This window comes from Podarcis vaucheri (assembly GCF_965113315.1).
Source record: "Podarcis vaucheri genome assembly, chromosome: 2".
Classification (NCBI taxonomy): Eukaryota; Metazoa; Chordata; class Lepidosauria; order Squamata; family Lacertidae; genus Podarcis; species Podarcis vaucheri.
The window spans coordinates 2,297,550-2,419,445 of NC_138760.1; the positions used below are offsets into that span (position 1 = coordinate 2,297,550).

The 121,896-nt window shown below is 46.2% G+C and overlaps 3 protein-coding genes across 6 annotated transcripts; 2 read left to right on the plus strand and 1 right to left on the minus strand.

Annotated features, from left to right (window-relative positions):
- Positions 1-3,771: 3,771 nt before the first annotated feature.
- SLC48A1 (solute carrier family 48 member 1) lies at positions 3,772-24,908 on the minus strand. Its single transcript, XM_082209070.1, has 3 exons — positions 24,748-24,908; positions 8,398-8,565; positions 3,772-7,015 (listed from the first exon to the last, which is right to left on the minus strand). Exons 1-3 carry the CDS (start codon positions 24,884-24,886, stop codon positions 6,879-6,881), a joined length of 444 nt encoding a protein of 147 aa, XP_082065196.1. The 5' UTR covers positions 24,887-24,908; the 3' UTR covers positions 3,772-6,878.
- A 32,032-nt stretch (positions 24,909-56,940) lies between these two features.
- RAPGEF3 (Rap guanine nucleotide exchange factor 3) lies at positions 56,941-107,658 on the plus strand. 3 transcript variants are annotated; one of them, XM_082208170.1, is made up of 29 exons: positions 56,941-57,349; positions 58,039-58,257; positions 76,454-76,489; positions 77,816-77,869; positions 79,500-79,606; positions 80,561-80,682; positions 81,403-81,565; positions 82,341-82,425; positions 83,692-83,752; positions 85,090-85,166; positions 86,391-86,537; positions 87,806-87,921; positions 88,512-88,600; positions 88,915-88,993; positions 89,583-89,733; positions 89,926-90,008; positions 94,532-94,571; positions 95,478-95,559; positions 95,948-96,094; positions 97,862-97,959; positions 99,112-99,237; positions 99,501-99,682; positions 101,068-101,158; positions 101,831-101,881; positions 102,816-102,903; positions 103,694-103,758; positions 104,036-104,090; positions 105,385-105,456; positions 107,164-107,658. In XM_082208170.1, exons 1-29 carry the CDS (start codon positions 57,344-57,346, stop codon positions 107,280-107,282), a joined length of 2,811 nt encoding a protein of 936 aa, XP_082064296.1. In that variant the 5' UTR covers positions 56,941-57,343; the 3' UTR covers positions 107,283-107,658. The 3 variants fall into 3 exon arrangements, with proteins under 3 accessions (XP_082064296.1, XP_082064297.1, XP_082064298.1); XM_082208171.1 differs by lacking the exon at positions 76,454-76,489 and having other exon boundaries at positions 56,943-57,349; XM_082208172.1 differs by lacking the exons at positions 56,941-57,349; positions 58,039-58,257; positions 76,454-76,489 and adding an exon at positions 68,720-68,926.
- Positions 107,659-109,469: 1,811 nt separating this feature from the next.
- LOC309524109 (E3 ubiquitin-protein ligase TRIM58-like) lies at positions 109,470-120,116 on the plus strand. 2 transcript variants are annotated; one of them, XM_082208495.1, is made up of 6 exons: positions 109,471-110,402; positions 112,181-112,276; positions 115,863-116,093; positions 116,234-116,256; positions 116,649-116,749; positions 118,867-120,116. In XM_082208495.1, exons 1-6 carry the CDS (start codon positions 109,884-109,886, stop codon positions 119,436-119,438), a joined length of 1,542 nt encoding a protein of 513 aa, XP_082064621.1. In that variant the 5' UTR covers positions 109,471-109,883; the 3' UTR covers positions 119,439-120,116. The 2 variants fall into 2 exon arrangements, with proteins under 2 accessions (XP_082064622.1, XP_082064621.1); XM_082208496.1 differs by lacking the exon at positions 115,863-116,093 and having other exon boundaries at positions 109,470-110,402.
- Positions 120,117-121,896: the final 1,780 nt, after the last annotated feature.

Sequence of the window (121,896 nt, forward strand, 5' to 3'; positions counted from 1 at the left end):
GTCCCAGCCCTTTGGACCCAAATTCATCCCAAATGTTCCAATTATCGAGGCCTCCCACTAGCATCTCTTGGCTTCTTGGCTCTGTGACAAAAATCCACAGATGAGGAGAAGCAAACATCCACGCCTCATCCTGTCAACGCGCCAAGACAGAGGCTGAGGCCTTGGAAACTTGACTTGAAACAGGCTCTGGCAGCATCTTCTAAACAAATGTTTCTCTCCCCCTCCCACCCAACACCACTTCCCAAGTATGGTGAAGTTGGACATCAAGGTATGCAAGCGGGGTGTGCCAAAGTTGCCTTTTCTTGACCCTAGCCATGGAGTTGCATGGTGTGCAGTGTTCTGTTTGTATTAACTGTACCACAAATTCCTGACTCTTGCCTCCCTCCTCCCCCCCCCCTATTCTTCTAGGAGAAACTGCTGCAGGCCTGCATTAAGGACCCTGTCAGGGGACAAAATGTAAGCCCTTTGTGCTACTAGAAGTCAGAATGGGTTAATAAGAGTTGAAATGCCAATGCAGCCCCCCCCCCCATTTTGTGGCAATTGAGGTTGGCAGCACAACCTTGGGGGGGGGGGAGGTTTCACCCTTCCCCCTGCACCATTTTCTAATGAAAATAGTCCTCCTCCTCTGTTGGCAGCTAAGCTGTGGCTGCTCAGACACAAAAAATTAACAAGTAATAATAATAATTTATTATTTGTACCCCGCCCATCTGGCTGGGTTTCCCCAGCCACTCTGGGCGGCTTCCATAGAAACCAAAAAACACTAAAATACCATACATTAAAAACTTCCCTGAAGAGGGCTGCCTTAAGATGTCTTCTGAATGTCAGGTAATTATTTATCTCTTTGACATCTGCTGGAAGGGCGTTCCACAGGGCGGGCGCCACTAACGAAAAGGCCCTCTGCCTGGTTCCCTGTAGCTTTGCTTCTCGCAATGAGGGAACCGCCAGAAGGCCCTCGGCGCTGGACCTCAGCGTCCGGGCAGAACGATGGGGGTGGAGACGCTCCTTCAGGTATACTGGACCGAGGCCGTTTAGGGCTTTAAAGGTCAGCACCAGCACTTTGAATTGTGCTCGGAAACATACTGGGAGCCAATGTAGGTCTTTCAAGACCGGTGTTATGTGGTCTTGGCGGCCGCCCCCAGTCACCAGTCTAGCTGCCGCATTCTGGATTAGCTGTAGTTTCCGAGTCACCTTCAAAGGTAGTGATGTCCATCTGAGTGGGGGTGCTCGTGTAATCTCACTGTATACAAGTTGTACAAGTATTTGTACAAGTATAAAGTATCCATTTCAATTATGGATCTTGAAATCTGATTCAGTTTAGCCCTTCACGTCAGCAAGAATGCTATGCCACACTCCTTCTGATCATGCTATTTTATTGCTTTAATGCTTTTGTGTAAGACAGAAGAAGAGTGTTTTTGTCAGGGTTATGGCTGCCAGCTGCCTCGTGGAGAAAGGGGGGCTGAGAAAGAAATGGAAAGACCTCCTCGTGTGTCTTTGTGGGACTGCACAAGTGGCCTGCTGGCAGATGATCTGTGTCTCTTTCCTTAGCAAAAGAGAACGTTACAACTCTCTAGAGCCTCCATGCTTCAGGGGCCCATGCTCCTAGTTTAAACTAGGCTGTAAGGTTTCATTTGGAATGCAGTGGTACCTCGCAAGACGAATGCCTCACAAGACAAAAAACTTGCAAGACGAAAGGGTTTTTGGTTTTTTGAGTTGCTTCGCAAGACGATTTTCCCTGTGGGCTTGCTTCGCAAGACGGAAACGTCTTGCAAGTTTGTTTCCTTTTTCTTAACACCGTTAATACAGTTGCGACTTGACTTCAAGGAGCAACTCATAGAACACGGTGTGGTAGCCTTTTTTGAGGTTTTTAAAGACTTTGGTGATTTTTGAAGCTTTTCCAAAACTTTTCCGACACCGTGCTTCGCAAGACGACAAAACTCGTGGAACAAATTAATTTCGTCTTGCGAGGCACCACTGTAGATAACTCTTGCAGGCCAAAAGGCCAGGCAAACCACATTAGTTACATTTGCATAGTTCTTCTCTTAGACACCTACCTGCTCTCCCCAGAATCCTTCTGTGCCCACTGCCGCCCCACATGGTGATCTGGTTTCCAATATCTGCCCTCAGTTAAATGGGCAGGAGCTCCTGCCATTGTTGCTGGACTCCAACTCCCATCATCCCTGACCATTGGGCATGCTGGCCCCTGGGGCTGATGGGAGCTGGGAGTCCAACAGCCTATGGAGCGCCATATGTTCCTAACCCTGACACGGGGAGCTTGGAAAATATGGGACTGTCCCACAGGATTAGGTTGATGTCATGGGTGGGATGACCCAATACTGCACAGCACCGTCCGAATTCTGATCTACCTCCTGCCCCCATTGGCTGCTATTTTCTGGAATTTGAATTTATAACACACACACACACACACACACACACACACACACACGGCCAAACAATACATATAGTAACACTTCTAGTTAGACTCTGCAGACAAACTGCCAATCTGAGCCATCCTTTGTAGTTGGCGTCTTTTTAACAGTGCTCTGATCTGCAGGATTAGCAGGCGATCCCATTCCGCTCCATCTTGGGGCAAGTGTGATGCCTGATTTCTGCGTTCAAAGTGCTGTTGAAGGGAGCAGTTTCAGGTTTTTCTCTGCCTCCCTGGCAACCCTACATTGCTATTGCTGTTAGCATTGGAGGTGTCAGTACACCCCACAGATGTGTTTGCTACATTGTAATTCAGCTTACTATGGGCTAGGGCTCTTTCAAGGCCCCCTCTGCACTGCCAAACCCTCAGCTGAAAAGCAAGCATTACATTGCTTAAGGATTTGCAGCACAATCCTAACCATGTTTACTCAGAAGTAAATCCTATGAAATTTAGTGGGGCTCTCTTCCTGGTAAGTGAGTTTAGGATTGCAACCATTGAGAGGAAACTGTTACTCAGACTCAGGCACAGCAATTTGGTACAACAGAAGCAAAATATTAAGCCAATTGTATGCCTGCTGCACTGAAATTCCACCTGCTGTCCAGTTTTGAATAAGGAACACAATGCACATTTTAGCCCATGGCTCAGGTATGATCCAAGGCTGGGTGCCTGGCTGTGCTTTTCAATACACAATTGTGGGGAGCGAGAAGCACAAACAGGATTTGCTTTGCAAAAGTCACACATCAGCTTTGGAAAATAACTTATAATGCCACCACACAACCTAAGGCTATGTGCAAAACAGCAAACTTCCCCCATCTTCTCTGCAAGTCTCTCGTAACATTTGCCCTACTGCCCACTGCAACTGAACACTGAAGTCCAGCTTCTTGCAACCTAACTAATGTGGGCTTGCAGCTAACCATGGAGAGAAACCAGACCAGCCTGCCCCAACCCTGTGCCCTCCAGCTGGCTGTAGGGCATCAGGTTGAGGACAGCAGAACTAAAGGACTGGAAGCCCTCCACACACACACCCCCTTGTTGTCATATCTGAGATTCTAAGCTCTTCAAAGGCTGTTTGAAGTTGTTCTGCTCCAATAAGAAAAAGGAATTTGTGTGAATTTACTGGTGCCATGAGTTCCCTGCAGCCAAATCCACTGACGGATTCAGACAGGTAACCAAGACCATGTGTGTACTAGACCAGTTCTTACCAGGGGGGCAAAAACACACACTTCCTTGGCTCAGGAGCTCCCCAGCCACAGGGGTTTCTCCCTCCCTCTGCCTCTCTCTCTGTCTCACACCCACCCACCCACCCCCCTCTTGGCTTCCTTCTGCAAGAAAAACAGTCAGACACCTTGTACTGTTTCCCCCCTTTATTTATAACAAAAGTGGCATGTGGACAGTCTTCTCCCAGGCAAGCCGTTTGTGCACTGACTCCCCAATATTGCGCGCGCACACAGAGGGGAGAACAAATCACACGCTGGTAAAAGTTATTTCCAAGGGCTGAAGCAGGGGAACAGAAAGCAGCCTATGAATTGTACTGCGAAAGCAGGGCAACATCACAAGGTCCCATCCCCTAATGAGCCGAGGGCCAAAGTTTCCATGGAGAGCAAAGGATAGAAGGTAGGGATGGCCAGCCTCAAGCCCTCCAGATACTGTTGGACTCCAGCTCCCATCATGCCTGGCCAGGGCCCATGCTGGCTACAGCGGATGTGAGCTGGAGTCCAGCCCCTGGAGAGCACCCTCTTGCCTGCCTACACCTGCAGGCACTACAGATGGCCCACTGACTTCCCTTGCTGGTGTGGCAGATTATTTTTCACCAGTGGCCAAGTCCTCTTTAGCTAGTCACCCGCTCTCTCATTATCCCTGCTTGCCCCTCATTCCATTAAATGGGCCACGAGGCAACAGGATTTGCCCTTTTGCTTCTCCTGCATTTGCAAATAGAGAACAATAGGCAGCCACCAATTTTCTTCTGTGCTTCTCAAAGTTTCTTGTTTTCAGGAGGGGACAATCAGTGGGCATCATCATGTGCTCCACATGGGGCTGCCATTGGAGATGGTTCAGAAACGTAAAGCTGCAAAGAATGCCGCTCACCAGCTCCTGGTTGTGGGCAGGAAGTTGGAGCATCACACTTTGACTTGCTAGCTGCACCGCTTGTTTCTAGGCCCAATTCAAATTGATGGGGATGAGTTCGAAAGTCCTAAATGGTTTGGGTCCGAGTTACCTTTACAAATAGCTGTGCCTGCATTAACCTGCCAATCTCTTAAGATCTACTTCTGAGGCCATTGAGATGGCCATTTTAAAAACAGTGAAGCTGTTGCAAAGTGCAGGAAGCCGCATGAAGAATCCAGAATTCACTGAAAGGTGGGAAGAGTTGCTACATCTGTCTTCCTTGGGTCTCCAGGCATGTCACATGGGAACTGCTTAGCGTTCTTTCACAGGCCCAGATTTAGATCTGCAATAAGCTCACATTCAGTGCGTGAACAACTCCTGCTTCTCCAAAGGGGACACTTGGTTCTCATCAAGTTGCTTCCAGGCAAACCGGGAAACAACAAGGGCCAGCCACCACTTAAATACCTGGGGAGCATCCAGTGTGCAGGGTCCACACACAGTATAAGGATGTAAAAAGTTTATAAAGAGTGGGTCCATCCCTTAGTCACATTGTCAAGTTTAAGGTTATGTTAAGAAATTCGGGCAGTGTGTCCATCAGCCCTAGTTTGGATGAGACCAGACACAAGCTGATGGTTACAGCTCTCTGTTTGAGAAGAGATGGGAAGCGCTCAGCAAGCCCTCTGTGCCCAACGGAAAGATCAGCACTGCAAAGGGGAAAGGTGTGAGCCGGTGGGTGGAGAAGAGAAATGGCGCCACAGAATCCGGTACTAGCAAACGGTTCTGGGTTAAGAGCGCAGTGAAACTCTCACAGGTGTTCAGATGCAACGATTCAGATCCAAGTGATGCAGAGAGATTCCGAGAACCCATTCCTTCTTACAAGATCACACCCATTGCCTAGAGCCAGCTCTGCTCCCGCCCAGGCTTGATCTTAAAAGGCTAAGTGTTACAATAATAAAATGCAGATGTGATGCTATTTAATGCAACCACCAGTGGCTATCTTGGAATTCCTTAGTCGAAGTCCATTTTCAGTTGATGGGGGGGAGGGTTTCAAGGGGCCCCCAGTTACCGCTAGACTCCAACTCCCATAATTCCTGACCCCATACTGGTTGGGGGCTGTTGGGAGCTGAGTCCAAGAGCTTTTGGGGCGAAGGGGCACAGGGCTACCCCAGCCACCCCCAATCCTCAGGCATGAAACCTCCTCTTCCACTGACCCACTCACCCCCATGTGCAAGAACCAAGTGGCCAATTACGGATTTTGGTCCAAACATACGTGTGAGACACAGATGACACACTCAGAACTGACTGGAGCATTAGAGTCTAAATAAATGCTTTGTTTCTGCTTTATAATGTAACAGTTTTAGACAATGGATACAAGGAAGACATTAGCAGCTGACCCTTAAAAGGGGTTTGAAGGGTGTTTTATGTCCCTTCCAAATTCCATAGGGCTAACCCTCAACAGCAGGGACAGTGTCAGCACAGGCACAAAGCTTCACCTGAACCAGGTATGGGGAACTCGTCGTCCACCCGTTGTTGCTGGACTACAACTCCCAGCATCCCTGCCCACTGGCCATGCTGGCTGAGGCAGCTGGGAGTTGGAGCCCAACAGCAGCTGAAGCACCACAGCTTCCCCATCCCTGGTCTAAATCTCACTCTGAAACATCAAACCCAACAATTTAAAAGGAGCCAGGAGAAGAACTGGGGCAGGGGGACTATTTGGGGCACAAAACTCCCCACGTTCTTCCTGCCTCAAAAGCCATGAGCGATGGCAAGACGACAACGGGGTCAGGGCTTTTGTTCAAAATAGTTTCCTCTTAAAATGGATTTGTGCCTTGCGCTTATGAAAATACATCTCTCTGTGAAAGGAGTCCCTTGCTTTCTTCACCTCCTTGGGCCTTCACCACACACCCGGCAGGCAGCAACAAGACAACGGCTATGGGTGGCGATGGTGGCTCTGCCTGTTTCTTCAGCCTTCATGTTGTTCCCCACTGCTCCAAAGTACAAGAGGGAAATGTATTGGGCCCAGGAGGACTTGGACCAGAACCTTGGGTCTTGCTGTGGACCTTGAGCCATCCCTCCAAGCTGGAACAAAACGCTGGTGAAAGTTAAAAACACACACATATGCACGAGACTGAGGGAGCAAGCCAGAGCAGCAGGTAAATGGAATCAGGGAGAGCGCCTATGGAAGCCAGCAGAGGGAGGGAAAGCAGAGGTGGACGCAGGCTCCTGCTCTCGGCCTCCTAGGGGTCGTCCTCCTTTCCAGCACCTTCCTGCCAGGGTCTGTCCAGAGGGGGGCCTCCCCTCCTTCCACGTGCCTCCTCTCCTTGCTGGAGTTTAGAAGTCTGGGTCTTTATTAGAAGTCACTGAGAATGCTGATGTCTGCAAACTCATTCCTGTACCGATGAGAGTACAAGCTGAGGAGGAAGGCCCACTTCCAGGAGATGAAGCTCCAGACACAGGACAGGTAGTAGCTCTTTGGGTCTTTCAGGGCTAAACAGAAGAACAAGCACCATTAATAATGTTAAACAAAAGAGAGAGAGAGAAAAGAGCCTCCCTTGCTCATTACTGAAAACTCCACTGGATGAGTTGCCACAACCAAAGGAAGCCAGTGGAATAAATGCCTCCTATGGGAATCGCCAGGCAGGATGGGCTTCAGCAGGGATGGGGAACCTGAGACCCTCCTGGTGATGCTTGGCTCCTGCTCCTTTCAGCTCCGGCCAGCATGGACAATAGTCAGGGGTGGTGGGAGTTGCAGTAGCAGGAGGGTGTGCAGGATCCCTTTCCCTGCATTTTGGAAGGCCGACACCTGAAGCTTCAGAAGCAAAAGCAAAGCTCCCCTTGGCTCTAAGTTGAACCTAAAGTGGATCCCCCTTCAAGGCAGGTTCCCTAACAAATTCCCCTCCCCAATACACATGGAAACACTAAATAATGCTAATGGGAATATATGACCTTCTCTTATGCTCAGTTGGACTCCTGCTAGTCCATCTCTCCCAGTATTGTCTATTCGTAACAGTAGCATCTATGTAAATCAGGCTGGTCCAATGCGCAGCCCAAGGGCCACATGTGGCATTTTCTGGCGGCCCTCAGCATGCCGCCTTCCGAAAGTTGGGCAGGTGAGACACTGGGCTTTGGGAAGGAGGCACAAGGCTCTGCCAGGGTCCTAGAGTCTTACCTCCACCTTCCCAAAGCCCAGTTAGTGCTTTCTCAGCTTTGGAAATGAGGGAGGGAGGGCTCTAGGACCCTGCCAGAGCCTCGTGCCTCCTTCCCAAAGCCCAGAGCCTCATTTATCCACCTTTGGGAAGGCAGCATGGGGGTGCATGTCTAATTTTGGCCTTGCTCTCCCCACCTCCACAACCAGGCAGTGGTGTGGCCTGTGGGTTCAAAATCCTCTTGCAGCCCACTTGGTATAAAAAGTTGGGCCATCCTTCTGTAAATTCTTAGCCACAGAGACAAGATTCTTCTGGCTGGAGATACCCAGCACAGAACCTGAGACATTCTGCATACAAAGCAGCAGCTGTGGCTCATCCCTCTATCTTTTGCACATCCCGATTTGCCTTAGACCAAGCCAGTCTACTGACCCATCGAGCTCAGTGCAGCTTGCTCTTTCCAACAGCGAGTCGCCAAAGCCTCAGGCAAAAGGTCCATTCCCCCCCCCCCACTGCTGCTGGGTGATCCTTTCAACTGGAGATGCCAGGGACTGAACTGAGGACCTTCTGTGAGCAAAGCAAGTGTTCTGCAGCTGAGGATTATGGATTGCAGAATACAGCATTTTCGGGGAGCAAAATTTTGATTTTGCTTGTTTTGTTTTTGGGGCCACACACAACCTACTCAGCTCTTGCTATAGCCGAACAGCAAATGCCCCCCCAACTTACACTGATGCTGTGAGATGGCCAAGGCCAGGAATGTGCAGAAGCCCACCAGAGAGATGATGCCAAAGAGAACGCCGACAAAGAGGAAGAACCTCAAGCCTTTCAGCCACGTCCTCCAGTAATCCTGCACGTACATCACATGTGTGATCAGGGTCCAGAGAGCCAGCACCCCTGGGGGAGCAAAGAAGGGGAAGAATCAAGAGCAATGGCAACACGAACTGCAGGGCAGATCATCCATCTCCACACAGGTCTTAGGCCAGGAGTGGGGAGACTGTGGCTGCTGCTGGACTCCGCATCCCATCAGCCCTTGACCATTGGCTGTGCTGAGGATGATGGGAGTTGGAGTCAAGAAACAGCTGGAGGGCACTACACTGCCATTAAACAGAACAGAAAAGTCTGAGCAGGAAAAAATATTTTTCAAAAACCCACCAAACACCTATTGTGGTTGTATTCCACAATAGGTAGTAGTAATAATAATAATAACAATAATTTTATTATTTCCCTAGCCACTCTGGGTGGCTTACAGCACATATAAAAACATAGTAAAACGTGAAACATTAAAAACTTCCCGGTGCAGGGCTGCTTCAGATGTCTTCTAAAAGTTGTGTAATTCTTCATCTCCTTGACATCTGATGGGACAACGTTCCACAGGGTGGGTGCAACTACTGAGAAGGCCCTCTGCCTGGTTCCCTGTAGCTTCACTTTTTGCATTGAGGGAACCAGCAGAAGACCTTCAGAGGAGGACCTCAGTGTCCAGGCTGAACGATGGGGGTGGAGACGCTCCTTCAGTTATATTGAGCTGAGGCTGTTTAGGGCTTTACAAGTCAGCACCAACACTTAATTGTGTTTGGAAACATAATGGGAGCCAGTGAAGATCCTTTAGGTGTTATATGGTGCCGGCAGTCACTCCCAGTCACCAGTCTAGCTGCCATATTCTGAATTAGTGCACACCTTTAGATCTCACCACTTCAAATAAAATCAGGGAGAGGACACAGTGGAAGGAATGCCCTCCTGTGGTGAAAAACAGCGCTGCAGACAGCCATCAGCACTGGGCGGGGGGGGGGGCTGAGTGCAACATCTGCAGCTGTTTCAGGGATGTACTGAGGGATCAAACACAGGTTTGAAGACAAACCTATGTAAAAGTGCCTGAGCTTTGAGAAGTAGCAAGGAGGTGATCCCTGTTCCTAGAACCAGGTGTTTTTATCTTTACAAGAGGGGAAATTGAGGGTGGTGGTGCGAGGATCCACTTTTACCAGTTCAGCCAGCCAAAAGAGGTTACTCTGTCTGAAGGGCTTGTATTATGTGCACTGATGTGATTTTGGAATTGCATCTCTGGTGTTCAGACCAGGTGTCTTCAGACCAGGGCAGGAGAACCTTTGGCCCTCCAGGTAATGTTGGACTCCACCTCCATCAGCCCCTGCTGGTGTGGCCAAAAGATGAAGGCAGCTGAAGTCCAGCAACATCTGGAGAGACAGGGATCCCCCAGCCCTGGCGTAATTGTTACACCCACCCCAAGCGGGAAGTCTAGCGTGGAATGTGCCCCTGGAGATGCTGCTGGACTCCAAATCCCATCAGTCCTGCCCAGTGGCTGTGATGGCAACTGTAGTCCAAAGGAACTGGAGGGCACAAGGTTGGCAAGGGCTGTTCTGAAAGAACCATGGATGTGCAATAAGACAGGATTCCTGCAACTTTTTAGGGGTGGGGAAACAGGAAGTTCAGCAGTGCTTTGCCAGCTCTGAAGAAGGGGAACTTCCCAGATTGCAGGTGCCAATTTCCACAGAGAGGCTACAGAAACACAGGCTTCTGAAAACAAAGACCACCACAGCCAACCACAAATGAACAGCCACACCCTAGGCCAACCCCAACCTCTCTCACCACCAAAGGAACACAAGTGAACAGCAGAGAACCTGCACAAGCAACGCTGACACAAAACCCTAGTAAATCCTCTGGGGGAGATAAAAGTAAAATAACCCTCTTGATCCCCTTGACCGTGCCCATTGCATAACAAAAGGTTATGCTTTATTATAAGTTCACAAAGATGTTTCCCAGCGTGATTAGAGGTGGTGTCCACTGCTGCCCTCTGACAGATTTCAGGTTCGTCCTCCAAGTTTAGTCCAGATAATATTGTATTTTGTGGGGAAACAAAGCCGATCCGGGCATTGAAGTCACCTCCCAAGACAAACCGAGGGTTAGGTGACAGAGAGTCTATACTTTCAAGTAGTTGGTCAAGTTTATCCCAATATGATCTCGGTTCCCCACAAGACTTTACTGGAGGTATATACACACAGATGCAATAAGTATTTCTCAGGAGACTATCAGAAAGGGACAACACTAAAAAATCAGGGGTGGTCAACGAGGGACACTTTTGAATTGATACATTAAGAGAGGTTGACACCAGCACCGCCAGCCCCCCACTAGGCCTCCCATACTTTACAGTTTTAAGAGCTGGTTGAGCGTAACTGGTAAAACCCTGTAATTCAACCATAGTGCCCTCTTTTGCCCAGGTTTCTTGAAGAAAGATGATATCATGTGTTTGTAGATAAGAACAGAAATCACTGTCTTGGATCTTGTTCATCCACCCTGTTACATTCCATGAGAGAAGTTTAATTGTTTTACAGTGATTTACTCTTAGTCAATTGTTGGCCGATGTGCTCTCAGAGTTTACCAGTTTTTGAGGCAACAGGTTATTGCTAATGCTAGTGGAATAATCCAGATGTTCGATCATTTCAGTCGTTGTACATAAAGTGCTCACGTTTGTAATCACCGGGCCTTTTCTTTGCAAATTGTTTGCCAGTGGGGATTCCTTGGGTGTGTTTCCTGACTCCTCCTCATCTAAGTATCTCATCTTTGTCCAATACTCCAGTGGTTCTAGAGTTATCATTCTGTTGTGGCCATTGGATCTATTATCAATCTCTGCCTCCGGTTCTTTAATCTCTTTCAATGTCTGGCTCATAAGATCAAGCCTCTTGATAACTGTTTGTTGCTCTTCCTGAGGGAGATTCCTAAAGGAGCTGAGCTGAGAAAATCCTCTTCCAAAGGATTTACAGAGTGCTCAGATTCCTGAAGATGATTATCTAGAGGAATCGGCTGTTCCTTTTGGCTCACCTGGTTATTTTGATGTTGGGCACGATCCTGCGAATTCAACTCAGGCATGTGTTTCCTCCCCACCTGTCAAGTTTTTTTGTGATGTCATTACTTCCATTGGGGATCCAGGCTTTGGTTTTGTAAGCCCCTCTGAAGCACCAGTCCTCATCTTACATAAGGGTGCAACAATAGAATTACGAAATACCCGGGTTGGAAACTCTCCTCTGCTTGACAGAGGGCAGTCTAGTGGGGGGGAAAGTTAACATAATTTTTGGGCTTTGATTTGTGGTACTCAAGAGTTCAGTCCTAACGAGGTCAATCTCTGTAAGTCCAATGCCAAGTAAGTCTGACAAATGTCATTTGGAATGCTGGGCACCTTTCCAGCTAAGAGTTTGATCTGGCCTTCCACAAATTGTCATGCAGATCTTTTTTGGTTGGAAGATTAAATAGGAAGGGTTTGTTTTAAGAGCCTCTGCACATTCTATGTCGAGCTTAGGGGTCTGCTCTTGTTGTCGCCAATTTCCTTTGGTACTATGGTGTTCTGTTGATGCCTGCTTGTTATTAACTGATAAACTGTGGACCTCTTTGGATAATTGGGTTATTTGAGAGGCAATACCTCTAATTTGCTGGAAGATATGCTCAACCGTTCTTGCAATTAGAGTTAATTGGGTGCTCTCCCTACTTGTTATTCCTTCCTCTCTGAGGAGTACAGGATCAACTTGCCCCATTGCTGGATCCAGTTCCACGCTCTCACCTTGAATACTCTTCCCACACTCACAATCATCTTCAAGAGGAGAAAACTGGTTTTTTGTTGGAACTGTAAAAGCAGATTTGTTAAAAAAAAGTCCTCTATTTTAGATTGTTAGGGGAACCGGTGAGAGAGCTACATCCTCTGGGTCCCTGTGGCGTTTACTAGCAGGCATAGCGTCACCGTGGGGAGTAAACAAGGAGAGGTTCCCCCAACCAAAAAAGAGAGAGAAAAATAGAAAGAGCTCAGTTTGTTCAATTTAAGAGCCTCTCTGTGTGGAGACTGCCAGGAGTTTCAGGAACAAATATATTATGAACAACAGTGGAAAGAATTAGGAGATGCAGCACTTCAAAAGGTCTCACAGAAATTTTGGCATCTGGTTGCCCAAGGCACAAATGGGCTGGGCTACTCGTTAGAAGCATCTGTCCAAGGAAAGGATTGGGTGACATATTTTACAGAAATATATGGCCCCTGTACTGACCTACCCCCACAAGTTTACTATACTCAGTTATCAGAACTGCCAGAATGGCCCAATAAGATTAAGAGGCTAATCGCAAGCCAACTAGCTAATAAAGCTCCCGGAGAAGACATGATCCCAATAGAGATCTATAAGATAAGACTTGATTTCTGATCACCCATTTTTGCAAAATTGTTTTCATACATTAACAGCTCAGGTCGTATACCTGAAGGGTGGAAGTTGAGTATAATTGCCCCAATATATAAAAAGGGCGATAAGAAAAACCCTGCCAATTATAGACCCATTAGTTTGTTAGATGTAGCCTCCAAACTATATGCCAGGCTCCTTCTTGGGAGACTAGAAGAATGGGCAGATACAAATAAGGTGATATCTGAAGTCCAGGCAGGTTTCCAAAGAGGGAAATCCACATTGGACCAGTGCTTTGTGCTGAACTTTCTGCTATGTAAATACATCCATAATTTGAAGCAAAAATTGTATGTTGCTTTTATCGATCTAAAGTCAGACACGCATTGTGGCAAAAATTGGAAAAGACAAATATAGACCTCCGTCTATTATTTCTCATCAAAACATTATATACTGATACACCAATACAAGTAAAGGTGGATCTGGCTGGCCATCTCAAAACTAGAATTAAGACCATTACTGTAGTCAAACAGGGATGCATTTTGGCACCTTTCCTGTTCAATTTTTATATTAATGACCTGGTTAAAGAACTGGAGGGCCTACAGTTTGCCCTGTCACAATTCTCGACCAAAAACTCTCAGTTTTAATGTATGTTGATGACCTAGTACTTGTATCTAGAACCCAGGTGGGCCTGAGACGGCTGCTTGCAAAATTAAGTTCATATTGCATGAGGAATGCTTTATCTATAAACTATGATTGTTTATATGGTCATTGTATTTGGGAAGCGTTCTAAAAAGCATGTTTGGCACCTGGATGAACACATCATAAACCAAGTAAATACGTTTAAATATCTGGAATTATAGAATCATAGAGTTGGAAGAGACCACAAGGGCCATCGAGTCCAACCCCCTGCCAAGCAGGAAACACCATCAGAGCACTCCTGACATATGGTTGTCAAGCCTCTGCTTAAAGACCTCCAAAGTAGGAGACTCCACCACACTCCTTGGCAGCAAATTCCACTGTCAAACAGCTCTTACTGTCAGGAAGTTCTTCCTAATGTTTAGGTGGAATCTTCTTTCTTGTAGTTTGGATCCATTGCTCCGTGTCCGCTTCTCTGGAGCAGCAGAAAACAACCTTTCTCCCTCCTCTATGTGACATCCTTTTATATATTTGAACATGGCTATCATATCATTTATTCAGATTGATTTATTCAGAAACGGCATCTTGGAATACACAGCTATCCAATATTAAATTGCAAGCCTTTAAATCAGCAAAAGCCATTCTGAAATTTGCTGCCTGTAAAGGTGGAAATCTGGTCAATCCAGCTCTATCTGTGTATAAAGCAAAAACAATGGCCCAGATTTTATATGGTGCAGAGGTTTGGGGTACCTCAAAGGTCTCCGGTCTGGAACCCCCACAGAATTATTTTTTAAGAGTTCTTTTAGGTTTACCCAAAGACGTGCAATCTGCCATGGTCAGGTTGGAAACTCGCATGTTGAGCATAGAGAGCCAAATAGATAAAAGAATTCTCTGTTACTGGTTTAGAGTTCAACAGATTGACAACACTAGGCTACCAAAAAAATGCCTGATTGAGCTCTCAAATGGATTACCCCTTAAAAACTGGGTACTTCATGCTGCCCAACTGATGGACAAATATGACCTCTCAGTGACTGAGATTAAAGAACTCCCCTTATATTCACAGAAAAATATTTTTAAACGAACCATAAGGGCAGTGGCAACTAAAAGCGATCTAAACTCTATGTGCACATCTACATGCGCCCCATTGTATTTTAAACTTAGAGAGGTCAATGAACACATATCTTATTTTAACGAACTGACTTTTGCACAGCTTCGAAAAGCTTTTACAGAGCTACGACTAAATACAATAAGCTCTGCTTATAGAGATGGGAGACATAGAGGCATACCAAAAAAACGAACGTGTTTGCATTAGGGGATGTTCTGAAGTAGAGGACCTTATGCATTATATCTTGCACTGTCCGTTATATAATGATGCAAGGAAAAGATTTTTGGTACCTATAATGACAGGGTCCCCTGGCCAGAACCCCCTTGATATGATGTTATATCTCCTTGTAGACACAGATAAGCATGTGACCTGGCGGGTAGCACTTTTTGCAACTGCTGCTAGGAAAATTAGAGCAAATTATATAGCCAAGGTAGCCATTAATTGCAAAGGAGATGAATTTATTTGATCCCATCTATCTACCTCAGGCTATGCTCTATCTTTGTCACCAAACTCTGAGTATAAATTGCACACTGTATTAATTGATATTGTTTTTAACATTAGTGACCATGTGATGATTTTAGCTTATGAATTTTATTGATTAATGTTTTTATTTGTACATTGGGGTACTTTTATAGCTTTGTTTAGAGTACGTAATGTTTTAATAATATAAATGTTTTAAGTCTTTTTTTACCAATTCAGTATATTTTCTTTTAATTGTCAAATAATTCTGTGTACATTGTGGCAGCCTTTGGCTATGTGCAATAAAACTGACTGAGACTGAGACACAAAACCCACATATATTAAGTAAAATAGAAACATCACCACCCGACCCCACCCCCACTCATCTTTCCCCCCTCCACCTCTTTCCCCCTATTCTTCCTAATGTCTCAACAAATGAAACCGATTTGTAAAAAAAAAAAAAAAAAAAAAAAGTTACCTGGGGGGAAAAATGAGAGAGAGATTGCACACACCTTTGTAAATCAAGAAAATCTTTTTTTAAAAAAAAAACACATTAAAAATAATATTTTCAACATTGCTGACAAACTGAAAAAAGAAAAAAGAAACAATCTTCTGGTCTACATTTAAAATAATATGGATGGTTTTTTAAAAAATGCAGGGTCATTCCAGAGGGCGCTTCTCTCAGCAGGAAGTGTGTGTGGTCAGAGGCCCCCCCTCACGCGTCAGAAACTGATTCAGCACCCAAGGCTGCCTCCTTGTGTTAGGGGACACCTGACGCTGCACTTTGCAAAGGAATCTTTGGAAGGGAAGTCTTCAGAGTGACTTGGCAGAAAATGCTGGGCAAAACAAGAACTCTGCACAGCAGCCTCCAAAATTGAATTGAATTGAATTAAAATTGAACTAGGCACAGGGTTGAAGGCATTGCTAGTAACAGCATTAAAGACCTTCCCAGTTCTCCAACACTCAGATAAACAGGGTTTAGATTGGGGTTTAGGGTCTTTGTTATCTAAGCCGTCCTATCACCCCACTGGGCAGAGTGGTGGCAACCCTTCCCCTGCAAAACATCTGGAGTGTGCAAATGCCTCCTCCGTGTCTTCCTGCTACCTGACCCCGGGGACAACAAGCAATTGTGAGAAGGCTGTTCAGCTGAGCAGGATCTATTTGGTCCAGATCCAGGACAAACAAACCCTTGGCAGGCTCAACTGGGCAGATCCACAATACAGTTGTTTTGAACTTTTGTGTGTGTGTTTTCGGTCTTTTTCTGAATGTTGGAATAAGATAAGTGACATCAGCAACTGCCTGGCTGGAAAGGAGGAGGAAGACATTCAAGGGAGGAATCATTCTGTCCCTAAAGACAGTGATCCTTTTGGCCCACACCCATGCAGCCTTGCACCCGGACTCATTTCTTGGTAAAGTCTCCGCTTGCATTCCTGAAATGGAACAAGAAACGTTTGCGATCATTGCTCAAGACAGAAGCAGCCTCGCCTCCTTCACATTCTCATGCACCCTGCCAAAAACAACCTTCAAGATCATGCCTCCTGATAAATCTTTGCCCCTTTGGAGACACCCCCAAATTGAGCATCAACACTCCAGCAATAGCCTAATTTGAGCCCCAGGGCTCCTGCAATGCCCCCAACTGCGGCAACCACGGCTGTGAGAATTCACCAAAGCAGCCAGCTGGATTAACAGCTTTGACTGTGTGAAGGCACCCTTTGGCACAGCAGTGGGTAAGAAGTGAGCCTGAAGGCAAAACTGAAAGGAGATTTCACACAGAACCTTCACCAATGTGGCATCAGGTTTGACGAGTAAGTCCTGGGAGTGATGAGATGCACGCAGTCTGACGCTGAAGCGCCATCCGGGAAGCCTCTTCTCCCACCCACACAAGGAGCATTTCTTTGCAGGGAATTTTACATATGAGCATATAAAGCAACCTTCTACTGGAGGCTGGTGGCAATTGGAGTCCAACTGCATCTACAGATTCCCCATTCAGTCTACACTTACTGCTAACAACTCTCCAAGGCCTCATTCCAGGTATTCCACAATGCCTAACCTTTCTACAGTTGCACATGCTTGTTATACATTTAGGTGCCAAGTAGACAATATTTTCTGGTTTTACAGAATGCTGCCATCTACCTAAACAGGTGCTGTTGGGCTCCAAATCTCCTCTGTCCCAGCCAGCCTGACGTGTCGTCGGGGTGACGGGGTGACCTTGGGTTAGTTGCCATCTCTTAGCCTAACCTACCTCACAGAGTTGTTGTGAGAATGAAGTAGAGAAGAGGAGAACCATGTACACCTTGAGTTCCTTGGAAAACAAAGGTGGCACATAAATGTAATAATTAATAAAAACATCTGGAAGGCCACAGGATGCTCATCCCTGACCCAAACCCTTGAATAACAGGAACCATCTTGCTACAAAACAAGCAGTGCTCAGAGAACAGGTCAGCTTGAAAAGAGTGTGCCCTGTACAGGATGCAACCCCCCACTTTTGCACAGCACACAGCATTGTTTGCTTCTCCCGTCTTTCACATCCACATTGAACTTTTTATCCACTTGTCTGGCAACGTCTCCCTTTGGAGAAGATCTTAATCCAAAGCCTTGCTTTATCCAATCGACTGAACTACCTGCCTGACTTAAAAATAGCAAGAAAGCTTCTTAAGAATGAATGTTATCGTCCTGCAGGTTCATTCCAAGAATCAGGGAGAGCGGCTTCCGCCTTCCAGAGCTCCACTCCCCAATTCAGTGGGGCACTTCCTTGAGATCTGAGGGGAGCTCCCATCGCATAAAGCAGGCATGAGGAAACTGTGGAGGAGGAGACTGGACTCCTAATCCCTGGCCATTATGGAGCTATTCACACCACGTAGGTCTCAAAGCAGTGTACAATAATTAAAAAAAACACATACAATATACATCATTTAAAACCTCAAGAATATAAAACCTCACAAACTAAAACAAAATGTAAAACATTTGAGGTGCATTCAGGGTGCGAAGACCTCCTGAAACTGGGTGGGGGCAGCACCTAGTTAGGTAAGTCAGCACACTTTGATAACCCATCATCAGGTCAAGAGGAGGCATCTTCGTTCTCATGGTCTTGCACTGCTTCAGGCTGCAGGAAAGGGCTCTGATGCTCCTTTACAAAATACACTCCTACCCAAAAGTCCTTTTCTATGTGGAAGGAATTTGCTTTCTATGGATCAGCATTCAGTCATGTGAGCTGTCATTGGCTGTCTGAAGGAGCACAGCTCATGGATTTCTCCCCTCAACCACTTACTTAGTTGATTAAAAGCAACTAAACTGCTTAATATTCTAAAATTGCTGAGCAGAAGGAAAAACAAAGTGCAACTGTTTCATTAAAACAAGCTTCAACATATCTGTAAACTACTGCAAAACTGAGCTGTAGAGAACACATATGAACAAAATAAGAACCTGCTGGATCAGGCCAACCCTGTTCTCACCGTTGCCAAGCTGTGGGAAACCAGCAAGCAGGATCTGAACACCAGAGCCCTCTTCCCTCCTGTGGTTTCCAGCAGCTGGGATTCAGAAGCCTTGCTGCCCCCAACTGTGGAGGCAGAGAGCAAAGAGGTTTATTACAGCACAACCTTATTATGAGGCATCCTGTCTTTGCTGACTCTGGGAATGGATGATATTGAAAAAGGCAGGTATAATAGATTTGGAAGGACATGACAACAGATTTGGATGGCATGCATACTTACGGTATGAGAAAGCTAAGGTGCATAAAGGTTTTCAGAATCATCTAATAAGAAAATCAATCTTTCTGGTATGGGAAAAAGCAAAAAACACCTTGGTGGCTTTCCCCTTTAGAAGTAATATCTTTGAAAAAAACAAATATGAGAATTAATTGGCTGACATATAGGGAGCTGGTGAAACTAAAAGATTATGATGAGATAAGGGATTTAATAATGGACTGGTTACAGTTTCACCAATTAAATGATATATTTAAGATAGATAAAAAGAAAGGTTTTAGTTGTGAATTATCAAGATTTCAAAAAGATTTGTTAGAAAATAATGTTAAATCATTATGTAAAATGTATAGCTTGGTTATTAGACCGGCCCACAAAAGATGAACAAGTCAAGTTAGCAAAGTATTTGGGACATACTATTCAGATGGCAGATTGGGAAAGGTTATGGAAATCAGATTTGAAATTTACGGCATGTTGTACACTGAAAGAAAATTATATGAAAATGATGTACCAGTGGTATCTGACTCCTACTAAGTTAGCAAAAATGTATAGGACAAGTTCAAATATCTGCTGGAAATGTAAAGAAAAACAAGGTACCTTTTATTATATGTGGTGGACTTGTAAGGTAATAAAAGCATTCTGGGAGATGATATATAATGAAATAAAAAATGCTTAAAATAACTTTTGTTAAGAAAGCAGAAGCCTTTTTATCAGGAATTACAGATACTAAATATCAAAGGAGCAGAAAATACTATTTATATATGGAACAACGGCCACCCGGATGTTATTATCCCAGAACTGGAAAGAAGACAAAGTCCCTACCAGAGAAGAATGGGAAACCAAGCTGATGGACTATGCCGAGATGGCAAAGCTGACTGGAAAACTCAGAAATCAAGAGGATAAAAACTTTATAAAAGAATGGGGGGAAATTGTAAGTTATTTAGGAGACCACTGTAAGCAGATGGAAACAAGAGCAAGATTTTGACTCACTTGTAGTGTAAAAATTATTATGGACAATATGGTTTGATACGGATGAATATGCAGTTGTAATGTTAAAAATGAGACCCCCCATGGAGGAGATGGGGGGAAGTCTTGAGATTTGGAGAATCTCTTTATATAGATATGTTTTTACTAGTTTGTGTTCATTTATAGTTTGTATTTGTAAAACCAATAAAAATGATTTCATAAAAAAACCCCAAACCAAAACATGTTTTAACTGGCATGCCTCTGCCCTGCCAAACCAAACCAAGCTCTGATACAGGGTATAAGATTCCCCGTCTGGGCATAGCTCCCAGCTAAGGCACTCCACAGCCCAGAGGTTCAGCAGGAAGCTTTCACTTACATACAGCTCACATCGTCTTAAGACAGAAGACTGCAACCTTGCAAAATTTGCTTCCAACTGTCAGAATGCTAGACATGGCAGATGGGGAAAAGCTCATTAATGGGTGGGTTCTCCTGCATTCTCTATGGATCACATTCATGTCATACATTTAAAGCATGGTGATACCACCTTCCCCTCCCAAAAGAGTCTGGGAGCTGTGGTTTTTAAAGGGTGCTGTGAGTTGTTAGGAGAGCCCAGCTGCCCTCTCAGAACTACGATTTCCAGAGTAACTTACCAAACAATCCCTCTTCACAGGGAGCGCTGGAAAGTACAGTGATGTCAATGGCATCATTGTGCTTTAAATGTATGTTGTGAACGTGGCCATAGTCACATTGCACACAGACGTGCGCAGTCCTGTGGGATCTCCATCACCAGTGAGGGCCAGAACACCCAGCCAGAATGAAGGCATGAACTCCAGGATGGTGTCTAGATTTGCTTCTGGCCTTCTGCCTTCAAAAATCAAGCCTATACCTTCCTGCATGCTGAGGTCCAAAAGTAGAGCAGGGGTGGGTGCAATTGGCCGGCAACGCCATCATCCCTGACCACTGCTGATCAGGGCTGGTCTTCTAACAATATTTGGAGGGCCACGGGTTCTCGGCTCAGAACACAACACATTCTAATAGCTCGTAAGGATTAGTGGCAATATAGAAGTAGCCGTTTATATATGACAAATGGTGGAGCTCACGCTTTGCATGCAGGTCTCCAACCTCAGTCTCAGGGTCAAAATAGATCTGAAGGATCTGGGGACTGGAAAAGGCAACAGGCCAACGCCCTAAAGATTTGCTGCCACTAACAGTAGACAGTACAGTACCTTGGTTTACAACTATAATCCGTTCCGGAGGTCCGGTTGTAAACCAAAACAGGTTGTAACCCAAGGCACACTTTCACCAATGGGGCCTCCCAAAAGAAATTGGTTGTAATAAAAATAAAAATGGGTTGTAATCCAAAAAAAAGGGACACACACTTCCGGGTTTGATGTGGTTGTAATCCAAAGTGGTTGCAAACCAAGGTACCACTGTACTGCAGAAGATGGAACAGAGGTCTGACTCTGTACATACAGTCCTTCAATGGCTGCGCACATTTCTCTCTGGTCGGGGACAGAGGGTGGCACTTGGGGGGAACTGTCGTCGTGCCACTCCTTGGTGTGTGGAGTGCCGCAGGGTGCGATACTCTCCCCAATGCTTTAAACATCTTTATGCGCCCCCTCGCCCAGCTTGTCCGGAGTTTTGGGCTGGGTTGCCATCAGTATGCTGATGACACCCAACTCTTATCTGTTGATGGATGGCCACCCTGACTCGGCCCCAGACACACTGATCAGATGTTTGGAAGCTGTGGCTGGATGGTTACGTGGGAGCCGGTTGAAGTTAAATCCTTCGAAGACAGAGGTCCTTTGGCTGGGTTGGGACGATATGGGATGGGGGGGGCAACTCCCATCTCTTGCGGGGGTGCAATTAATGTCAGCGCCATCCGTTAAGAGTTTGGGTGTAATCGTCGACACTTCCCTTTCCATGGAGGCGCAGATTGCAGCTATAACAAAGGCGGCATTTTTTCATCTCCAACAAGCTAAGCAGTTGGCTCCTTACCTCTCTCGCCCTGATCTAGCCACTGTGATCCACGCGACGGTCACCTCCAGACTGGATTATTGTAACTCACTCTACGTGGGGCTGCCCTTGAGACTGACCCAGAAACTCCAGCGGGTGCAGAATGCAGCAGCGAGACTCCTTATGGGGTCCTCGCCATGGGATCACATTCACCCGGTGCTATACCAACTGCACTGGCTCCTGGTGGAGTACAAGGTCAGGTTAAAGGTGCTGGTTTTAACCTCCAAAGCCCTATACAGCCTAGGACCCTCGTACCTATGGGACCACCTCTCCTGGTATGTCCCACGGAGGACCTTACGGTCTTCAAACAAAAACATCTTGGAGGTCCTGGGCCACAGGGAAGTTAGACTGGCCTCAACCAGAGCCAGGGCTTTTTCAGCTGTGGCCCCGATCTGGTGGAATGTTCTGTCACAATAGACTAGGGCCCTGAGGGACTTGACATCTTTCCACAGGGCCTGCAAGACAGAGTTGTTCCACCAGGCCTTTGGCCAAAGCACAGTCTGACCCCCTCCTTTGGTAATCCTCATAGAACTCTAGCCCAATGGTTGCCATTAATTTGACTCTGAATTGATGTTAGAATGAATTGATTTTAGAATGTATTTCAATTAATTGATTGTGATTTTATGTGAACTGTGTTATTTTTACTGTTGTTAGTTGCTCTGAGCCCGGCTTCAGCTGGGGAGGGCAGGATATAAATAAAAAAATATTATTATTATATAGGAGCTTAATATGTACTTAATAAAGAATGAATATGGGGGGGGGAGAGAAATGAATATGGCTGGCTAAATTCCTCAATCCTTTTAAATGTGTGGGTGGGAGGGGTCGTTATTGTGTGTGTGTGTGTGTGTGTGTGTGGTGTTTTTATCTTGTATTTTTATGCTGTGAACCCCCAAGATCTCTGCATGAAGGGTGGTGTACAAACTGGATAAATAAATAAAATGTAATTAAATGGCAGCTGCCTTTCCCCAAATAAACAAAGTCATCAATCCTTCAGAGACGACTCTCAAGTTTTTTCTATTACAATGCAATTTGTTTTACCGTGCTTCTCATTTAACTTAATATCCATCCTAACAGGGTAATAATGATCAGGTACTGAAAAATATTTCTAGGCTCCAAAGGCAGCACCTGGGTCATCCCCATCCCTTCCAGGACTGGTTATTCTGGTTCCCATTTTAGAGACAGGATAGCCAAGGCCAAGGGATTAGTGTCACCAATGTCACAAAGTCAGAGAAGCTGGGATTTGAACTTGTGCTCCTTCAAGTCCCAAATCTCTTTGGTTTAAACCAGTTCATCATCAATGCTTTCAGAACCATGTTCAGAAATTCACTGGGGGTAAAAGAAAGAAAATGAATATGATTCTCATGAAGGTGATAATGAGAGGGTGACAGTTGCCCTGACAACTACTTACAGAAGTACAAAAAGAAAGTAGCCAAAATCCCATCACGACATGCTGTACCCTGACATGACCTGACAATTATATGAGACACACGGTTTTCTCCATGCTGCCTGCCTACAAGAGACGATTGTGATGCTGGACAAAGGGGAAGAATGTATTCAAAAAGGCATCAGGAAAATACATGGATTGCAAACCACAAACAGGCTGCATGCAACTGCATTTCTACATGCAGGGCGAAGAAGTCATGCTTAGAGTGGCCTTGAGTTCAACAGGTGCCAAGTGCTGAAATTCCTTTCTTGTCTTAAAACTGCTACTTGGTAGTACAAAGCTGATAACAATTTAATGCCGAAACCAAGCTATTTTTAAACATCAACATATCCATATTTTTGTAGAAGGTTGGATCCTAAATATTAGGTGCCCTGGTGGCTCTTTAAAGCCTAACAGCCAGTGAGATGCAGCAGTCTGAGTGTCAAACCAGAACCTGGCATACTAGGGTTCAAATCCCCATTCTGCCCAAGAGGTGATCTTGGGCCAGCCAGCATCTCTCAACCAGACCTACACCTCACAGGGCTGTTGCAAGGACAAAATGAGGAGAGGGAGACTCACACACAGCACCTATAACTTCTTGGAAGAAAGATGCAATACATAGTGGTACCTCGGGTTAAGCACTTAATTCGTTCCGGAGGTCCGTTCTTAATCTGAATCTGTTCTTAACCTTAAGCACCACTTTAGCTAATAGGGCCTCCTGCCGCCACCACACGATTTCTGTTCTCATCCTGAAGCAAAGTTCTTAACCTGAGGTACTATTTCTGGGTTAGCGGAGTCTGTAACCTGAAGCGTATGTAACCCGAGGTACCACTGTAAATGCAGTAATAAACAAAATAATTGTCTCCCCCTCCCCGCACACAAATTATCATACTGCCTTTAGTCTGAAGTATATGTTACAGTGCTGTTAATGGTTACAGGGATAGGCTAGGAGCTCTTTGGGCATCAATGGGCCAGTTGCTATCTCTTCGCCTACGTCCCAGGGTTGCAAAGAATTAACATGTCACTCTGAGCTGTTGGGGTAAGGTGGATAACTCTAACTAAGGACTGTAATATCCCAAGAACCGCCTCTCTCCATATTAATAGCATCCGAGTCCCTTCTTCAGATGATGATAATAATAATAATAACCACCACCACCAACTACAATTTAAAAAACCACAGATTAGCTACAACTTGTCACATTTATACTCACAACAAGGGCAACTGGTAAGTATTACAACTAGAAAAAGCACTTAAAAGAATTCAAGTGACCTTTAGCACCCGGGGGAAGAACTGTAGGGACACTAGGTTGATGTTTTTCTCCGGTTGGGGCAGCGAGGCGGAAATAAATCCAGTGTGGATCGTCCCGCGAGGCCAGTTTGCAAATAACCCTCCTCTGGCTGCTCGGAAAGTGTAGGTGGCCAAGAGTCCCCCAGGCCCCCTTCAAGTTGTGGCCCCGCCGCGCAAAAGCGAGCCAAGAGGCAGCGGGTTGCAAACGCAGCCCCGGCGAGCAGGGGGGGGGGGCGCGGGAGAGCGGGGCTCCCGGAGCGGACCCTTCCCGAGGCGGGCTTCCCCTGCGGGCTTCCCGAGGCTGCGCGGCCGCGCGCGGCTCTTACCGGAGAGCCCTCCGGCGGCGGCGGTGTAAGGCTGCCGCAGGCTGGGCGCCAGGTTCCACACCAGGAAGACCGACAGCCCCGACACGCTCCCGGCCGCCGAGTAGGCCAGGCGGATGCCCAGCTTCCGCGTCACCGCCATCGCCTCGCCAGCCGCGCCAGGGAGCCAGGCCAGCGAGAGCGCCGGAGCCCGTCCCAGGCCGCCTGCCTGCCGCTGCCGCCCCGGCTCCGCCTCCCTCCCTCGCCTCCCCGCCGGAGACGCCCCCTTCGGCAGCGGCGCCCAGCGGCCGGGGGGAGGCTCGGCTTGGCGGCCAGGCGCGCCGCGAACTTGCCCGGAGTCCGGGTCGGGGGGGGGGGGCGGACGCCCTGCGAAAGGCCGCGGGGCTTGGAAGGGGGACTCTCCTTCCTCGGAGGTTTTGAGCAGAGGCTGGAGGCTCAACTGTCGTGGACGCCTTAGCTGAGATTGCAGGGGGTTGGACTGGATGACCCTCGGGACAAAATGAAGGGGTCGCCTTCGAACTACAAAATTAAAGACAAAAACCAACATCAGATAAGAGGCAGTGTGAGAAGCGTCTACTGTGCCCCCCCGCTCCCCCCCATATGTATCCATGCTCCAGCAGCTTCAACCAGCATGGCAAAATGATAAGGGACTTGTTGCCTAACAAAGTCTGGAGTCACGGGATCCCTGTTCCTATCAGATAAAGCCCCTCAGGGGAGCTTGGCGAAGAAGCTGGTTACATCAGATGGATTCACAGTGAGTCAAAAAAACTGCTCAGAAATGGTTTGTTGGTGGCTTCTCAGCAGATTTGAGGGCGTGTCCAGAAGGGTTGCCAGTGGTGGGTTAAACCTTGTGGAAGCCCCATGGCTATAGTGGGAGAATATTGAACTAAGAAAGCTTGCTTGTAATTTTATTTTGCTGTAAACAAAAATTGCCCTTTTCCCTTATGGGGCACACAAGAGCCCTTATAGAGTCCTTACATAGGTTCCCTATTGGTAGGAGAGAATAACAGAGGCCAACCAGAGAATATTGAGAAGCAAAGCAGCTAGTAAGCTTGATCTTTATTGATCTGTTGCAACCGGGTGCTCCCCTCACACGCAGGAGAGGAAGAGGACCCACAAAAATGCTGTGCCAGGGCTTATAAAGACTTTTGAAATTCCCATCCTGTAGATCAAGACCACCCCCAGAAACATCATACATACATCACAGAAGGGGTGTAACCTAAGACCACCCCTCAGGTATATCACACCTTCACACAAAAAAAGCTGTCTAAAACAGAACATTTGCATGTTGTTTTTCTCCTGTCACTGTTTATCTCCTGTCTGGCAGGTTATTTGATTGGATTTCCTGGGTAGCCTGGCCATTCTTTTGTAATGATAAATACTTAGTTCCTGGGCCAGGTCACACCCTATTCAAACACAGACATACCCTTAAGAAAGGATTTGTGAAGGAAAAGACAATGGGGAAGCTTTTCCACTTTGACCTTGCAGAGAAAACATTTGGTCAGTTTAGGAACCAAAATGGTTCCAGGTTGGTCTTCCTGTGCTGATCTATGTATGTGTGGTTATGAACATTACCATATATCTAAGACCATAAAATTCCTATCACACTTTCAAGATCAAATCCTTTTATTTTGATCCATTGTCGCCTAAAAAGTGCCTACTCTGCCTATTTGGTAATCGGGCACTGAGGGTTGTGTCCTGGAATCAGTCAGCACCTCTATACATTTTGTCATCAATTTTCAGATGAAAGCCTCATGGGAATCATTCTGAATTTGTGGATGGCGCAAACTGAGAGGGGTAGCTAGCACTTCAGAAGACTGGAATAAATTTCAGATTGATTTTGATAAGAGCTGAAACAAAGAAAAGGAAATTCAACAGATGCAAAGTGTTGCATCTTGGCAAAAATGACCCAGTGCTTGACAGTGGTACGTATGAAAGGGGACTTGGGGATTGTAGTTGATCATAAGCTGAACATGAGGCAGCAGCGTGATGCAGTTGCAAAAAAGGCTAATGCACTCTTTAACGCTGAATCAGAACAAATGGCAAATTGGGTTTTCTGAGGGTTGCTCTTTGCTCTGATTCTGTGATAAAGAGTGTTGGACTGATACTTGTTTTATCGCTAAAGAGTGTTTATTTTCTGGGAGAGGAGTGGGGAAGACTGCGTGGACTGGGGCAACCAAATCAGATGGGTGGGGTACAAATAATAAACCATTATTATTATTATTATTATTAAGATTATGGGGGGGGCATCTTTAAAGTTAAATGTTACAAATATTACGCCTGAATGTATCCTTTCAACTTGACAGCTCAGGGAAGTTTAAAAATAATATAAAATCATCTCCTTTGCCAGATTCTTCCATTCCAAAGCTATTTTCCCCTTGAAAAAGGACTCCAGGAAGTTCCCAGGGGTGACAGTTGCTGGGCTCATTGTTAGCCAGGGGAAGCCAAATCTCATCACCTGACTCGCCTCAGGCTCCAGACATGCAAAGGAAGTTCTATTGTACTTTTGGGTGGTGGGTACTTAGGACATATTGTCTATGCTAATCTTATACCTGAGTCTTTCCCTGCCATGTCTGCTTATGCTAATCTTGTACCAAGGACTTGTCTGGACATGTTTGCCAAGGTTAACCCCTCCCCTTTTGTGACATGTCAGTGATGTAGCAATGATGTAGCAATGATGCTGTACAAACTGTATTCTGGGATATGGTGGGAAAGTTTTAAAAGTCTTTGTCACCCCATCCTCAGGGTTCAAATTTCTTCTTTGAACCTATTGAGCAATAAACTTTGGTCTACAGCTATTTGCTCCGGTTGGCTGGACTCCTTCCTTTATTCCGCAGGGACCCGCGGGCTCTGCCCGACAAGCTGGGTGACTGAGCAGCTTCACACCTAGATTTTTCTGTAACATTATTATTATTATTATTAAGCACAGGTCAAGCAGAAAACTTCTTGGGCCCTTGCTTTCTAAGCACAGCACAAGGGGAAGTGTGGGGGAGCCCATAATTATCCATAATATGCAGATAAAAGCTACAGATTTTAAAAACAAGTATGCATAACTACATTATATGTCAAGAAAGAAAAGTTGCTGAACTAAAGTAGCATTTCCTTATCATCAAACACATATCCTGCCTTATAATTTCAGTTTTGTCATCAATGGGGTATAAATAATAAATTATTTAATAATTTATAATTTATTTAATAATAAGATGGGCGGGGTATAAATAATATATTATTATTATTATTATTATTATTATTATTATTATTATTATTATTATTGTGCAGGATTTGCTTGTGCTTAGGGAAAGGTACTTTGTACATTCTCAGAGATACTTATCTTCAGTGTATTTGCCTTTCACCCTGCTCCTGCTCTGGTCACTGACTCAAATGACACCACTGAGCTTGGAAAACAGGTTTTTATTGCTTCCTCCGAACTCCTCAGCACATGGCAGCATTGACTGTCTTGGGTATGTGCAACATACCTAAACTTACCACATATTAGGTTACACAACTGGGTGTTGCCTGGGCATGAGGAGTTGTGGGTGCCAGCAGGGCGTAGTGTGTGGGGTGCCAGAGGGACCGTGGCCCTGGGCATGGATTTTTGAGGGGGCAAGAAGCAGACCCCCCCCAGCATGGCCCACTTCTCCTCTCCCGGCATTGGAGGAACCAGCGCTCATGTAGAGGATCAGCTGAACATTCCCAAGTGTCAGCACTTGACCTGAAACTTTAAAGAGATTTAAATTTCAACATCACCATTCACAAGATTATTCAAAATTATTTGTGTGCTGAAGCATTTTCCTTTGTATTTCTTTCTTTTTTCTTTTTATTAAATATTTTCTTCTTTTACAGAAGTATGTGTAATGTCTCTCGTATTTTTTCCATGTAACATATTTACAAATCAGTTTCATTTGTGGAGACATTGGGGGGGGAGATGGGGGGGTCGGGTGGCGATGTTTCTATTTTGCTTAATGTATGTAGGGTTTGGTGTCAGCGTTGCTTGTGGTGTTCATTTGTGTTCCTTTGGTGGTGAGAGAGGTGGGGGTTGGCCTAGGGTGTGATTGTTTGCTTGTGGTTGGCTGTGGTGGTCTTTGTTTTCGTGTGTGAGGGGGGTGGGTGGGTGTTTTGGATCAGGTTAGCCATATTGATTTGTATGCTGTTGGTGGATTCTTGTCATTGTCTTGTTGGGCTGTGTATGTGATAAAGGGGAGCCATACCAGGGTGAAGAAGAATTCTTCTATTTGTCCCCGTGTCAGTTTCAGTTTATTGGTTAATTTTTCTAGTAGGGCTGTTTCCCATACTATTTGGTACCATTGGTCCATGCTTACTCCTGACAGGTCTCTCCAGTATCTGGTTATGGTGTTTCTGGTTGCTGAAAGTAGGTGGGTTATGAGTTCTTTGTGATTTTCCTTTGTATTTGATAAAGATGATCAAAGATTATTGTATTACTTATTATTACAATTTAAATAAATTTAGCAGTTTCAGGTTTTGTGCTTTTCATTTTTTCTACATCCATTTTAGCCTTGCCTAGGGTGCAAAATAGTCTGGCACAGGCACTGAACCCCACACTATGGCTATGTCTTTCCCAACGCTTCTTAGGCTTTGCGAGTGCAGACGTGGCAATCCGAATGAGTAGGGGGTTGGCATGAGAATCACTTACCTCATACACACTTTGACAAAGTCTGAGAATCTGCAGCCTAAAGACACCTCTCTGCTCCGTTCCCAATGGAGGAGACAGAGATCTGGCACAGTTCCGTCTTGAGAAAAAATGTGTCCCCTCGGTATTGACCACTGAGAAGAGTACCAATGGCTCTCATGAGAAAGCTGGCCCCAGGGCTATGAAAATAATCTGCTTTGACATATAGTGAACATTAAAAATGTGAATTCACTGTTTTTCCCACAGTAGCTGGGGTTGACCTATGTTGTTCCCAGTCAAGTATTTTATGTTGACACTGATTTATGAAAGTGCCCATGAGAAAACGAAAGCTGGTTATTGAAATAAAAAAAAGTAGGGGTGGCGAGGAGAGTGACAGAAATTAAGAGATTTTGAAGCCAGCTCAACAATTGCGTTATGCCAAAAAACATGACACTGGCTGGGTTCACACATAATGCTAAGTCATGGTTCACACGAGCAGTGACAGATGTGAGGTGGTGTGGGTGCCCTGGCACATGGCTCAGAGCTGAGGGGACGCAAAATTGAGAAGATCCATGATTGAGGCGATTCATTTGAGGGTGCCAAATTTTGGCCTCATACAGGCAAAATATTATGAAAGATTACCCCTGACATAAACCCAGGTTTGCATTATAAACTGGCAACAAACCTTGACTTATGAGCATGGTCTGTTCATAGCCAATAAACTACGGGTAAAATGCTGGACTGCAGGTACAGATGATCGGATGAAACCATGACCCAAAGTTTTGCATTATGTGTGAATGAGGCCACTGAGTTAGTTTTGTCTTGTTCAACTGAAAATGACTAAATTACTACAGCTTAGTATGAGCAGGGCTCCTAAATAGGTTTGGATTTGAAAGTGTTTTTACACATGAAACTGTTTATATACTTGTTTGTGTATATTGAATTTTGTTACATATACAGTATAATTATTTTGTATTGTTTTTATAGTTCCTTTTGCTGTGAGATTATGTGAAGCAATTCATAAATGGAACCAAATAAATTAACTAATTAGCCTTCAAGAGACAACACATGCGACACAAGTTGTGTAGGATTGCCCTTGGCAAATCTTGAAATAACGCTTCCCTCCCCCATTCCAATTAGTTACGATCTTACTGGAGTCCAGATCACACAGCAGCGTGCTTGCAAGTAGCAAGTAGGGAAGCAGGCTGCCTGATGAGGCCCCCTTTGTACAATTCACATGTGAGAAGGATGTTCAATTACACACACATCTGAAATCTGGCAAAATATCAACATTCATGTTTGGATAGTGGAACCTTTTCTAAATGTTGAGTTTGAAATTCTGTTTAAAAAATGCCCAAATCTTCTTCATGATTTTTAAGGGTTTGAATGTTATATAAAAGGTAAAGGTACCCCTGACCATTAGGTCCAGTCGTGGACGACTCTGGGGTTGCAGCGCTCATCTCACTTTATTGGCCAAGGGAGCTGGCATACAGTTTCTGGGTCATGTGGCCAGCATGACGAAGCTGCTTCTGGCGAGCCAGAGCAGCGCACAGAAACACCATTTAACTTCCCGCCGGAGTGATACCTATTTATCTACTTGCACTTTGACGTGTTTGCGTTATATAAAGGTAAAAGGTAAAGGGAACCCTGACCATTAGGTCCAGTCGTGACCGACTCTGGGGTTGCAGCGCTCATCTCGCTTTACTGGCCGATGGAGCCGGCGTTTGTCCCCAGACAGCTTCTGGGTCATGTGGCCAGCATGACTAAGCCACTTCTCGCGAACCAGAGCAGTGCACGGAAATGCCGTTTACCTTCCCGCTGGAGCGGTACCTATTTATCTACTTGCACTTTGATGTGCTTTCGAACTGCTAGGTTGGCAGGAGCTGGGACTGAGCAACGGGAGCTCACCACGTCGCGGGGATTCGAACCACTGACCTTCTGATCAGCAAGTCTTAGGCTCTGTGGTTTAACCCACAGTGCCACCCTTTCGTTATATAGCAGTTTGCAAATGCAATAATTCCAGCCCACAATTAAAAAAACAACAATCATTCTATGTCCTTCACATCAGCCTGTTGCACACACCCTAATTTCCTAACAGTGAGAGATTTCAGGTTTGCAAGACATTGGTTTCCTTGAAATGAAGATCAACAGAGCTGATGGTGTGATGTCTTTGTGATCAATGTTTGTATTTGCACATACATACAGACTGAGCACAAGTTGGAAGGGCTCACAGCACTAACATTCCAACAGATCTTGCTCCCCATTAGGTTTCTATCCCCTGCTCCACCCCCCCAAGCTGTGTTTGTTCCCAGCCAAGCCAAGGCTGGACCCAGGTCTATTGTCCTCTTCAAGCAGAGGAGGGGAAAGGCCTCCCTACTGAAACCCACTGATGAAGGTAGGATCAATAGGATGCTGACTGAGTCATTACTGTGCTACTTACTTACTGTGTAAGTGGTATGAGAGTTGCATTTAGCTTGGTGCAAGTCGTATGGGAATGCTACCTTTGCAGTTCAGGGAGTTGGTGCCAACCATTAAAGGATAATGCCAGCTCACATGTTCCATTTGTTCATGTGATGGGCAGCCCAGGGACAGCCAGGAAATATAATATCTGAATCAGCCTTTTGATTCTCATTAGCAAGCATGGGGCTTTAGAGGTAAGAGGAACTGAAACTGCAAGCAATGGCTTAAGGGGGGGGCATGTTGAGACAAATCAGCATTTTGTAGGGGTGAAATAAATATACACACATGTCAAGTGTGCCAAAATTTAAAACTGTTAAAACTGCTTACTCATTCCTTCCCAACCCTTCCACCAGATATCAATGCAGGAAGTTACTACTACTACTACTACTACTACTACTACTACTAATTTATTATTTTTACCCTGCCCATCTGGCTGGGTTTCCCCAGCCACTCTGGGCAGCTCCCAACCGAATATTAAAAACACAATACAGCATTAAACATTAAAAACTTCCCTAAACAGGGCTGCATTCAAATGTCTTTTAAAAGTAAGATAGTTGTTTATTTCCTTGACATCTGATGGGAGGGCGTTCCACAGGGCAGGCGCTACTACCAAGAAGGCCCTCTGCCTGGTTCCCTGTAACCTCACTTCTCACAGTGAGGGAACCACCAAAAGACCCTCGGAGCTGGACCTCAGTGTCTGGGCTGAACGGTGGGGGTGGAGATGCTCCTTCAGGTATACAGGACTGAGGCTGTTTAGGGCTTTAAAAGTCAGCACCAACACTTTGAATTGTGGATGGAAACGTACTGGGAGCCAATGTAGGTCTTTCAAGACCGTTATGTGGTCTCGACGGCTGCCCCCAGTCACCAGTCTAGCTGCCACATTCTGGATTAATTGCAGTTTCTGAGTCAGCTTCAAAGATAGCCCCACACAGAGTGCATTGCAGTAGTCCAAGTGGGAGATAATCAGAGCAGGCACCACTCTGGCAAGATGGTCCACAGGCAGGGAGGGTCTCAGCCTACGTAGCAGATGGAGCTGGTAGACAGCTGCCCTGGACACAGAATTGACCTGTGCCTCCATGGACAGCTGTGAGTCCAAAATGACTCCCAGGCTGTGCACCTGGCAGGCACAGTTACCCCATTCAGGACCAGGGAGTCCTCCACACCAGCCCACCCCTGTCCCCCAAGAAGAGTACTTCTGTCTTGTCAGGATTCAATCTCAATCCGTTAGCCGCCTTCCACCCTCCAACTGCCTCCAGACACTCACACAGGACCTTCACTGCCCTCACTGGTTCCGATTTAAAAGAGAAGTAGAGCTGGGTATCATCCGCATATTGAAGAACACCCAGCCCAAACCCCCTGATGATCTCTCCCAGTGGCTTCATGTAGATGTTAAAAAGCATGGGGGAGAGGACGGAACCCTGAGGCACCCCACAAGTGAGAGCCCAGGGGTTTGAACACTCATCACCCAACACCACTTTCTGGACACGGCCCAGGAGAAAGGAGCGGAACCACTCTATAACAGTGCTCCCAGCTCCCAGCCCCCCCCCCCAGACAGTCCAGAAGGATGCCATGATTGATGGTATCAAAGGCTGCTGAGAGATCCAGCAGAACTAGGAAGCAGCATTGACCTTTGTCCCTAGCCTGCCGGAGATCATCGACCAGCACGACCAAGGCAGTTTCAGTCCCATGGTGAGGCCTGAATCCCAACTGGAAGGGATCCAAATGGTCTGCATCCTCCAGGCGTGCCTGGAGTTGTTCAGCAACCACCCGTTCAATCACTTTGCCCAAGAATGGAAGATTTGAGACTGGGCAATAGTTGGCCATATTGGCCAGGTCTAAAGATGTTTTTTAAAGAAGTGGTTTAATCTTTTTCAGTGGGTCTGGAAAGGCTCCCTCACAGAGGGAAGCATTCACCACCCCACAGAGCCCATCGCCCAGCCCTTCCTGGCTTATTTTTATGAGCCAGGACGGACAAGAATCAAGAAGACAGGTGGCTGGTTTCACTTGTCCAAGCAGCCTGTCCGCATCCTCAGAGGTAACAGATTGGAATTGATCCCCTATAACATGACTAGACAGGACTCCAGCACTCTCCCACCCCGGCCCTGTTCCCATGGTGGAGTCTACCTCCTTCCAAATCTGAGTGACTTTATCTGCAAAAAAGGAGATCTTGGCAGGCCCCAGTGACAAAGGGGGTTCCAATAGAGTGCAAACCATCTGCTGTTTTCTGCAGATGTAATAGATGTAGTGAAGAAGGTCCTCTTTGCCTTTGCTATTGTTACTTGGTAGGCTTGACGTTGAGCTCTAACCCGTGTCCGCTTTGATTCAGAATGCGTTTTCCACCACCTGCGCTCTAGCAGTCTCAACGATTGTTTCATCACCCTCATCTCCAGGGAAAACCATGGGGCTATCCGGGCTCCATGCAATCAGAGAGGGTACTTCGGCGCCAGGCAGTTGAGAGCCCTGGTTAACTCAGCATTCCAGCGGGCCACAGGGAATCAACTGAAAGGCCATCAACATGGGACAAAACATCCCCTACTACTCTCTGGAAACCATTTGGATCCATTAGGTGGCAGGGGCGGACCATCCGAATTGGTCCCACCTTCCTGCAGAGAGGAAGGGTCATGGAGAAGTCCAGTTGATCCGAAGTGATCTGACCATGGTACTTCTTTTGTTTCACCAACATCCGTAGAGGTAAACACCAGGTCTAAGGCGTGTCCGCGGCTATGAGTTGGGCCAAACATTCAGGGACAGCCCCATGGAGGCCATGCTTTCCACGAAGTCCTGAGCGGCCCCTTGTAAGGTTGTTTTGGCATGGATGTTAAAATCCCCTAGGACAACCAAACTAGGTGTCTCCAGAAGCACATCTGCCATGACCTGAAGCAGCTTGGGCGGGGAATCCTTGGTGCAGCAGGGAGGTTGGTACACCAAAAGGAACCCTGTACTGCCCCTATTGCCCAACTTCCAGAACATGCACTCAGAAAACTGGGTCTTCCCAATAGGACGCCTGGTGCAAACTAGTGACTTCATAAAAATCACTGCAACCCCCCCTCCCCACCCACATGACCTGGGTTGCTGTGCGTAAGAGAAACCTGGTGGACAAGCAGCGGCAAGGACAGGCCCATCTGCTTCATCCAACCAGGTCTCTGTCACACATGCCAGGTCAAATCCTCCATCCACAATCAGGTCGTGGATGGCAGTGGTTTTATTCATCATTGACCTGGCATTGCACAGCAGCATCTTCAGGTCATGTGGGTTTCACTTGCTGATTTCAGTATCCTTCCAGTCAGGACCAGACCTGGAGGCAGGGATAGTCTAAACCTGCCTCCTTAGTAATGACATGGTCTAGTCTTTGTGTAACTCCTCCTCCTGCCCATGATCGCTGAGACTGGATGTCCCAGTGCTTCTGCCCCTGTGGAACCTGCCCCAGCCATTCTATTGGCTGAAGCCCACTCCCCGGCAGCCCTGACCCTCTCCCCTTTAAAAGCCAAATACATGATGATGTAGTGCCAATAGAAGAAATAGAGGAATATATAAAGAAAAATAAATTAATAGAGATAGCAGAAGAAGACCATAAATTATTAAATGAACCAATATCAACCATAGAAATTAAGGAATCAATTCAAAAATTAAAAATAGGGAAATCCCCAGGTCCAGATGGCATACCAGCAGAATACTACAAAGAAATGTTAAATGAATTAATTGACCCACTAAAAGAAGTAATAGAGGAAGCAGTAGAGAAGGGGAATATTCCAGACTCTTGGACTCAAGGGTATATAACGCTCCTGCCAAAACAAGGTACGGATTTGGAATCGGTCTCAAATTATAGACCCATTTCATTGTTAAATTCCGATTATAAAATTTACGCAGGATTATTGGCTAATAGGTTGAAAAAAATTATAGGAAAAATAGTACATAAAAATCATGCTGGATTTGTGGAAGGTAGACAAATAAAGGATAATATCAGAAATATAATAGACATAATGGAATATCTACAAGTAAGAAGAGACAAACAAGCAGCCCTGATTTCAATCAATGCGGAGAAGGCTTTCGACAAAATCTCATGGGAATTTATGAAAAAACTATTAAAAGAATTGTGTCTAGGTGAAAAATTCCAAAAAGGTATAAATGCAATATATAACCAACAGAAAGCAAAAATCATTATTAATGGAGAGTTTGGAGAAGAAATCAACATCTTTAAAGGTACAAGACAAGGATGCCCCCTATCCCCAATGTTATTTATAATAGTATTAGAGGTTCTATTAAAGAAAATAAGGCAGGACAACCAAATAAGAGGAATAGCAGTTGGTGAAAAAACTTACAAGTTAAGAGCCTTTGCAGACGATGTTATGATCACAACAGAAAATCCCCTACAATGTACACCTAGAATATTGGAATGCATAAACGAATATGGCAGATTAGCAGGATTCAAATTAAACTATGGGAAAACCAAAATACTAGTGAAAAATATGGAAGAAAAAAAGTGAAATTACAAGAAATTACAGGATTGGAAATTAAAAAGAAAATAAGGTATCTTGGAATAAATTTAACAACAAATACTATAGACTTAAGTAATGAGAACTATGGGAAAACATGGAATGAAATAAAAAATGACTTGCAAGTATGGGGAAAATTAAATCTTTCCTTACTAGGGAAAATATCGGTAATAAAGATGAACATATTACCAAGGATGATGTTTTTATTTCAAAGTATCCCAATACTAGGAGGAGATAAATGTTTTAATAACTGGAAAAGAGATTTGGCTAAATTCATATGGTCAGGGAAAAAGCCAAGAATAAAACACAAAATAATGATAGATAAGAAGGAGAGAGGAGGATTTGGTCTCCCAGATATGGAGTTATATCACGATGCGGTGGGTCTGACCTGGCTAAAGGAATGGATCAAATTAGATGACTCGGATGTATTGGATTTAGAGGGAGTAGAGACAAGATTTGGATGGCATGCCTATTTAATAGATGAAAAAGTGAGAGTACATAAAGGCTTCCTAGGGCATATAATCAGAAAATCTATAGATACAATATGGGAGAAATATAAAAGACTCTTAGAACCGAAAACTCCCTGGTGGGCATCGCCAGCAGAAATTGTCGCAGCGAAAAAATTAAATATGAAAGAAAATTGGGCTACCTATAAAACTGTATTAAAGGAAGGAAACGGGGAATTGGAATTAAAGGACTACACAGAAATTAAAACTCATATTAGTGATTGGTTCCAATATATTCAAATTAAGTATAGATTAGCAAAAGACAAAAAGTTAGGATTTGAAAAAGAAATATCAAAATTCGATAAATATTTAATACAAGAAAAATAAAAAAATATATCTAAATTGTATAATCTGATTTTAGAGTGGGAAACAAAGGATGAATTGGTTAAAGCATCAATGATTAAATGGGCGCAAGACATTGGGAAAAATATTATGTTTGAGCAATGGGAAAAATTGTGGAAAGAAGATATGAAATTCACCATGTGTTATATACTGAAAGAAAATTATCTTAAAATGCAACATAGATGGTATTTAACACCTGAAAGAATAGCAAAAATGAATAAAAACTGTAGCGATATCTGCTGGCGATGCAACACGGGAAAAGGTACTATGATACATATATGGTGGAATTGTTTAAACATCAAACAATTTTGGGAAGTAATATATAATGAAATGAAAAAAATGTTTAGATACTCATTTAGGAAAACACCAGAAGGTTTTCTATTGGGAATAGTACCCGGAAGCCTAAAGGAAGAAGATAAGACCTTATATTTATACGCAACAGTAGCAGCAAGGCTATTGATTGCGAAAAACTGGAAAAGTGGTATAATACCGACAAAAACAGAGTGGCTTGCCAAATTATTGGAATATTACAATATATCCAAAACAATGGAAGAAATTGGAAGGATTTCAAAAGAAAAGATAGATAGGGACTGGAAGGTGTTTAAAAGATACTTGCAAAATCATATCGAAAAATCAGAACTCCTATTAGAATAAACAAGTTCCGTTTCAAATACTGAAATATCAAATAAGATGGGAAACAATGTGTAATAGAAAAAGAAGTATGAAATTAGGGTAAAGGTGTGTGAAAGAAAGTAATAGAAGTGGAAAGAAATTGTAATTGAGTAGATTGGAAGTCAAACACAAAGGTGGGGTGAAGGGTTGGTGGATGGTGATGGGGAAAGCAACTATTTGTGGGATTGAGTGTAAGAATGTTTGAACATTTTTAAAGATTGTATGAAATGTATGTTTGTATGTTTGTATATGTGTATTAATGATAAATAATTTTTTTTAAAAAAAAAGCCAAATACAAACTATAAAAACAAAGCAAAAAACAATTATGCTCGATGGGCAGCCATGTGTTCAAGTCAGTAAGCAATTTGTTTGCATAACTAGGTCTTCATTGCAGGGTTACAGCCCCCCCCAAAAAAACAAAACAAAACACCCTCAGAAACTGGGAAAACACCCTCAGAAACAGGCTTCTTAACTCTAATTAATAAAAACATAGAATAAGTTGATTCAAAAATTCCAAATGCTGACATTTAAATTGTCAATATGAAATTTCAATTTTCAGTGACATTATCTAACAGATTCAGAAACTGGCCCTCTCCTTGAAATGTACACACTACTAGTTTTCTCTTTTTTCCTTTTAAAAAAATCATTTTAAATTTTATAAGATTTGCACATTGACATTTACCAAAATACAAACTGTACGTTTAAAGTACATTTAGAGCATATTGATAGAATCATAGAATCATAGAATCATAGAGTTGGAAGAGACCACAAGGGCCATCGAGTCCAACCCCCTGCCAAGCAGGAAACACCATCAGAGCACTCCTGACATACGGTTGTCAAGCCTCTGCTTAAAGACCTCCAAAGTAGGAGACTCCACCACACTCCTTGGCAGCAAATTCCACTGTCTCTTACTGTCAGGAAGTTCTTCCTAATGTTTAGGTGGAATCTTCTTTCTTGTAGTTTGGATCCATTGCTCCGTGTCCGCTTCTCCGGAGCAGCAGAAAACAACCTTTCTCCCTCCTCTATATGACATCCTTTTATATATTTGAACATGGCTATCATATCACCCCTTAACCTCCTCTTCTCCAGGCTAAACATGCCCAGCTCCCTTAGCCGTTCCTCATAAGGCATCGTTTCCAGGCCTTTGATATGTTGGGTAGCTCAATTGGTAGATGGGGCAGGGGACTCTTAATCTCAGGGTTGTGGGTTCGAGCCCCACATTGGGCAAAAGATTCCTGCAATGCAGAGGGTTGGACTAGATGACACTCAGGGACCCTTCCATCTACAATTCCATGATATTATTTCCTCCAAAGAATCCTGGGAACTCTCAGTTACTACAAAGCCACAGGTTCCAGGATTATGTGGGAGAAATAATGTACACGAACAGCATTGAACTCTTTCCCTTGGAGACCCTGAGATGGAGGCTACCTATCATGCCCCCCTTGCCCATTAGCAACCCAGGTGAGGCCATTACTTGGGACAGTCCCTTAATGGAGTGGCTTGTCCAAAAAATACTGGCAAAGACTGGTAATTCCACAATGCTTCCACAAGGGGTCCTCATTCATTGGCTGTTAACATCCTTCAAAAATTCCTTCTTTTGCTTCCTTTGTTCTGCCAGGTTGAGTTTCATTGTCTGCCCAGTCCTGAGAGAGGGAGACTCCTTTCTTTCATTCTACACCTTAACGTACATCAGAATCTCTACCACATCCTTCCTTAATTATATTCTGGATTTCCCCCTAACACAAAAACAGCCCAACGCCCTAGGCCACTCTTTTCTTGCAGAGAAGGAGCCCTGTCTTCTTCATCAGCCCTTCTCTGCACCTCTTCCAGCTCTAGTGTCCCCTCTTTTGAGATGGGGAATACTGGACCTCTGCACTTTATTCCAGATGTAGCTGCACCATCAAATTGTAGAACGGCGTTGCAATACTGGCAGTTTTTTTTTCAATTCTTTTCCCGAGATTCCTTGTCTTGGGCGGTATTCAATGTATCTTGAAGTCAACACTAAATATGGATTACTGCAGTGGGACTTCCTCCCTCCCTCCCTCTCCCCCCATCCATTCTAGGGGTTCCTCCCACTCTCTGCAGCGGAATAGGATTGGGTACAAGGGAAGGGGGTGTTTGCTGAAATCCCATTGTGCAAACAATAGTTGTCCTAATGGGACCAGTTACTTGAAGACTGCCTGTTAGATCCCCCCCCCCTTTTTCAATTGTTTCAAATACTGAATTAAAGTTTTCCATGAACAGTTCATTGTGATTTCATATACACACACCCTGGTTAGTCACAGCCTGTTCAGACCCATCAGTGTGCATGTGAAGTTAGGAACTTCTGTGTCAATGGGCATCACTGGCCACTCACTTTCCTCAGATCAGGGAGGTGGGGAACCATTTACAAACTTCTGGGGGCCACATGCCTGCGGTGAGCAGGGCCAGAGGCAAGGCTGGAGCAATGAATGTGAAGTTTGTTCTGTAGGATAGTTTCTACACACATCCAGGCGCGCAAGAGGCGTTCTCAGAGTTCAGGGACACATTTCAGCTGGGCTAGAAGACTTGGGGAGGGTGTGGAACTGGCCTGGAGGAGGGTGTGATGGAGGAGGGTGGGTGGCCTTCGGAGGATCCAGGATCCAAAACAGAGCCTTGGAAGGGTACATTTGGCTCCTAGGCCTGAGATTCCTTTCCATGTACACACCATGGAGTCCAATATACCCCAAACAACTGTTTTGACTGGATCAGTCTCTAAATAAGCATTGCATTAGATTCTAAAGCACATTAGTTCCATACAGCCCAGTCAAACTCCCTATTCCGTCCTATTTCTTGAGATGCTGAACATCCACTTTAAAACATTCCCACAAACATTTATAAAAAAAAACAATTGCAGGTTTCTATAGGAATTTGATTCTTCCCTTCAAGCATACGGGCAATGCCAAGACACTCAGAGCTGACAGACCAGAAATAGCCATTCTGTTGTAACTGAAGATGTTGCCAATCAGCTCTTCCAGGTAGGTAGTAAACTGCAGTATTGAAAATGACATTTCTCCCCATCCAATCCTGTTAACTAATTTTAGCAAATAAATCACACCATCAACCCATTTCTTTCAAAAAAGGATTGCCTCCTTGTCTTCAAATCTAGGTTACCCCATATAGTTAATTTCACAGGAGAGTAGGGTCCAAATGTAACTGATGAGACATTGTTTGCTCTGCCTTGCTGGTCACTTAAACTGCAGGTGGTAGTGATCCTTTTTATTGCCATCCACCCATAAAGGGATGCCAAGTACGTCATCTCTAAGTTTGCACGTATATTTGCATAAAGGGAAACTTGCCAACCATTTCTGTGAGCTAAAGATATGCCTTATGATTTCAACTTAAGATTTGGAAAATTGAATCCTGTAAGAATGATCATATAAAATAGAATCAAGGCTGCAGTAGTGTGTATGACTACAAAAATTCCAGCCAGAGATATTGATTAAAAATATTCTAAACCATCCTTCCAGATCCCAGGGCAATGTGCAAAGTGCATGGTTGACTAGTCATACCAAAATAAAATACAGAAACCTAAGCTCTTCCTCCCTTGCCCCACTATAAAATAAAGTAAAGAAAGAAATTCCTCATTCTGTAAGTTCAAAACAGTGGTGAGAAGTACACGGTCCAGTGTGTTTTCAGTGAACTGAGATGGCGAGTGCTGATAGAAATGGGGCAAAAATTGATCTAAGGAAGGGGGAAAAGGTTGGTATCAGCATACTTAGGAAGGCTTGCAAAATGGGGAGGGGGGACCTTTCCAGCAATCCCAGTACACCAAACCAACAAATCCAGTAAGTTCTTGTGTTCAGTAACAGTTGGAAAATAAAAATAGTAAATTATGAGGCGGGAGGGACAGAATTTCCTGGAGGAAAGTGTTGCTGGCCAATTGGAACTCTTAAGAGAAACTCCTGTAAATTCTTGACTAATGACCCATCCTTATTTGGAAAGCAGCCAAGGAATGATATTGGATACCCCTAATGCCATTCATTTTCTAACCTCTCTCCCTATTCTCTGTTTTGAATCCTTGTTGAGATGCCTACATTGCAGGGGGTTGGACTAGATGACCCTCGGATCCCTTTCAGCTCGACAGTTCTATAATACGATTCTAGATCTCACTTCTGAATTCATAATCTTCTTCTGACAAGAGGCTAGCCCAATGTTTGGAATCATCTTAGTCATGAGATCCTGCCAGAGATCATTCCAAATGCAATTTTGTGACCACCAGTGCTATATTTCACTGTGAATTATTGAGGAACAATGTGGGAGAGAAATTTGCGAGGACCACAAAATTGCACAAGGCTGGTCAAAACTACCAAGCACATTCTTCAGAAGCCAGAACAGTGGACTGGACTGCATGTTTCAGTGTGTTATACACTGCGTTTTAAAATCAATAATAAAAACAATAAAAATCCCTGAAGTGGGATTTGAGCCCCAGCCTCTTGGGGACATGCTCAGTGTGTTGTTAGTCACCACCCTGGCTCTCACACTCTGTGTTCAAGACTACTGGGTGTTGCGTTTAGGTTTCATATGCTCTGCTCTTAGTTGGATATATTATTGAATTTTTTGATATTGTTTACTTGTCTCTATAGTTCCATAATAATTTGAAAACTAATAAAAATATATTTTTAAAGAAAAGAGTACTTTAAACTTCTTAGAGGTCTTTTGTTCTAGTAAGCAAAATATTAAAATAAATTAATGTGAATTAAAATCGGTTCCAGGGCTGATGATTATTCTCACTTATAAAGTGTCCATGGTGAGAGCAAGTGTGCTATAGTAGAAAGAGAGTACTTTCTTGTGAACATGAACCAGACCTGGGTTCAAATCCCTGTTAACCCATAAAGCCAGGTGACCAGGCATAATCTCTCATTCTAAGTCTACCTCACAAGATGGTTGTGAAGGTCTGGGGAGGAGAAAACCCTCCTGCACACCACCCTAAATTCCTTTGAGAGAGAGGATTCAAAATGTGATAAATGAGTAATTAACCCCATTCCTGGCTGTTCCTACTGCCCGTTCCTGTGATGTCTGCATCTTTGGGTGTTTCTACACCATTTGTCCCTACCAAGGATTGTGTGGACTGCCTGGTATGAAGCGCTGGTGCAGAAAAGCCCCTCTCAGTGTCGGACTGTGCGATCCTTTCCGGAGTTTCCTGCACTTCCCCATCACGGTCCTGAAATCCTCCGCCTCCCGCTTCTCAGCTTTGCGTCACAGTCCTTATCTCCCACATCTGCTCTAAGGTCAGGAAGCATGGAAAGCAGAACAGGTCACGCCTGTCCCAAGGGAATGAAACCAAGACAGATTCATTTCTTGTTGGTGGCGTTGGGGATGGGGAAATAGGGTTTTTCCAGTTGAAAGGAAATAGCTGCAAATATTTTCCTTAGGCAATGGCATTGGCTAGGCTGAGGTGGCTGCCCTCCTCCCTCAAGCTGCTTCTGGCATCATTCCTACGGTTGCTGTTTCTGTTCCGAGGGGTCCAGGGATGGTTGGGGTCCTCTTCTCCAGAAAGCACGGGGAGGGCTACATCCTAGCAGGGCCCCTCCTGCAGCTACGTAGAGCGGGGTTGTGGGGAGCTTAGGCCTGCAAGCCAAATGTGGCCCTCAGGACTCACCCTGCTCACCAGTCCTTCTCCATGCCCTTCCCAAATGCTCTTTTGGAAGTCTTTGGGAACAGCTGCTGCTGCTATGCTGGGAAATAAGGTGGCCAGCCGACCAGAAGAAAAACCTGGCTGGACTTGCTCTTGGCCTTTGGCAGTAGTTGATGTATAGAAATCAGCAGGTAAAACTGCCCATGACACAGGATCACCTGCTAATTCATGCTGATCCAAGCTGCACTGTATTCACAGGGGCTTGAAGGAGGGTTGGCATCCCCAAGGCATGCTTTGCGATAAAAGTTCTGTTAGCTCAGTTTGCAAGGGGGTGTTTTTGAAAGCTCAGTTTCCTTCTTGAGTTCTGCTATTTGCCCAGGACACACACAGGCACTCACACACAAAAACCGCTCACACGTCAACACATATATGTGATGTTAGCAGCAAGCCTGCCTGGGCCTGTTGCGGCTCTTAAAAAAGATTAATGATTACTCAGATACAGGTAGCAAACGCCAGTTAAATAACCTGATAAGTGTGAGATAGAGCAGAGCTCAGGTACCTGCATTTGACAGGGTGGAAAGAACTCTGTTTAATGGGGCAATTACAGGAAATCAACTGGGGCTGCTGTTCACATCCCTTCCCCCTCCACCCCAAACCCAGCAGCTTTCATTTATTGCTGGATTAGATGTTTGCAATTGATATAAAAGATGTAGGGTGGACATAGTGGTCAGGACCTAGCAGCTTCTCGTTGCTTTGATTTAACAACATAAGAGAAAAAATTATATATAAATACAGATATCCCTTGCACTTCAGCTGCAGACATCAGCAGGTAAAGCTTTTTTTGCAGCAGATAGAAACATTATTGCCACCTAACCATAACTGTCAACCTTCCCTTTTTTTGCAGGAAATTCCCTTATTCCAGCGCCGTTTCCCGCTGCTATCCCGGATTGTTAGATATCCCGTAGACAGGTGAGGCTACTGATCCTTATTTTCGAGGCTGCTGATCCCTTATTTTCAAATCTGAAAGTTGACAGCTATGCACTAAATGCCTGCAGATCAAGGAGCAGAGAAAGGCACAGTTACAAGCCCAGCTGAAAAATTGGCACTCCTGTATTGGACAATTTCATACCAACCCTGTAGGTATTGTGTGCAGGGGATTAGAAGAAGTGTGTGGTCCCTGAACAGAAGTTTCAGTATCTTCATTGGATGAGTCTAGACAAGTGCATAGAAATGAGAGGGTTTGTCAAAAAGTGTCAGGGAAAGGGTGGGGAATTCCAGGTGGAATTGGAGTTGTAAGCTGAAGCTCAGGTGGCACAGGAAAGACTTTCCTGGAGATGCTGGTCTTAAAAAATTCCTTTTAGGAAGAGCAGGGGAGGAGACCACCTTGGTCAGGTGCAAAAAGAGGGTGTGGCTCCTGCAGGTTGTGAACATGCCTACAAACGTAGTTTTGTACCATCTCGATTTGAGAATTGGAAGAACGGAAAAATTCACACAGGATTAATATTGGTGTTTATTGGCTTAAGGAGACTATCAGAAGAGATCATAAAGAAAAAAGAGAAAATATATGAACAAGATGTGATGCGGAAACAGCAAGATAAGACTGGATAGAATTATGAACTCTGTTTGGACTGATTTGGTCTGATTTGGACATTAATGCAGTAGCAAGAAGATGATCAGAATCCGCCTTCGGATCTTGAAATATGGGTCCCCCCAACAAAATTTAAAATTCGGCTTTGTAATTCGGAATTTATGTGATGTGATTTAATTTGATTTGATTGGCCGGTTAATAAAAAATATTTTTTTAAAAAAATAACACGTAGTTTTGTAGAAGAGGACATTTCAGAAAATGTAGGCACTTCACCTACTGAAATCCCCCTTCTACACAACTACCGTATTTATGCAAATCCAATGCGCCAGCAAATCTCATGCGCACCTCAACTTTTGAAACCTTGAAACCAAAAAAGTACCGTATTTTTCGCCCCATAAGATGCGCTTTTTCCCCTCCAAAAATGAAGGGGAAATCGGGGTGCGTCTTATGGGGCGAATGCCTGCAAGCCTCGCGCTCCCGGCAGGAGGTCCCACCGGGTGCGCGAGGCTTGGGGCGGCAGCCTGTCGCCCGAAGCACGGGGAGCCCTGGGAGGGCTCCCCCTGCTTCGGGCGAGTGTCTGCAAGCCTTGCGCACCCGGCAGGAGGTCCCACCGGGTGCGCAAGGCTTGGGGCGGCAGCGGACTGCTTGCGCGCACCTAGAAGCTTGGAGCGCGCTGAGCTCAGCACGCCCCAAGCTCCTGGTGTAGCGCAGCGATCCGCTAGCCCTGGGAGAGCCCCGCGGCTCTCCCAAGGCTAGCGGACTGCTTGCGCGCACGCAGAAGCTTGGGGCACGCTCAGCTCAGCACGCCCCAAGCTTCTGGTGTAACGCAGGGGTCCGCTAGCCCTGGGAGAGCCCCGCGGCTCTCCCAGGGCTAGCGGACTGCTTGCCGGCACGCAGAAGCTTGGGGCGCGCTGACCTCAGCTCGCCCCAAGCTTCTGGATTAGCGCAGGGGTCCGCTAGCCCTGGGAGAGGCGCCCGGCTCTCCCACGCTAGCGGAGACCTTGCCGGCACGCAGAAGCTTGGGGCGCGCTGAGCTCCGCACGCCCCAAGCTCCTGGTGTAGCGCAGCGCACCTGGGGGGGAAATAATTTTTTTTCCTTTATTTCCCCCCCAAAAAACTAGGTGCGTCTTATGGGCCGGTGCGTCTTATGGGGCGAAAAATACGGTATTTGCTGGTGAATGTAAATGCACCATCGAATCTAATGCGCACCCTAATTTTCACGACGTAATTTGGCCAAAAAAGTTGTGCATTACATTTGAGTAAATACGGCATCAAAGGTGCAGGAGCCCTGTGCTCTTTTTGCATCTGGTAACCCTATGGCTAGCTGTGAAGATTGTCCTATAGTACAAGGCACTATAGTACAAGGCAGAGCTTTGCCAACTTTGCCTTTTGAATATCTGAAGAACTTTGATGGGTCGTCAAAAGATCCCTCTGGAGCAGCATCCTGTTCAAAAGAGGCTCATGGGAAGCCCACCAGGAGGAGGCCCTGCTCCCTCCCGCCCAAGCGCCTGAGGAATGGAGGGGTTTTATAATGAACTCTCTTGTTATGGAACATTAGTGCATTTAGTTTTGTTGCAAACTCACTTTGAATGCAAAACCTCAGGACAGGGGTATATAAATAAGCATGGCAGTTCCATTTGGTCATGAATTCTGCCAAGAATTTGTTCCCATGGCACCATTTGGGGGTCTGGCTCAGGGCTAGATTACCAAATAGGCAGACTAAGAACATGCTGGGGGCACCAGCCAAGCAGGGACACACACACACACACACACACACACAAAAGATAGATAGATATATTGGAAAGAATTTAACATTTGATTTTTTAAAAAAGCATTGGAGTAGTTTTGTTAGACTCCACTGGACACTCTTCTCCCATTTTTATTTTCTTTTTCCTACTTATTTATTTTGAATTACATGAGGAGGCACCTTGATTCCCCCCCCCCCAGTGTTTAAGTTCTCTAAAGGTTCCTGCTTAGGGCAGGAGACTTTGACTCTCTTGGGCCAGCATTGTAGGAGGGAGGGAAGGAAGGAAGGAAGGAAGGAAGGAAGGAAGGAAGGAAGGAAGGAAGGAAAGAAAGGGAGGACGGTCTCTTAACTTAGTTAATTGACTCACTGGGCACTGACTATCATGCCAGACTAAGTCATTCTCAAAGCACCGCCTTCATCTTGGATGCCCTGTGGAATCATGTACTGATCCAGTTTACAGTCCGATTAACTGTGTAATGCTGACAAATTATAGCCATTGACAGAGTTTACAGGTCACTTTAAACCACAGTTACGATTAACTATGGTTTACTATGCAAGTATCATCAGGCCTAAAAACAAAGGCTGCCTCTTTGAAAGGTGAGGCCCTACAAAAAGCAATGGTCTTACCTGAGACCAAAGCTTGGATCTGTATTCAATCTGTATTCAAGTGCCAGAGACTGGCCAGGGAAAGGGTGCCATACAGTGGTGTGCAGTCAATGGACTGGGGGACCTAAATCTTTCCCTAGCGCCTCCTTCCCAAAACCTAGGAAGCTTCTGCCTGGCTTAGGGAGGGAGGCATCTGCTCCAATGGGTCCAAGAGCCCCCCCCCACACTACCCTTCCAAAGCCCGTGCAGCTTTGGGAAGGAGACCGCAGGGCTCCAGCATCAGGGGCGTCTTACCCACAGAGGCGCAGGGCGCCAAGTTCTGGAGGGGGCCAGGGAAGAGGCGGAGACTGGACGCAGCACCTCCCGGCATCAGCTTGCTGCCCTCGCCCGCCTCTGCCATGCCGCGCCGAAGCAGCACTGCACCCGGAGCCTCCGTTTCCAGTGGCCACCGCGGCACAAAGCGGCCAGCTAACCCGGGAGGCACCGTGTCCAGCCTCTGCCTCTTCCCCCCAGAGGAGCCACCCTCCAGCCACTGCCCGCCTCCAGCCCTGCTGTCCTCCTTTAAAAACTCTGGGAAACAGGGGGGTGTGTGTGTGTGCCGGAGGGAGCTTTGCACCACATTGCCGGACATGCTTAAGACGGCTCTGTCCAGCATCCTGTCAGAGGCCTGGTGTGTCCCTTCCAAAGCCTGGGAAGCTTCTGGCCAACTCAGGGAGGGAGGCCCAATGCTCATGCCTCATAGGACACCTGGAGGTCAAGCGCACTCCCGCTCCCCGTGCAATCCCTCTCACAAGCTGGCACCTCTAGCCCTAACTGTTCCCCTATGAAAAGTTTCACCGCACGCCACTGCAATCATAATAAAGGCATGCGCCTGCTGAGCTGGGCTGTGGCCTACAAAAACATAGAATACAATATGTTTGTATTCAGGGTGGTTTTATTGGGCAGTTTGGGTTTCATTCTCACGTGTTAAATTAGCATGTAATAGCTTGAAAGCCGGTGTCTTCAGTGGCTGCTGCTGTGAAATTAGTCACTCTGTTCTTATCTTGTATATATTTGAGCCTGACGAAGAAGTGGCACAGACCTGTGTTGTTACCTCTATTCTAGGGAGGGATGACTCTTTCTCTTATAGAGTGAAGTCTACCAAAGTCACAATAAATCTGTTAGGCTCCAAGGTGCCGAGACATTTAGATTTTGCTGGAGCAAATTAGCAGTTCAGTCTGGTGTGTGTTGCCTTCAAAACAGATTTCATTGTGTTCAGCGGAGCTGGACTAAACGCCCATCATCTGTTGATGATGCTTGTTGGAGCTGATGGGAATTGGAGTTTTCAAGGAGCAGGGATTAGTGTCATAGCACCATTTCCTGTGGATCAGCAAGGATATCCTTTCCTGGTTGGGTTGCTTTACAAAATAGACAGTTCTGACGGAATCTCAGCCTGTTTTCCCCAATTTGGATTTTTTTCTACAGTAATAGTACATTTGAAGATAGAACAGAATGCTGCATCTGACAGCCTCCAAGTGTATTTGAGACAAGTATTTTGGAATCTTCACAAACCTATTCTGTCTTTATTGCCTTTTTATTTCTTCCTCTAGAGTTGTGGGTGTACAGTTGGTTGGCTGACACAAGCAGAGGTCCAGTGAGTAGAGGGCTCTTGCACTCACAATTGCTGGGTTTCTGCAGGCATCTGGTTGGCTGCTGTGAGATCTGAATTCAGTGGCCTTTGGTCTAATCCAGCAGGGCTCTTCTTATGTAAAGTTCTATCATGCTGCTGTCACTCTCCTCCCTGGCCCTGCTTTGCACCCCACACTGCTTTTTGCCTGGCTGGAATGTGTCCCTGAACTCTGACAATGGCTCTTGCGTGCCTGGGGGGAGGAGGAAGAGAGGGAATGAGTCTGTGAAGTAACTAGCCTACTGGACAAAGGGAGAATCCACTTGTGTTGCTCTGCCCAATTTTGCCTCTGCACACCTGACTGCCATGGACCTCAGGATTCTGGAATTCATGGTGGGTGAGAGTGTTGTAATTGTGGGCTGAGGACAACAGCACAAAGAACAAATATATCTATCCCATCTTGCACAGCCCCCCAGTGTGGACAGGAAACACTGAGATAGATTGGAGAGGCCTAAAACTGAAATGCTCCTGTGTGGACGAAGATGCATCAATGCACATATGGAAACAGCGACCCAGGATACTAGGATAGCCTAGTATGGACATGGCCAAAATCAAAGGCACAAGCCAAGGGCCCAAACATCCAGCATTCCAAAGGCAGACTCTGTATATCTCTCTCTCTCACATGCTCCTTCCTTGAAGTCTTTAAGTAGGCTTCCAAGATTTTACTGGCTATTAGAGACAGCACTATTATAACTGCCTAATCTCCAAACTCAATCTCCTTGTTCTCATTTATGCCAGTAAAAGCTGCCATGAGCCAGGACTGAATGGAAGCTCTCCCTGTGCCTTAGGAAACCTGGTGCTTATGTGTGAAATCAATCAATTTAATATTTCATACAGACCAGCTCATCAAATCTGGTGGCTGACGGGTTGGTGTCACAAGGTGCAGGGGGTGATATTTTACTGGGTGATTGACCTGTGATGCAGGTGAATATTGGAATAGGACTGGTTCAGTTGAGCAATTGCTTTATAAACCCATATGACTCTTGTTTCAACGTGGTTAACAACTGAATTAATCAGTGAGGTAAGGTTGTGGCTTGTTTTTGACTATTATTGATCTGAATCTGATGACTGATTAATTTTTGCAGCTTTTTGAATTTGATTCAAGATAAGTCTGGTGTGTTTCCTCTATGTTAAGTAAATAAGGCCCCATGAAGGACTGTGTGTTTCTGAGACATGGGCTTTAGAGCAGAATAGTCAGTACTGTATTAACTAATTGGTTTAGGATATTGGGGACAATCTTCTACCAAATAATAGTACAAGAATATTTGGCTAGTTTAGATGTATTAAAGTCTCCAGGGCCAGATGAACTGCATCCAAGAGTATTAAAAGAACTGGCAGATGTGATCTCAGAACCACTGGCAGTCATCTTTGAGAATTCCTGGAGAACAGGCGAAGTCCCGGCAGACTGGAGGAGGGCAAATGTTGTCCCTATTTTCAAAAAGGGGAAAAGAGAGGACCCAAATAATTACCGCCCAGTCAGTCTGACATCAATAGCAGGGAAGATTCTGGAGCAGATCATTAAGCAAACAGTCTGTGAGCACCTAGAAAGGAATGCTGTGATCACCAATAGTCAGCATGGATTTCTGAAAAATAAGTCATGTCAGACTAACCTGATCTCGTTTTTTGACAGAATTACAAGCCTGGTAGATGAAGGGAATGCAGTGGATGTAGCCTACCTTGATTTCAGCAAGGCATTTGACAAGGTGCCCCATGATATTCTTGTAAAGAAGCTGGTAAAATGCGGTCTTGACTATGCTACCACTCAGTGGATTTGTAACTGGCTGGCTGACCGAACCCAAAGGGTGCTCATCAATGGTTCCTCTTCATCCTGGAGAAGAGTGACTAGTGGGGTGCCACAGGGTTCTGTCTTGGGCCCGGTCTTATTCAACATCTTTATCAACGACTTGGATGATGGACTCAAGGGCATCCTGATCAAATTGGCAGATGACACCAAACTGGGAGGGGTGGCTAACATCCCAGAGGACAGGATCACACTTCAAAACGACCTTGACAGATTAGAGAACTGGGCAAAAATAAACAAGATGAATTTTAACAGGGAGAAATGTAAAGTATTGCACTTGGGCAAAAAAAATGAGAGGCACAAATACAAGATGGGTGACACCTGGCTTGAGAGCAGTACATGTGAAAAGGATCTAGGAGTCTTGGTTGACCACAAACTTGACATGAGCCAACAGTGTGACGCGGCAGCTAAAAAAGCCAATGCAATTCTGGGCTGCATCAATAGGAGTATAGCATCTAGATCAAGGGAAGTAATAGTGCCACTGTATTCTGCTCTGGTCAGACCACACCTGGAGTACTGTGTCCAGTTCTGGGCACCACAATTCAAGAAGGACACTGACAAACTGGAACGTGTCCAGAGGAGGGCAACCAAAATGGTCAAAGGCCTGGAAACGATGCCTTATGAGGAACGGCTAAGGGAGCTGGGCATGTTTAGCCTGGAGAAGAGGAGGTTAAGGGGTGATATGATAGCCATGTTCAAATATATAAAAGGATGTCACATGGAGGAGGGAGAAAGGTTGTTTTCTGCTGCTCCGGAGAAGCGGACACGGAGCAATGGATCCAAACTACAAGAAAGAAGATTCCACCTAAACATTAGGAAGAACTTCCTGACAGTGAGAGCTGTTCGACAGTGGAATTTGCTGCCAAGGAGTGTGGTGGAGTCTCCTACTTTGGAGGTCTTTAAGCAGAGGCTTGACAACCATATGTCAGGAGTGCTCTGATGGTGTTTCCTGCTTGGCAGGGGGTTGGACTCGATGGCCCTTGTGGTCTCTTCCAACTCTATGATTCTATGATTCTATGAAATAAAATCTAGCCCAAAGTTGTACCATCAACTGTAATGCCACGCTGAGTTTACACTGTCTTAGATTCTCTTAACTAAGTTTTGCATTTTTCAAGATGCAGAATTGTTTTGCTAAGGTGAGAAATCCAATTATCCCCAAATTGATTTAACTATAAATTATCTTTTGTATTCTCCCCACTACATCTTTGGTCCCTGTCTTGGGCAATTAATTCTGTAGATAAGATCAGTTTGGTCCACTGAATGAGGTAACACCATAGCATAAGCAGTTATGTATGTGTTGCATTATGTCAGGGGACTTCAGTGGATGAAATCATGTACACAACACCATGTCAGATGTCATTATTCTTGCCCCTAGATGTGGCGAGGAGGAGGGGCCATAGCCAGGGCCATCTTACCCATTAGGGGTAGTGGCACCCTGCGCCACGGCCTGCCCATCAGGGACACCAGCAGCGGGAGTCCAGGATCGACCAGGAACAGCTGCGAGAACATGCTGGCCAGTGGTGGTGGGTCTTCCCACAGCCAGCCGCGCTCTCTCGCTTTCTGCCTGGGAGAGGAGGCAGCGGCAGCGGCATGCAAAGCTACGCAGCACGCTTCTCCCACCTGCCCACCCCGCGGCAGTAGCAGGACTGCTGAGGAAGCCCATGCGGCAAGTGAGCCTCAAGCTGCCCAGCGCAGGGGGTGGGGAGGACGGGGAGCAGAAAACATTGCCCCCCCTTCCATTGAGAAAAAAGGTGAAGGAGGGATTCATTCAGATTTGGGGCGGTGGGAGGGGAAAGCTGGGGGGGGCGCACTATCATTAGGACTCAGTTCGGAGGTAAGGATGAAGAAGAAGAAGAAGAGGAGTTTGGATTTGATATCCCGCCTTTCACTCCCCTTCAGGAGTCTCAAAGCGGCTAACATTCTCCTTTCCCTTCCTCCCCCACAACAGACACTCTGTGAGGTGAGTGGGGCTGAGAGACTTCACAGAAGTGTGACTGGCCCAAGGTCACCCGGCAGCTGCATGTGGAGGAGCGGAGACGCGAACCCGGTTCCCCAGATTACGAGACTACCGCTCTTAACCACTACACCACACTGGCTCTCAGGATGGACTCGAGAGCGTGCTCTCCAGGCAGTTAGTGGTTAAAAACAAACAAACACCGACAAAAAGTCCTTTAAAGACGAGGGTGGGTTTTAAGGTCCTATTAGATTCAGCAGGGCTTACTCTCAGGTAAGTGCAGTTAGAGCTGCAGCCTTTGTGACCCACATTTTGGGTCCTTTTTAGGTTCAGGATGTCACTGCTTTACACCCCCACCCCCACAACATCTGAAAACGTCAGCTTTGTACTTAAACACAAATTGGCCGGGAACTTCATTGTCTGTGTCTTTATCAATTTATTTAAAGAACAACAAACTGGTGATTGCTTTAACTTTTTGATATGTGGTAATTTGAATCATGAGGATGAATTAGAAGAACTGCTGAGTCTTGAATGAGTCTTGCTTTGGAATTGAGGACTTCATTAGATTTTCTTCTGCCTTTTCATTTTATTTTGTTCTAAGGACTGGTAGAGATAATGTGAAAGCGTGGTGTCAGGTCCCTACAAAAAGGTCAACAACTCTCAGGAACCTTTCCTTTAAAAAGGTTGACAACTCTGGGAAATGGGGGGGGGGGCGCCGGAGGGATCTTTGCACCACGGCACCGGATATGCTTAAGATGGCCCTGAGCATAGCTCCGTGGTGAAGTGCATGATTTGCATGCAAAAGATCACAAGTTCAATCCTTGGCATTTCTAGATATGCCTGGGAAAGACGATGGCCTTATATCCTGACTGGCCCACTGTAGACAACACTGAGCTGGATCTGCAGCCTGCCTGACTTAATATGTCTGCTTCTGCTGCACATGTGTACTATCTGTGTGTTTTAATATTATATTAAGAATAAGAAGTATGTTTATAGGTATTTTAACATGTCCCCCATCTGACTGGGTTGCCCGAGCCACCCTGGGTGGCTCCCAACAAATTTGTTTAGTAAAAACACAATACAACATCAAACATTAAAAACTTCCCTATATAGGGCTGCCTTCAGATGTCTTCTAAAGGTTGTAGTTATTTATCTCCTTGACATCTGAAGGGACCGGTTTCTTTTTTTATATACAGTATATAAGATATTTATTAAAGTTTCAGAAATAAAAAAAAGAAGTTACAATAGTAATAATAAGAAAAAGAGAAAGTAAAGAAAAAAGGAAAAAAGAAAAAAGAGAGTACAAAATACAAAAAGTAAAAACAATTAAAAACAAATCAATCTTTCCATATCTTGTCTTTCATTCACTTGTTTCCCTGACCTCCTCACACCTCCCCTTTTTTGTATTCCAGTTCAGTAAGTTAATTCAGCAAATCCTTTCCCTCTTTGTTTTTATCTTAAACCTTTGTCTTAATATGTAATAACTGTATATTCTCATCTGTTAACAGTCCATTTTTACATACTCCTTATAACCTTGCTGCTAAAAACCCCTTAGCTTCATTCCGACATCATTCTAACATTCATTAATTTTACAGTATTTCTGTAGTCTTTAAATTTCTTCCAATCTTCTTCCACCGACTCTTCTCCCTGGTCTCGGATTCTGCCAGTCATTTCCGCCAGTTCCATATAGTCCATCACCTTCATCTGCCATTCTTCCAGGGTGGGTAGATCTTGTGTCTTCCAGTACTTTGCAATGAGAATTCTTGCTGCTGTTGTGGCATACATAAAGAAAATTCTGTCCTTCTTTGGCACCAATTGGCCGACAATGCCCAGGAGAAAGGCCTCTGGTTTCTTCAGGAAGGTATATTTAAATACCTTTTTCATTTCGTTATAGATCATCTCCCAGAAAGCCTTAATCCTTGGGCACGTCCACCAAAGGTGAAAGAATGTACCTTCAGTTTCTTTGCATTTCCAACATTTATTATCGGGCAAATGATAAATTTTTGCAAGCTTGACTGGGGTCATGTACCACCTGTATATCATTTTCATAATATTCTCTCTTAAGGCATTTCATGCCGTGAACTTCATACCTGTGGTCCATAACTGTTCCTAGTCAGCCATCATAATGTTATGTCCAACATCTTGTGCCCATTTAATCATAACAGATTTCACTGTTACATCTTGAGTATTCCATTTCAACAGCAAGTTATACATTCTTGACAAATTCTTAACTTTAGGATCTAGCAGTTCTGTTTCTAGTTTTGATTTTTCCACCTGGAAGCCAATTTTCTTGTCCAAATTGTATGCCTCCATTATTTGATAATAGTGAAGCCAATCTCGCACTTTGTTTTTTAATTTTTCAAAACTCTGCAATTTCAATTTATCTCCCTCTTGTTCCAGAATTTCCCAATATTTCGGCCATTTGGCCTCCATATTGAGCTTTTTCTGAGCCTTCGCTTCCATCGGTGACAGTCACCTTGGAGTTTTATTTTCAAGTAGATCCTTATATCTTGTCCAGACATTAAACAATGCTTTCCTGACAATATGGTTTTAAAATGCTTTATGTGCTTTGACCTTATCATACCACAAATATGCATGCCACCCAAATACATGAAGGGACTGGTTTCTAAGTCACCTTCACTGGTAGCCCCACACAGAGCACATTGCAGTAATCTAAGTAGGAGAACCAAAGCATGTGCCACAATGTGCAGGCAGGTAGGATCTCAGCTGGCATACCAGATGGAGCTGGTAGACAGCTGCCCTGACCTGTGCCTCCATGGACAGCTGTAAGTCCAGAATGAAAATGTAATTACAGTGGAACCTCGGGTTGTGAACGTGATCCGTGCAGGAGGCACGTTCGCAACCTGCAGCCTTTGCAACCTGCAGTGTCATGTCTGCGCACACACGGGTCGTGATTCAGCGCTTCTGTGCATGCGCAAAGTGCAATTTAGTGCTTCTACGCGGGCGCAAAGGCCGAAACCCGGAAGTGACTCATTCCGGTACTTCCGGGTTCGGTGCGGTGCGCAACCCGAAATCACATAACCTGAAGCGTCTGTAACCCGAGGTACCACTGTATGTATTAAGTGACTAATTCAGACTAACATCATCCTAAACAAAGGTGGTCCAACACAAGGGCCACATGCTGCCCTTGAGGATTTTTTTGGCGCCCCCAGCAACATTTGAGGTCTCCCACCAGCCCTTGCTCTGCCTTCCCAAAGCCAGGTGAGCTGGGCACTATGGCTTTTAAAATGTGTTTGTGGGAGCGGGGTTTATTGGTTTGTTTGTTTTTGTATTTTTCTCTTGGGAACCGCCCTGGGATCTTTGGATGAGAGGCGGTATACAAATTTTATAAATAAAAAATAAACATAAAACAAACCAATTTCCCGTCCCACCCCTTGTGTCCGATATAGCTCTTCCCTGCCTCCTTGTTCGTGATGTAGTTGCTCTTCCTTCACCCCTTCTTCTTTGGCCCGGAGAGGGGGCCCATTTTGTGGTCTGCCTGGGGTGCCAAAATATCTTGGGCCGGCCCTTAGAATCATAGAATCCTAGAGTTGGAAGAGACCACAAGGGCCATCGAGTCCAACCCCCGGCCAAGCAGGAAACACCATCAGAGCACTCCTGACATATGGTTGTCAAGCCTCTGCTTAAAGACCTCCAAGGGAGGAGACTCCACCACACTCCTTGGCAGCAAATTCCACTGTCGAACAGCTCTTACTGTCAGGAAGTTCTTCCTAATGTTTAGGTGGAATCTTCTTTCTTGTAGTTTGGATCCATTGCTCCGTGTCCGCTTCTCTGGAGCAGCAGAAAACAACCTTTCTCCCTCCTCTATGTGACATCCTTTTATATATTTGAACATGGCTATCATATCACCCCTTAACCTCCTCTTCTCCAGGCTAAACATGCCTAGCCCTTGCAGGAGGGCGTTGGGGCCCGTTTCTTTGCTGCTTTCTGAAGGCTGCCGAGGCGCTGGTTCGGCTGCTTCGAGCTCCTCCAGACTCGCTTCACCCGAAACGTCGCTGCCTGCCAGGTCCCGGGTGGGGTGGCGGGGCGTGGCGCTCCCGGCCTCCGCGAGCGCCTTTTGCAGCCCTGAGCTTCCGGGCGCCGCGCCAGGCGCTCTCCTGCCTGCCTGCCTGCCTGCAGCCCCGGCGGCGCGTTGTCGCGCTCTTGCTCGCCGGGCTGGCGGAGAGGGAAGGCGCTGCCGGAGCCCTCGCTCTCCGTCCTGGGCACGGCGGCGGCGGGCGGGCGAGTGTGGGACCAGGAAGCCCAGAGCAAGATCCTGGTGGCGGCTTCTGCTCCAGCGCCAGCGGGCGGGGGCGCGCGCGTCTCCAAGCGGGCCAGCCGGCCAGGGCTGTTTGCGTAAAGCGCGTACCGGCTCCGAAAAAACCGTCGCTTCCAATGGGCTCCGCGTTGGCTTCCTCGGGGCTTCTCCTGCCCGAGGATGGTTCGGCTCGCCTCTTCTCCCCGTAAGGTCATCCATCCGGGCCCCCCAAGAGAGCGCCCCCACTCTGGACAGGCTTCTCCAGGCGGGCCGAGTAGGGAGCATGAAGGTGAGTGCGTGGCGCCCGAGGAAGGTTACCTGTTGGCGACAGGTGGGGTGCTGGCTTGGCAGCTCCTCGGATGGATGTTCGGGCGCCGAGCTATAAGCAGCTGAGTTAAAAGCCTGCGAGAAGCGGCATCAGCAGAGGGGAAGCCGCAAAAGCAACCCACCTCGTGACACCTCCAACCAAGGCTAACGGATGTTTGATAGCCACAAGCTTTTGCGGACCAGAGTCCATGGAAGAACGACGAAACGGCACCAGTTTTGCCAGATGCCCGGCGCAGCCACCATCTATATTGGCTGGCAGACGAATGAGCCATGAGAACGGAGGCATGCTAGAGTGGCCAGCTGTGAGCCAGGAAGCCCTGAATTCAGATGTCACCCTTAATATCGCTTAAGTGGTAGCCTTAGGCAAGGAAAACTGCTCTTACCTTCAGTCCCTGGAGTTAAGCATTTTCACCCACCTTGCAGGGTTGTCGTTAGGAGTATTAAGACAGCGTCGGCAACGTGCTTTAAGCACCCTGGAGTGCTGTGATATTGCAGTAATACAGAAATATAAATAACAACAATATTACAGTACTGCTGTTGGGGGGGGGCAGAGGAACTCCTAAGAAGCCCAGCCCTCCCATTGCACAGGTAGAATGCAGCATGAGCAAAATGCCTTTTTTATTTTCTCACTGCTTCCCTTTGCTCCCCAAGGTGGCATGGAGGGGACAGGGAAGAAGGTGGAATGTCGGGCTTCTGCCTGGTGACGTCTCAGACTTGCCCCAGCTCCCCAAGGGGCTCATGGATCCCATCCCAGAAGAAAGTCTTCTCGAAGTGATTTGGAAAAAGATGCACTTGTTCCGCAGCTACAGCTATCAGATCCAGCTGGAGGGGCAGGTAGGCAGCGCCCCCAGGATCCAGGGGATCCGATGGGTGAGTACCAATGCTCTGCAGCTGGATGCTGCGTCTCAACAGGTGGTTTTTGTTGTGACTGGGTAGGCAGGTGGCTCTGAAGGACAGGGAGGCTCCTCCTGACCCCAAGTGAGCATGTGGAGCCAGTCAGGATAAGCTACCTGTTTGTCATTATGCCCAGAGCTGGTTTTGCAGGCTGCTGTGAGTCAATGTGATAGCAAAACCACTGGCACAAACAGGGCCAGGGTTCAGCATGTTCTTGGCTCCAGAAAAGACATGAAGCCATTTTCCATAACCGGAATCTCTCTCTCTCTCTCTCTCTCTCTCTCTCTGTGTGTGTGTGTGTGTGTGCATAACCTTTTAGTACAGGGCTGACAAACACTCTCTCAAGTGTGTCCTGGACCAGCGTTCGTAGCACCCAGCCTGTCCACTTTACTTCTTTGGTCGCAATTGTTTTCAGTGCTGTACTCTGCAGAAGTTGTGTGGCCACTGGCTTTGCTCGGTTTGTCTGTTTCCACACACACCCTTTCTAATCGTGGCAATGTAGCAAATGGTTAAAGCCAGTAGGCATGCAGTCTTTGTTTTTCACATTTGTACCTTGCCTTCTTCCAAGGAGCTCAGTTATTCTGCACTGTATCTCTGACAGGAGATTAAATAACATGCACACATCTGTATATGTCTACTCAGAAGTAAGTTCCACTGAGTTCAAAGGGACTTGCTCCCAAGTAAGTAGGAACAGATGCCAATCCCAAGGAATTTTGTCAGAGATGTAAGCCCTGTTGAGGTCTATTCTCTACTGCCCCTTAGGTTTTCGAGTTCTAGAATTCCTACATGGACAGCACATTATTATTATTATTATTATTATTATTATTATTATTATTTATTTATTTATTAAGCATTTATTTAGAGTTTCTGAGAATGCAAAGTGCTCTGCATACCAGGTCAGTAATCTTCAAAACCACCATGTAAGCTAGGTCAGTATTACCCATAGATTGCACTAGTCTAGGAATGAGCATGCTAACGCATGTGGAGATCGTAAGACAATCCTGCATATGGGTAGAAGCTGTGCTGTGTGCAGACCTATTCAGAAGCATCAACAGGACAAATGTTTAGAAGGTATAGGAGCAAATGTGTCCTTTGGGTCCTTAAGCCCTGGGATCCCTTGCATTCTCACACGAACCATGCTGGATCATTCTCACACAAACTGCTTAACATCTCCAACCCACAATGAAAATCCTTAGAGTTTAGCTGTTTTGAGGTGGATCAAGACTTCTTATCCCTACCTTCATCAAGATCTAATTACAGATGAGATTGCTTACTCCCACAGGTGTGCACATATGAAATCTGGTACCTTCCACTTAATTTAGATTATTTAAAAATAAATTGTTCATTTATTTATTTTTAGAGTTCCAGCTTTATACTAGTGTAGTATCTATAAATCAGGCAGTCAGTTGCAGGGATTGAACCAGAGCGATAACACATGGTCTTGTTTTTTTAACCCTGCATCCAACGCCATTGGGCTTCTTTACATCTGTTTGTGTGAAAACATAGTTTGAAATGTAATCTTCACTATAAAATAAAATCTGGGATTGCCAGGAATCTGAGATGGATCAATGAGTCATGGGCTTCATGAACTGCCTTAGCTCTTGCAGTCCTTTGCTTCTGATCATAGAATTACAGAGTTGGAAGGGGTCCCAAGGGTCATCTAGTCCAACCTCCTGCAGTGCAGGACTCTCAACACACGCTCCCCCATTCAATTTGGAGCCATCCTGGACCCCCTTACCTTAGCTTTGGTTGTACCACTGTGCTCATTGGTTCATTGCCGTGGTACATCTGGACCAAATGAGACTCCTGCTTATTGCTAACTGGTCTACTCCACCACCCACCCCTTTGAGATGATGGATTCCTTTCCTGGTTCTCTGGAGGAAGCAAGCAATCGGTGTCAAGTTATAACAAGCACAAGTCACTTTATTTTCCCTCTTTTATTTTAGTGCTAACAGGCAAGGACGCCACTCCCTGCCCCCAGGACTCCAGCTTAAATGCTGCTGCTGTTTTTGAAACATACCCTTTAGTCTCTAGCATTTGGGAAGTTAACAAGAGACCTCTAGAAGAAATGGGACAGTGACAAAATCTTGTCCCCATGCCCTCTCCCTCTTGGAAGGTACTGGGAAGGGACACTGTCTTGGATGACTTTGGGCAAAGCCTGTCGCTTGGCCTCCCCTCTCTCACAGCGTTGCCATAAGGCAAAAACTGGTGAGCTGATTTCCTTGGAGGAAGGGTGGGATACCAATCTCTAACAAGCAGGAAAATAAATGCAGCCAGTAGCTTGCATCTGGCCAGTATGTGAGAGCACTTGAACTTGCTTTCTGAAAATACGAGTTTTCCTTTGCAAGCCAAGAGATGAGAAGGCAGGGTGTCAATACTCAGTGGTGAAAGACAAGCACGTGGTCTCAGAAGTACTCCCACACCTGGTTATTATTTCCAAAGGTGTTTTAGCAGACCAAGGTTTTCACCTTGGCATGAAGGCAACCAGGAGTGGACTGTGGTTCAATTTATGTATTCCTTTCATTTATACCCCACTTTCCCCCCAAGGAACCTGAAGTGGCATAAATGCTTCTCCACCCTCCTCATTTGATCCCCACAACAGCCCTGTGAGGGAGGTAGGGCTGAGAGGCAGTGTCTGACCCAAGGTCACCCAGGGAGCTTCGTGGCCAAGAGGGGATTTGAACCCTGGTCTCCCAAGTCCTAGTCCAGCACTGTACCACACTGGCTGTCAACGAAGCCGTGCAGCATACGTCATCATATGTAAGCAGACAGATCTTCAAGTCCCTGAGTTCTAGGAAGTTGTTCCAAAACAAGGCAAACAGTCCTCATTCCATACAAGCCTGCCTGATCACCAGCCCAGTCTACCATACAATCAAACCCAGAGGAAGGAGGCTCCCCAGGGGAATCCTTGACTGTTCTCTTTAGTCTGAGGAAGGGCGATGGCCTTTTGGGGACAGAAGTAGCCAAACATAGCCAGGAAGAAAACGGCAGGCCCCAGGTTTGGCTGGCTGCCCGTGCAGGCCGGATTTGTGGCGACAGGCAGACTCTCTTCTCCCTGCGGCCACGGGCAGGAAAGTGGGGGAGGTGACAGCCCCTTAGGAAGTTGCTTGGACGCTCAGAGCTGGCGCTGCCTGCCGGAAGAACAGCTGTCCTGATCAACAACACAGGGGCTGCAGTCGTCGGGGAAGAGTGGGGTGGGGATGTAAACAATGGGATACCCCAAGGACACAATTGGGGCTGATGCTGTTTTAACTTGCTTGCAACTTGCTTGTATTAGGAAATCATAGAGGTGAGGAAGGCAGGGTGCTGGAGCTTGGGGGTGCTGCCTTCAGAAGACAGAATCCGGCCGCTCACTGCAGTAAGTGGGAGCAGCAACGAATATGGCTTAAATGCAACTTATCAGCTGTGTAATCCTGGGAATGTTATTTTGTAAGGGCTAAAGGCAAACTCACATGGGATAGGAACCAAACTTCAGATTGTGCTTGTTTCCTACAGCAGCTAAGAGCTAAGTCCCCGGTTCATCTCTTTCCTTTTCCATGAGTGAATGCAGCAGCAAGCCCTTTGGAAGGTCCATAGCTAACAGCACATGCTTTTCGTTCTGAAGGCCCAAGGATCAGCTCCTGCCATATCTAGTTAAAGGATTGATGTAGCTGGTGTGGGGAAAGACCCTCTCTGCCACAGACCCCTGGAGAGCTGCTGCCAGTCAGAGTGGACAATACTGGGCTGATCTGATGTAAAACAGCTTTCCATGTTCCACAAAGCCTTAGCCCCCCTTTCTATGCAAAATAATACCAGCCCGCCTTGCAGGAATGTTGTAAAGATTCACCAGCACTGCTGCTGTGATTTAGAGTCTGCACAAGGTGATACAGGGCTCAGCTCTGCAGCAGGTTTTCTGGATGTTGTGAGGGCGCAGCTGCTACCTGTTACTTTCACTCCTCCCAAGCAGCAGATGGTGTGGCTGGGTTTGTATGAGGCAATGCTCCTAGGTGCAAAAATATCTTTATCCACTAGCTGACACCTATATTTTTTTGAGACCTCATCTCATTACTTGAGTCTGAAATGGTACAGTCTGGTCATCACCCCACCTGTTGTTGGTGACCACTAGTCCTCTTTAGTACCATGAGGATAAAAGGAGCCCATCTCTCAAGACTATGGAGTGAGGATGAAGAAGAGCCAAGCTCAAGGAATTCAGATGCAAACGAAGAGACAGCACCTTTAATAGTTGTGTTGGAATTTAAGCAGGTGTAGCAGGTATGACAAACTACACCTGTTGAAATTTCCTCTTCCACACAAATATTAAAAGTTCAGGAGGCCCCTGGCCAGCTGAGATACACATTATATTGGACAGGCTCCCATCTTTGCCTCGTGGGAGTTTAAAGACTCTCTTGCTGACATGGAGAAAAGTCTGGATAGCAATCAGATGCGTAGGCAAGGAGGAGCCGGTGTATCTTGCGCTTTCTGTTTCACTCAATTGATATCCCGTCTCAGCAGCTAACAGTGCAATCCTCTGCATGTTTATTCAGAAAGTGTGCATAGGATAGCTCAGTTGGTGGAGCGTGAGACTCTGAATCTCATGAACATAGGCGCCGACTCCATGGGGCCTGAGGGGGCCCGAGCCCCCTCAAAAATTCGTTTGGGGGGCTCTGCCCCCCAATAATTTAAGAAAATTAGTTATATTATGCTTTGCTGCACCGGGCGCAACATCTGGGGGGGCGCGTGAGTCCAGAGGGCCCAGCCGCGTCGTGCCCTCGGCCCGCCCCTATTGTCAGAGGCTCAGCGTGGAAGTGTTAACAAAGTTTCAGAAGGGGGAGCGAGTGGGGGGGACGCAGGGAGGGGAGGGGTTCCCCGCTTCTCCGGCCGCCTTGCAGAAGCGGCCACCGCCCGGCGGCTCTGCCTTTGCTCGCAGGCCTGCCTGGGGGCTCCCTCGGCTCCAGCGCTGAGCTGGCGGCCCCGATCCCGGGAGCAAAGAGGCGTCGCGGGAGCGGCTAGGTGCCAGGGCCCTGACCCGACAGCTTCTCCGGCTCCCCAAGCCGAGGACAGCTTCGGCTGTGAAGCTGCGCCTTCCGGGCTGGCCCCTTCTTGGCTGGGCCTCGCCTCTCCAGCTCCCGGTATGTGTGCTCCGCGGTGGTCCCCGCTCCTTCCAGACCCTTCCACCGCCCCCTGCCAAACTGGCTGTAGATACAAGAAGGGCAGCTGGGGTGGGCTATAGAGGACCCTGCCTCCCCCTGCGGGGCTCATCTCTGGCAATTGGCTCAAGGAGCCCCCTGAGTTTTGGCATTGTCTCTCCGCCCCCCCGCCTCTCTCCAGGAGCTTTATGGAGCCGCCTGGATCGGGTCTGCTTTGGAGGAGGGGAGCCTTCCTTGACCAGCATGGGCCCCCCAATATTTTTTATAAGTCGGCGCCCCTGCTCATGAACATGGGTTTGAGCCCCGTGTTGGGCAAAAGATTCCTGCATTGCAGAGGGTTGGACTACATAACCCGTCACGTTCCCTTCCAACACTACAATTCTAGGATTCTAGGAGTGCAGTCACCAAGAAAGAAGATGAGCAATGGTAAAAGACAGCCAGCCCAAATGTGCCTGAATGTGTGGTGAGGATCCCTTCCAGCTTTCTCTGCATGCACTGCGTTGCGACCCATGCGTGGATGATGGGCTGCCTTCGGATTGGTGAGTCACAGTTGGGCAGGTGTGTGGTGAGGATACAGGCAGCTTTTTCATGCCAAGTCATCCTGACTGGCAGCAGCAATACGGGTCACAAGCAGAGGTCTTCCCCAGCTCTGCTCCCAGAAATAATTTTAGCCACAGAATGTCATGTTAGGTACTAATGCCAAGCATGTACTCTGCCATTGAGTTATGGCTCCTGAACTGCACTATGGCAAACCTGTCCCTAAAATTTGCTACTACAGATGGTCTGCAACGTTCTCAGGGTCCCCTAGAGGCCCGGAGGGTGATGAGATCAGCTACTCTGCTGAGTCTAGAGGTCCCTTAATGGTCCTCACAATACAGTTCTGCCACAGCTACTGAGTCATAGGGGGCAAAAGGGTTCTTTCTCTCTATTGTTGTTTGACTAGACATGTGGGATGGGATACACCAACCTTGTAATCAACCTAGGCTAGAACACTGGCATTTAAAACAGTAAACATGTATTTATTTCTAGAATATAGTACCTAGAACAAGTAGCCATTTCATGCAGAATACTAAAAGAGAAGTTCAAATACCGGTATTCTCACCCAGCCTTCCCTGGCTTGGTGACTTCCAAATGTTGTTGGACTCCAAATCCCATCAGCCCCAGCCAGCATGGCCTAGGGCAGGCATCCCCAAACTCGGCCCTCCAGATGTTTTGGGACTACAATTCCCATCATCCCTGACCGCTGGTCCTGTTAGCTAGGGATGATGGGAGTTGTAGTCCCAAAACATCTGGAGGGCCGAGTTTGGGGATACCTGGCCTAGGGGGTCAGGGATGATGGGAATTGGAGTTGAACAACATCTGGAAGGCACCGGCTTGAGGAAGGCTGCCCTTACCTCACATAATGAACCCTGAAAAAGCTACCTTTACTTAGGCTTTCATTATCCCTCCCATCTCATTCACTGGTCACCTCCAGTACTGACTTTGCAGGAGGCATTCAGCTGCATAGAGAAAATTTAGGTTTGTGCCATTAAAGTGGATTGCAGTGTTCTGGTGCAACAAGTCCACATTAAAAACAACAACAAAAACCCACAACAGGCTTTCTTGCTGTTAGGAAAGTGACCAGCGGACTGCACTAAAAAGTGTGGGATAAACAACTGATTAATGGGAAGACATGTAGCTACCGTGCAAGCAAACCAAAGCGAGTGCTCATTTTTGCATAACCACCACATAAGTAAACCAAATGCTCAGTGAATACAGGGTATCATCTAACCTTGTGTGTAAGCTTTGTGCAAGTGAATGAGGGTGAATGCTCAATGAACAGGTCTTTTGGATGAGCTCTCTCTGTCCCTCCCTTCTTCCCTCTCTGTTTCTGCCTCTCTCTTTCCCAGCAGCCTTCAACTGTCTTCTTGAAAGACACGGTCCACCTGTCACTCACTCTAACTCCAGCCCACATTCCATCACGCTCCCCTGCTGTCAAACACCCTTCTCCTCCCTCTTCCGTTACACTGCCCGTGTGGGACAGGTTCTTTTGTTTCTCAATGTGCACCCACTCGCACTCTGCATACAGAACACTTGCATGCTAAGGATTAAACTAGCGAAGAGCTAGGACTACTAAGAGCGGTCCTGCTGCACTGGGGACAAAGCCCCCCTGTCTCACATTCTCTACTTTTTACATGACTATGAGAATCTGCTGCCTGGCCAGCCCTTCCATTTCTCTCCCCCACTGCCCAGTCTGTGGTGAAACTGACAGTGCTGCGAAAGGCTTGCCAGTTTTGTAGCTGTCTCATCAGTTTTGTGTGCTCATCAGGAGTGGGGAACCTGGTGCCCTCCAGATGTTTAATTAGTCATTCATTTGACTAAGTGGATTTATATAATGCTCAATCATCTGCAACCTCAGTCTAAGTGGTTTACTGTTGTTGGGCTCCAGCTCCCTTCAGTTCCAACCAGCACAGCCAATGGTCAGGGATTATGGGAAATTGTAGGCCAACCATATCTGGAGGGAGGCAGGGTCCCTACCCTGTGTGTGCCTACTGGTGTACACATCCCTGCCCTTTTAAAGAAAGGGCCTTTGAACAAGCCATGGGAAATTGAAAAGGCATTTCCCCAATCTGGTCCATTTAGTCAGAGAGGTCACCTAGTAGGCAGGTAATGCAGAAAATGGAGAGGGGTGAAGGTCACACACTGTCCAGAATGTCACAAAACATGTCATGATGGAATTGTATCTGAGTGAGGCTACAATATATTATGAACCATCATCTAGGGAGGCAAATTGGGGAGTGCCTTGGACCTCACTATTTGAGACGAGCATGGTGACATTTGAAGCTCAAAAAGCTTTATTTGTGAATGGTGGTAATACTTGTAAACTTAAAGTGGGGGGGGGGAGATTACAGAGTGATAATTAAAGCACCTTTAAAGTGCCCATTTGGCTTTGACCATTGTTGCATCTGAAACCAATGTGCATCTCATGTGGGCATTGCATTTCAACCTACACAGTCTCAGCCATTGTAGTGGCACAGCTGGGATCGGCCCATGCACCATGTCGTATCTTTTACAAAAGCCTTTTGTTCTGCTGTTGTTTTCTCACACTTCATAAATGTGCTGACGTAAGTGATTCTGGGTGCTAAAAATGGCTCCTCTCTTGCCTCTTTGAGTCCACATTCCTGGCTGGTGCCAAATTTGCTCCAAAATGTTTACAGATACTCTGAGGGGGAAGGGTCTGTGGTGGAAAGATAAAGATCAGTGTAGTTGCTTCAAGGGAAGCAGCACTTTGGTTAGACTGGGGAAAGGACTAGACACGTCCTATAGTGGTGGGAATTAAGGAAACATGTTGCAGTGACATTTGGGCTGTGACTATGGTTGTAAAAAGATATTGCTAAAAAGGTCCAATCAGGTGGACAGCATTAGCTTGGGAGAAACCTTTGGTTGGAAAAAGCGGGTCTTTCCATAACTAAAAAGATGGCCAAGTACAGGTGATGTGTTGTCCCAGAAACTAAATAGCCGTACCATACATCTTTCTTAAAAGGGTGATGCCATTCTTCTCTCCTTCCTCTGCCTGTGTGTGCGTGTGGAAAAAACAACAGACTGGCTGTCTCAAAGCTGGTTCTGAAAGTGACAGAGAGAAGCTATGGCTAAAATGCCCCCCCCCCATTGTTGGGGAGCAGGGTGTGATGGAGTGTTGGTGTTGTGAACCTTCCATTTCAAGGTGAGACGAGGCAGTGGCCTCTGAGTACCTGGAAGGGGTTGCAGATCAGGCTTTGGAGGAGCCCACCACCTCCTGCCCTTTGAGAGCCAGTGTGGTATAGTGGTTAAGAGCGGTAGAACCGGGTTCGCGTCTCCGCTCCTCCACATGCAGCTGCTGGGTGACCTTGGGCCAGTCACACTTCTCTGAAGTCTCTCAGCCCCACTCACCTCACAGAGTGTTTGTTGTGGGGGAGGAAGGGAAAGGAGAATGTTAGCCGCTTGGAGACTCCTGAAGGGGAGTGATGAAGCGGGATATCAAATCCAAACTCCTCCTTCTCCTCCTGTGTTGACCACTTGGCACCTTCCTGCCTCCCCCACTGCACACCCTCCAGCCACTGTGCTACTGCCAGTGCCTCTGGGTTGCAGTGGGTGGACGTGCATGATGGGCGGGCATGTGATAGAGGGTGAGGCAGCAGAGGGGGCAGCCTTTCTGTTTTGTCTCTCCCAACAAAATGTTCTGGGCTGGCCCTGTTCCATCTTATGCCCAGCCTGTAGACATATTCAAACAAAACCTTTTATCCCAGAAATACCATAAGTCTCCTGTGACATTTATTCCAAGGGAAGCAAACCCATGCCCTCGGTATGTACTGGGATCATCTTCCAGCTAAGGGAGCTGGGCATGTTTAGCCTGGAGAAGAGGAGGTTAAGGGGTGATATGATAGCCATGTTCAAATATATAAAAGGATGTCACATAGAGGAGGGAGAAAGGTTGTTTTCTGCTGCTCCGGAGAAGCGGACACGGAGCAATGGATCCAAACTACAAGAAAGAAGATTCCACCTAAACATTAGGAAGAACTTCCTGACAGTAAGAGCTGTTCGACAGTGGAATTTGCTGCCAAGGAGTGTGGTGGAGTCTCCTACTTTGGAGGTCTTTAAGCAGAGGCTTGACAACCATATGTCAGGAGTGCTCTGATGGTGTTTCCTGCTTGGCAGGGGGTTGGACTCGATGGCCCTTGTGGTCTCTTCCAACTCTATGATTCTATGATTCTATGATTCTATGATTCCACGTGACAGCCCTTTATGTATTTGAAGATGGCTGTCTTATCACCTCTCGGTCTCTTCTTTTCCAGGCTAAACATTCCCAACTGTTTCTTATAAGGCTTGGCTTCTAGACCCTTGAACATCTTGGTTACCTTCCTCTGAACATGTTCCAGCTTGTCAGTATCCTCCTTATATTGCGGTGCCCAAAATTGGCCACCATATTCCAGGTGTGGTCTGACCAAGGCAGAAGAGAGTGGGACTATTACTTCCCTTGATCTGGACACTAGATTTCTGCTGATGCAGCCTATGATAGCATTAGGGTTTTTTGCTGTTTCATCACACTGTTGATTCATGTTAAGCAAGACCCCAAGATCCTTTTCACATGTACTGTTAGTAAGCCAGGAGTGGGGAGCTTGGTTTTTGTGTATTTTTGAATCAGTAGCCAACTAAATTTGGCCACATGTCCAAACAGAGTGATCTGATTCTTAATTCCTTGGCAAGCAGTCGCCTCCTGCTTGGAAACAGGACTGAGGGAGTTAATTGCTGAAGCTTCATCCCAGGCTTTTCTAACAGTCTGGCTAAGAAACAGGTCAGACTGGTCCTCTTCTGTCCAAGCTTTGCCCCTAGGGTGTCTGGCATGTGTGGCTACAGAGCAAAATGCTACATCTCCAGGATATGGCAGTGGAGAAGGATCTGCTGCTTCCAAAATAGCAGAGCCTGCGTCATCTTTTATGAAGCTTGGACCCCTTTCTGCAGCTCCAGTGGTCTCAGTAGGCATTCACCTGCCTGACCCCGAGGTAAGGAGAGGGAAAACGGTGCAGTTCTCTGTCTCCCTTGGAATTCTAAATATCTACGGTATTTAAAATCCGGCTATTTCCTTGGAAAGAAATACCTCCAGGTGATTTGGCCTAAAGGCACAGCTGGAAAAAAAGTGGGTAACTGATGGTGCATTGATAATTACTGGCTACTTTTGTTTTGCTGCGGAATTACTTGTGAAAGTTCCTCTGCCACCTCATCACACCTGATCAATAATGGTTTGGAAATAAATCAGTGTTGGCTTATCTTGCAGTTTACCATGGTTTTCCCTGCTGGGTGTTTGTTGGTGACTGCAGTGGTTCTAGAGCAAACACGGTTGGGCCACAGGCCATTGTCAGATGACCTTCACAGCTCCATCCTCATGGCAAATGACTAAGGGGGCAGATGCTAGCTTTTCTTTCTAGCGTGGCAATGAAATGTGACTTAATCTCCACTGAAAATCCAGTGTGAGCCTCATAGAAGTGAAATGCTTCTTTAGCACTGTGGTGTAGTGGTTTGTTTGTGGAATTAGACCAAGAAGACCAGGTTCAAATTCTCATAAAATGTGGGGCTGACAGCACTATATGCCGTGGCCCCGATCTGGTGGAACGCTCTGTCCCAAGAGACTAGGGCCCTGCGGGACTTGACATCTTTCCACAGGGCCTGCAAGACGGAGCTGTTTCACCAGACCTTTGGTCAAGGCACAGTCTGACCCCCTCCTTCTGTAATCCTCATAGAACTCTAGCCCAATGGTTGCCATTAATTTGATTCTGAATTGACTTTATAATGTATTTTAATTAATTGACTGTGATTTTATGTAAATTGTGCTATTTTTACTGTTGTTAGCCACGCTGAGCCCGGCTTTGGCCAGGGAGGACAGGATATAAATTATAATTATTATTATTAATAATAATAATCTTGAGGTTCTTGGAGAAAACACAGGAAATAATATATAAACTAAAGTGAACACAAGGGTTAAGGTGTCCTCCCTTTAGGTTGATTTCAGCTGTGCAAAAATTGCCCTTTTAATTCTGAACTTTTCGGGGTGGCAAGCTTTCAACAGCTAGCATTATAACTGAGAAAAAGCTGGTTTTCATTAGTGATTTATATTTAGGCTTTATAATTGTTGTTTCCCATTATGAGCCCGCAGCTTAGGTGTCTTATCACATGGAACTCCCTGTACCAAAACTGGCTCACTTATGGCAGCAGAAAGTAGCTTCTGTGGCAACAGAACTTGCTGGAAATCAGCTTTGTGTCATGGACCTGCTGGATGCAGAGAAATGGTGAGAGGCAACAGCTGGGGAACCCCCAGAGGAAGAAGGCTCAGAGCCAGGGTGGTGGAATGACAATGTGTGGTCAGAAGAAGAGGAAGAAGACTGGGAGGAGGAGGTGTTGGTAACAGGGTTTGGTGAGCAGGAAGAGGCTGTGGCAGAGAGCAGTCCAGAGTTAGAGGCAGAAGTGGAGGCTGGAGAGAAGGGACAGAGATGAGGCAGGCTGCTGAAGAAGCCAGGGAGTCTTCCCTTCCTGCTGTGACCAGGTCTTATCCCAACTGGTCTCCCAGAACACAGAGAGGAATGAAGAGGGCAGAGCAAAGAGAGACAAGATGAAGGAGCCTCAGGTTGCTCGGAAAGGACCCAGGAGAGGAGCCGTAGAGAGCAGTGGGAAGGACTTCAGTCCTTGCAATTGCTTTACTGGGACAAGACCTACTGGGAAGAGTTGATGGGATCACTAGGCCTGAGCTGTTTTGTTTGAATAAAGAGTTAACTTAGTTGACACTGAGTGTTTTATTTCTGACCTGCTCCCGACTCCAGCTCCTGACACTTTGTTTGTGGCTAAGGTCTATTCCATGACTCCAAAATATATTATTTCTTCTAATAGCAAACTCAGGTAGTGAGTGATGACGAAAATGGAGCCAAAGCAGGGTTTTTGAGAAACAAGAGGAATTTATTAGCATGCCCTGAGCAGCCCAAGGCTTGCAGTAATAAGAAAGAAAACAAACCCCAAGCTTTTCAGGAAAAACAAGCTAAGGGGCCAACAAACGCCCCAGTGAGGACTGAGCAGGCTCAGTACCCACTAACCACAGAACACCCAGTGTATATTTTTTTTTGGGGGGGGATGTAAAACCTGGCAAGGAACGATGTTGGGGAATAGAATGGAATGCATTGCTTGAGCACCTTACAACTAATAGTGTTGCAGAGAAGGGCCAGTCTGGTTGGCAGGAACCTTGCACAGGAGCACTCCACAAGATGGTGAGGCTACACTGCAATCTTATGTTGAAGGTCCCACATGCTGTAAATAATTTTGATCATCTCAGCCTCAAACAGGAATTAGTTCCTCTGCAGTGCAGATGTTGCCCCCCTAGATGCTGAGGACTAACATAAGCATGTGCATGGGTGGATTAATTTATCAGGTAGATATGTGGCACGGGCCAATGTGAAGGTGCTCATAAGCTTTGGAAAGGGCTGGTCCAGCTGCACATCAGTTGGGAGGCTGACTCACCTGTGCTTCTGGGCCTAATCCACTCACCTTTTCAACATTATCTTGGCAAAGCAGGAGGCGGCACAAGGCCCCTGGCACGAATGCTTGGCACGCCTGCCCTGCTGATGTAACAGCTTCTGAGATTGCAGATTAGGCAGGCTTCTTTAACAGAGCTACAGTGATTACAAGGAGTTGCAGTGATTACAGCAATCAGCCATCTTCACCCTTTTCAGAGTTGGGATCCATGTTTAATGTCACCCTAGAGTGTCAAACACGGGTGGCGCTGTGGGTAAAACCTCAGCGCCTAGGACTTGCCAATCGCATGGTCGGCGGTTCGAATCCCTGCAGCGGGGTGCGCTCCCGTTGCTCGGTCCCAGCGCCTGCCAACCTAGCAGTTCGAAAGCACCCCCGGGTGCAAGTAGATAAATAGGGACCGCTTACTAGCGGGAAGGTAAACAGCGTTTCCGTGTGCTGCGCTGGCTCGCCAGAGCAGCTTCGTCACGCTGGCCACGTGACCCGGAAGTGTCTGCGGACAGCGCTGGCCCCCAGCCTCTAGAGTGAGATGAGTGCACATCCCTAGAGTCTGTCAAGACTGGCCCGTACGGGCAGGGGTACCTTTACCTTTAGAGTGTCAAATACATTATAGATTTGGGGGGACCCCCCCAAACCCTAGAAAGTAATAATGGTAGGGTTTTGATTATTTGGAGCATTGAAGGGAAGATTGGAGGTCAGTGGAAAAGTACAGGTTAAGATTTCTTTCCAAACCAGGCCCTCGCCTGGGATAGAAACATCAGCAGGACAACATGGCATCTTTGGGCCTCCTTAGTCCCCCACCCCTTTTTCTGATGCTCCAAGCAGAGCCAGAGCAAGGAGGCTGGCTCTAGCTTCCGTTTTAATTTCCCACAATCCCCCAAAGCAACATTGCACTGAGGCCATTGTGAGAAAGTGAACTTGAGGTTAGACTGTGCTGCTTGGAGCACTGTTGCCGCCAGAGATTCACCCCCCAACAGAGGAGACCCTCCAGCTAGTGCACTAGTCTCTTCAAACCTGGAGCTGGCCCTACCTATGGGGAGGAGCTATGCATATATTTAGCATATTTATTACTAGCGCTTCACCAAAGATGAGAACAACAGTAGTCAACCTTTTCAGACCTGGGATTCACCTTTAGCCCAAACATGCATTTGGAACCCATTAATTAAGTTTTTATGTCACATCTGCATGGTGTTGCTGCTGCTGCTGCTGTTGCTGTGACAATCCACCTTGGATCAGGCCCTGACCCAACATTTGAAGACCAGTAGATTACAATGGCATGAACACAATAAAATGCAGTAGAGAAACAATTAGAACGACAAACCAACCAATAACCACATTTGCAGAAAGGAAAAAATCATTGCACATTCCTAAAAGCCTGGGTGAAAAGGTACGCCTTTGCGTGTTTTTTGGAAACCCCCAGTGATGGGGGGGGGTAAGGGGCAAGGAGTTCCAAAGTCTGGGGGTCATCAAAATGCACTCTGCTTTACACATTACTTTCCTGTGTCTAAATTGTTATTATTAAATTGTTATTGGGCAGGTGAAAGATAGCAGCATGAATTAGCTAAGCTCTTAGGGATGAACCCATTTATTTTTCTGCATGCTTTTTGATGCGCGAGGATATTGCTTCAGGGAAAGGCAGGGTGACTTCTGGGTGTCTCCCTTTGGCATCGGCAAGCTCTTCTGATCTCTGGGTTGCAAACGAGGCAATGTGATGAGGCTTCGGCAGAATTTGGGGCCTCCCTGGCTGGCTGGCTGGCTGCCTGCTGGGCTCAGTTGCTGAAGCCTCTTGGGTGTTTCTTCCCTTACCTGTTGAGTCTGGAGGCATTTCTCCGGCTCCTGACAGATGGCAGCCCTTGTGATATTTGCCGTGTAAACACGCCAAGGGGCGGGGTGCTGTTTGTACTCCACAGCTGGGGAAATGAGGAGTCCTGGAGAACTGGCAAGAGACCTTGGGAAGGGAGGCTGCCTTCCTGAGACTCCGGGCATTTCTGCTGCTTGGCCTGCCCACTCCCTCTGATCTCAAATGCGTTGATTTTAGAAAGGTGCTATGTGGTGCTGTGGCGGCAGTGCTGGATTTACATATAAGTTAAACAAGCAATAGCTTAGGGCCCCACTCTCTTGGGGCCCCCCAAAAAAATTAAAGGGAAAAAAGGTGGATGTACATTTCCAAAATATAAGATAAAAACAAATTACTTTGATAAAATACATATTTTGTTATGTGCAAATGGCTTTAGATACCTATTAGGTCCATATAGCATATATTCGACACAAAAAACAGTGACAATATGTTGTTAACAAAGGACAGCTGGATATATAAAGGGCCCCATTACCTTCAGTAGTTTAGGGCCTCATCAAACCTCAATCTGGCCCTGTGTGGCGGGCTTAGCGTTTTAGCCCTGGAGCCCGTGTTTGCTGTCTGAGCTCTGGCCTAGAATAAACACAGGGAAATAAAAGAATGTTTTGCAGCAGGGGAGGGGGGCTTTTCAGCCTAGGGGCCATATTCCTTTATGGAAAGCTTCCTGGGGGCCGTATGCTGGATCAGAGGCTGGATCAGAGGTGAAAATGGGAGGAGAAAAGGATGTGTTTTTGAGCTTTGTGCAATAGGCCAAATTCCTGCCACGCAAAACCTAGAGGTTTTTGCACACACACATCCTCTCAGCATACCTTTCTCCATCCCTGTTAAGACCACACTGCAGCCGTGCCGAGGCACTTGAGGAGGACATGGAGCAGAGTCTGTCTCTCTGTGTGGCCTGGGCAGACTCCTGAAGGCTGGGAAAAGGGCATGGAGAGCTCTGTTAGCCCTCAAGCTGAGGTTCTCTGTCCTTATCTTAAGAGCATGTGCAGAGCACCTTCCCATCACCCCTGAGGTTACAGTAGCTGGAAGTGCTCCAAGCATCATACTTGACAGGTGAGTTTTGCAGATGAGAAGAGAGGTACTCTGGTGCTATGCTGGCAGAGCAGTTTGTAGAATAAGAATTGTAGAGTTGGGAAGGCACCCTGCGGTCATCTAGTCCAACCCCCTGCAATGCCAGAATTGCTGTTGCAATGCAAGAATCTCAGCTAAGTGAATCACAGTTGCTGTGTCTGATGTCTATCTGGGGGCGGAGAAATTACATAAAAGTAGCAGACATTCTTCCAGTGTCCCTGGAAATATCACCTATGCCAACCAATCCAAGGACAGCAGTATGTGCTTGGAGGGAGCTGACCTCTGGAGGCTGAGCTGGAGGAGCGTCGCCGTATCACATTGCCATGCCCCGCAGAGCACAAACAAAGCAGAGAACCAGGCAGCGGCCAAGGGATCTTCCACCAGCATGCTCAGGAGTCGCAGGGTGAAATCTCAATCGCACAGAACATCTCCCCTTACCCCCCCCCTGCAGGATCCAAAAGTAGGAAGCTGCAACAGGCAAAGGGATTCTGTGGTGCAGTTTGCAAAGTAGGCACAAACATACCAGAGAGGTCACTGGTTCAAATCTACCCTGTCATGCTTGTTTATCCTTTCCTACTAGCTATCACTCACTGAGAAGGGGGTGGTCAGTACAGCTGTACAGATGCACATGTGCTCTCAAGGACGGTGGTTCAGATATTCCCCGATACTGGCTGGGGGTGGGGATCAGCACAGCCCCAGGGAGGATGGTAAGCAGTGCGCAGCTCCTGAGTGCCAGAAGTCTCACCACAGGCATGTGCCACCCCAAGCCTAGAAACACACAGACCCAAACTCATTTCCCACTGGTTGTGGGGCAGGGAGAAGGGCATGCACACACATTGCTAAAGCTACAAGAGGCAGCGCATAAGGACAGGGAGGTAACAGCCCATATGCCCCTGGGTGAGTGTCACAGCAGAATAGTGAGGCACCTCCCACTGTCAGCGGAACCTTGCTTTGCAGGAGGAGCCCGGCAGGCTTCACGACTGGGTGGGCACATGCTCATGCAATGTGCATTTGGGATGCTGAAGATGTGCTTCTGGTGTCTCCCCTTGTCACAATTGAAATTCAGGAGACACAGTGAGGATTGTTCTGTAAATGAATGAGATACAGACAAGTAGGTTGTGCATTTGGGGCTTATCTGGTTGCATTTAGGGGCAAAGTACCCTTTTCTGTGCCTGTATTCTCATCAGAAATGAGCTCTGAGAGTCCTGCCTCTGTCTCTCTCGATGTTTCCCTCCATTTTGAATATTGTTTAGTGTTACTCTATCTCAGGCCAGGAGAGATGCTTCTTGGGACTTGTGCTGTATTCAGTGGCGTGGCGTGGGGGGTGCAGGGGGGGCCGGCCGCACCGGGCGCAACATCTGGGGGTTAGGGTGAGGGGGCGCAAATCCACGGGTTAGGGGGCGCAAATTACTTGCCTTGCCCCGGGTGCTGACAACCCACGCTACGCCACTGGCTGTATTCTCTGTGCTGGGCAGTTTCTCAAGAAACTATTGGTAACTTGGCAAACCACTCAAAGGCTGAAATATTTCTGTGGGCTCTATCATGATACCACTCCAAATTCCAGAGTTTTCTGGCCAAGCAAACACTTGAACTAGAGTTGTGTTTGTGTTCTGTAGCAAATCTGGTTCATTTGTAGGAAGTTCCATCTGTAATGGAACACAGAATCCGCTTCTTGGGCTAGCTGCCTCACATTACCTCATTGTAGGTCTGGCTGTGCTTAAGGCTGCTCCCTGCAAATATGTCTATTAAAGTAAGTAGAAAATAAACCATTTATTTAAATCATTTTTATACTGATTTACATTTGGGGGGGGGAATCTCTGTAGATTCTGCATAAAGCTTCAGATATGTTTATTTGAAAGTATAATCTTTATGTACTTATTTAAATCATTTCTCTACCTCTACATGGTTCTAAAAAATATCCAAGTGGTTTTACAGCCTATCTTAAAACATCAAATAGAACATGACAAAATGGAAAAATATAAAATTTCAGAAGAAAATCAAATGCAATAAGATTCACATTTAAAGCAGCATGATTAGCAGGTAAACAAAATATTCTCTTAACAAAAGAGTTACAAGCAGGCCTTTTTTTCAGCTGGAACTTGCTGGACTCAGCTCCACCATCTCTCAGGTGAGCGCTGTTGCCATTCTAAGAGAACAAGGGAGGTCTTCATGGTGAGTTCCAGCACCTCTTTTTCTAGAAAAATAGCACTGGTTACAAGTAAGAATCAAATGCTAAAATGCAGTAAAAAAATCCACATATAAAGCATCATTGGCAACTAAATGAAATTTCTGAGACAATACTTTTCCACCACAGTAACATCTCCCAAAGGCATCCTTATTAATCTTTTACATATAAAACTCATTCCCACCAACCACACCCAGAGCACAGCTAATCTCCAGCCAACCATTTGTCACAAGGCCAACATCTGACAACTATTTTCTTACTCTGTGTGAGTTTCTGCTGCATGCTGATTTTCAGAAAGGGGTGGAGCTCCCTTGCCTTCCGCTTCTCCTTGGGTGGGGCAAACTTTGCTGTGGGTCTCAGGATGAGTTTGCACCTGCATGCTCATCACATGACGAGAGCAGTATCACATGATGCCTATCAAATGATGCGTATGTATGTGAAGGGACCACCATCACAGCTCAAACAGATCAAAACAGGCAAAACTTTTGTATCCCTTTGGACCTTTAATTTATTTTTAATGGAGGCAGGTTGCATATCCAGGTGTGATACTCATCTGCTACCTTTGCCTCAGGCATCTTAAGTTATCAGTTTGCACACTCTTATCATTCTGAGCAGTTCTCCTTTAGTGAATCTCAACCATCGTCCCATTATGCTACTTCTCCCAATTCCACACCAGGTGTAATCATGTGATGGGGCTCAAATTCATGTGGGAAGTCCTACTCAACATTGTGTGAACAGACTTCCTAGCTCAGGAGTAGCTAACCTGTGGCACCTCCAGATGTTGCTGGACTCCTAGTCCCAATGGCCCCAACCAGCATGGGTAATGGTCAGGGATGGTGGGAGATGTGGTCCAGCAATATCTGGAGAGCCACATGTTTCCCACCCCAGAGCCAACTTCCATTAGCATTCTGGCCATTAGACTGGCTACCAAACTCTGCCACTTTTTGCCCAATGAAGGTCAGACAAAGAGATCTGTTTTCCTTTGTTGAAGGCTTGGGGGCATGGGTTGTGGCACGGCATGGCGTTTCTTCCCTTCGGATGTACTGTGGCTCAGTGGGCGCCTAACATGTGACATCTGGTCAGCCTGGTAACTGCCCCCCCCACACACAGGTTCTCTCTTGCAGGGATGAGGAAGCACTTCCTTTGCACGGGAGGATGCCTGCCTGCTTCTGCACTGGGCTCTGTACTGGGCTAACACACGCAACCGACAGCCCCTTCCTCACTTTGTAAATGGACTAAGGAAATGTCCTTGATCTTTTTGTTTTCCAGACCCCTCTTCCAGACACCGAATCAGCGTTAGTGCCTGGCCACAGCCTAAAGCAGGTAAATATCAAACAGCCATCTTGACAGGGACAAAGGAAGCACAGCCTAAAAGTGGGGGCGGTTACTCCCCCCCCCACGGGCTAACAGGCTTGTGGTATGATGTGTTTCCTTTCACACAGGTCTGTGTATGTATTTCAGGGATGTGTGCAAGCATTTATTATTATTATTATTATTATTATTATTATTATTATTATTATAGATTTCCATCCCACCTTTCTGAGAGTTATGCCACATTCATGGGAGCTTTTGCACACTAAAATCACATTAGTACATGGTGGTGCAGCAAAAGCCTGAAAAGGTCTTTGCTGACAGAGAACCTCAAGGGGCAAGGTGCTACATGATGTAGGTGTAGAAATGGCCCTGTCTGTCCCATGGAATTTGAAGCTACAAATCTCTATTTGCATTTTTTTTTATATTTAAAAAAGTTCCTAGTCCCCATGATTGTGAAGATCAGTTTGCAGGTGTGCTGGATGATGCCTGATGAAATCACAACTGCCAATTCCAGTTGCTGGAAAGCACAGGTGGTGAGAAGGTTCTGGTGCTCATCTTCTGCTCCCTGCCCTCCGACAGGCATCTAGCTGGCCTCTGTGAGAACAGGAAGCTGGACAAGATGGGCCAGCAGGCTATGCTTATGTTCTTATGAGTGTAAAATCAGAAAGCCCTTTCTTCAAGTCTCAGTTCTTGACAAGGATCTGCCACGTGTCCCTAGGCAAACCACTCTCTCAGACTCAGTCCTGCCCCCACATAGGAGGGAGGCTAACACTCACCTACAATAATCAGAAGGTGGTTGTGATTATTGAAACAAGGCCATGTTTGTGAAGTGCTGGGGGCAGTCAAAGGGGATCGATATAGATATAGACACACTAGGTATTTATTATTAATATTAAGGCTAATAATCTTACAGGGACTCCATGCCTCTCCTGTTCTATTTGGTAAGTACTTGAGAGGCCTGGTCGGAAGCCTGTGATCCATGTCTGGCTGAGAGCCAATCATCGTAGCCAGGATGCAAGTTGGAAGAAAATCGGATTTTAAAACCAAATTGACAGAGGAGTTTAAAACGAACCTGTTTCCATGTACTTTCCCTTCAAAATAATCAGCTTTTAAAAGGAAATTCTGTATTCAGTGGAAACAAGAACAGGCCCATACTGATGATATCTTAGGACTGAACCTTTGAGCTTCTATGAAACAGTGAGTGGAAGGCTGAAAAGAACCAGAGACAAAAATATCTGACTTTGGAGGTCAAGTGTTTATAAATATGACACAATTGTTCATGCATATTTATTATTCTGCAAACGACAACTTGTTCAACTATGCATAACATCCCTTTCCTCTCCTCCCTGCTTTCCCCCAAATCCAAAATTAGTTTTGGGCTTTCCAGATACTGAGTATCTGGAGACTGAGCCAGAAGGTTCGTTATCCCAGTGCCTTTGGTGGGACCCTGAGCGGGGAAGCCTGGCTAGCCCTGTCTCTCATCTTCTGCTGCCAAGCAAATACATTCCCATTTATGCAAAGCTTTGACTCACAGGTGCCTTGTGAATATAGTGTAATTGGTTTTAACTGGTTGCATTCAGTGTTTTTTATTGTTTCATTTGTCTTTTCAATGTTTTTCTCTTGCCTTATTCTTTCACAGGCTTCATCGAACAAAATTCAGAGAGCAGGGAGGCTCCTCTGTGCACATCTGGTCATCTTGTACCCGGACCTAATCCGCGATCACAAGCACCACCTCCGGCTTTACAGGTGTGCATATACCTGTCCCTTGTATAAAGGGTCAGGGGCGGCCAGTGAGCTGCAGGGTCTGTGGGCGTGCTGCTTCCTCTAGGGGCGGGGGGCTCTTGCGAGTGAACCAACTAGCTGCCCCTGAAATTTCCCCCAAAGTGAATTTCAAGGTGGGTGCACCACTGTGAGTGCTCCCCCACCCCCGGTAAATGGTAGTGACTCTGCGTCTGGGAAGCTATTGCTGCAGTTCTGCCTTCTACAGCAGAAGCTTGCAGCTTCTAAAAGGATCAGTTAACAAGAGGCGAGAAATACCTTTCTCTGCCTGAGACCCTGGAGAGCCTCTGCCAGTCAGAGTAGACAACACCGTGCTGGCTGGACCAACCTAATGTCCCTATTCATCCTGTACTGAAAGCCCAGCTGGTCCTGGGATAGGGAACTTGGCCTTTCAGATATTGCTGGAGCACAACTCTGGTCATCCCTAACCATTGATCATTCTGGCTGGGGTTGATGGGAGTTGGAGTCCGACAACATCTGGAGGCCTGCAGGTTCCCCATCCCTGAGTTAGTCGAGCAACCCATTCCCAGAATAACCAGCTTTGGGAAACCATAAATAGGATGTGTTGACAATAGCTACAGGTAGGTAAGGAGGGCATTCTGCCTCTGAACTTGGAGGCTATACATGACTAAATTGCCACTGGAAAGACCCTCCCCCCCCCCATGAATTGTACTTAAGGACAGTGGCCAATGCCGCATCTTATGGCAATGAGTTCCAGAAATTAACTATGCCTTGTCTTGTCCTTCCCAGACAACCAAAAGATGAAACCCCCAAAACCAAGGAAAGGGGGAGGGGGAGCATAGGGGAGATCTAGAGCTTTAAAACTGGAAATCCAATCTGAAGTTCAGAACTTGCTCATCTAGCTCTGCTGCAGATTGTGGGAATTCTTCCCATGAACTCTGTTTGGTGTCTCCCTTCCAGGCAGTGCTGTTCTGGGAAGGAGCTGGTGGATGCGCTGCTCAGCGCAGAGTTTTCTGTACAGACGCGCAGTCAGGCCCTTGGACTCTGCCAGGTGCTGGTGGACGAAGGAGTCTTGGCTCATGGTGAGACAACCAGAGGAAAGAAGGGGGGCCATAACAGTCTCAGGATCCCACTGCTCATTAGGCACTGCTCACGATGCTACCTAACCAAGCCGGTCCATGTCAGAGCACTTTTGTTTTTTGCCCTGCTGTTTCCCCCAGCAAAACCCAATCTGAACTGCTGAATCAATGCAAACAGCAGTTTGGGTTTTCTGCAGATTGCTCTTTGCTCCGATTCAGCAGAAGAGAGCAGGTTTCCACAGGGAAAGCCTTGGGGGGCACCGAATTTTGGCATTGCACAGGGCACTGCTGATATTTGAGACCCCAAGGTCTGCCACTGGAGAAGGGGGCTGGATTGGGTGCTCTCCAAGGACCCCTCACCCTCTGGTTCTTTGTGTGCCCGCTGGGCTTACCCAGCAGCTGTAATACCACTTTGCATTCCTTCACTGTCCAGATAGCTGCCTGTCACAGGGAGACAGGGAAAGCTATAAGAGGTGATGCAACCGGGAGCTGATATGTTGGCAGGGGGCTCTTCACATCTTCTGTTGGCTTCTTCTAAGGGCAGGGAAGCTGTGACCTTCCAGTAGCTGATGACTACAGCTCTCATCAGCCCCAGCCAACATAGCCAGCAATCAGGGGTGATGGGAGGTGTCATCCAATAGTTCCCGGAGGAGCACAGGTTCCCTCCCCATCCCCTTGTGCTCTCTTACTCTCATCCTGCTTTCACCCGCCTTCCCTGTGCAGTGCGGCAGGAGAGCTATTTCCAGGATCGCGACACCCAGTTCTTCCGCTTTGTGGCCCTGGAGCCAAGCGCTGAAGACCGGGATGGGGAGGAGCTCCTGGAGGCACTGGCATTGCTCACCCAACTGGGCCCTACCGCCTTGCTCACCACCATCTTGCACAAACCGTGAGTGTGAGGACTGAGCTATAGTGTGGCAGGCAGGGAGGAAATGTGGAAGGTTTAAGGCTTTGCTGCTGATAGAACAGCAAAGCCATTTCTGTTTATTAGTGAACGAAAGTGCAGGTGGATAGATGATAGATAGAAAGAAATGTATATATTGTTTCCTTGATTATTTCATTCATTCGCTTTATTTAAATCCTGCCTTTCTAGGGACTCATCCACACTTTTGCTTGACCTGTATTTTGATGCTGTTCTTTGCTGATTAATTCCCCTGGGTCTGAGAGCTTTTCTTGTTGTTCGCAGTTATGCTTTACAAAAATCCGATATTATGTGCTGAATTGACGCAGGGTTAAGGAAAATCTCTTTTTGGATTTTATGCACACCCGATAAGAGCTGATTCAGCAAGTGATTGGCCCCTGTGAGAACAGGATCCTGGATTACAATAGCCCATTGGCCTGTTCTAGCAGGCTCTTCCTAACTTTAAAAGTGAATTTCTCAACCTCATGATTGTAGCCAAGCTGCCTGGCGTCTGGCCCTCGTGCCAGAGGATATGATGGAGGTTAAGGACGTCCTGTTGCTGCATTGGTAGTTTGCTCTCTTCCTTGTCCTTCCCCATGATCAGAAGAAACAAGGAGGTTTATGCCATGAATTTACATCCTTCGCTTTGAAGGAGTCAGGGTAATGCACACTGTCTTGGGGATGAGGATGCGGTGGTGGTGAGTGCTGTAAAGTGGCAGGAGAACCTGACATATGTGTGCCTTACCTGGACACTCTCCTCCAGCCCTGGCCAGCGCACAGATGAGGAGCTTGCACTGATCTTTGAGGAGCTGCTGCACATCAAAGCTGTCGCCCATCTCTCCAGTTCTGTAAGTAACAGTCAGATTCTGCCTCATTTGGCCCGTCTTTAATTTGAATGCCATGAGTAATGGATGGCTAGGAAGGGAAACCAATGGGATGGCCAAACAAATCCCCCCCCCCTCCATTAGCTATTCCATTTGATAGGATGAACCTATCTAGCAGATTTGTCCTATTTCCACCTGGTTGCTTCCTTTCATTTGTCAGTCACTTCAAACCTGCCCACCTGCTGCCTGAGCCTGCGTCAGACTGGATCCATCTCCTATACAGATGTAGGGGGTGAAAATTCATGCACATTAGGGGGGGGGTGTTTGCTGTTCACTCTACCTATCTTACACTAGATGTAAAGAATTTATGATGCTACTTTTAGAATGGGCACATGTCAAGTTTTCTAAATACTTCAGTCTGCTTGTTTTCTCTGCTCACATACTTCCAACACACACACACACACACACACACACACACACAGCCATTGCATCAAGAGTCCCCTTTTCTTCAGTTCTGAACTCAGTATGCTTGAGTGACTTAATGGACTGTATTTGATGGGTGATTTAGAGGAGGGGAGCTGTGTCAATTTGAACATGCAAAGCAGTCCAAGCACAGTCCAGAAATCAAAAACGAAAGAATGGCAGCTGGCTGTTAAGTCCACAAATAAGATTAGGTGGTGAGCAGTTCACCACCACCAGGGGCATCTGGTAACCAGAACTTTGTCAGCCAGCATTATTAGCAAAATTTGACAAATATAGCACCATATGTTGATGTTAAGAAATATGCATCACTACATTTTTTTTTGTTGACTATAATTTAGTATACATAAATGAGCTTCTAGGTGGACTTCTCTTTAAGAACCACCAAGATTACGGAGGAGTATAGTTATTAACTAGTATGAATAGTATGTAGTAATCAGAACTGTGCTGACCCAGGTGTGGATGTTGCCTCCCCAGAAGCTTTTATGCATGTGTACCTTCTATGAACTTGCTTCCTGCTTGGCCAACCAGTGGCGGAGCTTCATGCTCTGGCACCGGGGGGGGGGGCTGGGGGCTGGCATGCACCCTGGGGGCATGGCACACTGCCTGCGGGGGCATGGCGCCCAGCATGGGTGGGGGGGCAGCCGCAATGGGACCCCACCAGGATCATGCTGCCGGGGGTGGTGCACTCCCCCCCTTCCTCTGCCAGTGTGGCCAACGCCTTTAATCACCAAAGTTATGTTCTGCCTCGGCTGTTTGTGCAAGTGGTTTTCTAGGGCAAGCTCATTGCTTGTCTCCCTCCTGCCACAGGTGAAGAGGGAACTGGCTGCTGTCCTGCTGTTCGAATCCCATGCAAAGGCTGGAACTGTGTGTGAGTAACTGGCTGGCCATGGTTTAGTCACTTTCAGCCTAGCTCTTCTCTTGACTTCCTGCAAGCATGCCCATAGCTCAGCCTGAGGGCCATGGTCTCATCTCAGTGACCTTCCTGGGGCCACATGGCAGGGGTGGGTGGTGCCCGAGGCAAAAGTGGTCAGAGCAAGGAATGTCAGATTTACCTTTGTGCAAAGAGCTATTTTCTACACACACACTTTTCTCCCTTCCACCCTTCCATCAATGTGGATCATCAGAGTTGAAGGACACATTTCAACCAGGCAAACACTATCAAGGAGCAGTATCTTGCAGCCACTATAAGATGGCTTGTTTATTTATTTCACAATATTTATACACTTCTTGATTGTAGTTAAACCTCAGCACAGTTTACAAAAAAGAGCAAAACAATAAAATTATCAGTGAAAAGCAACAATTTAAAACCTCCAAAAAATAATTAAAACCAACGATAAGCTAAATACCAGATTAAGATATGTCAGCGTTCTGCCTGTCTTGATAGGCTTTCCTGTCAAGGCACTGAAAAAGAGTCCAGTGAAGGCTCCTGCCTGCTGTCATTAGGCAGGGAGTTCCAATGTGAGATGCTGCCACACTAAGGCATCAATTCCTTACAAATGTGGATTGAGTATTAATTATGTGGCACCTGTAACAGTACCAGTTCTGCAGATGGAAGCAGTTGAGTGGGTGTCCAGGGGGGCAAGACGATCGCATAGGTAAACTGGTCCATGCTGTTAAGGGCTTTATATAGTAATAATAACACTTTGAACTTTGAGCAGAAGTTTTATATCCAGATCAGGCGCAAGGAAAGTCCCACAGAGAGTGCATTGCAGTAGTCTTTGGAATGGGGATGGGTCTTGTGTGTTGTTGCTGTGCCATCATCCCAGTGACTTTTGAGAGGGTCAAATGTGATACACAGCAATCTTCTACCCTGTGCAATTCAGAAGGAGAACTTCCTATCTATTTATCTTCCTCCTTTCCAATTCCCTGTGGCAGCTCTTTTGAAGGCTCCCTTGAGAACCTGTTCTTCTGGCTTTGCCCACTTGTTCCTGTGCCCCCCACCCCACCCTGGCCCAAGCTGATCATTTCCTCCTTTGCCTCTAACATGTTGCCTGTGCTTCTTTCCCTGCCCTGCTGTGACCGCCAGATGTTTCAGACTATAATTCCCATTGGCTCCAGTCAGCATGGCCATTCTGGCTGGGGCAGATAGGAGTTGTAGTCCCAAGCGCATTGGGGAAGGCTGGTCTGTGCCCCTGGGCACTCATTTTGCATGTGTCTCAAAGCATAAGTCCCATAGCACTGATGCGAAGGATTTCCCCCCTCCAGTGTTCAGCCAAGGGGACAAGGGCACCTCCTGGTACATCATCTGGAAGGGATCAGTCAACGTTGTCACACATGACAAGGTTTGTATGTTTAATCTCTGTAGACTTCACATGGAAAGGGTCAGCTTGGGGTTAAGTTTGGTGTGTGTGTAGGAAATTTTATATCCACATCTGGACTAAGAGAAATCTATTTACGTAGATGTTTCTTGTCATATATTGATGCTTTTAGATCAGATTACATTTGTATACAATATAATGTACTTGTTTGTCCCAAAGTTTCACGGTAGTATGAACACCTTGCTTGTCATATTTAATATGCTGATCCGGCGCTCCCTCTGGTGTTCTTTTTAAAAATAATTCCATCAGTTAACATACCTTTGGGGGAGGACTGTGGTTCATATATCTACATATATACACACATAATTTTATTTCATCATCATCATAGACTTGTATTGTGCTAGCCATAGGCCATGGCATCATTCAGAAAAATAACAAAAGGAAAAACAACAATAACCATAAAATCACCAGGCACTACACATACAATATAAACCACGGTCACAACTACTATGATTGTTTGTTGCATAAAGTGGAATAGCAGAAGATTCTCTAGTAAAATGTGCCAAATTAAATATCCGAATCCCCTTTGCAGTTGACTGCTATTTTATCTAGTTCTTTCCTCCTGATCTTCTTAGCTGCCAACGCATAGAGTGCTACTTTATAAGTTACAAAGTCACATAATTTTATTTGTATGCCACCTTTCCATGGTTAAAACCATTCTCAAGGCAGCTTGAAACATGGAGAAAAATATGTAACCACAAACATATCAAAAATGGTCACAAACAACAAATAAAACATCCAAAAGTACACAGCCAAGTAGAAATGAATTCCACATAAATCATAAGATCTAAAATAAAAGATATCAGTAACAGCAACAATCCCCACCCCCACCCCCACTGCCCAAACCCCCAAACAATGCCCAGCCTATGAGTCAGCAGCCTCAGCTTTAGCGAGAGTGCATGCGTTGCACCCAAAAAGTCCCGAGTTGAGTCTGGAAAGGACACCTGCGTGAAACCCTGAGGAGCCCCTCCCACCAGGAGTGGCTTGCTCTGAGACGTAGATGCTTTGCCAGTCAGAGAACAAAAAGAAGCCTATTGCGAGGGGTGGTGGTGACAGCAACGAGGGGAGGGAAAATAAGGGAGAATTGGTGAGTGGCCTTGTTATTCAGTTGCCCTCAGCAGGGTCCCCTGTATTTGCCATGGTAATGTCCCTTAGAGCAGTAACGGATGTGGCGCACTCACTTTTCAGGGCTTAGTGTCCACTCTGCACGAGGGTGATGACTTTGGGCAGCTGGCGCTGGTGAACGATGCCCCTCGTGCAGCCACCATCATCCTCCGTGAAGACAGCTGCCACTTTCTGCGTGTGGACAAACGGGACTTCAATCGCATCCTCAAGGTGGGCCAGGAGTTGGGTCACACATGGAGGCTGGGGTCCTTCCATTCTCTGACAGTTTTCAGCGCTCAATAGAGTTTGCCCTGGGAAGGAATTTTGTCTCAAATGTAAGGAGGGCATTAAGGGATCAGGAGGCAGCAATAAATGAAGTTACCAGCAGTTTCTCCAGGACTTCTGCCACACGTCTGTGCCTGAATGTTCTCCTTTCATCTGTACACTAAGCTCCTTGCTTTGAAGTCCCTCCATCCCACCTGCAAAGCCTAGTTGTTTATTATCCTGTCCTTTCCAGAAGCAGCCTTGCTTTCCCTTAGGCACCTTCAGCGTCTCCCCTGCACAGGGATCCATTGTGAAGGGCAGGTTGCAAATGACCTTCTGTCCATACACAAGTTACTCTGTTTCAACTGGGCATTTGCCCATTCCTGGCTGGTCTTCCTCCGCATGCTTCCATTTTATCAGTGTAATGCAAAATGTATGCATATAGGAATTGTCTGCAAAGCCTTCTTTTAATTATGTCCAGCTGTGAAGCAAGCTGACTCCCCCTATTCATTCACCCAGAATGAAAAATAAGCTTCAGATATGATTTACTTACACGTGGTCTTGCATTGGTTCTCAGCTACAGCAGCAGTAAAAACTATGCAGGTAAAATACTTATATTTACAGTAAAAACAGCTTCAGACGTACGCCTCTTACTGGAACAAGCAGAGGGCATGTCTGCCCTCATGACTTGACGAAGGAAGAGAGAGAGAGGAGGAAAGAGGAAATTCTGTATGTTCCTTGTCCCCCATGAGAGGATGGGGAATTGACATCACACAGAGCCCCCTCTACCCAATCCATTTCTATGGTCTGAGTCTTTGCCTATCAGCAATACGGCTCTGTGGTTATTTGCCCCTCAACTTACTAACTAGCAAGAATATGCATTGTTGGATTTGACTGCAGTCTCTCACAGCAAATATAGCATAGAACTAGAATCCTAGGTCTCTTTCCCTGCTTTACACCATTATGAAATTAGTTGTGTGGCAGAGTGAGCAGACTGGGCTGAGCACTTTGACTTCAGGTGGAGGAGCTGCATGAGGCTAGTATCTTGATGTGATACCCAACATGGAATTCAGAAGTGTACAACTCACTGATTTTCTGCCCTAAAGGAGGCCCATTAGGATAGCATCTGAGGATGTCATTGGCCTAGGGCCAATGGCTGTTGTCCAGCTCCAGTGTAGATGCGCCCGAAGCATGGCAATGCAACCCAGTTCACTAGCTTCTGCTTTCCTGTCTAGGATGTTGAAGCCAACACTCTGCGGCTGAAGGAACATGGGAAGGTGGTGCTTGTTCTGGAGAAGAATTTGCAAGGCAGCAGCTCCAGTCACCTTCCTGGGACTCCAGGGAGCAGTAGGTACTGCGGTCTGGCCCCCTTCGCTTCCCTGTTCCCTCCTAGAGGCAGAAGCTCTTTCTGCTTGTTTTTCTTGCCTTCCCCACAAAACAGGGCTGGGTGTCAAGAAACTTGCACTTCCTACTCTTGGAAGTGCTTTGCAGGCAGCTGCAGAAGCAGCTCCTCCGACTGCTGTGGTGCTTTTCCCAGAGGATCTTAATGTAGCATTGCTGTTGGATTCCACATGAAATAGAACCAGAGAGAACATTTGGAGTTTTCCTGATGCCAAAACATTGGGGCTCCCCACTCCCCCCACAGGAAGATGTATTTAAATTTCCATCTGCTTCTGTAAGATCCAGTGGGCAAGTATGGTAGTTGTCGATAGTGTGCATGCTTCTTTGCTCATGTGCAACCTTAAGGCTACAAAATATACGATACTGTACAACTGTGGGCACAAAATATGGACAGGAGATCATCACTCATTCCTTGTGTGGCAAAATCAGCTAATGATATGGGGAAGGGGGATCATTTGCTGCTTAGGTGCATCGCTTGATTCTGGTTTCCACCTCACTGTCATGCTATCTGAGAAGTTCATGCTTTCCCCTCCTGTTCAGGTACTCAGTGATGTCTGGGACCCCTGAAAAAATACTTGATTATCTGCTGGAAACCATGCGTCCAGACTCTACGCTCTCTGACCCCGTAGGTAAGTCGAGGGCCACTTAAAGAGAAGGGTTAGTTAATACACCGAAGAAAACCCCATGCCAGTCATTGGTTCATGGGCTGCTTTAGAGCCAAGAACTGGGGAAAGAAGTTTGAACAGAGGGGCATCTACACAGGCACATCCCTCTTTATTTGTGGAGTTGTCGTCTCCCTTGAAGTGTACAGGGCAATGTGTGTACATTGGAAGAATGCTCATGGGACTATTTGTCAGGTTACAGGAGTTTAAATGCAAATCATCTAGGAGATCATCTAGCCCTTGTAATAATGTTTCACCATGCTTCTCTGCCACCTCTGTAGACACCTTCCTTGGAGATTTCCTTCTGACACATGATGTGTTCATGCCAACACCGCAGCTATGCAGAGCTCTGCTCCAACAATATCCTTTGTGGTTTCTGTCTCTGCTGGATCCTACAGCCCTAGTCAGCAAGCAGTTCTGTTTGGAAGGCCACTTTAGAGGCCCAGTTCGGTGGGCTGCTGGCAAGCTGTTCCCTGTGCATGCCTGCCTTGTCTCTGGGATGCTAAATAGCAGTGTTGGGAAGGAGACTTTGGGGGCCAGATTTGGCCCAGGGTCTGCTAGCTGCTCATCCTTGCACTAGAGAGATCCCAGATGTATGCTCCATACATCTCTAGTGTCCCAGGTTAAGAATGAAAGTGGCTTTGTCTGAACAGCATACATTTTAATCAGGGCTGTAAATTCTAGTTGATTAATTGGCTAGGTAATTAATAAACTTTAGTTTGACTAAAAGGGCATCTCAGATTAAGGGAGCAAAAGTTGTAAATCATGACTAATTTGCCTCATTGATTTAAGCTTTAAGCAGCAGCTGGCGGCTGGATTTAGCTGCCATTTTAGGACTCTGACCAGAGGGCACTTAGCCTAAGACCCCCTAAAACCTAGAGCCGGGCCTGGTCCATGGGAGCCACCTGGCATACGGCTGTGTTTCTGTGTCTCCTTGACTGCTGTTCACCTTTCATTCGGAACCGTCGGAGGGCACCGAACAGGACAAAGCTGCCTACATCCTGGGCAAAAGGCAGAAGATCCTGTGGCTGGTGAACCAGTGGGTGTTGCTCTACGGGCGCCTGCTGCAGGCAGAATCCAGCTCTGTGGCCTTCTTGCAGGTAACAGGATGGGTGCAGGGAGCAGTGCCTGAGGTGCAACACAAAGTGAGGATAAAAGTCGACTTGGGTTAGTGGGAGGCTGTTGCTTGCTTGGCATGAGATTGCATCTGCAGGAGGCTAGTCTGCTCCTTCTTGCTCTGCAGCAACCGGCCTGGCTGCTTCTGCTCATCAGCTCTGGCCGTTCTCTTGCAGAGCCTGTCTGAGTGTGCAACCCAGGATGCTCGTCTGGGCCCCCTGCTTAGGGAACAGATGCAGGATCGCCGGAGGAACAGAGTGTGAGTCTTCTACTCTGCCCCAGTTTGTGTTTGTGAGGATCTGGGTATGTGTGGGGAAGATGAGGCAAAAAAGAATGGCAAAATACCTGGTTCCTCAGGGCAAGTCTTAATGTCTGTAATGTGATTTGATATGTTATGATATGTGTATCAAAATACACATGTGGATGATTGCAGGGTTACCTTATTTCCTGATTTAGGAAGCATGTTAGAGCAGCCTTCAGATGTGCAGCTACTCAGTCAATCAGACCAAAGTTGGTCTGTAAGAGCTCTTCTTACCTGGTAGGTGCTCACCCCATTGGGTGATTGATGGTGGTTTCGGAAGACTCTGTGATGACATGAACACACCTGAAGGTTACTCTGACCTTCGGAGAGGCTCACTTCTGCAGACACTTGGCCCTTCCATCTCGATGTGGGGAGAGGTCTACTAATCACAACGATGGCTATGTTTGACCTCCAGTACAACTCAGTTCCAGCCTCTGGGAACAAGAAGCAGGAGAGAGGCGTATTGGTTTCGAGTCCTGCTTGCGGGCTTCTCAGCAGCATCTGTGTGGCCACTTTGAGAACTGGAGGCGGGACTAGATGAGCCTTTGGTCTGACCCAGGGGGTGCCTTTTGTTCTGAGAGGTGAAGGTCAGATAAAATATGGACAAAATGTCTTCCTTCACCCCCACCCCACCCCCCGGTCATTCCTTCTCTACACTAGGTGAGTTATTTTAAATGGGTGGGGAAGGCCTGATGTTTGGTTGCACCTGGGGGGCCTCGATGTCTTACTGGTCTCTTTCATGGCTGTAACTGAGCGGTTGCTGCTTTGCTACAGAGTCTGTTTCTCACACTTCCTGCAAATGCAGTCTGCAAGAGCTGAGCCAACATGAATAGCTGTTGAGATCTGATAATATTCCCTCTTTGGTTTTTTTAAAAAAAATACTTTTATTTGATTTTACATTTAACGTTTGCATTCACATGTTCAAATAGGATTCTCTGAACCTCATGGGTTCCATAGTTATTCTTTTCCAACTGCATCGCATAATGTTCTCCATATCTCCTTAAAACTCAGCTGTTACCATAGTTCTTGTTACATTGCAAGTGTTTTTAAAATCCTGCCAATGTTTTTAATTGTTTACAGTGTTATTTTTATTAAATTTATTATCTTCCTGGTTTCTGATCTTCCCCATCATTTTCGCCATTTTGGCATAGTCCATCATCTTTGTTAGCCATTCTTCTCTGGTAGGTACTTTATCTTCCTTCCATCTCTGGGCCTGCAGTATCCGCGCAGCTGTCGTAGCGTACATAAATAGTCTTTTCTGCTCCTTTGGTATTTCTGGACCTAAAATTCCTGGTGAAAAAAGTGTCTGGTTTTTTTACAAAAGTTATTTAAAACATTTTTTTTCAACTCATTAGAAATCATTTCCCAGTATGCTTTTGTCATTTTGCACATCTACCACATATGGTAGAATGTGCCTTCATTCTCTTTACACTTCCAACAAATATTTGTAGCAATTCTATACATTTTTGCTAATTTAGTAGGAGAAGAAGAAGAGAAGAAGAGTTTGGATTTGATATCCCGCCTTTCACTCCCCTTCAGGAGTCTCCAAGCGGCTAACATTCTCCTTTTCCCTTCCTCCCCCACAACAAACACTCTGTGAGGTGAGTGGGGCTGAGAGACTGCAGAGAAGTGTGACTGGCCCAAGGTCACCCAGCAGCTGCATGTGGAGGAGCGGAGACGCGAACCCGGTTCCCCAGATTACGTGACTACCGCTCTTAACCACTACACCACACTGGCTCTCAGTGTTAGGTGCTAATGGTACATCATTTTCCTATAATTTTCCTTCAACATACAACATGCTGTAAATTTTAGATCTCCCCTCCATAACTTTTCCCATGATGAAAATTGTATATTATGTCCAATATCCTTTGCCCATTGTATCATTACTGATTTAACTTCTTCATCTTTAGTATGCCATTCTAACAACAGTTTTTTTTAAAAAAAAGATATTTATTAAGTTTCCACAAATTATATAATCAAACACAACAATACAAACAAACACAAACAAGAAAAAACAAGTATAATTTCAAATCCTTATTTTCTTAAAACTTACTTCACCGACCTCCTCATACCTCCCCTTTCTGCATTCCAATTTCAAATATTTAATTCAGCAAATCCTCACCCTTAATTTTATCTAATTGTTAACCTTTCTTTTCTTTTAACTTAATCTTTACAGCTGTAATCCACTTACTTTCTAAAGCCGCATCATTTTAACACTCATTAATTTTACAATGTTTCTTAAGATAGTTCTTAAATTTCTTCCAATCTTCTTCCACCGTCTCTTTTCCCTGGTCTTGGATTCTGCCAGTCATTTCTGCCAATCCCATATAGTCTATCACCTTCATACATTCTTGACAAGTTCTTAGTATTGGGTTCTAACAGTTCTGTTTCTAATTTTGATTTTTCCACCTGGAAGCCAATTTTCCTGTCCAACTTGTAAACCTCCATTATTTGATAGTAATGAAGCCAGTCTCGCACTTTAACTTTTAATTTCTCAAAACTCTGCAATTTCAGTTTATCCCCTTCCTGTTCCAAAATTTCCCAATATTTCGGCCATTTGGCCTCCATATTGAGTTTTTTCACAGCCTTTGCCTCCATTGGCAACAACCACCTTGGGGTTTTGTTTTCCAACAGGTCTTTATATTTAATCCAGACATTATATAATGCTTTCCTGACAATGTGATTTTTAAAAGCTTTGTGAGCTTTAACCTTGTTGTACCATAGGTATGCATGCCACCCAAAAATGTTATTAAAACCTTCTAGGTCCAAAATGTCTGTGTTCTCAAGAAGCAGCCAGTCTTTCAACCAGCAGAAGGCTGCTGATTCATAGTAAAGTTTAAAGTCTGGCAGGGCAAATCCCCCCCCCCTTTCCTTTGCATCAGTTAAAATCTTAAATTTTATTCTGGGTTTCTTGCCCTGCCAGACAAATTTTGAGATATCTTTCTGCCACTTGAAACAATCCATCTTGTCCACAATTTGCAATGTTTGAAACAAAAACAACATTCTAGGCAATACATTCATTTTAATCACAGCGATGCGGCCTAGCAGTGAAAGCTTCAAATTTGACCATATTTCTAAATCTTTTTTTACTTCTGCCAAGCTGCTTCTAACAACAGTTTATACATTTTTGAAAGTAATTTCTCATTGTTTTCCAGTAAGTCTTTTTCAAACGTTGAAATTTCCATTTCTTTTACCCTTCATAAATACAACATTTAATTGGCGATACTGCAACCAGTTACTAAATGTCTTATATCCTCAATTTTTCTCATTTTAAAGTGATCTTCTGCTTCCATTAACAGCTCTTTATAAGTTGCCCATTCACTTCTTGCATTTACTTTTCTCAAGGATATTGCTTCTAGTGGGGAGAGCCACCAAGGTGTTTTCTGTTCCAATAGGATTTTGTATTCCTCCCATACTACATAAATCGATTTTCTTACCAAGTGGTTTAGGAAACCTTTATGCACTTTTGTCTTTTCATACCATAGATATGCATGCCAACCAAATCTTTATCATGGCCTTCTAAATCTAGAATATCCACATTCTTTTAAGTTATCCACTCCTGAAGCCAGCAAAGACAGGACACCTCATAATATAATCTCAGGGAGAAGCCACGTCTTTCCTCAGTACCAGTTAGCAAATTATATTTAATCCTTGGTTTCTTCCCCTGCCAAATAAATTTAGAAATATATTTTTGCCATTGCTTGAAGTGTCCTGCTCCACTGATTACGGGAACTGACTGAAATAAAAATAGCATTCTTGGCAATACATGCATTTTTATTACTGATAACCTTCCCCATACCCCCAAAATTTTCTTTCTTTCTTTCCAAGTGGATGTATAGTTGTCGTTGAAAATATTTATATTACAGTCATACCTCGAGTTGAATGTGCTTTGGGTTGAGTGCGTTTGAGGTGCGCTCTGCGGCAACCCGGAAGTAACGGAGTGTGTTACTTCCGGGTTTCACCGCTTGCGCAGACGCTCAAAATGACGTCACGCGCATGTGTGGAAGTGGCGAAACGCGACCCGTGCATGCGCAAACGTGCCGTCGCATCTTGCGTTCTGTTCAGGATGCGAATGGGGCTCCGGAACGGATCCCGTTCGTATCCCGAGGTACCACTGGATTTGTCATCAACCATACCCCTAAATATTTTACATTTTTTAAATTAATAGTTCTGTTTTTTGTTGTAAATCTTTTTTGTATTGTTCTGTCACATTTTTTTTACCAACATTTTCATTTTGTTTTTATTTAACTTAAAACCTGCTACTTGGCCAAACTCAGAAATTCTATCTAAGACCCTTGGTATACTTACCATCGGGTCTTCTACTTTTATCACAAGGTCATCCGCAAATGCTTTCAGTTTATATGCTTTGCACCCAACTGTTATTATACCTTTTATTCCTTCATCTGATCTTATACATCTAGGGTTTCCAAACCTAGAATAAACAGTGATGGTGACGGGGTCCCTCTTTCCTCTTTGGACAGGTTAGAAAATGGCAGCAACTGTGGATCTCCGAAGCTTCAGGTAAAGTACAAGTCCTTTGCCAGAGAATCAACAGTTCTTCGCTAAAGGGAGCTGCAGTTGCAAACAACACACAGCAGACAAACATGCTTAATTATTTTCATTTGAAAAGGCGGCTCCCTTCCCTCCACTAATTTGAAATATTTTTGTCAGAAATAAAGCAGAACTCAAGTTAGGCGACATTCAAGAAAAGACAGTGGACAGACAAGAATCATGTTATTCCATTCCATGGCACCAGGGGCAGGAGCAGAGGAATTATCCAAAACTCTCCTCTTTTCCATTTTAGGCAACTTGCTTGGTTATGTATTTCTCAAAATAATGAGGTCTAGAAATGTGAAAATAAAATCTAGGATGCAGCCATCTCATTTCCCCAGCAGAATAAAAAGCAAGATCCAAAAATTCACAGCCTTGCATGTCAGATGGATTCTGGTCTCTATGTAGCCATCAAGTAGGGCCTGTTTGCTTCACCCTCAAGGTTTGGGCTAGCTCTGTAGTTGGTAAGCATGTGCCACACCCAAGGAGTGACGGTTCGTCACATCTCTGAGTTTGTGTTTGAGGCAAGCACAGATAACCCCAAATTTCTTCACCAAGGCATCTTGCCAAGATGGAGAGGGCAGAGACGTCTGGCTGTTCTGTGGCTGGAATGGAGCCTCCTGTACAAAGGCAAGCGCCACATCCCATGTGCTGCCCACTTTTGATTCTGCCCCCTTCACCAGGGGAATGTGCCCCTCCCTTCAAGCATTGCTCATTCAGGGCAAGCGACTCTCTGATGGAAAAAGATTTCCTACTCTCCAGGTTATTGCTGGTAGGTTTTAGCCTTATTTACAGGCCTGGGCCTGAAGATGCCTCTGGGTGGAAGAGAATGCCATTGCACCTTCAGGCATCCTTCTGTTTTTCCGTCACCCCCAGGTGCGAAGTGCAGTGGACTGGTTTGCCAGCCAGGAGGAACCCTTTCTGAACAGCAGCTACACTATCCGAGCCCAGGACAAAGGTAATTTAGCATTGCTTCCTCTCTCACTCGCTCGCTCGCCAAGCCAGCCTGCCCTTTGCTTTTCCCTTTCATCTGGACAATTCTCAGAATGCCAGGATGCCCCAGCCAATATGGGAGGTACGTATATCCAGCCCCCAGGGTGGCTACAGTAACATGGCTGGAGGGTTCCAATTGTCTGGATTCATTTTATTTTTATTTATTAAGTTTATATTCTGCCCTTCATCACATCTGTCCACATAGGTGATGCAGTCCTGCTATAATTGGCATTACTGATGATTGAACTTGAAAGCTTCTGTGAGCAAAGTGTACAAAGCTTTAGCTCCTGCATTAAAGCTGCTGTGCTAAGGTCCCCTCCTTTTTCGTCTCTTTCCCTGCTTCTCCTATATAGTCCCGTATGACATATACAGGCCAGACTACTCCTGCCTCACGACGGTGCTTCGGGTGAATGCTTCAGTCCAGGAAGTGCTCACATCCCTGGCAGACTGTCCTGGTTGGAGCAAAGAATGGGTCCTGGTCAAGATCAATTCCGTGGGAGGTGAGTGAGCCTCTCATGATTCCCTCTGAGAACAGTGGCAGCCCAGTATTGCATGGTGATGCAGGTGATATGGATCCACTTGCAGCCCCGCAATCTGCATGATTTCAGCAGCCCTTTCTCAATGATGAAACAGACGTAAACTGTTTTGCAGCACTGGGAAAGAATTCTTGCTGTGTTTAATCCAGAGGTGCTTTTGTGTCCCATGTTGAACTGTGAAGAAAGTGGTTATTCAGGCTTACATCAGAACTGTGTGCATAGAAGGGGCCGGCTCTGTCATTAGGCAGGGTGAGGCAGCTGATTCAGGCTGCTGCAGATTGTGGAGGGCTGCTGCCCCCATTCCGAGCTGCTGCCCCTGTGTTTGTAGTGCTTACCTGTTGCTGGTCTGGGTTGATTGGCTGTCTCCACTTCACCACCTTCTCACCTTTTCCAGAAGCGCCAGAGATGGGGAAAGAGCCCTGTTTAAATGAGCAGGCAGAGAAGGAGCCAGCCCACTGGGAGGCCATGCTGAATTTATCAGCTCTCAAATTCCCAAAATGAAGAGGGCTAAGAACTTGTAACGTGACTTAGGCATTCAAGATATTTTGGTTAAATTAACATAATTTAGTTTGACCTGCTAAGTAAAATGTGTGTGAAATTGCCTATAAATCATTAAAAATGATTGCCAACTACTTGTAGTTATATTATATATTAATATTATTTATTTATTATTGTTATTACTTAGCATTACCTGATAATTTCAGAAGGTGAAATTTAAAATTCTTTGCTTTTCTGAAAACGGCAATGTGCTTTTTCATCAAACATAGACTTACCAATCACAAAAATAATAGCATATTTGAATCCGTCACACCCAAAAACATGTTTTTAAGATCCCTCACTGAAGAAATTTGCAAAAATTAAGCTTCACCTCCTAAAATGACACACCTTGCCAGCCCACACCATAGGGGGCTTTGTGTGTGTGTGTGTGTGTGTGTGTGTGTGTGTATCCCTCCAGACATGATTAATTTCTGTACCTCTTTTAAGTTCTGCTTATACTCAGAGAGAAAAGACTCCAGGGAAGTACTGAATGATAGAAATTTTATGAATGTGACTCTACGGGGGCACAGCACTGCTGTGGTCTAGCTTTGGATTTGGGGATGCAGAAAACTGCCCTGTCTTGCCTTAGTGACTGGCCTCCCCTCGTGGACTGATTTCAGGGTTATTGATTGCTTTTTTACTAGAACCCCAAGATCAACCAGCCAGAGCCAGGTGCAAAAGACATGTAGCTGGAATTAAAGAACAGGGTGCTTCTGACTACATTCTGAGCCTTGGAATTTCTTTGCAGTGCCAGAAATAAGCTGAGCTAATAATCCTGCCATGCAAAGTCCACCCCTGGTTAGCTTTCTGCATCAGTTTAGGTGCCTTGTTCTTGCATTGTTGAATTGGGAGTTGGAACTCATGGCTGATATGTTACAAATCACTCTGAGGTTTACCCGTAATGGCTCAGGACCAATAAACCGTTTAGGGAAGTTTTTAATGTTTGATGTTTTATCGTGTTTTTAATATTCTGTTGGGAGCTGCCCACAGTGGCTGGGGAAACCCAGCCAGATGGGCAGGGTATGTATGTATGTACGTATGTATGTACCGGTATGTATGTATGTTTGTTTATTTTCTCTTCTGCTCACACCTAGATTTGTCAGTTAGGCTTGGAAATAAGGGTACCTTGAGCAATACTGCTCCCTTGTGGCAATTTGGGGCACTGCCATGTCTCTTGTTCCTTCTTTCTGGCAGATAAAGAGGTCTTGCCCTTGGAGGCCTTTGGTGTGTTTACATCCCTGGGGCTGAACGAGAGACTCTTTGCTGCCACTGTCCAGGAGCTTCACAGCTTGGTGAGTGTGTTTTCCCTTCAGATTCTTGCAAAGCTCTCACTTTAATTCTCTGGCTCAACCCCCTGGACACAAGCGGTAAAATTATCTTCTGCACAATCCCCATGGATGTAACCATCTGACAAAAGGAAGCACGCTTGAATTCTCTGCTGCTCATCAGCTGGTGAATGGTGGGTTAAATCCTGCTTTTTTGGCTGTGCACCCCTGTTTGCAGCAGGGGAACTGGCACTCATAGACAAACTGAGCAGTAAGGAGGTTAAATCCTTCTGCTTTGGCTCAGCACATCGGTTTCCTGTGGGAAGGAGGTGGGTGCCACTGCTGCAGACTTGGTGCACTCACCAGCTGATGCCACTCACCCACCAGAGTGGCATCAGCTAAACTTCAAACGACTCAGGATCATAATACCTCTTGGACCCCCTCTCTCCATCTTAACCAACCTGGACCTTGTGATCATCATTGGAGGCTTTTTTGTGTGTGCCTTCTCCATGAGAGGTCCAGAGGTTGTGTATATTTGAGACCAGGCCTTTTTTGTGGTGGCTCCCCATTTGTGGAATGGATTCCCCAGGGAAGCTCGCCTGGCGCCTTCATTACACATCTTTAGGGGCCAGAAGAAAAGGTTTGTTTTCAACCAGGCCTTGGGCTGATTAACATTCTATGACCTTTTAAATGTGTCTGTGGGAGCAGGGCTATTTGCTTGTTTTTGTTTTATGTATTTTGTGTTTTCATTTTGTATTTTTGCTTGTGTGAACCACCCAGGGATCTTTGGATGAAGGGTGGTATACAAATTCAATAAATAAATAAACATACCAGCCTATCGACAGTTGGGCACAGTTTTGGGGGGATGCCTTATAGGCCAAATTGCAGGTTGCACATTCACCCCCCTTGATGCAGAGGATTTTGGGGATTCCCTTGACAGCATGAAAGCCTCCAGAAGCCTTTATGGGGAACGCACAATGGAGGCAGTTTAAAAATGGCTTAGGCTTGTAGCACAGATGTTCAATCTATTTGTGAAGGTGGGACCAAGGCAACAACATCCATAAGGTGACCAATTCTGCAGCTCAGCTGTGGCTTTGGGGTGTCCATGGCGAGGCGCCTGCATGCACACAGGTGCCCCTGCAGAGTGGCTTGCACTGATTTCTCCTCCCATTTGCACAGGCCCCTCACCCTGAGCAGCAAGGCCCCACGGCGGGTTCTTCAGAAAACCTGGATTTCATCAGCTCCAAGGACCTGGCCAACCAGTTCACTGAGCATGACTGGAACCTCTTCAAAAGCATCCATCAAGTAAGGAGATTTGTTCCCAGACGAAATCTGTTGTAGTGAGGCACCAGACCCTGGGACTGAGGAGATCTTGCTGTGCACACACACTGCAACTTGCCATTCCTCACCCTCATGGCCATGGTATTGTGCAGAGATGTTGACAGCTGCCCTGCATGTCTAAGGTGGAGGAGAGTGGGTTGCATGTCTTCAAGTGGAGCTGAGCCAAAGCATTGTATTTTTACGTTGGATTTCAGCGAAGACTCTCCTGGCTGTTGTGTTTTTTTAAGGTGGAGCTGATCTACTACATATTTGGACCGCAGAAGTTTCCCAATGCAACCACGGCGAACCTGGAGCGCTTTCTCTGCCGTTTCAATGAGCTGCAGTTCTGGGTCACCACCGAGCTCTGCCTTTGTCCTGATGTTATCAAGAGAGCCCAGCTGCTCCGAAAATTCATCAAGCTGGCCGCACAGTAAGAGTTTGGCTGAAAGGAAAGCAGTTGGCCAGGAACGAGCAGGCATCAGGCTTGCAAATTTGAGGCTGTGTTTTGTTTTCACTAGAACCCCAAGGTCCGGAGCTGAGAGCAAAATAGTGGCTCAGGGGAATAAGTTATTTGTGAGACAGACATGCTTGGCCCAGAAATTTCTTCTCGGTAATGCAATGGAACTTTTACACTCTGTTCTCTGAAAATGCCATGGGTGCCAACTTGAACAAAACAGGGGCACTTATATGGGCACCTCCCAGTACTTCTGCAGAGTGCACCTTCCTCAGCCATGCACAGCTGGGCACAGGCCTCCCCCCACTTGCCTCTCACTCCCCACCTGCATGCAAGAAGTTTCTGCTTGCGCACCTGTCTCCCACCCATCACCCACTCACCGACTCACTCACCTCTCTTACAGTCCTGCCTCTCCCCAGCTGCCCTGGCGTAGACACACCTGGAAATGGCACCAAAAGCCAGGAGGCAATCTGGGAAAGAGGGCAGTGCTCAGTTTGGAGAGAGGTGGCTGCCCAAGGGAGAGAGGGAGGAAAGGAGGTAGGAAGGCAGCAACTGGCATAAAACATTGGGGGGCTGCCCCCTAAATATTTTATTGCAGGGGGAGCAAAGGAATCATGGCCCCATAGAGTTGTCACCTTTGGAAAATGCCATTCCTGATTTTCTCCCAAGATCTCTGGGTTTCAGCAGCCTTATTTCATTGATTTTTGAAAAAGATTTCTGAGCCACCCTTTACCACAATATGACACCAGGCTTGGGTAATAATAATAATAATAATAATAATAATAATAATAATAATAATAATTTATTTGTACCCCGCCCATCTGGCTGGGTTTCCCCAGCCACTCTGGGCTTCTTCCAACAAAGATGAAAAATACACTAAAATGTCACATATTAAAAACTTCCCTGAACAGGGCTGCCTTCAGATGTCTTCTGAATGTCAGGTAGTTGTTTATCGCTTTAACATCTGATGGGAGGGCGTTCCACTACCGAGAAGGCCCTCTGCCTGGTTCCCTGTAACTTGTAAAGTCACAAGAATGAAAAATAGCGAAACCAGAGCCAGATCCCGACACAGTCAAATATATTGAAAGGGTATGTGAGAGAGAGGTCTTAATGTTATCACTATTGTTAAACTATTGGAAAGCGGAAATCCTTGCTGATCTACTGATCCAGAGATCTACCTGTAGGTTTGAACTAGCTTCTGGCCACTCATGTATGTAGGTCATCTCCTTTTTCTAGGCGAGACCATGGCTTTAAGCACTGTGGGAGCAGTAAAGCCTGCCCTGGCTTTCACGTGAGAAGCATCTGGGGGTTCCCACTCACTTCGGCTTTGAGCTGAGTGCCTCTTGTCTCTTTGTTTTCAGCCTGAAGGACCAAAAGAACCTGAACTCTTTCTTTGCAGTGATGTTTGGCCTGAGCCATTCCACCATCAGCCGCCTCTCTAGGACCTGGGAGGTACATTTCTGCCACAGAGGGAAGGGAAACCAACTGAACCAACCATGCGTGCTTTGAAGCTGCTCATATACCAGCCTTCTTCAACCTGGTACACTTCAGACGTTTTGGACCACAATTCCCATCGCCCCTGACCATTGGCCGCAAGGCTGAAGCTGGTGGGAGTTGTTATCCAAAACATTGGAAAAGCACCAGGCTGAGAAAGGCCATAACAGCAGCAACAATGAGAAGTGATTTGCTGCCTTTTCAATTGCCAGTCCTTGCCACCATTTTGTAAGGTGCCACCATGGATCTAGCATTCCTTTTGGGGGATGCAGGTGAAGGCTGAAGTGAAGGCAGGGCTGCAAAACAGCTGCTGAAAGGGGGAATGTGATTATGTGAGAACGAGCCCGGCCTCATCATGGTCACATCACACATGCCTGGATATTGCCTGTATCTCCTAGCCTGATAGCACATCACTTGCACAGATTAACTGTATGTATTCTGTTTGAGATATTGCAGGAAAATACTAAAGTTTTATCCGTGGCATTGGATGTGTCAATTCTGTTTCCCCCCATGCAAATCCCTTCTAATCAAAGTACAAACGGTGCATGCGTGAACTTGCCCTGACTGTCTGCAGTAATTTGTTGGCCATTTCTGAACACCCTCCTGCCTCTGTCTCTCTCCTCTCCACAGAAGCTCCCACACAAGACGCGAAAGCTGTTCGGCACCATGGAGCGCATGCTGGTGAGTGGTGGTCCTGTTTATCTTTGGACGGTGCTGCAGCCTTGTCACTGTGTCTCTCTCATCTCTGCACCATTCCCCATGTGCAAAGTGCTTTGCTATTCTTTACTGTGTTCAGTCTGCAAGCTAAATCGCTGCTCTTTCCATTTCACAGATGGGGAACTGGGGCTGAAAGAGTGCTCTGCACAGTTGCCATATAAAGTCTATGGCTGAGATGTGGATGTGAGCCCATATTTCGCCCTTGGGGCTTTTTGAACAGTCCTCTGTGGCTGTTGGCTCACCCAGCAGGAGACAGGATTCCCAAAAGAATCCCAAGAAGGATACCAACCAGCCCTTCATGCTGGTGCCCAGTTGTCCTTCTACCTTTAGCAAAAGAGTCAAGCTCTTTTGAGAAGGGATGAAAAGTCCATTCTTGTTTATTCTAAGGTCTTTTTTTTTGCTTACGAAATGGAACAATTTCACCTCTCTGTTCCCAGTGTGCTGTTCTGGGGGTTCTCCTGACCTACTGGTGGTGGGTGGCACAGAGGGCATGGGGAGAGGTGGTGGAAAGCCCCGTTAAGCTAGTGGGAATCCTGACACAGGCATCAGCCAACACACTGGGTTAGTTGAAACCAGCCCTTAGTGTGGATGCAGCTGGGGACTCACATAACTATATGCTCCAGTGCCACAAATCTGGGAGAAGAGTTCTGTGTGCATAGGTCTCTCTTTTGGGGGGGGCGGGGGGGGGAAGCATGCTATCTTCTAAGCCTTCACCTGAAATGGTATAGTCCAGAAACAGACTTACTAACTTTATCTGCTGTTGGTGAGAACTAGACTCTACTGTCCTGGACAAGCAAAGGAACACCATTAAAGCGCAGCTTAGGGGTGAGGCGCCATGCGCCTAATGCACACACAGTTGCAAAGAGTCCCAGCGCTAATCTTTCTTCCTTCTTTCCAGGACCCTTCTTGGAATCACCGGGTCTACAGGCTGGCCATGGCGAAACTGACTCCCCCCTTGATTCCCTTTATGCCCCTCCTGCTTAAAGGTATAATAAGCTGCATGCTCCTTACTAAATTTACCTTGGCTGTTGGTTTGCATGCATAAATGCTCTTTGTATCTTGAGACCTTAGGGATCTAAACTCACAAAACATATGAAATTTGAAATAATTAAGAAAAAGCATCTAAGACAGGGGTCTGGCCATGGGAACTCAGGCTTGCCATCCCTTCTGGCTCAGGAGATTCTTACACATGGTCAGAAGCAAGCTTTGTGTTTTCAAGCCTCTCTCAGTAACAGTACTTGACCCCTGCGCTATGGCTCCTCTCCTGAATGTTGGGTAATGTGGAGGTGTCCTCTAATAACCTTTGCTGCCTTGGGAGGAGTTCTGCTCTTGCTCGTTGCATTACTTTGCAAAGGTGGGGCATGAGACTAGATTCAGGGCCCGGCTTGAGGGCACATGATGCAGCCAGCCTGCTGAAGTTGGGAAGATCTGGTAAGTGCCTGGATGGGAGACTGCATGATAGTCCCATGTATGTCACCTTGAGTTCCATCATGGAAGAAAGGCAGAATATAAGCCCATCTGCTGAACTTCATTGTCTGTACATACTGTGCAGGGGCACCACCGGAGGGGGGGAAGGCCCCCCATTTCAATATTCTGTGGCCCATCAGGCCCTATCAGACCTACCTGCAGCTAGTGGAAGACTCCACCAGCCTGTGTGGTGTTGGGAGCACATGTTTGACGTCACATGTGTGTGCCGGGCCCCTTCAATCTTGTGGGCAGCCCAGTGCCTGTGCTACTGTGTGATGAACAGACTCAGATCTTCCTCTCCCTTCGCAGACCTGACATTCATCCATGAGGGTAACTGCACATTGGTGGAGAATCTTGTCAACTTTGAGAAGCTGGTGAGTGGAGAGACATGGCTGGGGAAACTGGGGTAGTCTTACTGTGGCATGGTAATGGCAGGAGGAGCCTGTATCAGTTAGAGAAAGTTATCATTCCCCTGCTGGAGAGAAGAAGCTACAGTTCCCTTTTAGGTGTTGAGAAATTTCAGTTGTGCATAAGGGCACTTTGAACATGCTCTCTTGTCCTCTTGTCCTCTTTGTCTGCAAATAACTCACTTAGGGGTGAGATGAGGATGAAACGATTGAGTCTAACATTAAACCTGTCTGTTCCATGCAGCGCATGATGGCCAAGGCAGTTCGTCTCGTGCAGCGTTGTCGGAGTCACCCCAACCGTGAGTGGGGCAGGGGATCAGGGGCACAAGACGGGTGTCAGTAGGGATAAGCGGAAGCAAAGTGCACCTAACATTCCAGAATGGGAGCTGGATGGACAGATCAGCCTAACCTCATCCCGTGTCATTTTTACTGGCACACAATCATAGGTCTGCCCTGTCTTATTTTATGTGGAATTTTTAAAAGAAGGGTTGTATGCAGTATTGTTATACACATTGTCATGCACGGCACTGTGTGCATTTCTCTCCAAATACATAGTTTTTGATACTCTTCAGTGGGCTTTTCCATAAAATGCACATTTTAATCTTCATTTAATCATCATCATCATTTTATTTGTATGCCAGCTTTCCATTGTTAAAACCATGCTCAAGGCAGCAGGCAACATGACAAGATGTTGACTAAAGATACAAAAATCAATAGCAATGAAAAACCCCAATGAAACAACCTAAACAAGACCACAGCAGTCAATCAGTCTGTCCGGGCCCCTCCTCTCAAGCCAGGTGGGGAAAGGCCAGCAATGGAGGAAGAAGAACTTCCAGAACCCACAGCCAATATGGTTTCAGGAGCCTCAGCTTTTGTAGCTGGAGTCAGTCAGGGCCTTGCCTTCCCAGGCCAGGTGGGAAAAGGCCAACAAGGCTGCAGACAAATCTTCCAGGACTCACAAGATAGATATTTTTGTGCACTGATGCTGCATTGCAAAATCTTGAAACATTGCATTCCAACCCAAAAGTTTTGGACCGTCAAATGGGGCTGGTCTTCTGCATAAAGTGGACCAAGCAAATTCCTCCTCCATCCCTAAGGGTGGACCCTCAGGTCAATGCATTTAAACAGATACAAGTGTTGGAGCAGCTAGAATGGCCTCCTCTCTCAGAGGCAAACCATTGTGCCCTACTGCTTTTGCGCTAAGTTTAATTCTTTTCAGAATTGATTAAACTTTCCAGCTCACCTGGACAGGTTGGATTAGGTGACTCTTGGGGTTCCTTCCAACTCTACAATTCTATGATTATATAATTCTAAGGTCTTGGGGCTTATTGGGGGTTTATTTCAGGGTTGATACAGGTCAGGAGACAGAAAAAGTAGGGGTGGGGTGGGGAGGGAAGGGAAGGGGAGAGGCCATGAAATTGAATTGAAATGTTGTGAGGGCTGTAGTATTGAAATAATGCCACTAGCCAATGGCAGGCAGGTGAGTCATAGATCAAACAGACTGAAAGGATGACAAAAAATTAAATGATAATAAGCAAAACGGATTTTAAAGCAAACTTTTTTTAACCCTTCTCCTCTTCTTCCTCACTCCAGTTCCACTCTCCCCTTTGCGGAGTCGTCCTCAGCACCTCCTGGAAGAAGCCCGGGCACTGCGTGCCTCTACCTGTAAGCAAGGGAGGGGTTTAGTACACAGAGTGCTTCCATACCAACCCCTTTTCTCTGATTCTGCCCTCCTTTGTCCACACATTTTTATGGGGAAGGCACACAACACCATCAAAATCATTACAGTGGTGCCCCGCAAGACGAATGCCTCGCAAGACGGAAAACCTGCTAGACGAAAGGGTTTTCTGCTTTTGAGCTGCTTCGCAAGAGGATTTTCCCTATGGGCTTGCTTTGCAAGATGAAAACATCTTGCAAGTGTTCCGATTTTTTTTGCTCCCCCCCCTTTTCCTAAGCCGCTAAGCCGCTAATAGCCTTTTAGCCACTAATCCGCTAATCCTTTAATAGCCGCTAAGCCTTTAATAGCCGCTAATAGGGTTGCTTCGCAAGACGAAAAAACCGCTAGACGAAGAGACTCGTGGAACGGATTAATTTGGTCTTGTGAGGCACCACTGTACTTTCCAGTGTTTTGGTATTGTCTTGAGGCTCCCCCCTCCAAAAAAAACCATTAGTGGTGGTGGGGTTTGGGGGAGGCAAGTGGGCTACAAAACCCAGGTTCAGTCACAGGCTGCCTGTGTGGACAGTCACAGCACTACCAGAACTTCTAGGGGATCCCTTTTATAAATTGCAAGAGCTCATGCAAAAGGTCCCAGGTTCCATCTCAGTAGAGCTTGGGAAAGACTTCTGTCTGAGTCGGCTGCCAGTCAGGGTGGACAGTAGTGTGCTAGATGGACTTGGCATAAGGAATCTCCTAGCTCTAAATAGAAAACTTCCTTTTTTTGCAGGTTTTGCCCATTTTATTGCTTGCCTGAAGTGTGTGTGTGTGTGTGTGTGTGTGTGTGTGTGTGTGTGTGTGTGTGATTACTAGTTTTTCCAATTCTTGTCCTCTTTTCTTTCCATTAAACTGAGATTGCAATATTTTGCTTTAAAGGGATAGTTATTAATGAAGACATTGTGACACCATCCATTTTTATATTTAGTCCCTTTCATAATAATCTCTTAGGTGGAATTTGCTTTTTCACTACCCTTGCTTGCTGAGCTGATGTATTCATTAAGCTGCCTAGCCACAACCCCAATATTTCAATTGTGGGGCAGCCACAAGCCATTTCCTATATGAATGCTATATAGATGTAGTATTTTTGACCCAATGTGCCTTACATTTACACTTCCTTACACATCTGCAATTTCCCAGCCCATCTCAGTCTCCCTTTGGAGTCTACAATTTGATTGGCTTTTTCACACTCCTGATTGTGCACTTTGATTAGCTGTTCACCACCCTGGATAATATGGCAAGTGCCTGAACAATTCAGGATACCATCCTGAATAGTTCATTTCCCGTGTGATGTGTGCAAAGCTACATTCAATATCCCCTCATCAAACATGTACTTTGCAGAATAAACTGTCAAAACCCTCAGACCCCATGTCTCAAGGACCCAATCCAACTACAAAAGGATCTCTCCAAACTAAGGAATGGGTTAGGTAAGATTCCAGGTAAGGAAATGATCCAAATAAAACATATTTTTAGTTTCGAAGGTTTTAATTTCTAACCATGAGGAGCATTAAGAAGCCACACTGAAACCCCCCCCCCCCGGCAATTAGAAATCTCTGTCACTCGCAAGATCCTGAATTTTACCTTGTTAAAATTTATGTCCCTAAAATGATCTATGAATTCTTTCAGAATCCTTCCTTGATATCGGGATCTTTTTCTTTCAGGTTCAGAGCAATCTCTTAGCACACGAAGCCCAGCTGCTACCTGGGCCTACACCCAGCACCTGAGAGTGATCGACAGCCAGAAGGAACTTTTGCGGCTCTCACGAGACCTCGAATCCTGATGCTGCCAGAAGCCGAGGCCAGGATCCGGGATGTGCATATTGTCCGACCTGGGCAAAGGACTACTGAGTTAGCCCTACTTTCAAGATGGGGAGATACCAAGCAGATGGGAGAGCTCTTCATTCTCTTGGTGGTTCCCTTGCTCTCTGTTCTGCAGCCAGGATGTAGGTGCCAGCAATGTCCAGGCCAGAGAAAGGACATGTCAGCTGCTGCTACTGATGATGCTTTTGTAGGCTGCAAGGTTCCTGATCCAAAGAAAGACTGCTTTATGGACCACATGTTGCTGCCTTATGGAGAAAGGAGCAAAAGCTCCCATATATCACTTATCAGTGTTCAATGGAAATGTGGTTTTTTCTATTAAAAAGGCATACAGTAAGATTTGCTTGTGTATTTCTGGTGGACTGTGACTTTGTGAATAGCTTCCCCACCTTTTATCCTTGTTCTTCCTACTGACTATAGCACTGTAGCCGAGGTGTCAAAAGAAGTTTAAGGGGCCAAGGTTCTAAGGTTGGACAGAGACCCCATCACAACTGTGCTCCGTCTCTGAGAGCTCCTTCCAATGGTGCTTTGGCCTACTACTGTCGTAGCACACATGAATGGACCAAAATTCAAGGAAACTGATTCACCACACACCAGCATTTTCTTACTTGCACCCTGGGAACATATTGATTTTCATAAATGTGCCAGGGGCAACTTTCTTTGCAGTGTTGCAAAGGATCTTGGGATATCAGCCTAGGGGCTGTGCATGCAGAGACTGATGCCAGGAGCAGCATTCAAACCTCACAAGGGACACATTCTTCTCATAAGGGACACAGCCTTCTGAAGGCCACCTGTCAGTAGTGAGTCAGGTTAGGGTCAAAAGTAAGCAGAGGAACAATGGTAAATGTTACTTTTGTACAGCAGACCGGTTTTTACACACACGTACAACCCCCTTTACGTTCTCTAGCCAAACAAGGGGTTTGAAGCATGTCCTGTGATGGGTGTGGCCTATGGAGAATTCGGAGGGCCACATCAAGGGGCCCTGAGGACTGCCTTCAGTCCCTGTGCCAGAGGGATGTGATGGACTTGTGTGGACAGCAAAATACATAATAGCAACAAACTAACAAAACTTTCCATTTGACACATTTAGAAGGCCACAGATGGTTTAGTCAGCCAGATGCCTGAATGAAAATAAACATTTTTGCCTGGCACCAAAAATATTGTTGCATACCCCCCCCCCATCTCAACTCTCAACTCTGCCTTATGTCCTTCTCACTACCTGTGAGTTGAGGGAGGGCCCCACCCCACCCACTTTCTGTCTCCTACGGAGCCCCTTCATCCCCCTTAGAGGCTCATCACCCAGGAAGCTAGCCTGGCTTGATTGGCTTTTAAGACTAGCTGGATCCAGGGATAAGAGTGCTCTGGCACCCACAGACTCATAACAACACAGTGTGTAATGCAGGTGCCACACGAGCTTCTCTGGGGAAAGCACTCCATAGACAGGACAACACTGCAGAAAAGGCCTGCTCTCGTGTTATCAGGTGTCAAGAGGGAGGCATGCAAACTTCATTAGGGATGGTCTGAGGAGGAGCCAGAGCTTCTCTCCCAACCCTCTTCAATCTTTTCAGCCAGCCTGCAGAGCCACTTTTGTTTTACCTCTTTGTGTCTGCAGCTTCCTAATTCCCTGAGGCTGCATCCACACCATACCCTCAAAGCACCCTCTAAAACATCCTGGGAACTGCAGTTTCTTTGAAGGGGCTGGGACCTGTTGCTTTGTGAGGGTTAAACTACAATTTCCAGGATTCTTTGGGGTGGGGAATGTACTTTGAATGTGCTGTGTACTCAGCCACAGACACGTGGCATCTGCAACTTGATGTTTCAATGACTCCTTCCTCACAAAAGGAGGGCTCCTCTTCAGGGTTCCAGCATGCCATTCCTTCCAAGTCATGTTCCATGTGTCTTTTCCAGCAGTCACTGAGCATGCTCAGTCTTCCTCAGGCTGATGTCTTAAAATGTTTTCTATTGGCACTCTCCCAGACGTTGTTTCACACTGGCCCCCTCTTGTCAACCCTCCTTACCTGAGTTTGCTAGTAGAATAAGTGACAGACAGGCACCACCTACAACTAATCCCTGCTTGAGGGTGGCAGAGGGTGGCAGCGGGGGGGGGGGGGTTCTATGCATTTTTTTTGGGGGGGTGAATGCAATCTAAACCAGCAGGAAGAATGTGGGTGTGTTTCTCAAGAACTATCTACAGTGTGGGCTGTTGCAAAGATGTGGTGGGAAAGCATAAAAAGGCTCCTCCCTGAATAGAGGAGACTGGCTGGCACTGCTTCCAAATAATCTAGAGGCAGAGGGAGATATCCCAGTGGAAATACTGTGTGGGATCTCTTTCAAAGATGCCTGCAGCCCATTACAGTGCAGGACAAGCAAAGGTCACATGATCCTTGGCCTTGTTTGTGAGATCCTCCACGGTGGTGGCGTCATCTCTTGGCTTGGTTCCCAGTTTTTTCTCTGCTTCGGAGGCTGTTGTGTTTTTTTGAGCAGTCTAGAATGAAAACTGCCAGCCGCAGAAAAACCCATGGAGGGGTTCCAAGGAGGAAATTGTCAACCAGATCTCCCTCCCTATGGTGGCCACACCCACCACAACCAAAAGTTCTGGACCTCGCTTCAGGAGAGCGTCGGAAGAACTGAGGGAGGCTTCTTGGGCAGGCATGGCTTTCTCGGTGGGAGACCCCGTGGAGAGGCTTCAGGAGGAGGTCTTGTGCTCCATCTGCTTGGAGTACCTCAGGGATCCAGTGACCATCGAGTGTGGCCACAACTTCTGCCAGGCTTGCATCTCCAACTACTGTGAGCGGGGAGCGGGGTCTGTGGCCCAGGTGGCTCTCTGCCCGCAGTGCCGGGCTGGTTTCTTGCTGAGCAGCTCGCGGCCCAACAAGCAGCTGGCCAACATCGTGGAGGGCATCGAGCAGCTGGCTCTGCGGCCAAGCAGAGGCCCCGGCGAGGTCTTGTGCGAGAGGCACGGCAAGAAGCTGCGGCTTTTCTGCCAAGACGACGGCGAGCCCATCTGCCTGGTGTGTGACAAATCCCGAGAGCATCGGGCGCACACAGTCCTGCCCATTGAGGAGGCTGCTCATGACTACAAGGTGAGCCTATGTCTTGATTTGTAACTGTGAGCTTAGCTAGAAATGAGCTGGGACAAGCAGACCTTCTGTTTTGTCCATGTGTCTGCTGCACCAGTCATGAATGTTGTGGGGAGTATTAGGGGTCTATTCTGAGCTTTGCTAGGCTGTGCACATGCTATACCTTTAAAGCACATTTGGAGCACATCCCCGCAACCCCTCAGGGTGTTCTGGGCACTGTAGTTTGTTAAGGGTTGCTAGAAACAACAGTGCCCAGAATTCTCTGAGAGGAAAGATGTGCTCCGAATGTGCTTTAAAGGTATAGCTTGTGCACAGCCGCAGGCTGAGGGAGAACAAATATATGCAATGCATAAGTAAAAACAACACCACCAAAACCAAAATGTATTTTTGAAATACGACTACAAACAGCTGAGCAAAAGAAGAGGCCACAACAGTTGTTCATCAAAACCATAAAAAACCTGAGTAAAATGGGAATGTCTTTATTTGGCATAAAAACAATAACTTCAGCACCTGACATACCTGCAATGTAGGTGTAGACACACACAAACGCACACACACAGACTTGGGGGCCTGTTGTGTCCTTCTAAACTCAGTTTTCTGACCCCCACCTCAAAGATCCCCCCAAAATTGGTAATAATAGCAATAATAGGCTTTGCTACAACCTGAGATTCTTTTGTTATGGACAAGGACTTGCCTAATTGGAGTCTGCCTGTGCTTGACTTATGGGGTGCCTGGAAGCAGGGGCCCTTATGGAAAGCCACCTCCACTCTCTCCAATTTTAACCAAGCCCCTGCCTTGCCATACCCTTTGAAAAACAAGTGAGACACAAGACCTCCTCTAGCCCCTGGCATTTAAGCACAGGAGCCAGGGAGATCTGATAGCTTTTCTTCCTACCTCAAACCAATTTCTTCTTTTGCTTAACATCCAGCTGGAAGGCAAGTTCTGTAGGACATTAAAATAATACTCTGAATGAGCAAGCCAGTGCTTCTGTGGTTTTAAACCATTGTTTTAAACAAGCTCACAGACAAGGGTTCCTTTATGAATTGAATACTGCAATTGACTGCAGCATTTTTGGGTATGCAGCCCTTCAACAACTTCCCACAAACCTTGTGGTTTGACTGGTGGGAGTCAGTTTGGGCATGAGAGTTGCCAGCACGCTCTTTTTCCAGTTGTCCCTGCTCCCTTTTCCTTTCATAGAGTCACAAAATTGTACAGTTGGAAGGGACCCCCAAGGTTCATCTAGTCCAACCCAATGCAATGCTGGAGCCTCAACTAGGTCATACATGAGAGATGCCCATCCAAGCCCTGGTTAAAACCTCTCAGGGATGAGAGTCCACCACCTTTCAGGGGAGTCTGTTCCACGGTTTGTTCCAATCTGATGTGCCCAGACTCAGGAAGTGAGGTTTTCCTGGTAGGGAGAGTCAAGAGAGGGAAAGAGTCACTTGCTTAATTGCTGTCAGTTGCTGTTAAATTCAGCAGAGAAGGGCTGGGGGGAGAAGAAAGGTGGCAACTCTATTAAGTCCCTTCGTTAAAATGGCTTTCACACCCATTCAGTGCTTTGTCTCTTGTATATTCTTCTTGCTTTATCTGCAGTAGCAGTTGAAGACTCCCCTCCCTAGGGGATACTGTAGTCCAGGTGGGGAGGCCCCATCCTGCCCATAGGCTGCTCCTGCTCTATCAGAACACTTGTTGTCCCCCAGAGACATTGCTACCTTCCAAGTGTGGTGTCCTGGAGTGAAACTCCTGAGAGCCACCATAGTTGTTTGTGCTTCCTCCCCTAGATTAAGCTCAGGGAAGCTGTGGATGTTCTCAGGAAGGTTCTGGGGGAAGCATCAAAGCTGGAAGCCCAAGAGGCAGAGAAAACAGCTCAGTGGAAGGTAAGTACCTAATCAAAGCTTCATTAAGCGATGCCATGGATTCCTAGCAGCTAGTCTGTTGGGTGTTGAAATAGCAAGGCTATTTAAAACAGTGAGCATCTGGCGATCCAAGACAGTAAAGTATAATTCTCCTCAAAAAGGTATTTTAAAATACAACCTGCCCAGCTGAAGCATCTGTGCTACTTCATGTGCCATGGTTGCATTCACACATCACGATACAGCCTTGCTTATTGTAATGCGAATGAGTCTCAGGCTGATGTATTCCCCTTCCCCACATGGCCCAGCTGCAGCTGATCTTTAAGTGTGGTTTGCTTAAAACAAGCCAATTTCAAACAATGGTTTACAGAGCAGCCTTGTTTCAACAAACCATAGTTAAGACTAGCCATGGTTGAGGGATTAGAAAGAATGCTCATCAGAAGTGCAGGCTTTCGTTCTTTTCCTTGCAAGCCTGGGTGGAGGATATAGTTTATCATGTCCAAATAATAAAGGGGTTGGTTGTTAAACAGAAATTTGCAAAGATCAAATCCCTCAATTCATCCAGATTTTTGCAGGTCAGAGCAATGTTGTGGCTGGCTGGTGGGGTCAATGGCTCAACATTCATGAATGGCGAAGGAAACTTGTGTTTGTGGCACCTTCAAAAAGCAGCTGATACGTTTGTGCCACCTGCATTCCAGTTCCTTGTACTTGTGATGGACACGACATGGACCAGGCATCCATAGTGCATTTTTCATTGACCTGCAATTACAGAGATCTGTGCTCTTCAGGGATGTTTTGCTTTGTGGCTCAAAGTGGGATGCAGGAAAACGGGTAGACTGGTGCTGCTACAGACACCTGTATCATGAAAATAAGGGACAACATGGGATTTTCCCTCAAGAAACTTAGCCCAGTGACAGAACAAATATTTGACACACAGAAGCCTCCTGGCATCTCCAAGCACAGCTGGGGAAACCACCCATCTGAAATGCTAGAGCAGTGGTAGCTAATGTGATACAAATGTTGTTGGACTACCAATCCCATCAGTCCCAAGTAGCATAACCAATGGTGGGTGATAATAGAGTTGTCGTCCAACAACATGGGGATGGATAGCATCACATAGGACAGGCTTGCTCTGAGGAGACACTGCCAGTCAGTGCTAGGTAGGCTGGACCAAGGATCATTCTGCATTCCTCGAGCACCAGATGTGAAGGACTTTGTGGCAGCTCCTTGGCTTCTACTATCATCCTGTGGCTAAGTTAAACCACTGCCTGCTCAACAACTTTTTTAAATAGGTCTGTGGGCTGGTTTTTCTATTACGGGCCCTGGCATGCATGTGGAGAGAAGTACTGGGGAAAGCTCCACTATTTAATTTTCTCTTGTTTTGCTGCAGCTTTAACTATAGGTGACAAAGCTGTGGTGGGTGGGTGTGCCACGATTGTTTCCTGCTTCTGAACGATGTAAAGGGCACAAGCATCATTTTCTGTCCATGGGTTTGCCCTTTTTCTCTCCCCGCCCCCTGTGTCTTTCACAACCCGGAATGTGAATCAGCAGGAAGCTCTTCTGTTCCTGGGGTTGGGAAAGACCCACAATTGGCCAATCTGTTGCTTAAGTTCTCTCTCTAAAATAGAATACAATGAGCTGAGAGTCTTCCTTAGAATCTTCACCTTTGATCCTGCGTGTGTGAGGAGGAGCTGGTTGTGGTTACTTCAGGGGGAATGAGAAGGTACTCTGCACTTCCTCAGAGGCACTTGACCCCCATGCATGTCATTGGATCAAGTACCGTATTTCTCACTCCATAAGACACATCAGACCGTAAGACGCACCCAGTTTTTGGAGGAGGAAAACAAGAAAAAAAAAAATCTGAATCTCAGAAGCCAGAACAGCAAGAGGGATCGCTGTGCAGCAAAAGCAGCAATCCCTCTTGCTCTTCTGGCTTCTGGGATAGCTGCGCAGCCTGCATTCGCTCCATAAGACGCACACACATTTTCCCTTACTTTTTAGGAAGGAAAAAGTGAGTCTTATAGAGCAAAAAATACGGTATACAGTATGTAATCCAAGTTGTACAAGGAACCAGCACAGGGTGATGGCGGTGGCGTTGTAAGGTGAGAACAGCTTCTAAGCAGCTCAGGTAACTTTTACAAAGGCCCTACTCAGATCCGCCCTATGCTTTCTCAGTCACTGAGGAATGTGGTTATGCAACTGCATGGCGAAAGAAGGTGTTTGAGAAGTCAGCTCTGAGAAATACTGTTTATGTTGAAAAACAAAAACACACTGCATTGCTATAACCAAATGGATTAGAGGTAGGAAATGCCTTAGCCATGCAGGACAGGAAAAGTGTAAGGGACTTGTATGGGCAAGCTTAGAAATTCCAGCTTTTGAATAGACCTCTGTAGTTTTGCAGTTTAATATTCAGGCCTTGGAATGTAAGTGTACATTGAATTGTAGTAGAGTTGGATGGGACCTCAAGGATTCTCTAGTCGAATGAATGCTCTGCAATGCAGGAATCCTGTCCACAGTCACCCCTTGGTAGGCTCAAATCATCAACCTTCTGGTTACAGCCAGGTGCACTGACCCTTTGTGCCACAAGATACAATATGGTTTTTATGAGGTTAGGGGGCTGGAGAAAGCTGGCCTGGAACATCTCTTTGTCAAGCAAATGCAGGTGATATGTTGCCATGGGAACTAAATAGGGAAGTGCTTCTTCATACAGAACCATTTTGAGGGATGTTCTGAATAAGAAAACCTCATTAAAAAGTGGGCAGACTCTCTCTACTCCAGCTATAAATATGCACAGAAATTACAAAACACCAATAATCTTCCAGCCAAATAGCACAGACAAAAGACATAAAATACTATTACCAGCCTAAATATCAGCCAGGATCATGCAACAAGGCCATAGATATGTCAGGGCAGTTTTATTAGGTGTTTGGTGAACCTTAATAAGAATATGGATGGGATTTTATATGTGTTCTTTAATGGATTGTTTCCCTTTTAGGTGGGACAGGTGGCTTATTTTTAAACAGTTAGCTAAAGAATAATATTCAGTGCAGGCTACATATTAGCTCCAGTATCAGAGGAAGCATACCAGTCTCTGCTAGGAATGGGGTAAGAAACTCAGTTCGGTGCAGCTCCCCCGATCTGCACTTCTTGAAAGTATATGGAAACTGCAATGCAGCTAACCTTTGAAATTCATAATTCTCCTAATTTTGTGACTCAGTTCTCCAACTAAATAATCTGCACAAACGTTGGGGGGGGGGGAATGCGCATTCAAAATGTGTGTATTCATGGAACTAATAGATAAAAATGCATTTGTAGAAATGTACATTAAAATACTGATGAATTTCCTTAAAAAAAACATTTATAATCATAGACTAATACATAAATGTGGGGAACTGAGTTTAGGACTGGAAAAATGAGAAAGAGACAGAGAAATTGAAACTGTCAGATTTTTCTGTCTGCAGTCACTAGGGAACGGAGGTGGGAGAATGCTCTTGCACGGGCTTCCCACAGGTACCTGGTTGACCATGTGGGAAGAGAATGCTGAACTGGATGGGTCTCTCTCTGGTCTGATCCAATGGCCAGTTCTGCTTTCTGTGTATGTCCCTGGCAGGAGAAAGTGAAGGAACGCAGAGCACTCATTGTGTCAGGGTATGAAAGACGCCGCCAGGCAATGGCCGAAGAGGAGCAGCTGCTTTTGAGGCAGCTTCAGGATGAGGCGCAGGAGACGCTGAAGAAGCTGCAGATGAACTGGGCCTTCCTGCTTGGGCAGAGCACACGACTACGGGATCTGATCTCAGAGATGGAGCAGAAATGCCAGCAGCCAGCTGCCTCCCTGCTGAAGGTGAGACTCTACAGAATGGCATCTCCTAACATGACCTTGATAAAGCAGACACAGTTCTGGTACTCTGGATTCCTTAAGTAATGTGCATAAGTCAGTTTTAGTCCCTGGACATTTACAGGCTTCTCTTTTCTCTCCTCTAGGATGTAAAGGTAGCCTTGACCAGGTCAGTACCCTATAATTTATTGTTATTGTTGTTTAGTTGTGTCCGACTCTTCGTGACCCCCTGGACCAGAGCACGCCAGGCACTCCTGTCTTCCACTGCCTCCTGCAGTTTGGTCAAACTCATGCTGGTAGCTTCAAAAACACTGTCCCACCATCTTGTCCTCTGTCATCCCCTTCTCCTTGTGCCCTCCATCTTTCCCAACATCAGGGTCTTTTCCAGAGAGTCTTCTCTTCTCATTATAACTTATATTGCAGCCCACTTACTTAGAAATAAGTCTTGTTGTGTTAATTGGGGCTTACTCCCAAGAATATGAGCATTGGATTGTGACTTGGTCTCATTCATGAAATGGTGCCTTTGGCTTTGGGGGATAATTACCGACATGTTCTCCTTAGGAGTGAGGATGTATCACTGCAGGAACCCCAGCCCATCTCAATGGATCTACAGGACTTATATGATGTTCCTGGGCTGATGGAGTCACTCCAGAGATACTCAAGTAAGCGAGCAGTGGTGCAGAGCTGTGTTAGTCATGTGAGCTTGGCAGCAAAGAGAAAGGTTTCTTCTCAGCATGTGGTTGTCATACACAATTTGTAGCTTTTAGTTTGGGGGCCTCTGAACTTCAACTGGGTGGGATTACTCAACTAAAGTTTTAATCACAAATTAAAATGAGCTTCTCCAATCTATGTACTGATGAGACTGGTGACAGCTAAAGACTTATGGACTCTTGAATGACTGTTACTTCAGCTGTACTGGCCCTTCCCTCCTTGCATCTGGGTTTATTGAAACAAAACAATAAAATATGCTTTTCATTCAAGCCTGCAGCCAAAGCTTGTTTCCCCTTTCAGAATGACTCACCAGTTGCTTTGATCTTTCTAACCATCTTGTGGTTCTCCACAAGCAACTGCAACTTTGAGTGCCAGCAACACATCTTTTAAACCTGATGTGCCTATGCATCAGCTCAGCACTTGCTGGAATAACAGGAGTCAGTCGACTGCTCACCCAACTGCGTCACACCAAAACTGGTATCAGGGTAAAGGTGTGGTTCCATGAGCAGTGCTTCTGCAATCTACCATTCATAAGCCCCTTGTCATAATTGTCTTGGGTAGAGGTGAATAAATTTCCTGAACACACTTGGCAGGCTAAGACTTATTACCATCATGATTAAAGTGACCTAGGTTACTTCTAGGTAGGGAGCTTTGCTGCCAAAAGCTACTTCCAGATTTGAGTGATGTATGAATTTATGAATTTATGTATGAATAGATATGGCAAGTAGCCTTCTTAAGCAATAAAAGACCAGAGAAAGGTCAACAGACAGGATGCTGATTTTATTTGGGCTTCTCCAGGTAACCTGTTTACTGAGCATTCATTCTGCTTGCACAAAACATACCAAGTGGTCAGCCTATACCCAGCTTTAATCATTTGTTCCAATTTGCTTTTGGACTGGTTATATGACAATGAGCATTCATCCTTCATTGACAGCCCCTCCACCAGCTCTATTGAGTTAGGTCAGAGCTAACTCAGTTGTGTGTTGCAACACTTTCGTGTGTCTGTTGCAGTGTGTATGTGTGTCACGTGAATGCTCCCAACGCTCCTCCTGGGACTAGAAAGGGGTTAGTTTAACCTCCAGTTTGCTAGTAAAACTGAATTACTGTGTCACAAAATGATGCATGTCTAAAAAGTGTGTCACCAACATGAAAAGTTTGGAAAGCTATGAGTTAGGTGAACTTGGCTATGGCAAGTCAGCACGGCAATATGGAAGCAATGGCAGCTGGAGGGAGCGCGGTTGCTCTTGTACTCATTTGCCTGAGCACCTTCTTCACTTCAAGTTGGAGCCCCAAGCACAAACACATGCACAAAACTTGGGAGAGAATCATGTATGACTTGGTAGTAGAGCACAGGTTTTGCATGCAGAAGATCTTGGGTTCAGTCTATGACATCCGGAGTTAAATGGATTCTCAGCAGGGGAAAGGAAAGACCCTTCCCTTACTGACAACCTAGAGGAGGAGAAGCCAGTGCAATGCCCTCCAGCTACTCCTGGACTAGAACGGCCATCACTCTGATTCTGGCTGGGGCTGAAGGGAGCTGTGGTCTAGTAGCATCTGTTTAGGCTGTGCATCCCTTAAAGAGCCAACACCAGTAGAGAAAATCTCCGACTAGGTGTCCAATAGTCTGACCTGGTCTACCTTGTCCTTCTATCCTGCCCCTGCTCTCAATGGGAGCACAAAGCAGCTAACCATACAAAATCACATACGCAGCAGTACACTTGTAATCAGTTACATCAGAACCAGGTATGAAAGCAGGAAAAAAACAACATTAGAGAGCAAAGATCGTAAAATCACCCAAAAATACCACTTACACCCCAAAGGCCTGGGCAAATGAAAAAGGTTACCTGAATGTGGGGGACATCATAATGCCATTTGGAAGGGAGTTCTGTAACCAGGGAGGCCACCACTGAGAAGGACCCTTTATACTTGGCTGTCAGCCCAGACAGAACAACAAGCAGGGAATCCCCGGCAGGGTAGTTATAATTCAGCATCCTACTATAATGTCACATGTTCTTTATTGGTGCAGTAACATCACATCAGGACTGAACGTGTCCCTTTCTGCCTGCAGTACCGGTGACCTTCGACCCGGACACAGCGAATCCCTACCTGCTCCTCTCTGGCAACCTGCTCTGTGTGCAAGTAGGGGATCAAAAGCAAGACCTGCCCAAGAGCTTGTCCCGCTTTGAGACATGCACTTGCCTGCTGGGTTGTCAGCAGTTCACAACTGGGAGACACTACTGGGAAGTGTGTGTGGAGAGCAAGACCAGCTGGACCCTGGGGGTGTGCAGAGAATCTGTGAGCCGCCAAGGAATATTTACTCCCTCCCCGGCAACTGGCTTCTGGACTGTGTGGCTGAGGAATGGCAATGAGTACGCAGCCCTCACCTCCCCTCTCACGGAACTGGCTCTGAGAGCCAGGCCTGGGGCAATAGGCATCTTCCTGGACTATGATGCAGGGGAGGTTTCCTTCTATAATGCTGATAATGGGTCACACATCTTTACCTTTGCAGACTCCTTCTCTGGACCCCTCCGGCCATACTTCTACCCTGGGGTCCAGGCAGGGGGGCTCAACGATGCTCCCCTCATCATCCGACCAGCATCCAGCAAGACATCAGGGAAATCTTGCTCTTCCCTCCAATGAGTGCTAACTGTGGAACTCACTGCCAGGAGATAGAGACAAAGTTATATGTGCCAAAGTATTAGATATACAGCCCAGCAAGGAAGATTTGGAAGCTGCAGTTTTTGTCTGGGAAAGATCCACCTAATTTTCCAGACACAAGACCCAGAAATAATTTTCTTCCAGAATTAGATGTTGCCTTTACTGAAGCAGGTGGCTTGCCTCACTTTCTTGAGTCCTTTGATGTTGTTTGCTGTATTGAGTGCCTTTCTGCTCCACATCTCTTCATGTGTGGAATAAAAATGCTTTCCTAATCCTGCAGATGTAGCACAATGTGATCTGCTATGTGTAGGTCTGGTGGATAAAGGGTTGAGGTTCATGGGAAGCAGTTGGGTGGACAGTTCTCTAGTCTGATCCAGCAGAGTTCGCTCCCATTCCCCACAGTCAGATTCATTGCTCAAAAAACAACAACAGCCCAGACCTGAGATTAAACAGGGTTCCTTGCAGAACTTCAAATGCACAACTAAGACTTTCTTATTCCAGCAAGCATTTTAAGGCTCACTTGGTGCTAAAATTTATTGTTTATATTGCCCCATTTTCTGTAGATTGCTTCTCTGTACACTGCTTAGGAATGTTAATAATTAAGTGGTATACAGATGTTTTAAATAAATAAAAATAAAGTAAATGATACTGAATTTCAAATTCATGGAAAAGCCGCCCCCCATTTCAGTAAAGTGCAAACACAACTTCTGCAGGCTCCCCCCCCCCCCCGGAAAAAAGGAGCAAGAATTTAATGCCAAGGGAGCATGCCTCCAATCTGAATACATCCAAGCATGATGAGGCAAATTATGAACCCCCATAATGATGAACTTTGGTGACATCACTAGAGGTGGCGGCCGCTTGCAGGGTATGGAGGAGCTGAAAGGGCGACTGTGGACAGCTAAATCTAACCCAAGGAAAGATTTGTGTCCTACAGATAAGTAAAGGTGAACCATCTCATTACAATGGACTTTGAACTAATACTTTAAGAGGGCCTGATCCTCACACAGCCATGAAACTCCCCTGGGGTGCCCTTTGGCCCGTTGCTGCCTTGCAGCCTGACCTACCTTGCAGGGTGGGGGGGGGGTTAAATTAGGCAATGGACACCACCTTGAGCTCCTTGAAGAAAAGGTAGGATATAAATTCAGTAATTAAATACTCCTCAGAAAGTGAGCCAATCATGTTTTTCCTTTAGCTGTTTAAATAGCAAAGTCGTCTGGGTGTTTCACAAAACAATATTAAAATGCAATCAGATCACATTACATCAACCATACATTAAAACCATGTTTTGTTGTTGTTTAGTCGTTTAGTCATATCCGACTCTTCGTGACCCCCTGGACCAGAGCACGCCAGGCACTTCTGTCCTCCACTGCCTCCCGCAGTTTCCTCAAACTCATGCTGGTAGCTTTCAGAACACTGTCCAACCATCTCATCCTCTGTCGTCCCCTTCTCCTTGTGCCCTCCATCTTTCCCAACATCAGGGTCTTTTCCAGGGAGTCTTGTCTTCTCATGAGGTGGCCAAAGTATTGGATCCTCAGCTTCACAATCTGTCCTTCCAGTGAGCACTTAGGGCTGATTTCCTTAAGAATGGATAGGTTTGATCTTCTTGCAAACCATGTTATATACCCTAAAAGGGAATATTTTTGGTTGTAAGAATGAAACAGTTTAGAATTCAGAACTATCTCTTTTTCAGCTAAGGCTGTCTAGGCAAAAATTTGCTGCAAACCTCAGTTTTATAGCCCCACTTGCCGCAAAATGAGGAAGGCAACTCATTTCTTGGGGCTGGGGGGAAGCTTGACAGAGCTTAATGGGATTCTTAAAAACGCCATCAGGCAGGCAAATATCATTTTTCTCATGGTCATTTCTCACTAACATGACCCTCAGAGCAGGAACTTCTGGGAAATCCCAAAAAGGTGCGGGAGAGGACAACCACTAGCCCAAGTCCTGAAAGAAAGAGGCTATGTACGCTTTTGACTTTGTCTAATCTCTCCCCCTAGCCCACAAATTCAGACTGCTAGGTTCAGCCTAGCCATTACAGTGGTATCTCGGGTCAAGTAATTAATTCGTTCCGGAGGTCCGTTCTTAACCTGAAACTGTTCTTAAGCTGAAGCACCACTTTAGCTAATGGGGCCTCCCGCTGCCGCTGTGCTGCCGCCGCACGATTTCTTTTCTCATACTGAAGCAAAGTTCTTAACCCGAGGTACTATTTCTGGCTTAGCGGAGTCTGTAACCTGAAGCGTCTGTAACCTGAGGAGCCACTATAGTTTCAGCTCTCAAAAGTGTAGCCAACCCTCCTTTAAAGAGAGGAGAGAGTCACTGCCAAGCATTTCTTATCATTCTTCGCAGCTACTTCCTGACAAAACGCCCAATCCTGCGCAGAAACGAGGAAACATTTCCCAGGGCTTATCCACACTTCTTGGCAAGCTGCTCCCACGCCTCTGCT

Coding starts and splice junctions, on each gene's coding strand:
- SLC48A1 (XM_082209070.1), bottom strand. CDS start 24,886: ATGGCGGTGACGCGGAAGCTGGGCATCCGCCTGGCCTACTCGGCGGCC. Junction 8,566..24,747: donor CGCCGCCGGAGGGCTCTCCG/GTAAGAGCCGCG, acceptor TTGCTCCCCCAG/GGGTGCTGGCTCTCTGGACC. Junction 7,016..8,397: donor GGCCATCTCACAGCATCAGT/GTAAGTTGGGGG, acceptor TCTTCTGTTTAG/CCCTGAAAGACCCAAAGAGC.
- RAPGEF3 (XM_082208170.1), top strand. Junction 83,753..85,089: donor TGCAAAGGCTGGAACTGTGT/GTGAGTAACTGG, acceptor TCCCCCCTCCAG/TGTTCAGCCAAGGGGACAAG. Junction 87,922..88,511: donor GGGACTCCAGGGAGCAGTAG/GTACTGCGGTCT, acceptor CCTCCTGTTCAG/GTACTCAGTGATGTCTGGGA.
- LOC309524109 (XM_082208495.1), top strand. CDS start 109,884: ATGGTGGCCACACCCACCACAACCAAAAGTTCTGGACCTCGCTTCAGG. Junction 116,094..116,233: donor CAGCTGCCTCCCTGCTGAAG/GTGAGACTCTAC, acceptor TCTCTCCTCTAG/GATGTAAAGGTAGCCTTGAC. Junction 116,750..118,866: donor GTCACTCCAGAGATACTCAA/GTAAGCGAGCAG, acceptor TTCTGCCTGCAG/TACCGGTGACCTTCGACCCG.